Here is a 124,044-nt window from a genome sequence, read left to right on the forward strand (position 1 = left end):
AATACATTTAATGTAAATTAGTTTGCTGCAATTCATGACTTAAGGCTGAAACTCTCTTACGCTAAAGATGTTCAGGAGTCTCTCCATGCAGAAGAAGTTAAATGAACTCTGTGCAAAGGTAGTCTAGGGTAGCTCAGAGAATGCCATTGAGGCATGGTGGATGGATTGGAGGAATCAAAGGAGTAAACCAAGTCATTGGTTGTTTTGCTGCCTTTCTTCCATCCCAGCAATTTGGGGTCCCATTATAACTACAACCTCTGCATGTTTAGCTAAATCCATCTCTGGGAATGAACAGACATTGAATTAATGACATGTTTAGGCTACAATATCACATCTTGGGCAGAATGTGAGCAAAGGACACCGTAGTGACACACTGGGTTCTCTGCATTAACAATGAGGAGCACGGTTTAAAATGGCACGGATGTGTAAGCAGGTGAAAAGCCCGTTATATAAATACACCCCGTAGAAGGTGTTCAAACGCTGTTAATCCTTTGTGCAAAGATAAAGCAAATGGGCCAAGCTCAACGCCAGCAGAGTGGTCTGGTGCGTGATTGCCCTTTGCACAACGGGCCGGCAGTTTAAGCCTGTACGAACACCCGATGTTATCTCTGTGCGGTGATGCTCCCTCCCGCCGGCCGCATTAATTTTTTTTTTTTTTCTCTATCTTTTCGAAGCGCGGGACATCATTACGAGCCAGAGATGAACACCGGAACGCCAGCCCAGGGTCGGAGCTGAAATCCAGCGTGTGGCGGCGGTGCCCTGGGATGTCAGCCTCTCGCACCGATGGGTTCATGGCCCTCCAGGGAAGGATGGGGAGCGCTGCGTTAAACGGGGCAGAAAAAGCGCTCTCATCGCTCCCCTTCCCCGCGTTAGGCGGGGACAGGATCCCGGTGCCGGCGGGACCCGGCCGGTGGCGCAGGGCGGCTCCGAGGGGCGGGCGGGACAGCCCCGACCCCGGCTCCGGCCCCGGCTCCGGCTGCGGCTCCGCTCGGCAGCGCCGCGGGGGCGGGCGGGGAGGCGGGGAGGGGAAATCCCCAGGATCCCCGGCCCCCGCGGGGGACACCGCGTTAGTCACCGGGACCCTCCCCCGAGCGGGGACACCGCGTTAGTCACCGGGACCCTCCCCCGGCGCTGGGCTCCGCCGCGCCAGCGCCGCACCCCGCACAGCGCGGCAGCCGCGGCGGCCGAGGGATGGCGGGGCCGGGGCTGCGCCCGGCCGGGCTCTGCTCGGGGCCCCGGCGCTGCGGGGCGGGCTGCGGGCGGGCGGCGTGAGGCGGCCCCGCTGCCCTCGGGCATGAGAGGCGGCGCCGCGGGGCTGCGGGAGCGCCGGGACCCACCATGCGGGAGCTGGCGATCGAGATCGGCATACGGGTGCTGCTCTTCGGGGTCTTCGTGTGAGTAGCGCCGGGCAGCGGCAGCCAAAGGCACCAGCGGCACCGCGGCAACTTTGCTCCGCTGGCAACCGAGTGCCTCTCGCACCGGGCCGGGGAGTGCGGGGGGGAAAGGTGCGGGGTGGAGGTGCGGGATGGAGATGCTGAGCTCGCCCCCGTGGGCTCCGGCGGTCAGGGGACCCCGCCGGGGCAGCCCCCTCGGGATGCCCGAGCGAGCGGCAGCTGCCGCCGGTCCCCTCTTCGGGATGCTCAGGGGTGGAATATTTCCCCGCGTTGAGTCGTTGCAGGGGCTCTCCCAGCCCCGGGGTTTTGCCGAAGAGCTGAGGGGAATTTTTTTCTCGGAGAAGCTGCTGTTTGTGAGAGAAGTGTGCAAAAAGCGACCAGCCAAAACAATGCAGCCTCACAGGTGCTGGTGGTTTCCTTGGGCCGGTTGTAGTTTGTGGGGTGAAGTCTCACCTGCCGGGGCTGTGAATGCGCCTCAACAGCTGGTTCTGGCAGCAGCGGGAGCCCCGGGCCGGGGAGCTGCAGCGCGGGTGCTGGGGCTGAGCGAGGACCGCCGGCTCAACGTGAGGTGGAACGTGTGAGAGCGGGTTTGGGAAGCTTCTCCGCACGCTGTTGGGCAGGGAGGAAAGTAATGAAAATCTGGCTGTTGAAAGATGTGCAGCTATCGCTGCAGGAACGTTCTTTCTCTTTGCCTTTTTTTTAGGAGAAAGCAGTTATGCATTTTTTTGCTTTGTGTATTTCAGCCCTTTCTTCTCAGTGCTGTATTCATTTCTTTCTTTCAGGCAGTTTGTGGTCTGAATACATTTAAACAATGAAAAGTTCCTCTCTATATAAGTTTGCATTTCCATTGCTTAATGTTTAAAGATGAGTGTTCTCAGCCTTTGTGATCTCTCAGGAGCATCACGGAAACGGGATCAGATTTTGCTCTTTGCTCGTTTGTTTTCCTGAGGATGGATGCTGTTGGTCACAGGTGCAGGCAGTATAGGACATCTGTTAAGCTGTGATAGTGACTTAGAGCTGGTGAAACTGAACGTTTTGATGAGTCCTTTCTGTACCTCTCATGGTTAATTAATAACTTGTACAATTTTCTGGTGTTTGATTCTTTCCTCAGTGCTCATTTCTCTTGAATATTGATGCAAATCTTTTGATTTGCAAAAAAACCCTGTGAGGTACCTTTGAAATCTGTCAGTTCAGTTGCATCTCGCTTTGAAAGTAGACCTGTCCCTGTCAACAGGACTCCTTTCTGGAATACATGGAGCTACAGGGTGAGCAAAGACCTCAGAAGCTGATGCTACATCAGAACCTTTCCCTTCCTTATGATTGTGTGTGAAATTCATCACCTACACCACCCCTGTAAGAGATCTCTTCATGTAGCTTATTACTATGATGTGTAAATCATGACCCATCAGAATCAGTCATTTTTTGGTTGTGCATCTCTTCTGCCTTTATTTCCTCTCTAAAAGATTCCATAATTTTCTCTGCTCTTTGCGTGGTTCCAAAACCCACTGATTTACTGTAGCTAACAGTAAAGCTCTTGGTGGAGTCACCACAATGGCAAATGCCTATGGAAGAACTTCTCATATTTTCATGTAGCTCAGCTCCTGCCTTGTTGGGCCTCTGGGGAATAATTCTGATATTTCAATAGGTCATTCAGAGCATTCATTGACATCTGAAAGTACTGGGCACGGTAGCGTTCCAAATTCAGGTCGGTGTTTAGTTTCATGAAGAACTGCATTTTATTTGCTTGTAATGGTTGCAAGAATACAGACCCTAGGTAGACCAGAAGAAGAGCTTTTATATTCAGATAATCTTAGCACCAAAGTAATCTTTTGCTATTGCAACAGTATTCAATAGTTCTCTCGGTTTCCTAAATCGGCAATCACTCACATTTTGAAACTTCTATGTTGCAGAGGTTTAAACACTCTGTTTCCTGTGGTTTTATAGGCAGCCAGTGCAAGGATTTTTATGGAGCATTGAGTTCAGTGGAATATCTTTTCAGGAGTGAACTTTCACTGGTTTATTTGGAAGCCCTGGGAGAGGAATCCAGGCAGTAGCAACTTGAGCTCTAATTTCTAGAATTAGAAGCGATTTCTAGGAATGAAAAGGCTGAACAGGTTCCACCTCCCTTGGAAAGGAATGCCATTAACAGAAATGAGTTAAGGCTGGGTCTGAGCTCATCTCTGTTGTGAGTGCCAGGACAAGAGGAACTGGACAGAAGAGAAGGGATTCTTTCTATAAAGGTCTTGATGGCTTTGGGTCATTACCAACTCTTGTAGTGTCAGAAGCCTGACCTTGAAGGTAATGGTTCCACAGCTATTTGAGAGTCCTGAACCATCTGTGCCTCCCAGATGTCTTTGAGCTTCATCCTAACAGTTCATATCACTCAATAATCTGGCACATTTTGTACCATGGAATGCAAAAGAAAAAGGTGCATATTCCACGTTGGAGCTTTGCTTGGTAATAAATGTCATTTCATAAAAATGGAGGTGTGAAAACTTCTGTTGGTGATTGCTGAAATTGAATGTATTGCCAATCTGAGTCTATTTTACAGCAAGAACAACCATGTTTTCTATGTTTAAGACTGGCAATGGTTTTTCTTTCCTCCAGTTGCCATAATTATCAACGTCAGTCATTCCATCAAAGACAGAAACCTATACTTGTTACATAAGATCTCTTCTATCCTGCAAATGGGCACCCTTAGAAGCAGAGCACATTTTTTACGGTTGAGTATTGATTTGGTTGAATTCAACAGCCATTTAGGGAGGATAATGATAACAACTGACTCAGTTCTAAGTGTTGTGTTCTTGGCAATTGCTGAGAGCTCACTTAGCAATTAAAGACCAGATTAGGTATTGAAATTTAGCAACTCAAGCTTCTCTCCATTTACAGAGACCTGTGCTAAAGAGCGTTTTAACCCTCAGGATTTAGTAGTATTGAAGGAGGGATTAGTTAGAAGAGATTTATTAGAAGGACTGTGTCTACCTGAAATTGAGAAGCAGGAGTTAAAAAAACCCCAAACCCCAAACAACAAAGAGTCAAAACCCAAGAACAAGTGTTTGCAGTAAAAAATATACTTATTGCACACTTTACTGCAAAGTTAAATAGGTATTCTTTGAGTACCTTCAGCAAAACAGCTCTCAAGTTGCAAGTTACAAACTGCAAGGATAGTGATATTTCTGTTCTGCCTCTTTTCCCAGTTCCTTAAATTAACAAATTAATTTATAGTTTTCAAAATATGTATCTTTGCACCTTTTGATTGGGCTGAACTGATCTGATTGAACACGGGCTCTTTGTTACTTCCAAGGTGAAGAAAATTCTCATGCTTTAATTTGACTATTACATTATGTAGTTTCAAATATTGTCCAATCAAATCTTGCCTTTAATCAATTCTCACTTCATATTTTTGTTTAGGTTTTTACTTATTAAGAAATATTTGTGAGTACAGAACTGAGTTTTAAAGTGAGGTTTTTCATGTAACTCTCAGAAGAAGAAACGGTATGTTGCTTAATATAACAGCCATGAGGATGTACTCTGTTTGCAGGAAAAATCCAATGCTAAATTGAAGAATGATTAAATTAGGGTTTTGTATCTCTGTTTTTCTTCATTTTTGTACTCATTTCTCTGACTTGGAGCATCTTAAAATGCCTGATTATTGCTAAAACATGTTAAAAGTGGCCAGACTTTCATCTCTGTCTGTACAGTGGCATTTGTCACTTACAGGTTGCTTGAAGAAAGCAAATTGTTTTGACTGACTTGTTTTTATTCAGATAAGCCAATTATAAGGGGATTTGTGAGCAAGTCTGATAGTTTTACAGAGGAGTGATGCCCTTAAAACAAAGTTTTTCATCTGTCCTAAAAAGAATTCACTGAGGGGTAGCTCAGAATGAGCCTGAGAGATGTCTTTATTTCTTAGTTCTGTTTCAGGTGTCTTTTAAGGGAAAACTTTTTGCACCTGTTTCAGAAGTTTTGGAAGACCACACCACTGCCTCTTGGCAGGAAGAGAGGATCTGTGTGTGTTGTAGTATATTTAGCCCAATGACTTGCCAAAAGTATATCACTGATGTTTAGAGAGCTAATTGAATGAAAAGACAACGTCTTTCAAGGATTGCTTCATCAAACCTCGAGCTCTTCAGTGCACGTGATGTGATTAAAATATAAATGTCGTTTGGAGTAATTGGATATCTTCCCCAGAGCACAGCCTCATTAGCAGCCTCCCTGAGGAATAAATGTTTATCTGCAGGCTAATATACAGATATATATTGCACACGTGTGAGTTTGCAGCATTGACTAATGCTGACATCTCTTGTGCGTGTGCCATGTTCAGTTTCTGGTGTAAGTAAATAAAAGCTGTTTCTGTGCCTGTTGTGTTCCTTACAAGTTTACATTATTAATATTTTAATCGAGTTATGAATATGCATGAAATAATTTGATGTGGAAAGCTCTTTCAAGTAGCTTTCTTTGTCAGGGGATGTTGTCTGCTGGATATCCTGCATATGTTGCCTTTATAAATGATACTGTGTATTGTCTTGTTAACACAGAGAGAAAATCAATTACCCGAGGAAATTCTACAATGCTGCACTTTTGTTTTGCTCTTCCCCCAGATTGTGTTTTCCTTTTCTTGCTCATATGGACGGGATTTTTGGAGGACAGGCTGAGCTGAGAATTGTGAGCAGTCAGAGCTGTGTAGGTAACAAAGGCAAGATGGTATTGAGAAGAAATCACCAGACTGAGACATTAAGATTTATTGTCTCACTCTGGCTCAAACACTGTGAATTTACACAAATCAGTTGGACCAAGAATTCAAAGCACCTTTTAAGCCTTGGCTCTCTAGTTGAATGTTTCAAAGTAGGTATTTGGCCACTTCCTAGTGGTTTTGTGTCCTCTGTTCTTGATTTGGATATCCCATAATTCTGGGTTTGTTTGGAACCTGATTTTTGGCTTCTGATCCTAAGAGTCTTAGACTTCACTTCTGTGTACCCGAATTTCTCATCAAGAAAACAAGGGCAATCCTTCTTTTTCTTGCCCTTCCTTCAGTTAATTGGTAAATTCTTTGTCGTGAGGTAGCCAGTGGGTTCACTGAACATTCTTGGAGCTTTTTCAGTGTTTCACAAATAATAGTGATAAAAAGAAATGAGAGCATCAACGTGTTTGCTGACCTGTTTAATAATAGGTGCATTGTTGTAAGCCAAAATTTACACATTATTAAAGTGAGGGAAAGATTTGGTTTTGTGGTGCAGGTTGAAGTCTAATTCCCTGAGCAGGGTTAAGGAAGAGTTAAGGGAAAGCCCTGCTGTAGAAAAGAGCCTCTCTGGTGCTTAGGACCTGAGAACACATATCAAAGGTTGCATATTGAGCAACAAACTTGTTCCAGTGCTCAGCAGAGTGGGTCACACCTTTGAAGCAATGGGAGAGCTAGAATGACATGGAGCTCCTGTCACTCCCTGATACACCACAAAGTAACCTGAATTTTAACTTTGCTTGGCACTGTGTCCTTGACAGGTTACTGTGAAAACAAAATAAATACCTAAATACCAATTCTACCTGGCATCACGTGAAGCACACAACAAGATGACCGTGTGCCTGTCTTCATGGCTATGAATTACCAGGGAGCTCACAGGGACACTTGGTACTGTACTGGGTTTTATGGCCAGGCTTTGGTAGCAGGGGGGCCCCATCCTCCTGTACCACTTGAGGGGAGGAGGGAGAAAAAATCAAAGTTAAGCCTGGGGAGAAGGGAGGGGTGGGGGAAAGCTGTTTTAAGGGTTAGATTTTCTCATTTTTCTAGTGTGATTAGACTAGTTTCCCTCAGTCAAGTCTGTTTTGCCCATGACAGTAACTGTTAGGTGATCTCTCCCTGTTCCTATCTTGACCCAGGGTCCTTTCAATGTATTTTCTCTCCCCCATCCAGCTGAGGAGGGAGAGGAGTGATGAAGCAGCATCCACTCAGTGTCATGCTGATGTTCAGCTACTTGGTGTTTCACTTAGTTGAAGCATGAGATTCCATTGTTTTTGTATTATATTTATTGAAATAGGGTTGGATTTTACTGGCTTTGATAAGAGTCATCCAGGAGAAACTGTGCCTACCTGTCTTTTTGGGCAGACTCTGGTCTGTGCGTGAGACAGACTGTTTCTACAGGCTGTTGTATCAGTACAGTTTGTGGAACTGAGTTATTTGTCTTCCCTGAGTCTGGGGGAAAGAGGAGGTGAAAGGATGGGAAGAGGGAAGGGGATTTAATGGCAGGAGTTCTAATTGTCCTGCTAATAGGATAGGATTTACAGTTGATCTCCATGGCTAAACTCACAGCTGAATACATGTTATTGTAAATGCCAAAGCATCTGCTCCAGATTTTTTGAGGAGTAAATGGTGACTTTGTGTGTCTTCTTGAATCTGGTTGTTGAATCCCATTTACTCACAGACTTTGGCACTTTGTGTTTATTTTCTTCTAGCCTGATTGAGGATGTTTCATAGTGAGAATGCTACTAAGACTGATAGGGTTCCTGGGGGGAAAATTTTTCTTTAATAAATTGATTCTTATACTTTGATCTAAGCACAGTCAAAATCGGGCACAACTAACTGTGATTCTTATGGGAAAGAATTTAATAAAAATTACAGTCTTACTGCTGAGAATGTACTCATATCTGGCACAGTAAATCAAGATCTTTATGGTCTCCCAATCTGTCAGTGACTTTGAAAAGTCAGTACTTGGAAATAGCTGGCAGAATTATTGACGCTAAAAATGAATTAAGGATAATATTTAGTGTGTCTTGTAACTTCTTTGTGCAGTAAGGACTGTGCTGGTACCGAACAGGGGATACCTGAGTGCTGCATCTGTATTGGCAAGGATTACCAGACAAGGACAGAAAGCTAAAGGCAGCACTCACATCCCTAATTAAAGTATTGGTTGTGATCCACTAATGAACAACAGGGACTTAGGCTGGGATGGTTAGGGAAAGCTTCACTCATTTCTGGATCAGAACAGCTGCTTTACAGTAGATCCAGTTGTGTTGTCTGCATGGAAGACAGAAAGTTGTCGTCAGCTGTAGCACTTGAACTAAGATTTTCGTGACTATATGGGTTTTAAAGTACCTTCTATTCACATTTTTCCTTTGCTTTTAAATGTTAGATTTGTCATCGTTGGACCAGAGGTCATTGCTATGCAAGAAACTGTGATTGATTGATTGATATGATTCTGTAGAAAATGAGACTGGAAATGTTTCTTCATTTTAAATCAGATTGCTACCATCACTGTGTATTGTATTTGTTTGTTTCTCTGTATTACAAAACACTTCTAGTTTTACTGTCTGTATGGTTCAATATTTTGCTTGTTAAAATACCACTTTTTAATTAAATACCAATTTAACTAAAACCAATTTTTAATTAAAATTGCATATGAATGCAGTCAGTGGAAATTGTTTTACTGTAGGGTGGGTAACAGCGTTTACAAGTGGTGTTTTCATAGTAAGTGGCTGATTGAGATAAATTATTCAGGCGCATTCCAGAGAGTTGAGAGGAAGAGTGAGGAAGATTGTAAGAGAGGTGTAGAAAACATCTTTTGTTTTCTTTTTTCCTGGAAAAGGTAGAAATAATTGAGCTGTTTAATCTGGAAATCTGAGGAGATTTGGCAGTGATCTTCACAGGTCAGCAGCTCCTTTGAGATGTATGAAGACAACAAGCTGCTCTTCACATCCCCCGGGAATTAGACAGGAAAGATTTTTAAATTTGTAGCAAGGGAAACTTAGGTTGAGTGTGGGAAATATATTCTAATTGAAAGGACTTAGAACACTGTGATAGATTGCCCAAGGACAGGTAGAGCCTCCACCAATGGAAGTTTTGAAATGCAAGTTGCACTGAAGTGTTTTAGGAGTATTTAACATCAAGTTTTGCTTTGCTGTGAGGAGACAGACTGGGTGGTCCTGTAAGCTGGCACAAATCAACTGAGTGGACTGATATTCCTGAGAGTGTCCCAGTGTGTGGGTAAAAGTTTGAAGTGAAATTTCTTGCAAGAGTTTTTGACTCATCTAGATGTGCAGGAAAGGGAGCAGTGGTACCAGTTTGAAATTCCGTGGAGAGTACTTCAGCAATCACTGAACAGAAGCTGATGGTCCCTTCTGCAGGGCAGTGCCCCGCCAAAGTTTGTGTGCTAAATATTCTGCATTAACCACACTGTGGGAAAACTGAAAACCTAGACTAGGTGAAATGTTTTACTCTGCAATCTGACGTTTTAGCCTGGACTGGGTGAGAAGTTTTACTACTCCTTTAGCCTGTATAATGGAGGTGAAACTGCTAGCTCAGAAATGTTTCAGCTCTGAAGAGTTTGTGGCTCCCTGCCAAGTGTTGTGGAGCCTTGCAAATGGAGAACAACAGAGGGGAGTGTCACCTGATATAAAGTGTTATATTTTCATTAGCTGCCAATTCTCACTAATGGGAGAACAGATCTAATGGCCTGTCTGTACTCTCACAGCCCACAGAGAGGCCATTAATAATTGTGCTCATCTGTGTCCAAGGTGCTTTGCAGGAAGGTAACTATTGCTATTGGACCTCAGTGAGTGCTACAAAAGGCAAAAAGTGATGCTCCTATTCCCTGTTACTAAATCTTCTTCTCTTATTATCATTATTTTTTAAATCATTACTAACACATTGGAACGTGTAGTTCTCATATAACTGTTTTTGGACTGAGTGATTTTAATATACTTGGATTTTATTGGGAGTATCATTAGGAGGAGGAATGAAGGAGGGACAGAGATAACTGAGAAGGGGACCTTTGTCACTAAGAGAGAAACTTGGCATGGTTGTGAGTTTACCCCAACTTTCATTTCAGATCCAAACATAATCAATACTGTGTGACATGCAGATGTGAAAAAAAAAAAAAAGGAACTTTACTAGACTCAGCTCCATCAAATTGCTGTGAAGCAGTGTAGCTGTGGAGGGAACTTTTGAGGGTTGTTTGACTGAAAGCAGTTTGAGATGTAATTGAAATAAGCATTAAAAACATCAAGAGGAAAATTTTGACTGCCTGTAGTGTGTTTGGGTTCATTATTCAGGCATGTGCTTAGTTAATTTAGGCCTTTAATATAAATTCAGTTTTTCACTTTAGGATAATGTACAGCTGCCAGCTTTGACACTTCTAATGGCAGCAGAACTCATGATTTCATTTCCCTCTACTTTCTCCTCCCCAAACACGAATTAAAATGGCTTTTGTGAAATATCTGGTATCATAGGGTATATTTAATAAAAACAGAGGATAGAGGCAACAATTAATACCATAAATAAATTTTTTTTAGTGAATAAAATGAGAGGTAATGCAATGAAACCAGGAGCCAATAGTTTTCACTTGGCTGGTGTTGGTTATTTCTGTAAAATTACTGCTGATTATTTCTGTTACATTTCTGGATGGCCTGAAGACTTGCACCTTGACACAATAAGCAGCAGCTCTGACTTCCTTGCCTTGTTTTCCAAGGGCAGAACTGCTCCATGTGAGCAAGAATCACAAGGACCTTTCACCCCAGGAGCAGCTAAATGCCAAAACAAAGTTGTTTTTGTTTCAGAATGGTTTATTTTATATTCTGCTGACCAGAAAGCAAAGTTGCAAAGATCACTTTCAATATTAGGTCAAGCAAAGTTGCAAAAATTAAAACCAAGCCAAAATATATGACTCAGACTAATTTTGCAGTGGGATTTTTTCTATGGCTCAGTATAGTCACTCTTGTCTTCTGATCTTCTGATCTGCTCTTCTGTTCCCTCTTTCTTCCTTTCACTTTGCTCATTTCCAAATATTCCGCTTCTGTGAGGAAGGCATGATGGTGAAAAGATTGTATTAGAGATAATTAAGTAATTTAAGGTCTGGAAACCCATTTTATTCCCACGGAATGGGAGTTTTCTAGAATCACAGTGGCTATAATGATGCTCAGTGATATTTAGTTCTACTTGCTTTCAAAGGCTCAGCCCCTAACAAGGAGAATGCATGGACTGGAAGTTTTTGGAATCTTTCAGGTGTACAAGAACTACTGCCTGGCTGTGCTAACTCCTTGTTCTTGTGCTGTTCATGCGTGCTCAGACAATCCTTCCCCTTTCCTCTGTGTCACAGGAAGGAAATAGTTTACTTAGAGAGAATTCAAGTGCTAGGGACTGAGAAAACAGTGACAATGTAATTTAAATGCGAAGAAAACTCACATTAGGTTCTAAAACTCCACCCCAGGCTGTTCTGTCTTTTTCAGCACTGTGAGGAGATTGTTGGTTTGCTCTTTCATATTAGATATTCTAAGTATATATCTCATTTATATGTGATTTCATAAGCCACAGGCACTCCTGTTGTGAATCTGTATTGTTTCTAGCTCGAGATCTGTGCTTTTAACTGATCCCAGGCTCCACAGCTGTTGCCTCCTTGCTGGGTGCAGAGTTGGCTGCAAGGAGGAGAGTACAGAGGGTGGCCATTCATCTTTGGGAGAAGTTATACCCTGAGATATAGCTGTAAAATCAGTGGATATGTGAGGTAAATATGGGAAACCTGTTAATAAGGCTGAAGAAAAGTACCAGAAACTCTCCTTTTGTAGTACTTCAAGGAAATATGACAGCTGTGGTAATATGTGTGTATTTTAAAACTGCATCAGAATTTATTTTCAGTCTTTACTTAATCAAAATGATTTCTCATATGTCTGAAGGGCTAATGGAGGCATATGTGCTAATTAAATGTCACACTGCAATTGCTAGCTAATTTAAAGTATTCAGAAATATTTTCCATCAAGTGGTACTGACTCATCTGAAGCCAAACCCACCCTCAAGAACCAGCCCTCTATTTGCCAGTGGCATTAAATAAAACCCCCTGAAAACATTGCCCTTGCCCTTTGTCTTTATCAGTCCCAATAAAGCTCTATATGGGGATTATACATTGTTGATCAGAAATAGTAGGTGTATACACTTCATGGCATTGGACTGGGAAATAAAAAGTTTTTAGCTGTTAAGAAAGTAGAGAGAAAATTTATGGATGCTGGTGCTTCTGTGTCAGTGTGAGTGTACAGTACTTAGCTGGTTTTAGTGCAGTTAAAAAATGATATTAAAAAAAGCCTATGAAGAACCAATAAAACATTAGTTCCTATTCCAATGGGCACTCTTCTTTTGCATTCAGTACCTATTGCAATATAAATTCTGATATCTATTTTAAATTAACTCTTTCATTTTGATTTCTTCAGAGGAGTTGAAGCTGTTGCTTTCCTACCTGGGTGTTTGTCAGCAGTGCATACTTGGTGTGTGTAGGTACCAGTCCAGTGCATAAACAAGCTGCAGCATTAGGAGTTACTTTGATGCTGATACTGCAATGGTTTGCCCTACCTTGCTTTGTAAAACCATGTCAGGAAGCATCAAATCTCTTGACACCCAGTGTTGTGCCTTAACTACAGGGGATGTTTCTTTTTCTATCAGAGTTTATATCATTGAAGTTATATTTTTAATTCATGCCAGCTTCTTCCTTTCTTGTCATTCATAATTGAGTCTTGGCCATATTTTTTGAAACCCTTCTTGATGGCTGAGGAGCTGTGGATTTCCCAAATTACCTTAGATATTAAATGGCTCAGATCTCTTTGCTCGTGCTAACCTCTGAGCTGACACAAAGCTATCTCATCATGCTGATACACACAGACAGCAACATTTCAGAGTCTGAACTGCTCCAGCTCCGTGGAGAGCAGAATCATGGTGATAAACCACAGGCATTGCTTCTTATCTTCCTTCATCACTATCCCCTCTGCTTCAGTTTTGTTAATTTTACATGCCAGACACAGACCATTTCAAGCTTTTCAGATTTTGTCTGGTTTTGCAGGAGTTTGTAAAATAACCACAAAGAAGTTAGAGGGTTTTTCCCATAATATTATCTGTAGGCAGTGAACAAGGCTAGGTTTTCTCATGGCCTGAGAATAAGTTATTCTCTCCAGGTTTATCAAATAACAAGACATGAATGCTTTCCCCACTGTTAGCGTGTTTCAGAAAGGTGAGGTTGAAGTCTTGAATTCAAATGTGAGCCAAGGTGATGTGAACAGTGGTCAATGCAATGTACCCAGATGATGCAAACTCTGGGCTCCTTCTCTTTTAGCCTGGATCACTTGTGGGAAGCTCCTAAAAAAAATCCTGTCTTTTAGAATACAATTTTCTTATCTCCACAGCTGTTGGGCCCAGTGATGTGTTCTCCTTTATGGCTCTTCATCCAAAATGTTGGGGCAGTGAATCTCTGGTGCGGGAATCTCTTGCTGAGTTATGAATTGCACAATTAGGCCAATTCTGTAATTAGGCCAACTATTACCAATTTCAGCACCACTGACACCGCTCACGACCTTGCAGAACAACTGATGGCACAATTTAACATGGCAGGTACACTAGAAGAGCTTTTACTGCTAGATTTGATACCCAGTTTGGGGAATACTAGGGGAAATATCCATGTAAAAACATCCAAAATGGCGTTCCAACAGCCCAACCACAGTTAATATGTGTTTTTGGGAGAGGCAGCAGGGTCTGCTCACACAGAGTTCTACAGGCAGGGAATGGTAGTCAGAGCCAAATTTTTTCTCCACAGGCCCTCAGAGATGATTTATAAGAGAAGTTCATGAATATCTGCTATCTTTTTGTTGTTTGCCCCAGTGGGGACCTGCAGAGAGACCTATTTGAGGATAAAATCTGCTTATCAACAGATGAAGCTTAGAAAGGAGGAGGGTCATTCATTAGGTATCTGGGATGAAAGTCTGGGTGTCACAATCACAAGTTCATGATCATTCTCTCCTGGTGCTTTGTCAAGCCATGTGTACTGCTCTGTCCTCTCAGTTATTGTCACTTGGTATTTGGGAAAAGCTTTGTCTGCAAGAGAAAAAGTAAAAGGCAAAAACCCCAATTTCCCCCCTCTCCTGCCAACCACCCACCCTTTAGTTGATGCCCAGGATCAAGCAGCAAATTTAAACCTTGCAGTGTGATTCTTGCAGCTGAGGGCCAGGTAGTGGTGGAAACCATAAGGTGAGGTGCTAAACAATATCCTGCTGTGACTTATGGGAGATGGAAACCACGGTGGAAGCTCAGGTCAAAACCTCTGTGAGGATATTTGTGCTCTGTTTGATTCGTTCACTACCAGTGAATGGTTTCATAAAAGGATAACTGCAAGTTTTCAGTCCACATCATCACAAAGCTGCTTTTAGTGCACTGTTACCTGGCTCTGGCTGTGATGTGGTGCTGGCACGAAATGATGCTAAAGGGCTGCATGCTGTGAAATGGAAATGAAGTTAATGTACCTCGGAGTGCTCGTGTCCTCAGAAAAGAGCAGCGTTTTTACTGTGTGGTGCTGTAAGCAGCAGTGTTGGCATGGCCAAAGCAACCCCAGGGACTGGGGCACCTGTTGCTCACTGATGTTTTTAATGAAAATTGGGCTCCTGTTTCCCTTGGGCTGCTTTGAAAGTCACAGTTAAAGGCTCTTGAATTTAATGGAAGACCTTTTATGCCTTAAATTCACGTCATTAGGCTGAAGTGTTCGAAATCTTGCTTGCTAAGCAGTTAAAAACATTGGGTGAATATGGAAAAATGAAGGAAATGTAAGCTAAAAGCTTACAAAGTCAAAAAGCTAAGACTAAATTTTTCTGTAGTAAAACAAAGGGAGCTTTTTTGCCCACCTGCTGCCAGGGAACTGAGGTGGTATTTTGGGCCATAACACAAAATGATCAAAAGCAGTTTTCTTTATCCAAGGACTGCATTCATTTCTAAAAACATCCAGTCCTTTAAACAAGCTTGTGCTGACTTATGAATAGTGATAAACTGTACTTCTGGTTGGGACAAAGGAACGTAAATCACCAGGTGTTAGGCAGCTTAGAAACCAGTATGTCCTCATGATTGTTTAATACAGTACAAAGGGAATTGCCTTCCAGCTAGTGAAATCTCATATCCAGTCACCCATTGGTGAAGCTTCAAAAAAGGAGAGAATTGTTCTCTTATGAGTCTTGGCATAAAAATTTAATTAGCAGTTGAGCTCTTTCGGAAGATAAAAAAAAAGAAAGTGATTTCTTTTTTTACAGTCACTATCCTCTAACTGTTTACTTTCTATTTCTGTATTGTTCACAGAGACATCTGCTGCCTTCTGCAGCTATGTTTTTTCTCCTTCAACAGTGATTTTGAAATTATTTTGCCCAGTTTCAGAGAACTATTTTTTTTTTTTTTTGCATTATGTTGCACTTAATTTGAACACTGTTTTTAGAAGATTTCAGAACACTAGTCCAAGAAATAAATGAATACATAATCAGATTTAATATATAGTGGATACAAAACTGCTGCTGTTTCATAAAATAATAATGATTACAGTTATTGATAGATTTGCTGAAATTACTCCTTCTTAATACGAGTACAGGTGAATATGTATTAATCAGAAAATCAGTCTTCATCTGAAATCAGATACTTTTTATTTATTATATTTTCATCTCTTTAGCTTGTGTTATTATGCTCTTAAAGGAATTGAATCTTATGACAGTGTGTATCCGTGGTGCCATAGCTTGTTTCCTGTGAGAACTGAGTTTGATTTTTTATTTTAATTTCTCAGACTTACACAACTATAATTTTAGTTTTCTTACATCACAAGGGGACATGAAACAAAAGATCAGGAAGAGCCCCAAACCTTTAAATCTGCTGGCATTTGTTCATAATGTCAAATGTCTTAACATCAATTTAATTAAATTTCTGATCCAATGTGACAAACTTTCCAAAAGTGCACTGGTGTGCAGATATATCATGGTCACCTTAAAACCCAAATATTTGTGTGTTGCTTGCTCTCTGCAGTTACCAGAAATGCTTCAAATAATACACTTTAGGACCTTCTCTTAGCTGAAGTTTGGGACCAAACCTGCCTGCATTGTCTAGGAGTTGACCTTTATTTTTCTAGTTGAAAACTGTAAAATGAATTTTTCATATGGGTGATACATTACCTGGAACTGTTCTTTAGAATTGTTTCCTATTTTCATGTCGTGCACAAGCCATTGTCTTTTAAATTCAAAAAAGCTTTAAGTTTTCATTTTGAAAACACTGAAACAAATTGTTTTGACACTTTTGAACTTCACCTTCTTGGGAGAGCAGGCTCAGACTCTGGGTTTGGAGGAGCTGAGCTAACAGTAAATATTCCCCTTGCAAAACCAGACTCCTTAAGCTTCCAGAATAATCTTGTTGTCCATCTAGGCCAGTATAGGAAACATAAATATTGTTACAAGTGACAAGACTGTGTTTGACCTTTTCTGGTCCTTAAATTTTGTTCTTTTCCTTTAGGAAAGGAGAGGAAGAAGAGGTCATTTGGGTTCTTTTGAATGTTCTGTCTAGAGGGGGAGTCTCAGTGTGCTCAGCTAAAGGGGTCAGAGACTGGTTTGGGTTGGAAGAGGCCTTTCAAGAGCACCTGGTTCCAACCCCTGTGCCATGAGTAGGATAAGAGGTTTGCTGTTGTTTAGGAAATAGCTGACCTAGCTCGGTTTGAGGGCTTGTCTTCCCTGGGGAGGGTTGCATATGTGAGTATGGTTTAATTTTACTCTGCTCTACAAATTGCTTTGGGCTTTTTCTCTTTGTAAAGTCACTTGACATGCCTGCTACTGGTATAAAACCTGGGTTTGGAGATGTTTAAAGCCCTAGACTTTGGAAAATTTACAGTAAAAAAAGCTTTGGGCTGCTGCATCTCCAAGTTCTGGCTCCATGGGCTTCTTAGGTGAGAGCAATCTGCAGAAAACTGGTCGCTGTGTCTTTCCTCAGCAGCCATTCCTCAAGTCCTAACAAACCAGAGCTAAAATGAACAATGTAAAGCAAAGGCCAAACTTCCCAGGTTGTCTGATATTAACTCAGAGCCAAGAAAAGTTAAAGAGCACTGAAGGACTCTGTGGAAAAAGGAGTATGGTTTAAATGAAGTGAGAGAATTTAGGTTGTCAAGAAAAGCTTTTGAAACTTCCTACTACAGTCAAGGATCACAATTCCTGCTTTTGCTTTCAGTGCATGACAAAAGATACCCACACAAATTATTTTCTATAGAATATGTAACCTCAACATTTTATTTTGATACTCTTAATTTCAAAATAACCTAATTACAGAACCATGGGGGATTTTAGTTTTTTGTTTGGGGGTTTGTTTTTGGTTTGCTTTTTAAGAGAGCTAATTGACATAATAATGAAATTAAAATTGTTTTGGTAGAATGAGGCATTTCTGGTAGACTCAGATTCTTCCTAAGCTTGACAGCCCATCTTTTTTTGAAGTTTCTTTTGGAGATATTCTCTAAAGTTACCTCTTTTCTGTCAGTAGAAGAAATTTTCTGGGCTGCTTCTTTCTCTTTCTTTTGCTTTGTGATCCTGCAAATGCAACTGTTATACTTCAAAGTCTTGACATTTGAAAGACATTTTATGTTTTATATTTGTTATATAATTTCTTCAGGGTAAAGGACTGCATTACATGATTGTAAATGGATAATAAATGACTACATGATTTATTTAATCTCATGGTATTATTTGCACACTTTTCCCACAAAAAGAAGAAAAAAAAAGACACTTTATTCTCCACAGTAGTGTTCATGGAACTTTTATAGAGTTGTAGAACAGCTTTAAAAGTGTAGACTTTTAAAACACATTTTCTGAAGGGTGTATTTATAAAGTTTGTATTACTAAAATGCAGTGAGGTAGGATGGAATGTAGCAATTTGGTAATAATGATAATTCATGCAGGCTATGTCAAATTTGGGGGACTTTCTAAATCAGCAGAACTCTTCTGGGTGTTTTTGGTCATCATTGTGAAAAATTTGTATCTTTGATTGTTGTTTGCAGTTTTACAGAATTTTTGGATCCTTTCCAGCGGGTGATCCAGCCAGAAGAGATCTGGCTGTACAAAAATCCTTTGGTGCAATCAGACAACATCCCTACACGTCTCATGTTTGTAAGTACTAAAGGCCTATGGGTCATCTGATGGCTGTCAGCTGAGTGTAATGTCATTTGATAAGCAGTAGGAAATATTTCACACGTAGAGGATGTTCCTTTAATTCTAAAGGCAATTATTTTCCAAACCAATGTTGTCCAAAATGTACCAAATTATGGGAAGTCTTTAAAAAGAAGCATTATCAGATGACTGAATTTATGAATGTTGATTTTAGAAATGAAAGTAGTGTTAGCTTAGAGGGATGTGAGGGAAATGAGTAGATAAGCTTTTTCAATTAGCTGGTTGGGTGACCTGACAAAACCTTGCCATGCTCTTCTAAGGTCAAGTGCTTAAATTTTGAAATCCAATTTGTTTTAGGCATGTTAGGCACTGAGATACTTAACTCTGAATAATCTTCTTTTTTTCCCCAAAGGCAAAACCTTTGTTTTAGCTTCTGCCAACACTGAATATATCACAGAGCTGCCCTGCTGTCACTGCTCTTCTGGCTCTTCCCTGCTCAGCACGTGCAGAATGGATGGCTGAATTTGGTTATCAAACTTTGTAGCTTTGATAACCCTCGCTAGCAATGATTACCAATCATAATAATCTCTGTATATGAGAGTGCAGTAAGACAGACCACCTCAGAAATGCTGAGAAATTATGGGTATAGTTCAGGCTGTAAAAGTAGTTCAGTCTTTTCCACAGCTGCCTCAAAGTCATCTTTTCCTGAGTCTTCAGTGAGGCCAGGGTTTTGCTTTTCTAACTTGAATTCAGATTAAATGAAAATCAGTGATATAATTTCTATTCAGCTTTTTTATGAAGGCTTAACCCTTCAGTTATGAAAAAATTTTAATTAAGGAGCAACTTAAAGGTGCCTCCTGCGTATGAGGCAACCATATATCCCAGCCTTCTAAGACAGAGGCTGAAGGCCTGGTTTTTAAATTTGCCCTTATAAACAATAAACATTTTGTTTATATTGCATTAAGAAGCAGCCCTATTATGGACTTTTTCATCCTGGATGGATGAAAATGTATGTTTTTCCTGAAATGGAAGACAGCTGTGTAAAAAACACCCAAAACCCAAAAATCAAACAACAAACAAACAAAATAACCCCCCAAGCCAAACATTAAATTGTTGTGCTGGGAAAGACTGAGTTTAATTGTGTGATTTTTCCTTATCTTCAGCATTACTTTGCTACATGGTTTCTCTGATCTTTTTATAACTGAAGAGTTCAAGAACCAAGGCTGAATCATTGTACAGGGTTTTGCTGCAGTGGTGAAACTATTTTTCAAACCAGTTGGGATAATCATTAGTCCATCCTCTTGTTCTCTAGGCAGAAGGCACTGGGAAGCACAATTCTAGGATATAATGACAATATTCCCCTGTTCCCACAGCCCCAGATTTTGACAAAGTTTGTGGTGGGTGGAACTTTGAGGCAATTCTGTGTCAGTAACATTTGTATGGCCTGTGTTCTCTTTCTGGCTCAGACTTTAAACAGTGAACAGCTTCTTAAATTAAGAAACGTAGGTAATTTCTATATTCTTTTCTTATTTTTTAAATTTAAAGGAAGAAAAATCCAACTCTAGCACTGATCACAAGCTTTCATTACGGACAGAACCACTAACATACTCTGATATTGAAACACGTGACTATGGCTTACCAGAAAGAAATCTCTGAGACTTTATCAATTGCTGGATTATTTTATTTGCTATGAGATACCTGAGTTCAAGGGAAATGTTGTGAATGAACATCCAAATTAGACAAAGCTGACTCCTGCATGGGTAGCAAATACTGGCAAGACCTGAGCCTGGTTCTGTCTCTCTATCAATGGATATTCCTTGTCCTGGAAAGTGCAGGTAACTGCCAGCTTTCCCTTGGATGCATGGAAGTGTGTGGGAGTCCCTATAACTTCAGCACATCTCTGGTTTGCCAGGATGAATAATAAATGACAGAGATTTTGTCCATGTTTCACAAAAGCCTGGCAATGCTGGAATATTTCACTGCTGGAAAAGGAAATGTTGCTGAGATGCATCTGAGAAAAGTATTGCTCATTAGAATGTCACCAAATCTGGTATAGATATGAGCCATAGAGGAACCTATTCAAAATAAATAAAAAGGAGTCTGTCAGAAGCCAAAATTTCTTTGTGTGTGCATTTTGCTGCAGAATAAAAAGCACCTTCCAGGTAATGCTTTTGTGTAAGGAGCAGCAATATACCACAAACATGAATAGTTCTTCATCTCCCTCAAAAATTCACATGCTTGTGAAATGTGATGAAATCTGCAGTTTTATCAGATTTCTGAAGATGGATGGGGAAGTGATTTGGAAAAAGCTGCCACTTGAATGCTATTCTTTGTTGATAATTTCTGCTGCTCCTGCTTGTTCAAAAGATTTCTGCCTCCATTAAACCACCACTATCAGCCTGTCAGCCTTGGCTATATTCCTACATGCTCTTCAGTACTGGAATGCAGATATTTTTCTTCTTTTTTTTTTTTTTTTTTCCTGGTGACAATCCTTATTTTTAAGGATGAGCCTAGTGATTTTAGGATTTGCTTTAACCTTTTTTTTTTTATTTCACACTTTTCTCTGAAAGCAGAAATTAAACTGTTGATGAGGATAGAGACAAGTGAACATTTCTGGGGCAGTAACGTGGCATTGGCATCCAAACTTGAATCTCGCACCTATTTAGAGGGAGATATGAAGTGGAAATAACACATCTTTTTGCACAAAATTTGGTCCCTGCCTTCCTAAATGTAGAAAAGAGGAACAGACTCCAGACTGTGTTTTAATCTGCAGGGTTCACTGAGTTAGATAGTATTTTGCAGATGCAGGTGAGGGCGATCTGGTACAAGATGCACAGGCAAAATAACAAACTTAGTGCACTCTCATACTGTTTTCTACTCAAATATTCTAAAATCATAAAGTGAGGGCTGGGATTAATCTGTGGTATAAAAAGAAGATTGAGTCATGTGTCTTTTGTCATAATATATCTGTCTGGTCTGGTTTTTGTGTCAGTGGGGCTATTTAAGAACTAATGCATAGTTCAGCTTCAGTAAAGAAAGCATAATCTTACTTAAGACCTGGCACCCCTTGTGCCATTTACAGCTTAATTTTTGCCTTGTTTAAAAAAACCTCCAAACCTCAACCAGTAATTTTCACTTTTGTTTAAGAGAATAAATGTTTTTGAAAGGCTCTGATATTTTTTGACCAAATGTGGTTGTGAAGAGGTTTGTAGGTTCTAGAAAGGAATTGGTTAACTTAGACTGGAACCAGCAAGAGGCATAAATGTACTATCTTGCCTGTAAATTGCCTTTTACCTCTGCAACTGAAGGTCTGAGATAGAAGAGATGAGGGAAGGACTGGTTGAGAACAGAATCAGAGTTTCCATGGCAAGCTCTTAATGAGAAACTCCCTGGTGCTGTGCTTGGGACAAACTGATGTGTGTCTCTGGAGAAAAGCAATGAGTACCTGCCCTGAGAGGCCAGACTGGGTGCTGCATGCAGTAGGATGCCTTTTGGATAACATTCCCAGTGAATCATCATGGCCCAGATTGCTCTGTGATAATAAAAGTGCTGTTCATGGAAACTGAGTGTGCACTGAGGCAGAGATGCCATTTCAGGTTCCTTGTAGGAGGATTCCTGTCCTCCAGCACTGACAATTACAGAATAAGGTTCTGTTTAACCAGTGACTAAACTTGTAGATGCTCAGCTGTCGTTTTTCTAGGCTTGATCAAAACAAAGCAGCTTGGTCCACATCCAAACACTGGTAAATGAAAGAATCATAAAGACACAATCTTCCCAATGCATTCAAGCATGGCAGTTGAAAAGAAAACAAAAAATAAGATAAAGAGCATTTTAAAATGCCAGGAAGTTGGTGCTGCAATCTCTTCTGTTGAGTAGGGTCTTACTGAGCACTCAGCCTGAGTGTGGTACCTTCTGCAGCAACACACACTGTAGAATAAATGTACAAAATCCATATGGATCAGTGTGTGAATTTTGTGGACCTTATGGACTGTTAGTTTTTCATTGGAGAAGCTGACATTTTAAATGCAGCTCTGGGCAATTACAAATCAATTATAACTGAGGGCTATATTGGAATATTAATGTGCTCGTCACCCTGGAGTTGCAGAAGACAAATCATCCCATTTTGCTTAAGGTCAGGAGTTTGATCAAGATCATTCAGCCTTTTGGTTAAATGGAAATGGCTGCAGCTAATTATTAATCAGTTGGACTGAGAAGGAGTTGATGCTCTCACACATGATATTTGCTCTCTCTCACAGGCAATTTCCTTCCTCACGCCACTAGCAGTCATTTTTGTGGTGAAAATAATCCGTCGAACAGACAAGACCGAAATTAAAGAGGCTTTCTTAGGTAATGTATGTCATACTTCAAGGTGGAAAAATGTGTGGTAGCTCTCAGAGATTGATTCCAAGTGTAGTCCAAGCCTTGAAGAAAACCTGTCTCCGTTACAGTCCATTATAGCAGTTTTCAGTGCAGTTTCAGGGCATCTCACACAAGCCTTTGGGTTTATGTGTGCTTCTAGGTGTACAAATTCTGTGCCTTAATTCCACAATTCAGCCCACAAGGGTGGAATTTGATCAGCAAAGACAAGTCCATCTGAGAGACTGTTCACATGTATATTTTTCTGTCACACCCAATCTTTTACTTATGTCTTATTTATAGTTGCAGCTATTCTAAATCAAGGCTTGGACTGGAAAGTCCTGTGGGACTCAGCTGCTTAGTGTAGGAAATGACTCCTCATTGTTTTCTCTGATCTCCTCCTGGAGTTTACTGCTACCCATTGCAAAATCCGTGCTCTTGGCTCAGTTTTTCTAATTAAAAGCTGCTGTTTCATCTTAAACTGCCAATGGAATTAGATGTGCACTTAAGCCTGGACTGTGAGCAGTAGTGGCTGTGCTGTGGGTGAGGTCTAATTACAGTTGTAGGCAGAAAATTTGAGCAGAGAAACAGAGGACAATGGGGAGGGTAAATCTCAAGCTGTTCCAGCTGATTTTGGCTGTGCCTATCTCTTGAAATCTTACAGTGATACACGCCCAGATCCTTTTAACATAGATATTGCCAGGGACCAACACTGATTAAAGCACTTTCACTGGCAAGGCATATCTTGAAGCACTAAGAACTGCAAATGTTTTTGTTGGCCTTATGTTTGAAATATGCATAATTCTGAAATTCTGCTTTACTGGCTAATTCACACTTTAATTTATTGTCCCTTACATAGTAAAATCAAAGCAATGCTCAGCCTTGCCTTAGCATTGGATGTAAATGCCACTGTGTAATTGGAAACATTTTTTTAGATAAGGCTGCATTCCCATAGATTATTCTTTCTCCAGTTGCTCTAACACAAGTGTGAAATGATCCTCAGTTTGTTTTGACTGCTGCCAGTCATTTGTTGTAAGTTCTGAAATGTCTTAGAGTGATATTTTACTGACAAGTCCATTCAGTGCAAAAAACTCTTCATTCATAAAATGCATACAGTCAGTTCTTGAGCCTCACTTTCTATTGTGTAAGAAGGAAAGGAGCTTAGGGTCAGTTTCTCCATCAGAAAAGACATTCTTTATTTTTTTTCTTGCTGTTTTGCCTTCTGTTGTGATTCCCTCTACAAGGTCCAGGAGAAAACTTGCCAGCTTCTCCAGTATTCCTCTTACTACCCAGACTGAGGAAACACCAGCCTTGATGTTCTGTTCACTTTGTGCCACAAGTGTGGAACTTCTTGTGGCTTATTGATGTTCAAGTGCCCTGTACACTAATAAGATTCAGTGCCTGGTGATGTGAATGCTCATCAGGTGTGGTGGGCCTTTGTTGATTTGCTGAGATCTGCCACAGAATGTTCATAAAGGATGTTCAGGGAGTACCCTGAAAGGTGGATTTCTTTAAGCATGATACATAGAAAAGGGGAAAAGGATGTGAAAATTCTTTGCCCCTCATATAGTGTTTAATACAAAGAAGGGGATTCAGTGCACCTGGAGTAAGGACAAGTTAATTTAGGTGCCCTTAAGCCTTCCCCTGGAAGTGCCTAAATCTCTCACTGACTGGATCACATGAGTTTAGCTGGGCAATATGAATCTCTCTTAAAGGAAAAAACAGCAGAGGAAATAGAATTTTTTTTTACCATCCTACATTGACACTGTCATTGGATGCTTGGATTGCCACTGTAAGGGAGATGCAACAGTGAAGGCACAGCTCAGTCAGGTGTACAATGAACAATCAAGAAAAAGCTCAGCAAAAAGACTAAATATTACTGCCTGTCTTCAAAAGCAGGTATGTTTTTTAAAAAGGAGAGTGTAGTGCTGTGGCATTGCTGGTCATCTGCATTTGACTTTGTGGAAAATTTCCCCATAAAAAACTGAGACAAAACAATACAGGGGAAAAACAGAGCATGGTATTGGGCGGTCACTGTGAACACAGGTGTTGAAAAAGGAAGACTTTTTAACAGTATGGGTGTCTCTAGGATTGACTTGTTCTTTTATTTTTGCTGGCAGCTATTGCTATATTCTGAGAAAACCCTTATTTTTGCTTTCATGAAGGTCCCACTTTTTTTTTAAACTTTAAAAAATAGACCCTATAACACATTTTTATGATCTGTAATATCCTCAGGCAAAGGTTTTTTGGAGACAGGATGAGTGCTGCTGAAGTGTAGCATCTGGGGCAGCAACCCAAGGAGGAAATAGCTCATGTGGCTGTCATAATCAAAGTTATATTACTGTAAATGTTCTGCTGGAAATCAGGCATTTGCCTGATAATTTTTTTTCTGATGGGAAATAGAATTCATTGGCTCCCATTTTGCAACAGGGAGCTATGGTGTGGACTGCAAAATTAAATCAGTTTTAATCTAAAATGTGTGTATGTGCAGGATCAAAGTGCCAGTGAAATCAAGGCAAAGATCTTCACAGGCTTGAGATGAGGTTCTTTGGAAAGTCTAGGGACTTGGCATGAAAGCACAAATAAAAAAGATGATTAAGTCTTACCTAGTATGACAGTGCCTCCTTATTCCCCAATTTTATTTGAAAAATTTTTTGATCATGGGAGCAAATGTAAGGGGAAAACACTGAAATATTTAATCAAAACATCCAAATCCTTTTGAAAGAGAAATAAAGGAAGTCATCCAAGTCTAGTTTTAGCCAAAAGCCAGTTCTTTAGCTTGGAGTTACACATATATTTTATATATATATATATATATCTTACATATTGGTCTGTACAGGAATTCTGCTTGACCCAAAGAGCATGAGAGTTTAATCTGGTAAATCACAAAACTAAAAAATTGCAAACCCATGGTACTTCATTCTCTAATTTTTTCTCTTTTCTTGACTTATGCCTGTGAAAATGGAATGGTAGGAAAACTGGCTTTGTGTAAGGAAATAAGAACAAAGTAAGTCATGATTATTATGATGCTCTGCGGTCTGGCCTTAGTCTGGCTAAGAAGGGAAAACGTAGGCTGAAAAAATGATCATTCAATTTTCAGTCCAGTAAAGGTTTAAATCTGTAAATCAAATGCTGTAAGGCTGCAATTTATTCCTTGGTATTTAGGTTATTATTGTTCTGTTTGTTCATTCTGTTTTGTAGCTGTTTCCTTGGCTCTAGCTCTGAATGGTGTCTGCACAAACACTATTAAATTAATAGTGGGAAGGTAAGTCGTGTCATGTTATAAATGATGGGTTTAGCTACTGAGAGAAACGGAGACAGACTGGCAGCTACAACACGTCTTAGTAAATAGAGAGCTGCAGTTCCAGAGCACGTGGAGTCAGAGGGGGCCCCTGTGGAGCCTTCCTTTGCCCGGTGCAGGTGTTGTACAACTTCATTATGTGACATCCCACTGTGGCAGGAATCCATGCCCCTGTGTTTGGCTATTTGTTTGACTCATTGGCAGATCCAGAAAAGCAAGGGGTTTGAAAGGAATGGTGGGAGCTGAAATCAGTCCATTAAATTGGCAACACTGAAGGGAAGAGTCACAGCATGTGGGAGTTTAGATGCCAGTGCCCCTTGTCTGATTAAGTAGGAGTCAGTTGAGTCTCTGTATAACCCAGTGCCTGTGTTTTGTGAGAAGCATATTCTATTTCCAGGTGACATCAACATCTGTGGCACACCAAACCTGGGAGCTAAGAAGTAAATGGATTCCTAGGTAGACCATTTCTTTAGGGAAACATAATTTTGAATGAAGGGCTTAGAAAAATCTAGCAAACAAAACTCCCTGGAAAATATGTTTTTAGGTACTTTTTGTCTCTTTATCAAAATTTGGAATAATTTCAGCTGAAAAGTACACATTTGACTTGAATTCATCCACTATTTGACAGAGTCCAGCACTGCTTTTGTTGTTGGGATGTTTTGCAGCACTGAGGAAGCAGTGTTTGTGTTTGGTTTCTGATGAACCCTCTCTGCTGCAGTGCTGATGCCCTGACAGTAATGGAACTTGCCACTTTTATTTGAAGGGTGCTTTTAAAATAATTAAAAATACACCTTCTTCCTTAGGCAGGAATAAGCTCATTTTCCCTGCACTCCAAGCCAAGTATTGTGTTGTCAGCTTGTCTCTGAATCTGTGATCATTCACTTTTCTTTTCCATGTGGTTTATTAGCTCAGGATCAGTATGACACCAGTCAAACCTACAGGCCCATCTCACAGCAGGGTCAGAAGAAACTCAAGAGTTTTCTCAATTCATTGAGACAGCATCAAGGCTGGCTTTAGATTTTGGTGTTTGTTTTGAGGATGTTCTGAGCTGGGCGTTTTAGCAAGGCCTGTGAAATGGGGGGGTCATTACACTTTGCTCTGTGCAAGGTGGATCACTCTAGGAAAGAGCAGCCTGCATGTGTGTAATAAGCAGTAAATGTAATAATCACTCTGAGGTTTATCTGTTACTACAGCTTCTGTGTTTTTAATATCCATGGTGTTTTTTGTAGACCGCGTCCCGATTTCTTTTACCGCTGCTTTCCAGATGGAGTAATGAACTCTGAAATGCACTGCACAGGTGATCCAGACCTGGTCTCTGAAGGCAGGAAAAGCTTTCCAAGCATCCACTCTTCCTGTAAGTTCATTTAAACACAATGCCTCTTTTATAAAAAGCTGTTCTTTCTGTGGTTTGGGGTTGATCCTTTTCTGCTGGATTGTGAACCTGATTTTTACTGGAGGAGCCTGAATTTCTGACATTCAGAAAGTCAGAAATTTCCTTCTGGAAATAAAGTCATGAGCCTGTGACCCTTCCTTATCTTGGGAACCACCTGAGTTCATTCAGAGTCCTAGCAGGACTGTCAGTAGAGTGAAGCATATTCAAGGTTACAGAACACTGTGATTCTGAGGGGCATCTGTTCCCTAGTGCAGACCTTTGTCTATATAGTAAGTATTTATTTTGTTATATTCCACTGGAGTATAAAGTAAGACAGTAAAATCACTCTGCTTTTGACTTTGAGGTGGTCCTCAATCTAGGTGTCATGGTTTGATCAGATACTCCCAGTTTGTGCTGTATCCTGACAGATGTTTAGGTGGCTTTTTGAGAATTCATCTATCTGATTCAATTAGTTTTACTAACTTAGGTGCTTGTAAAGGTTCCTTTCTCTGTCTTGAGGAGATGACTTCTAGTGTGTTTTATGTCATGTCTAATAAAATATCTTTTCATCTGTAAAATAACTTGATTACTGTGATCTTTTTGGGGAGGTTTTTGGCCAATAATATTTGCTGCCTTCAGCTGTTCTAAGAACTGCTGAATGAGAACCACTAAGTCGTATCTACGGAATTTTTTTGAAAGTAGTAACTTCAAATTTCCTAATTGTGCAGAAGTATATATTGCAGATGAGTCTGGTGATGAGAGGAATGAAACTGTGAGCTGGTTTTGCTCTTTCTTTCTTGTTTGAGTCCCAGAAATGAGTAAAAAAGTAGTAGATGTTTGTGGATAAGTTAAAAGCTTTAGTTCTAAGCCAGTGGGGCAGCCACAGAAGGAGTCCTGGGGCTTTCCTTTTACCTGGCCCTGGCTGCATAAGCACTGAGTTATGGTGCTGCAGCTCACACCAAGTTTATTGGAGCAGAATGATGTCCCAGAGTACTTAGATGAAAATTATAAGAGCAACTTTCTCTATCACTGACATAAGATCAGTGTGTGGCTGAGTTGACTGTATTTCCCACCCCAAAGCCTTTTATTAAAATGTGATAAGAATGAAAAGATATTATGGATTCAGTAATTTTTATCAGTTGGTAAGTGTATGTTGGAGTGAGGCAATTCTGCAGCTGCTTGAACTACTTAGCTGTTTGAAGCCTGATGTTATAATATCTAAGTCTCTGACAAGCCTTAAAAATCCAATCATATTTTAGTCTCATAATGGAGAAGGAAAGCATTTAATTTGACAATCATACAATGCTAACCCTTACTCCTTCTCTGCAGCAAAATTATTTCGATGACCAGAATTGTCAGTTTTATCAAGAATAGTTTATAGTTGTGATGATGAATTTAGTTTCTTCAGTTCATTCCCAGTAGAATAAAGAGTGAAAATCAAAAATGTGGTATGGGAAGCACACCATTATACTGCTTTCCTACACCTATGAAGCGATGAGGATGTTTGGGATATAATAATTCATGTTTGCAAATTGTGCTATAATTCTCCATTTTCTTAGCTCAGTTTTAAAACCTGTCCTTCCTGTCTTCTTAATGCATAGGTATTTGAAACTTTCCCTCCACAATCTCAGTCCAAAGTTTTTTCTTGGCACCTTTCTCCCTTCCTTCAGCACAAGATTGTTACGAAGTAAAGTGAAGGAGTTCCACTCTTCAAATTTCTGCCACCCCTTCTCTGTGTGTTTTGAAATTCATGAAGCAGCACCAAAAATGGTTTTTTGGTTTCTGTTAGTGTTTGTGAGATTTTTTTTTTCTATTTTCATGACTACAGAAATGTAGGGGGGGAGGATGAGTGTTGACATAAACTAGTACCTCTCCTGGTATGGTGGTTACAAGTAGCCCACTACAGTTTGGTATTTCCTACTTCACTTGAACCCATGAGGAAAATAAATCACAAATAAAAGCTGCCAGGCAGCTCATAAAGAAGGGTTAGACACTTCAGTCAAGAGCCATTTTCATCTTCAAAGCAGTTTTTCTTAAGGCAATAAGGCTGTCAATCACAAGCTTTGTTACACCAGAATCTAAAACCTCATCCAAGCAAGACGAGGCCTTTAACAAGGAAGTGTGTGGTGCTCTAAATGGGGAGCTATAAGGGTGTAATGCAGGGATGTGTATCAAGAGTGACAACACTGGCACTCCCAGATGGCCTGGCCTGACCTTGCTTACTCCATAAAAATGTTGTGAACCACCTGTTACCACTCTCAGAGCCAGCTTGTGCCCTGAGGGAGAGTGCTCCTTTATTGGAGCACAGATGATTTTCTTGGCTTCACCTCCCTGGACCAAGGAGTGAATGTCATACAAAGAAGAAAAATGTGTGAAGTACAGACTGTTTTGTAAAGCCAGAGAGTGGCTTGCATGTTCCACTGGATCCAAGAAATCTCTGGATCTTCTGGATTTTTTGGAGCCCGTTTTTGCTTGTTTTCCAGTGTACTGCCAGAGTATCTCGTGTGAGGGAATGGATATTTGTATGTAGGGATCCAAGACTCCTGCCTGTGTCCAGTACCTCAGAGGTGTTCCTGAGTCACGCAAATGTTGCTATTCTGACACCCAGAATAACTCCAAAATACAGATTTGTTTTTTCCATAATTAGTATTTCCATGGTTTTATAATCCATTGGCAATTTTACTACTTTAAAGCTACCACCTGTGACGGTACCATGCAGCTTCTCTGTGCCCATACTTCATTGTTAGAAGCCGCGCGGGACGGGGAGCCCGGATCCCCGGCGGGGGGAGCGAGAAAAAACAGAAGCCAAACCAATATGGTTGAAAAATGAACTCCAGTTTATTAGCAGTCTAAAGGCACTTATATAGTATCCCAGCTTGTTAGCTCCTAAGTGGCTTAAAGCTTATCAAGACACATTTCTATTTCTACATAATTGGACTACATTGGCAAGTCTCCACAGTCTTGTTATGATCAAAAGAATTTTGTGCTTGCCTCCCTCGTATCACGCCCGGATATCACACCTGCAAGTTCTTTACTCCCTGAAATTCCTCAGGCTGAAACTGTTTAGTTTCACACAGGGACTTTCCCACGGAAAATGTCTCTCACACACACAAGCCTAAAAACCTCCAGCTCAGTAGCTTGCACAGTTATTTTATTGATCCCAATAATTCTATTCTCCAACACTTCATCAAAAGAGTGATGTTTATGAAGATCATAAATGCAGCATTTTTTTCCTGCTTGTGTCCTTCTTGTGTGCGTTCTGAAGAGTTTTCTTGCAGACAGCCTTTGGGCAGCCTGCCTTGGAGAGATCTCCTGGCCTCCCCTCCTCTCCACATGTACTTTTTGCTCCTTGCAACGAGATGCAAACAGCAGCAGCAAGCAACAGATCAAAAATGAGCAACCAAATGGATGGACATACAGACAGAATGATTGAGTGTATTCAATGAAACAAACAAAACAAATTGTGCGGAAATCAGTAGAAACCTTTTATTGCTAATGATCACCCAACACACCAGCTGATGAAAAATGTGGTGGATGGATAAAGAGCATTTAAGTGAATGCAAGAGGAAAATTAAGGTGAACCAACACAGAACAGTTGATTGGATGAGCCACGTGCACAACTGGGACCTGAAAAGATCACTGAATTTGCAGGCATACATTATTCTAATGGGATGGATAGGAAGCTTTTTGTAATTGATTTCTTCCTTTTTATCTCATGTCTGATGTCACTTTGACATTTCTGTCAGGCTGGCAAGATCTCTCCACAAACAAAACATGAACTTACGAGTCCTGGAGTGTTATTTATCTAAAAAACATGTGCATGGGAAATAAATGCTTGTAATTCCAGGTTTATATCCAGTGAAGCAGTCCCAGGTAGGCCAGATATTCAGTAATTAAAAATGGAAAAGAAATCAGTAGGGTTCTTTTAATTAACAGTTCTTTGTTACTTTGAATAGCTTTATGCATTTGCCAGCCCAAGGAAGATTTCACAACGTGCCACTCTTTATAGAGGCTACAAGAGGGGAGCATTTGATTGTCTGGTATTTGTGTGGACTGGGAGGTCTGAGTTTATTTTGGCGACAGAATTTAGAATTTGTATTATTATCCTGGGGTCCTGAGGGAGAATGACAGCTTTCTAGATCCTGTGTTAGTCTTAAATTGCAATTAGCTACAATTGGTTATAATTGCTATAATTGGGTAAATATCTTTGTTTGGAGAATATATCTAAATTTTTTCAGGGAGCATGTTCAGCCTAAAAGCCACCAGGGTTTTTTCATGCACAAGGAAGACTGATTCCGCTTGTAAGCAGAGGACCATATGTCAAGAACATGTTTAATTAAGGTGACAGGAATTCTGAGCATGTTTTCCATGTGACAGCTCACATTTCTGAAAGCATGTAGGAGCTGCAGCTTAAAAATATTGCAATGCCCTGGGACCTCTAAAGAGTTCTCAGAGGAGAGCAGAAGAATATGAGCAGTAAACTACCTGTGACATTGCCACATCACCAGTCAGGTGGCTGTCAGGAGCTGGGAACTAAAAGGGCAAATTCTCTTCTCACTTTATGTCCTGGTAATGGCACAAATAGAAACTGGTTCTACCAAATTTTATGAGTTGGGTTTTGTCCAAGTCTTCTTCCAGTTCTTGTCTGAAATGAATTCTGGCTTAAAATATAAATCCAGATCATCTTTCCAAGTTGGTGATACCAAGTTTTGGACACAGAGCTCTAAATCAAAGGAATAAGTACCTGGTCCATCGTGTTTTAACTGGATCTTTGACCCAGATTTCACCTGTATTAATGAGGACAGGCCACTAACAGCAAGCAAAAAAAGGTGCTGCAAAAGTAGACTGGGCTTGTGTTAATGTAGTTTAATGAATGAGTCTTGGCATTGCCAAAACCACGACAGGGCTACATCTTAAATGTTTATGTTCATGTGTTGTTATCAGAACAGTAAATAGCAAACCAGCAATACAGGCTTGCTTCAAATATTGTTCAGCAGAATGGGCTGTTTAGCTTAAAAGAAAAAAAAATCCTAGACAGGGAGATATCCCATATGCTGCTGTGATTGTAGTAATGGAGTCCTTGTACAAGAAAGTACGGGTAAATAATAGTAACACAACACAATTTATTTAGAAACACCAAAAATCCTGTGTGAATTTAATGCCAGATTCTTGACCTTGTTTCCTTTCTTAAGGGAAGTGATTAATTCTTCATGATATAACTCCCTTTAGGCTTTTATTCTGCTCAAAACATTTGCAAGCAGATTGCAGTTGCCAGTTTTGGCTTCAACTTTATTTAGGGAGTATTTTTAAATGTGTTATTTCTGAATTGGCCAGAACTATTGAAGCTGGGTTTTTCAGCTAAGGAATTTGACTAGAGGAAGTTGCATGAAACTGGCTTTGGTACCTTTGTACTGAAGGAAAAATAGTGGCTTGGTGAGAGGTTAATTTAAGCTCCTTGGAGCGTGCTGAGTGTTGGTGGTCAGGGGGAGATTGAGCCCATGTTGGCCATAAATACCCACACCAACATCTTCAACCTGATGTGTCTGCTGGGAAAAAATGAATAATCACTTGCTAGTCTGGTTTGTATCAGCTTATAGTTTGATCCACAAACTTCTAGGATAAAGGTGCTTCTGGAAATTGTGCAGTTCCTGCCACTACTCAAAGCAGGGTCAGGGAGAGGAGGTTCCAGAGGATGATTTCCAGCTGAGTTTTGATTTAATATGAAGGTTCCACAGCCTGTCTCACAGGATAACCTGGTTCAATGCCTGACCATGGTCACAGTGGAAATGTTGTTTCTTATGTTTCAATGGAATTTCCTGTGCTTTAATTGGTGCCAGTTGTCTCTTCACCTTTTACTGGCAGAATTGGGATGTACTTCCCCAGTACAGGAATTTGTATTTCCCTCTGTTGGAATTCAGGAGATTCCTGCTGGCTACTGATCCCTGAGAGAAAGATCCCATCAACTGACTGGAAGCCAAACTCATTAAAAATTAATCATTTTAATATAGTGGCTGCAAAGATTATTAAACTTACAATTTCACATTGGATTGGATGGATTTATGGGAATATAGTCAATTAAAAATTACCATATCCTGTATAAAATTTCTGTATCAGCAGCAAAATAAATAAAACCCTCATGTGATTTTTATTTTTGCAGCTGCAATTTAGTTACTTAAATTAGTTTGAAAAGTTAACTTTTGGCTAAATTGTGCCATTGATTTTTTTTTTTAATAAAAATCTTTATTGAGTCTAGAGATTCCTCTTTGCAAGGAAAAAATAGAATTTTGGAGAAATGATTTTGTGGTAGCATCTCAATTTTATTTTTATAGAATGAATGTTAGCATAGAGCTGGTGAGAGATTTCATTTCTTGTGTGGGTGTTTTTGGTTTTCTTCTTTTTATTATATTGGCTAAGAGAGGCTTGTAGAGATTACTGTTGAATATTGCTGAAGAAATCAGAGAATTTAATAAGAAATCTGAAATGAAGAATGCAGTCAGAGGCTGTGGGGACAATAACAGTGACTTGTGTTGTCATATGTTTTTTAATTACCTCCTTGATGAATGAAGGTGTCTTGATATGTTTGAGAAAATAATGGCCCTTTCGAAGTGAAGAAGAAACTTCTTTTCTTTGCCTTTCAAGCTATAGTTTACACTTACCTCACAGACAAAATGGTAAATATGTAAAATATTTATTTTTTACAATATGTAAAAAGCTGAAGTTAAAGTGAGCTGCAAGTGTAAGGAAATCTCTGATCTTAGCTCCAATAAACCAGTTTTCCCAGCAGCTACTGCTGTTTCTTGTTTATTATATCTGTTCAGTTTGCTTTTATCTGTGCAGGGCAGGAGTTTAATCACCTTTCAGTCTAATTCTTCCTTTCCTCTCACCTAACTTTAGCTTTTTAGGCAAAATATGTAAGCTAAGGTTAAGGTAAATGCTTGGTTTCACAGCCTGCAGAAGATTTTGTTGTGATGCTGTATCTAAAGTAAAGACCATTGCTCTTCTGCCTGACCTTTTCAGTTAAAAGGACTTTGAGTCACACCAGAGATCTAAAGATCAATTTCCATCAGTGAACTGTAGTGACAGCTCTTCTCTGGAGTGAAATGGGTCAGAAAGCACAAGTCTGGTTTGAAAACAGAAGGCTGGTAACTCAGAGGAGGCTGGAACATCACTTTCTGACCATCTTTAAGGAAGAAACCTCACTACTGTACTGGCAAATATTGAGATTCCTTGAGCTGCCATTGCAGCACATGGTGTGGTATTCCAGCCCATGGTAAGAATAAATCAGAATATGTGTGAGGGTGTTCTACCTATATTAGAGCTACTTGGAAGTAAACCCAACCATTCTGTTTCCATGAGGACTTTAAAACTCTACAGAGCACTCACCTTTATAAGTTGGGTGGGTCTTTTCCACCCTAAAAGAATTAGTTGTGATCAGTCTCCAAATCCTACTTGCAGACTCAAAACTCCTTTGAGCAGCAAAAGGGATAGACCTGACACACACAAGATCATGTTCTTCTAATGAAAATAACTCTGAATCAATCCAGAATTATTTCATTAAAATCAGGAGTACCAGCTACAATTCTGCTATAAGCAAAAGAAAAATAACTCAATAAAACCCTTGAAATTGAATGATGAACTTAAAATGCCAGGCACCTTCCTTTAGAGGCGGCTGACTGATTTATCAAAAGGCAGAAATCTCAGTCATAACATTTTCTGAAAACATTAATTTAGGTCTCTTGAAAGCAAGGGGATATTAAAAGGCTCTTGAGAGAAAAGCTAAGAGATAAATGCAGGAAATCAAGTATATTATTTATGCCAGAAAGAAAAAAAAAAAAAGCACCTGCAGAAAGCCTCATTTGGATTTTGCTAATGCTGTCAGTTCTAGGTAGAAAGCACGAGCTATTGGAGGTAAGTGAATAGTAATGTTTTTCCCCATTCCTTCTGCAGAAGACTGAGCAAAGAATGACATCAGTGTTTTCTCAAACAAAACCTACATGACAAATATTTATGCAAAATATTTTTAAAACTAATACTGCTTTGTTGAAATCCACTGATTTGTCTGGTGGTTTTCTCTCGAGACTTTCAGTTTTCCTTTGTTTCTACCTGAACCAAGACAGTGCTTATAGGAGTCTCTCAATCTGGTTCCTACATTTTGTTTAAGTAACCAGAAACTTTTGGAGAATGATTATTTTGGGAGTTTCTGATTATGCTGGAAGGCAATGCAAGTTGGATTTGTGGATGAAATAGCATGGGAAGAATTTTTTAAAAAATTATTCACAGGGGAGGCGGGGGGAAGGAAGAAATGTCTGGATAGTTTTACTGAGGGAATTAATCAGCAGATAGAAATCAGAATGATTGACCAGATGTTTATGTTATCATAGCATTTCTGCAGACACTTGGGACTAAATATGATTTAGTATGACTGTTGAGTAGTATGAAATCATATTTAAAAATACTTAAATATCACTAAATATTTAAAGCATCACTTGCTCTGTCATGCCAGAAATTCTCTATCATTTGATAAGTTATTTTATTCTCCATTTTATTAGCCTGTCTTTGCTGATCTCTTCACCCTGGGTTTCAGTGATAGGACATGTGGGAAAGCTGTGCCAGGGGAGGTTCAGACTCAATATTAAAAGACTGGCTTTACCAAGAGGATGGCCACACACTAGAAGAGAGGTGGGCAGCGTTTCCCAAGCCTGTCACTGTTTAAGAGGCATTTGGACACTGCCCTTAATAATTTGCTTCAGCTTCAGCCCTGCTGTGTTCAGGCAGTTGGACTAGATGAGAATTGTTGGTCCCTTCCAAGTGAAATATTCTGTTATTTTCTGTTCCATTCCCCAAGTTCCCTGCTCTGCCCTCCTTCATTACCTGCTTGAATTCAGTAAGTTTGTGTGGATGAACACAGGAAGATCCTGTCTAGAAAAATGGAACTGCTAGTTGATGTAAATAAGAAAAAAGTCAGTAGCCAAGGGTTAAAAGATATTTATGCTATCAAACAATAGGAAATGATATGACTTTCTGTTATTGTTTAGTATGGCAAGGAGGCTGGAATCCCAATGAAAAATATCATTGTATGCAGAGAATGCATCTTGCAACAGGGCAGGTGATGCATAGGTGTTAAATATGATGAGCAGGAGAATAATCTGGATGTGGATATTCATGGATCTGGCCTTGATTCTATGTATTGTTCTATGGTGTTCCTTGGAAATGTGAATTTACCTCTAACAGTTATGGTCCTGATAACTGGTTCACAGAGCAGTGTCTGCATTTGCTCAGCTGTGTCCCATTCCTCCCAGCTGAGCTCTGCTTATTTGGGCAGAAAACATTGCCAAGATTCCTCCTACATAAGGTTTCTGTCTAGACCCCTCCTTGGTTTTGAGAGAAGACGAGAGAAGCCTCTTGGGGTTTTTTCCTTCTCTAAACCAGTTATAAATTTTGTGACAGCAGACTGGGGGTGAATTGTCTTCTTAGCCAGGTAAGAACAGCTCTCAGAACATCCCAGCACCTTTGCTGGTGACTGGCTGGTTCTTAATATTTCATTGTCTCTGTCTCTTGACAATTGACTGCTCCACTCAGTGACTGTCACTGTATAAAGCATTACTGTTGTATTATCCCCGAGGAGTTGCCTTCTCTGATGATATTAAAGCTGATTATATAATTTATGCTCGCACCAGACTTGCTTGATGAAGCACTAATTAAGTGAACACAGCATTTGTGGTGTTTCTTGCTGTGCCACTACAAAGAGAAAAGTTGACTGGGAAATATTATGCCATTAGAGTGAAAGGACAAGTAGCTCCTCCTCCCCTTTTCTGCTAAATAATTAAAATTAGTCAGTTGTAAGAATGAAAATATTTTTACATGTTAAAAGACATCCATTTGTTTGAAAAATTAAAGTGATTTATGTGCTTCAGAGTGAAAAAATTGAATTTCAATAGAAATGTTTGCTATCCCGTGATAATTTTTATAAAATATTACCTCAGTACTTGTAATTATAGTTGGGTATCTAAATTTGAACTGTTAATTATTTTTAGCTAGCAATTTCATGGAGGATAATCATATTTCCTTCACTTGAAAATGAACATTTTAAGTAACAAATGAGCTACAAGCCACAGGTTTTTGGCTGTAATTGCTGCTACTCCCCTATTTTCAAGATAAATCTCTTAATTAAGACCTGTATGGCACTGTCCCACTAAAATATTTCATCCTTTTATAAAAGAATCCAGGGAAATATTAAATGGATTTCTTAGATACGCAAGGGGAAAAAAAAAGGTCCTGTGGGGTTTATTGGCTTCTTAATTCAAATTTCAAGTATACTCAGGAATGGTTATGTTTGTTATGTATAATGCTTCTACCTCTTCTCTGACATAATTAGCTGTGAATACTCAACAACAAGGGCTGTTGGAATTCATGAGGGGCTTGTGAAATGAACTCCTTAAAGTTTAGTTTTCCAGCCTTAATAATAAATCAACTCTCAAGCCTGTTTGAGGTTCAGACTATGTGTATGTCTCAAGCAGGCCTCCAAAAGGCTTTCCTGCTTTCCTGAATTGAAAAACAAAAAACCAAAACCAAAAGGATTTTAGTACATGAATCCTGGCAGTGTAAAACAGTGGTTCCTCACTGGGATTTATCCCACCTGGCCAACATTTTCTATGCATTTGTTTTACACTGTAGGATGTAGGATCAATGGGGGGGTTTGGGTTGGAAGGGACCTTAAAGATCATCCAGTTTCACCCTCTGCCATGGGCAGGGACACCTCCCACTAGACCAGGAGCCTTCTCTTCTCCATGCTGAACAACTCAGTTATTGAACACTTTAAAAAATTATATTTTCTCCTTTTTCTTTGCATGATTAAAGAGATTAACCCCAAATCTACTGTGAACTCCAAAATGGAGAGCAACTCTTTGTTTTAGACTGAATTGGAAATGAAGATGCCCAACTGTCCAGTCCCTGATTTTCTCAAGGGAGTTATTTAAAAGTCTCTCTCAAGAGAGTTTTTGGCAAGTTTGGAGCCCACTGAATTCAGTGACAGTGAATGTTGCTGTGCAGCCTCTTTCTCCTTGGCATCCTGGTTCACTTTGAAAGTGGGCTTGAAAAGGCTCAAAGTCATCTGCCTTCCCCTTGTTCAAACTCTACTTCTCTACATAAAACCCCAGTGATAAATTCCTCTTGGTGGATAGCTCAGGCTTTGTTGCTTTGCACTTCGCAGTGTTGCAGGAATAAATCACATTTTCCTATTCCTGCTGTGTCTCACACCATGAGAAGAGAAGCAGAGATCTATTTCTGCTCAGGCTGGGCATAGTCCTGGGGTTTCCCTAGCTTCTTTTTGAAGTGTTTAGGGGGATTATGTATTTGCAGTACTAAAACTGGTATAATCCAGTAAACTCCTTGACACTGCTGACCATGAGCTTGACAGAAGCATTCTGACCCTCCACTGTAAAAAAAATTCCATCCATAAAGATACTCTTCAGCCTGTCTTCTGACTGTATTTTATATGCTAATCTGTATGCCTGGGCCAATTTCCTTCAAACAAGTTTTAATTTACATGCACATCCCTGAATGGGTGATGCAAATACTTGGCATGGTGAATGGAATGACAAGTGGCTGCACAGGATGTGATCCTTATCCAGGATGATGGCACAGGCATGGCAAAGCAGGGAGCAAGAAGTTACCCTGATCCCAGTGGGTGGGATTTGGTATCTTCCAGTGTTGAACTGGAAAAGAAAAAATTGCTCTTGGTAGTGATTATTTGTTGTTAGATAGCTCATAAATGCCCACATGGCTGTAATTTGTATTAGAGCTGGAGAGGCAGTGAGCTAAAGCTTGTGCCTAGATGCTGTGTTTAAAAGGAGAAATTCTTAAAAGTAATTGCAGGATCTGAGTTGGTTTAATTTTCCCTTTCCTATGTTCTCAGAGAAGGGAGATTTGTTCAAGGTTTCTATCCACAGAAGTGGAAAAGCAGGCCATGGAAAAGGTTCAATTTTAGGACTTTTTGTAAAAGACAGCATGAACTGAACAAATCAAAACTTAGTTCTCATTTTTTGGTGGCAATGAGATGCATCCTGAGGCCACTTTAGGTATTTCAGGTGAGATGAGGTATCTGGAAAGGTACATAAAAAAACATGTCACCAGAAAAACCCCAAAAGGTTCATAAGAATTCACTGTGACAGCGGTGCAAAAACAATCTAATGACTAACACTCTTGCTTTTCAGATAATATAAGTCTATTTTTGTTCTAACATGTCTCTGTCTCCAGCATCTCTTTTTTATTTCCCAAGTCCCTGCATATATTTGTATTTTGTGATGTGCTTTTCATGTTGCCTCTGCTGAACTGTCTATCTCTGTGAAAATAAATTAATAAAGCTAAACCAAAGGGAAGGTGATTGACTGTCCCACTTGTAAAAAAAAAGTATAAACAAAGTAAAAATATTTTGTGATAATAAGCTCATAACATTCTTTGGGAATTGTACTTCTAGAAAATGCTCTTTGAATTGAATTTCAGCATTAAAATTTATGCACTCATTCGGTATCATACTTTTTCCTTCAAAAAAGATAAATATTACAGTCTTTGAACAGTGTGAAACTGAAAACATTCAGCAGTAGCCCTAGCTGCTGGAATTCCTCAGAAGGCTGCAGAGCAATTCCAGAGATGAATAGTCTGTGTTTGCATTACATACAGTAATCACTGCAAGAATAAAGCATTGCAGACAAAGAGATGGATCATTTTCTCTGAGCCTGACAAGGGCCATTCCAAAGGTGGTTTTGCAGTTTTGTAATTTGATGTCACCTAAGTAAGTTGAGGGGTTTTTTTTCAGTTCAAAAACTGCTTAATGTAAAAAAGGCATTTGTTGTGTGCTTAGCAAAGCATCCATTAACACTTGAGAAGCTGAAGATCTCCTGGGGTAGTTTAAATTTCAGAAAACACTCACAAAAGCAATTACATTTTTTTAGTGAATAATTTATTTGGGGTGCTTTAGATCAGATTCTTGTTTACAGTTTCTCACCATATGCATTTCAACTTGGTAATTGGTTTGGTCTGTACAAACAGGTTTTTCAACTCACCTAAATCCCCTGTCTGGAGGGAATCAGGTGTCAGGATGGGATCTGTGGTGTCACCAGATGCTGTCATCCTCCTTATTTCATCTGTGAACCCACTGTTTTTTAAAAGAATGGCATAGAGCCAAACTGAACAATTGAATCTAATGTAGTTTTATTTACTCCAATAATGATAATGCATTTTAAAGCATTTTAACAATGACAGAACCTGGGGCTTGTCTCAGGACACTTTTTCCTGAGTTCAGCAACTTGTGGCATCAGGACTCTGATTTGAGTTAGCCACACCAATTGTTAAAAATATCTCATTTCCTCATTCCTTTCTCCTCTTACAGCATTTAAAATCAATTAAATATTTGTGTCTGGAATTTGTATTGACATGTTTCTTGTGTTAACACTGTTTTAAACTAACTCAGAGTGATTTTCTTCTTTTCATTTACATCAGTGTCTCCAAAAAGTCTGGTTGGTATTTTACATTGCTTTTCCCTTCTTAATATAAAGAGAATTTGATTTATTTTCTGGAAGAAGGCAGCTTACAAGTGTTTTTGTACTGTTTTGCTGAATCTTTGGGATCTGTCTTCTTAATAGTTTTTACTAGGACAGTAGGCAGGCTGTAACCCTTTAGGGCATGTGTATATTTGCATTTCCTTCGTGATGCAGTGATGTATTGACTCCAGCTGGTGCAGGAAAAAGTGCTCAAATATATTCTACTGATGGACCAATTCTTCAGTGCAAATATCACCTTTAGGCCCAGGACTCTTGAAGAGTGAATTGTTTTTCTTAATGTTCTTGACTGACATCTTCAAAATAGAGCCATCAAGCAAAGTTGCCCACATGAAGTGCACAGCAATTGAGTTGTCTTGAATTCTGCAGTTACTTTTGTAATGGATATCCCACATGCCAGAGCATTTTGCTGTTAATTCCATGGTTTTTGCTGCTGACTCTGCGTGTGCTGGGACTGTTGGGTCAAGCAGCTCTTTCTGGACATGCACACTGCAGGGTGAGGGAAGACAATCTGAAATTCTGCAGTGTAAGGCTTCTCTGCACAATATTAGCTCCACAGCCACAAGCTAGAGTATTATATATTACTTTTCCCTCTTATATTAGCTGTGGGTTCCCCTAGAGGAGTGTTTGTGAGTCTCTTCTTCCTGCCTTTTAGTTTAGAGGAACACATCAACCACCTCAGGCAAGATCTGCCTTGGTGTTTGGTACAAACACAGATCCTGCTGAACTTCCATGTTCTTCCATGAGCACCTCCTTCTGGAAATGTGGCAGACCCCAAAAAGAACCCCACAAATTTTCAAAATATCACCAGACTCTCTCTAAAGGCCTTTTAGCTAAATCTGCTGCTGCTGTGCACCACACTGACAATTGCTGGTAAAATTGCCTGGTAAAAGGTAGCAATCCTGAATATCCCTCTGTGTGAACTGAACACCTACTTTAGAGTTTGGGCAATATTCCTTTAAGCCCTCTAAATTGCTGGGCATTGTAGATTGCCTGAAAATGAAACCACGAAGCAATTGATTCTTCTTCCTGGGAATACTGTCTTCAGACTTCAGTTCACCTGAAAAATAATAACCTGCGATGAAAAATAGAAATATGAAGACAAAAGTATTCTTGGAGTAGAAGTATTTGAAAGTTTTTGCTTCAGGATCATGTTTGATATTATGTATCCAAGACAGATTTCATTTTGATCACTCCATTTACACAGCTGGAAGATGAAATGATGCAAACAAGTCCTGCCCTTGTGCAGTGTCTCTCTGGAATGTAAAGAGCTACAGCAGGAAAGAAGTTCAGTGCATAAACTCGGTGCCTGAGCTCTCATCACTGCCAGTTATGCATGTGCTATAGAAACTGGGTAATGGAACCTAAAAATCTCATTTAAATGTAATTCAATTACAGTGCAAACTGTCTGAATCCTTTTCTGCTTTGAACCTTAACTTTTTAGAATAGATCCAAAATCAGGAAAGATATGTTGAAGGTTGCAGCATGAAAAAGCTTTTGTGACTCAAGTTAAAAATTTGCTTAAATGCTTAATTTAGTGTTTGAGTGTCTGATGTCTCCCCTAGAGGAAAAAGGTAAATTGCTGAAGGAAAAACCAATTAAATTTTCATGGGATACGTGAATGTCTAGAGGCAACACAGTGTTTGCAGACATGTCAAACTATGTGCAAACTGAGTACATATATTAGAAAAAAATCAGTTTGCTTCTCCCTTGCCTGGTTGCTTGCATTGCTCCATAGGTAACACCCCTGCTGTGGAGAATATATATATGTCATGGATCTGGTGGGAGAGAATGTCTTTTCCCATTCACCTCCCCAAAAGTCTGATTTCTTAAAGTTTGTAAGATCATGACTGCTTTAATTAAAAGAAAACCACCCAACCACCCAACCAACCCAGTGCTAATGACAATTTACTGTAGTGATGTGTTTTGCTTTATCAGTTGCATTTTCAGGCCTGGGCTTCACCACCTTCTACCTGGCTGGGAAGCTGCATTGCTTCACGGAGAACGGCCGTGGGAAGAGCTGGAGGCTCTGTGCAGCAATTCTGCCACTCTACTGTGCCATGATGATCGCCCTGTCTCGCATGTGTGACTACAAACATCACTGGCAAGGTGAGGTACCCTTCTTTCCTACATTTCTTTTCTTGTTTAGCCTTGTATTTCTTTGACTTTTTTTTTGTTACATCATGTGAGTTACAACACAACGGTGTACTATAGATTTTCCTTGCTCCTGGATTGAGGCAAGGTTGAAATAGCTAGCACTGACCTTCAGAGCTTCAGGTGTCTGCCACAGCATCCTCCTGCCTCACAGCAGGCACTTTTGGAGTGCAACACCCATCAAATCAGCTGCATCTGTCACTGTTGTCTCAGAGTGCTTTAAAATTCAGGTGTGAGATGTAACTGCTGTAGAAGGCTGTGCTATTTATTAATTACACACTCATATTACTGAGTTACAGTTCAGAAAACCCTGCCATCAATCATTTCTTTTATCATTTCTTGACCCTCTTGACCACCTTTGTAGCTTCCTTGCTTTACTCTTGTCTTCTGCTAAGTAAACCAGCTTGTAATTACTTTTTCCCTAATTGTGCCTACATTCCTATAAGAAATACCATGCACAGAATTTCTGATGCTGTTATGTAGGTCATCTTGGCTTTCTGGGGCATTGCTGGTACAGCACTGCTGCCTTTGCAAATTGAACTCTCCTCAAGGTCCTCTCTGCTCCTTTCAATTGCCTGGTTCATTCTGGTTACCTGCTGTTTCCTGTTTTCCAGCACTGTGCTGGGTTGACCCTGGCTGGACACCAGGTCTGTCACTCCCCTCCTCAGCTGGATGGGTGAGAGAAAATGCAGTGAAAGGTTCATGAGTCGAGATGAGTTGAGGGAAAGATAACTCAGCAGTTGTTGTCACAGTGCCTGGAGCACCTCCTCCCCTCCTTCCTCACTGACGTGCATGTCATCAGCAGGACTGTTTCTCTCACATACTCCCACTCCTCTCTCCAGCTGCCATTGCAGTTGTCCAGATTTTTTTTCCCATTTTTAAAATCTGTTATCCCAGATGTGCTCCCACATCCCTGCTGGGCTCGGCCTTGGCCAGCAATAGGTCCATCCTGAAGCTGGCTGGGGTTGGCTCTGTTGGACATGGAGAAGCTTCTGGAGATCTCACAGAAGCCACCCCTGCAGCTCCCTCTGCTACCAGAACCTGGTCCTGAGTCCCAGTACAAAGTCACAGCATTCTGTTGGTTCCTTTATGTAGTTTCAATCAAGTGCTGCGTGGCTGTGTCCCCCTCTCACCCAGCAGCCAGCACACCAGAGCCTGGCTCAGCCACACTTTCTCTTTCTCTCTTGTGCTCCTGCTGTTCTCCTGCAGCTGCTTAATCACCAGCCATTAGCCTTGACATGTTCTCTAAGGAGTCTCCTGGTTTCCAGCAGAGCCTTGTCTTGTTTCAAGACTCATTACTCTCCTTTTCTCAGTGGCACTGGAGTTGGAGAGAGCCTCCAGCATGAAACTGCTGAGCACAAGGTGCTGCCTCACCAGGCTGGCAGGAGGGACAGAAAACACTTGACACTTGGCTGGCTTGAGCTCTCTGTTAAAGAGAAAAGGAGGAGTCTGAAAAAAATATGGAGAGTAGCGGTTTACTCTCAAGTTTGGAACACGTGTTTAAGTGTGTACTATCTCCTGCCAGGAGTAGGAATTATTTATGGACTGAAACGTGTGTTATGAGGCAGGTTATGATGGGGTGTTTTATACCTGGTGGAGGAAAACTGCACCCAAGGGGTTGTGACTCGGTTCATCACAGCTGCTCCTATTCTGCCTTTGAATTTTAAGGAGGTGAAGCTGCAAACTCATCTCTTCCCAAGAACAGTGCTGGCAGACGTTATCCTGCAGGTGACCTCTGCTTTGCCCTGAAAGAACTGTGCTCCCAAGGGAGAGACTTGTTCACTCTGTACACAGCACAGAACCTCAGGCCATGGCTTTCATGCTCAGCAGAGTCAGCTAATTGTGGTAAATTATTTATGGTGGCTTTGTGATGGAGCCTTAACTATGCTGTGGGAAATGAAAAAGGACCATCAGTTTTGAGTCCAAGACTCAGCATAGTGCTGGTGAAAAATGGAGTGGAGTACCCCTATATTAAAAATCCATTGAGTGTGCTCAGAACATTAATATTGTGAGAACTTTATGAACTCCCTTCAATTTGGCTGCAGAGAGTAATATTCAAGGCCTTAGTATTGGTATTGGTGAATATTAGGATATTTCACTGTGAATCCTGAATATATCAACTGCTTTTAAGTTCCTATGTCCCTGTGTAGTCCTATAATTCTGAAAATGTTAATTTACTCATGGAATAAGGGAAAATTTTGTATGGAAAAAAGTAAAGTTAAGTACTGAGGCTGAAAGAACATTCTTTTTCCTTTATGGACAAAGGAAAAAAAATGGGGAAAAAAAAGAGGAAAGTTATTTCTACCATGATATCAAACAAAAGACAGAATTGCTTTTTTCAATAACAGGAGTTAAAATAGCTACCTGAGTTTTTGCTTATTACCCCCAGTTAAGGTCAGTAAGTTAGAAATCTTTGGCATAAATCATGTAGGGAATTTCTGCTACTCTGGTGCCCAAGCTGAGGCCCAGAGTTGCATAATTTGTGCAAAGGGTTTGAAAAAAATTATCAGGGCAAGTTTTCAGTAAATCTTAAAATACCAGGGAACTTATAAAAGTCTGGCAAAAGTCTGGTGTTTCTCCATAATTAAAAATAGTAATCATAGGCTTGACCTGATTGTAAAGCAAAATAAAAAAGAAGCTGGGACAATTTTCAGTCAACCACAGTTAAAGTAGGGTAATCTGAGAATTGCACCCAGCACAGGATTATAGAAAATTAATCTTGTCACAATAACTAAGTTTTTTACAAGTTGATTGATGCTGTACAGTGAAATTCTTGTCCTCAGTACCTTTAATACCATTATAGTCTGATAGGCACAGGCTGATGAAATTAGTTAGCTTCTAGTGTGGGTAGAATAAGCTTCTGTCTGCTTGCAAATACTGTCTGCACACAATCACCTTTTAGATTCTTGTTTGAGCCTCTGTTACATTAATTTGTGATAGTCTCATTATGTTCTTTCGTGTGGAGGAAGAGAACATAGGATTAGAAGACATCTCCTAGGTCATTTCATCTAGTCCTGTTCCTCAACTGTGACTTATAATCACATTTCTTAAATTTATAACCTCAGTATTAATTTTTTCAGGTTTTCTTGCCCTAGTCATTCCTGATGAAAGAACTCTCACTCCTCTGATGATTACAAACCATCTATTACCCATTGAAAATTGAACCGCAGCCCCTTTGTTCTGATATATATCAAACTGGCCAAGTAAGGCATTTAATCTGTATTTAAGGACTTTGGACAAAATTAATTTGTATTGATTTACCCTTCTTTGCCAGTAAACTCAACGATTCACCATTTTTATTACACTGTGGTTTCTCAGTAATTGAAAGAATGGAAACACTGGTATACACGGGTGATATGGTGCTGAGTAAGCCTCGTTAAAATAAAATGTGTTGTCAGGTCATGCTTTAACCAGTGCCTTTTGCCTCACTTCATTATTCTTCATGTAAATCTGAGGCTTTCAAAGAGTATGCATTTTCAGTGAAATTTTTCTCTTGCTGATTGTAAATGAAACACAAGATCAGGTGAGTATTTTAGGAGGAGGCAGAACTAGAAGCAGAAGGAATCCTCTCAGTGTTCCATAGAAAACTTAAAATCACCCACGTGAGAGTGCAAATATCTCATCCAATAGCCTTATTTTATCTTACTTTCTTTTCTGGTAGGAGTATGGGATAGTAAAAAACATCAAAGAAAGATACTCAAAAGGTGCTAAATCAGTTAACAGACATGCTTTGTCTTTGACCTTTCAGGTGGTTTTGGTAAGAATTCATCCAGCTTGAAATTGTTCTTGGCAGTCTGCTTTTGTAAGTGGGAGAAGATCCAAGGGTTGCCTACCCATGGTCAGCTGTGATCTGGAATATCAGGAGTGTTTGATACCCCATGGAGGCCATTCTATTCCCAGTGTTCATCTCCCAAAACATAGCCAACCATCTAAATTTTGGGTGGTCAAAATGCTGGAGATGTCCCCAACAAAGGACTGATTTTGTGTACCCCCTGTGATTGTGGTATTTGGCTCCACATTCTTTAGGAAAATTCAAAATTCACGCTTCCTGTGTGAAACACTTTCACGTCAACCAAATGTCTTTTATTTGCAGTTGTCACCACTGGCTGCCCTTTCCCTGCTAACATGCTTCTGGTTTCGTTGCTTTTTTCCTCCAGATGCTTTCGTTGGAGGGATCATTGGCCTCATTTTTGCTTATATTTGCTACAGACAGCACTACCCTCCTTTGGGTAATACAGCCTGTCACAAATCTTACGTCAGCCTGCTGGATCAGAACTCAGTGAAGAAAGAAGAGAGACCTACAGCAGACAATGCTACTGGGCTGCCTCTGGAGGGCATAACTGAAGGTCCCGTATGACTTTGAGAAATGTGCAGAATGAACTTTTAGTCTTCTGACATTTCCTCCAAACTGGTCTCTTAATGGTGGTCCTTACTGTACATTTTTTCTTTTGTTTCTTTCCTTTTTATAAAGGGAAGTTAAATATTTTATTTTTAATGCCATTATACCATCATACTTCTAAAGCTAAATTTTCAGTTCGTATTGACTTGCTGAACTATCTGTTTTCAGTCTACTGCAAACTGCAAACAGGTAGAACTACTTGAGGGAAGGGGAAAGAACATTATTAAAAACAATCCCATGTGGAGAATGGTTAAGAGAGTAATTTTGAGATGTGGTTGAGGATATAATATATCTGGAAACAGATTTTCTGAAGTACTGAGTATCTTCTGCAAAGTTCTGGTCATCTTCAGCACTCATTGATTTTGATCAATGCACTTTTCATCAGGTGTTCAACATCTGTAACTTGATAATTTAGGGCATCATCCTTATATTTATCTTGCTCTATTCTGACATTAACAAAAATCTCCACAGTCTGGTGGAACTTTGCATTAATTGTCAAGTTTTGCCAAGATCATTCTGAGCTACTAATGACTAAGGAGGAGAAAGGTGTGGATGGTGAAGTGCTTGTAAGAGCCAAGCCTCGTGCATTAGTAGTTCCACAGGACGATTCTCACATTCCAGAAATTCCATGCTGTTAAAATTATCAACTTAGAACAACATGTTATGTTCACAGGATGGATTAGAAACTTGGTGTTACATCATCAGCAATTTTTGAGAGCTCTTGCAGTATTTACCGTCAAGACAAATCGAAAGAAAAGAACAGCCATTGCATTTAACAAGCTGAAGTCTTTCAAACAAATGTTTAAAACCCCTAAAACTGGGAGGATAAAGAAACACAAAGTTTTCTGTGGATCTCGGTGTGCCGTGTTCATTCTTGTGTAGTGACTCACTGCAGCATTGGTGATCTAAGGAAATGCAAATGTTCTCATTTGTGACTTTGGGCACAACCACGAATGCTTGTGGTGGTTTCCAGCACTGTAACCTATCCAGAGGAAAGCTGGAGACAGTTTTCCACTAATCCCATCCCACATTTTCAGCTCACCATGCTCTTGGGCATGGTGTTTGCCAAGATTGGCTTGGTACCTGAATTGGAACTCACCTGAATCAAACCACTGTTGGTATGGAGAAGGTTAATAGGTGTGACCTTAGTTAATCTCTTATCAGTAGAATTCTGTTTGTTATGTATGCACTATGCAGTATACATCCCATTCCTGTGAAATGATGTACCTTTGGATGGCCGAATGTCAGATTCCAGGTTTTTTCTCCTTAGGTTTCCTGTGAAAATTCAGGCAAAATATTCCACACCCTGGCAGTTGAACATTTCTTGGAGCAATCAAGATAACATTGATCAACGCCCACAATTACGGTGCTTCAGACTGGAGGAGACTGCTGCCATGATTATAATTTCTGTGTTCCTGTTGGAATATGCATTGGCCTTGTAGACATTTTGTGATTCAAACAGCTCAATGTCTTTATGTAAGGCTTGTCATTTACTTTCCTCAAAGCTAAGCTTTGTAGATTTTTTTTGAGAAGAGCTGCTTCCTGATTGGCAACACTTGAATTTTTATAAAAAGCAAGGAAATTAGGATCCCATTAAAAATAAACCTAATAACTGTGTACAAGACGATGCAACCTTGCTGTGTATAAACTTATATGGTATTTGAAAATGACTATAAATAGGAAATGAGATCAAGGAACAGAATGTAACAGGCATGAGCCCCGGAGGTTCTGTAGAAATCAGGCCTTGTAAAGCTGGTACCAGTTTAGCTGTGTCAGAGAGGATGTTTCACTGGCAGTTACAGAATTCTGAGCTCTGCAACAGAGGCAGTTGAACTTAGCTGTGGTTTTCCTGGTGAATATACAGTAATTCACAATACCAGCATCAGCAAAGCAAAATTATTTGGCATTTGCACTGGATTTGACAGAGCAGTCCTCTGGCGTGATTGAGATCTTATTCTAGAAATCCACAGAGTTTAATGGAGGTTTAATCCTCCTACAAAGTTTTTAAACCATCCTACAGAATTCTGTGACAAATATAGTTTTCTATTACTTCATGTGGGAGGATTACTGAAAGCCCTAGAGTCAGGATAAGGCTTAGCCATTAGCTCTTTCTTTCAGCAGGAACCCTAGTCTTCCAGGTTATATGCAAATGTTAAAAAAAAAAAAAAAAACTTCAATCAAAATTAGGAGTTTAATACTGATGCATAGAGCATTTTGCATGTTTTTATATAGATCTGGCTTATTCTCAAAATTGAGTGGGGCCTCCTAACTGTGCTGTACACATTCCCAGTATTTTAATGGCTTTTGATACAAACAAGCTGTCTTCTTTGGGATGGGGAAAGCTGATACAGCCCTCAAGTGAGTAGTGGCCGTTAAAGGACTGGAACATGAAGCGTAATACAGCATGAAAACCGAAACCGTGAGAGTAACTGGTGAGCTTGGAAAAGCAGTAAGGAATAACACATTGTAATGGGAATAATTAAATGGAAAGTCATAAAGCAGACAATGTAAAGGGTTTGATTAAAATGTAAGTAAAATTACGAAAGACTTAATGGAATGAAACTTGTGGGGGGATCTGTAGGTGCCGCAATCACCAGTGCGAAGCCAGTGTAGGGAAGGCATTTCTGTGGATCAATGTACTTTAATCTCATGCTTTCTCAATGTGAAGGAAATGTAATGTTGTAATGCACCAATAAAACAACACATGAATGTGGGTTTGTACATCTGCGTGTTATCCTTTTTTTTGAGAAGGATGTAATTTAGCAAGTTAATTCTCGTTAAAAAACCACGTAGAGCATCACATACAAAAAAATTAAAAAGCCCTGAAGCGACTGTGTTATTGATAAACAGTCATTACTGATGCCATTAAAATGGAACAGCCTCCCTCCTTTAACCAAAATAATGCTCTTCGCCTTTCCTCCAGGAAAAGGTACAGTCTAAGTCTAAAAGGCTGAAATTTTGTAATTGTTACCCAGCTAAACTGGGTCCCTTTCCTGGTCCCATTCCACATCTCAAATAACACTGGAAGTGCCGTATTTAATAACAAAAGTGGTTAGACTAGAACAGGAGAACAACATCAAATCAAACAATGAAACCATGAGACTGGGAACCAGTAAAATGTCCCCATGGTGAATGCAAATCTCAGGCATTGGGTTAGGAACAGAGAGTTTATGCTGATTCATTCAGATTTTGTTGCTTTTTCTAATTTGGCCCTCTATTTTTTTTCCCCTGTGCATAGAACAAATTATTTCTATTGAATGTGAAAAGAGAACCTCATTTTCCTTCTTTCTATCCATCACAAAAAATACTTTGCTATGGATTGGGGGCAGAAAAAGCCCCAGCGCTGTTGAAAAAGCTGCATTTTTGTTTTATGGTGCTAAAATTTTAATGACTGGGAGAACTGCTCCGGATCACCGAGCACATCACATGTTTCACAGGTGGAATAAAGTCTTCACACGGGTTTTGCTCACAGTCTTAAATTTGTTAATTTTTCTTAAAATTACTAAGCAGGATCCTGTTGTTGGACAGTCAGGAGTAGCACCCACAAGCATTATCTGAAAACATAGTTCTTATAACTCTTACCCATCTTTACAAGGTATAGAGTCTCACCTGATATCAAAGAGTACACTCCATACTCACCTGATAAACATAATGCCTACATTGCTGTCCTAAGAGGCTAAAACTAAATTAGAAGTTTCCACTAGGATGCACCCAGTTTAATTAAGTTTATTATGTAGAGAACTCCTGTTCTACAGGTGTGCAAATTACTCCCTGCTCAGGAACTTGCTCTGAACAGAGGAAAAACATCATTTTGCCATTAAATTAAAATTTGCTCAACATGTATAAAATTAAAATGACAAGACTGGGTGGGTAAGTCCTGATGTGCTGAATTGAACTGAGATTCTTTTTGCAGATGCTACAGGATTTTTGCTTAAACTTGCAGAAATAACCAAAAAAATCAGCATTCAGACTGTTCAGGCCAAATTTGGACCTTGTTTGAACCCAGATAACTATAATAAGACATCTGAGCTGCAACAGTTGTATGCTGAAGTTACAGAATTGAAGATCTGCCCATTATTATTTTCTAAAAAAAAACTTTCCCAAGGGAAAAGCAAGAGGCATTTGGGATAACCCACATTATGTAGTCTGTGTAGCAAGGTATGAATGGGGCGTGAAATAGAAAAGTCTCACTCTGTGCTTTGACTTGATAAAAACAACGCAGGGATGCATTCAGCCAGTTCAGGAGGACTGCACAAAGTCAAGCATGAAACACCATTGAAGCAGCTCCATAAACCTTAAACCTTTGGACTAAGTCTCTTTGTTAGTTTGCCAAAAAAGCTCTTAATTTCACTGGCAGCTTTACGGCAGCCATGCGTTATTCTGTCGAGCTACTAGGTTTTAACATGGTCTGAAACAAGTGTATTTCTAGGAGTAGGTGGGGCTGGGCACAAGGAGGCTCTGGTTTTTATTCCAGTGGTTATCTACGGCTTGTGTTTATTTGGCCTCTTGTTCACAGATGTAATTGTGTCTTTTAATTACACCCACACCCACCACTGTGTTCTCGGAGCTCCTTTGGTCCCTGGTTCTTTCCATCTCCAGAGCAGCCTCTCTCCTGGTGATGAGGAAGAGAGGAGAATTGATGGTGACATGCACACACCTTCTCCTTGATGGCGTCTGTCTCCTTCTGTTTCATCTTAATTAGACTTTGCAAGTCTAATTAATGCACTTCTATGTAAGCAACATTCACCCACAACACAGAATGCAGCTCTAAAAAGGACCAGACGTCATTGCAGAATTGCCCGACTGAATCCAGACAAGCTCCAACAGGAGGACTTGGGTTGCCATTGTCCAATACACTTCTGCCTCTTTTTTTAAAGAATTTTTAGGCTCTTACAGTTCTTAGCACTGCAGTGAGAAAGGGTAGTAAGTAAAGGGAAGTTTCCAAATGCACTTCCACTCTCAAATTCAACTGAATTCTCCCCCTGGTTCACAGCTGGAGCAAAAGCAGATTTCTGTTTTTCCCATTTCTCAGGTTATAGGTTGAGCAAACTCACACCTGCTTTGGGAGATGCTGTGGGGGACTGGTGAGTGCAGTGTCACACACCTGCTTTGGAAACAACAATTCAAAACACTCTAATTAGCATCACTCTCAAAGTGACCTGATACCATTCAGATTAAGAGAGAAGAGCTGCTAATTAAGATCCAAGCCCATCACATAATTGCTGGAAGAGATCTAAACAAGGGAAAGTTTGATTTATTAGTCCCAACTGGCTTGCCCAGTGCTCCCTGCTGGACACAGAGGGTAGGTGGCTCTGAAGGCTCCCAAGAGTCAGATTATTGCCAAAAATCTCCTTTTTATTAATTTTTTGTGTGTGTGTCTGGGTTATTAGGAGAAAGGAGTCCCCACTCTGTTGAGAGTGATATTTACAAGTCGTTTATTGCTGCTTAACAGACTGTTGAGAAAATATCTCCTTTACCAGTCAGGCTGAATACACAATTCTGTTGTATTGGTCTGTATTCTGTTCACATCACCCCTTATCAGCATTACAGAGCATTTGTGTATACAAAAACCCATTTCATCTTCATTTCCAGTCCAATGGATTGAGGCCACAATGAAAGTTTCAGATGTGGGTTCTTGCTAAAACCAATATAACACTGCAAAAAAAAGGAAGGGGGAAAGAACATTACAGCAATGTCACAATGTCACTAATCTGAGAGGTGTAAACTTGTCTAGGGACTGAATGTGATGGAATTCATATCTGCAGCATTGTTCAACAAAGATAAAGCACCTTAAACATCCTCTATATCAGTGAGTGTGGAAAAGGCTGGAGCTGGCTTCTTCAAACAAGTCATTGCATGAAGCAAACAGATAGAAATCATATTCCTGAGGCTTGTCTGGGAAACAGAAATTCCATCTCACAAGGGTTGGGAAATATTTTTAATTTCATGTGTTAACAAAATGCATAATTTTACAAACATGTTAATGGAAAAAAAAAATAATCTCTCATTACATCTCAGTGCATAAAGACTTCCACCAACCTGTGGGACAATGATTTCCACCCTTGCTCTTTTGAGGCTTCCAACCTTCTCATGTCAGGAAATGCCCAGAGTAACAGGGTTATTCTTGAGTAGGTGAATTTCCCCTTCCTAGTTTGCTCCATTCCTAATTCCATCCTGGGCTGCATAACTTCCCCTGGAATTTCAGTGCAACTCCTCTGTTTCTGTGAATTATCCTGATGGGAAATAGTTTCATTTTCATTTTTGGCCAGTTTATTTTCAGCATCAGCTGGAGTCTCCCCTTCTTAAATACCGAAAGAAAACTCCTGTGCTACTGACCCCAAAAGGGATGAGCACAGCTGATCTAAGTATTCAGCTCAGGCTAATGGGGAACGAGGATTGTCACAGAAAAACCCAGCTCCTCCATCAATATTTTGAGTCAGAGCTGGTAGGGGAGACACAGAGAGCTGATGGCTGGTGCAGGAAGAGTGCTACAGGAATTCATTATCAGTAAGTGGATTTACATTTTCCATGAAGCAATGAGAGCAGCCTCTGCTGTATTTGGGATTTCCCAAAGTAAATGGAAATAAATCAGCTGCGAGTGCATTCCAGCTGGGAATTTGTGAAGTTTAAGCACTGCATGGTTTAATGCAGAGAAACTGTGGAGCAGCTTATGTGCTAAGGATAAAGGGGGGAGCAGAAATATTGACCTTGTTTCTTTATGGCTCTTTGTGGAAGGCTTCTGCAGCAGGGTGAAGCAGAATTATCACCTAAGAAACTTTATCAGCTTTGTTTTTCTCTTCAAACCAGTGTTTGTGTTCTCCTATCTGCCATTAAATGAAGGGTAGCTTTTAACTCAAGGTGTGCTGGCTTATAACCAATCAATACCATTAATCACTCCCATCCTTAGCTTTATGGAGGGATTATACTGAAGAAGCGATCTGGTTTTTTGAATGTGTATCTATTTAATACTTACAGTCATTTCTCAGGGGTTATAGAGAACTGTTCTGCAAGTAAATTCATGTTCTGCCATAATGCTGTCCTTGCAAAAATAAAGAGGAAAAGTTACACTACTTCTACTGCAACCTTTCTGTAAAGCTACAGTCGTGAGAGCATGGTTAAATGAGTTTAATGCCACTGGTAATGGCTATGCAATAAGAAGCATTTATAAAGCAGTAAATGCTGCTATGAAGAAATGTGCTTACAAGGTAAATAATGGAAGGAGTGCCTCGTTAGGTTGTGATAATGCATTAAATAGCCAGAGCCAGTGCTATAATTAATACTCCTGTTCAGAATTTTACGTGATCTGCAACCCCCTCCAAACCTGGGGAAGCAAATCCATGTGTTGGGGGCTGTGAGTTTGCTTTCCTCTGCACTGTCTTTGGTGATGCTCACCCAGGTTCATCAGCATCGTGAAGAATTTGTTTAAACACCAGAACCAACAGGTGCAATAGGATCCAAAACAAACCCATGACATGAATTTCAATGGCTTTGCTGAGAGAGAGTGGGACAAAAATACATCTTGTTGTCAGCTGAAGTAGGCTAAAAGCTTTTCTGTCACTTCCCCATCCTGGTGAATTTTCACTTAGTTTCAAAGGGAGGCAAGAGGTATAATTGACTCTTTGGGTTTGTTAAAGGAATAAAGGTTAGGTTCAAAGGGGGCAGCTAATGACACAATGTTCAGGGAAGTAGAGAAAGATTCACAGACACTTTTCTCTTCTATCCCTGCCCTCAGTGTAGCATCTCAACTCATATTTTATGGTCCAGGGATGTGCTTTCAGGAAAAATGCCCTGCTTTTCTTCAGGATAAATTGTGTGTTTATGTTTTGGGTTATTTCTAAACCCTTGCATTAATGCCCCCAGCAACTTTCTTGAGCTAGGGCTATGACAAAGGAAAAAAGTCTAGAAGCTGAGCTTTCAGGTGTGAGGCTTTTTTAAATGGTCTCTCAGTATCTGTAGTGTGCAGTGATTGCTCTCTGTTATTAAGCAGTGATCCCCCAAGGTGATTATTTGAGAAAGTGAGATTCTCCTGCAAAGCAGTGGCTCTCACCGTCTCAGTTAAATGATTTCTTTTTTGCTTTCAGCAGTGCAGGGCACACAGCTGAGCAGTTAAGGTTCTATCCAGACAAGGCTGAACTGGCTCATGTTGGTGAGGTCTGAGCCAGGTTTCACTCAACACCAGGCCCTTAAATGATGTTTAAGGGCTTTGGGCTTTTTTATAGCCAAAAGACAACTCTGAACTTGGACTACTCTAGAAGCTGTAAACTCTAGCTGCAAGTGAATCCCTGATTAGAACAAACACAGATATCTACCTACAAACCTGATAATGAAAAGTTTATACTACAATTAATGTGGTGATCAGGAAAAAAGATCTTCCTTTGATTGCTGTTGAAATCAGTGGAGGCTGAATCAAGCTGGGGGATCCTGGCATTAATACTGTGCATTATTGTCTGTGAATTTGTCTGTGTGAAGGTGAGCTGGCAGGCATGATAGAGCTCCTGAAAATGTCATCATCAACACAAAGTAGTTCCTTAAGGGAGATGAAACTGCGTGAAGTCCAAAAGTGGGTCAGTCAAATTGTTCCATTTCACCAAATCTTAATTATTCAAACTGATACTCAAGGTCTGATACAGGCTTTCACTCTTTCCTGCTACACAGTAAATGCAGGAGGGGAATGGACAAATGGACATTCATCTGGGTTGAACACGGCTTGAATCACCTCTTATTACCTACGAGGGTTATTTTTTCTGATTTTAATTAATTCCTGATACCACCCAAAGGACATGAAAGGGCTTGAGGGACAAAAGTAGCTCTCACCTTTCCTTTCATTCTTCTGGCACTAAACTCCAACAGGCAGGAGCTGGTTTTTGGTTTGTTCTTTGTTCAATCATTTGTTTAAATGAGTCCAGTGAAAATGCCTTCCTCCTTCACATGGGGTGTTCTAAGAAAAATATTCCTGTCATGCTTGATGTGTGGCAGTATTTCACACAATATTTGCGTGAAAGTCATCAGCTTAGAGAGAATTTTTTTGCACTGAGCATTACAGAACCCTTTCCCTACAGGGAAAACCTGGAATAGCACTGCTCTGACCCTTCTCCCTTCCACAGGTGCTGCTTCAGTTTCTGGTGTTTCCTGCTGGAGCCCCTTTCATAGGGTTGGCTCATGCATAAGTCTTCCCACACTAAACACCTGATCAGGTTTTTAAAGGATAAATAGTTCTGCTCCCTTTTCCTGGAGCTTCAGAATGAATTTGTTCCTGCTGGCATCGACAGCTATTAACTCCCAGAGTAACTCACCCACCTTTCAATTTTGTAGCTGTTCTCCATAATCCAGCTTTGGCTCCAGTATGGGAGAATGTGGTTGAAGTGCCCCTTCCAAATGCCTTTTGGTGCATCTTTTTTGGAAGTCAAGCTACTAAGTGCTGGAACAGGGCAGATGAATATGAAGGGTGATAAACTTTAGGATGTTTTAATGCCACCAGAACAGTTCAAGATATCGTGCAGCCTTGGAAAGCTGTGAAGCTTCTATGAGCTCTATATTTATATGGTCAGTATGCCTGGAATATTTGAAACCATTAAGCATTAATGCCTAGTTTTAATTAGAAATATTCATATTTTTATTAAATGGTAGGTACTAAAAAAAAGTTTCTGTTCAGGTAGTTAAAATCAAGTAGGTTAATTATTGATCATAGTTATTATTCTTTCCTCCTCCTTACATTTTGTGTTAAGTGAAAATCTTGGTTAGAATCTGAACATGAACCATGGGGATTCTCCCTAGTTTGTTTGTGAATTCACTCATGGGCTGTGAGTTTGGTTTTTTTTTTCTCCCTCTTATTATTTTATTGGACACCTGAGGGTTTTTCATTGTCAGATGACTGTGTGCTGTGAAACTCCTGTTCCCTGAGTGTGCCTGGCCTCAGGGTCACTCCTCATTTTACTGGCACGGGATCACAACAGAGGATTGACCTGGAGGAACAGAGCCAGCAGCTGACTGATGCTTTGAGCTGTGCATTTTGCTTTTGTGCAGGCACTGACTGCCTTCATTTTGATTGCCTGATCTTCATTGCAAAGTAGAAAAAGGGGGATTCAGGCAATCTTTGCAGTCTTTCAAGGCAAGTTTCTATTTTCCAAAACCTGAGCTGGGCAAGGGCTGGGGTGAGGGTTCCTCGATGAAGGACAGTTTTACACCCTGTGCAAGGGCACACTGAAACAGATGGAAATAAACACCATTCACCTGACAGGGCATAGGGAATTTATTCTGGATACAGAATTTCATTTCTATTTGAATGAGGGAAGCCTTGGAGTGTGGAAAAGATCCAATCCCTGCACTATAAACCTTGAGCCTGGGACTAGAAAAGAGATGCTCCTTCCTGGGAGCTTGGACTTGAGCAGGAAATAACTGGAATCACCTCCTCCACAGTGTCAGCAACCACTAATGACCTACTGCATTTCATCTGGTCCAAATTAATGTTGACTAATTGTTTCACAACTTAGCAAGTCAGGAAATTCATTCCCTGTGAATGAAGGATAATGATTTGCCAGGACATCACAATGAACTCCAGAGGCCACTTGCTTGGGTTTTTCTGTTCCACAGGCAGGGTTTTAAATGTAAGGCTGAATTAAATTGTTACATCTAGCACTGCAGATTACCTTTTAAATACCTAGAAATGTGGCTTTGTGTACAAAGATGAAATATTGTGAGCATCAACCACTCACAAAAGCTATTGCCAGTGTCTCAGCTGGGGTGGCATCCCCTGGGTGGGTTTCCATGGAATGCCTGTTCATGGCATGGCTGGGGGATCACAGGGACAGTGGGATTAGCCACAGCATTATTAAACAAACTCCTGCTGTGACTGGAAGCCTGTGAGACAACGTGTTATCCATGTGGTGTGTGTGACTGAGAATCAGGTGTGCTCCCTGGGATACTGTCTGGGCACTCAGGGAAGTATCCCCCACCCCATGGGAAAGCCTCCATAATTTCCCTACATGCAGGAGTACTCCACCTCGATACAAGCAGGAAGGACTGTGGTGACATTTTTCCCTGCCTCTGACCTTGAGCTGAAGTTGTTCATTAATTTAAATCTCTTCTGGAAGAACACCTTTAATTTTTCCAGCTTCATGCCTCCTAGCAGAAAAAAAACATCTCTAAACTATTTTATTGATGTATTTGGGATCTTCTCCTCTGTGTATGCTCCGGGACAAGAACATCTGGAAACCTGCAGACAACGACACTAATAAATTATCCTGCAAACTTTTTCCATCCCTCAAACCATGCAGTCTGAATTTGGGTTGCTCATTTGCAAATGAATCTGTCTCTCCCTCACTGGATGGATGTAGTGTAATGACTCCCTGGCTCCCAGCTCCAGGCCATTTAGGATATGGTTAAGCTGACTTCTTTTTGTCGCTCTGGCTGCTGGCCAAAATTAAAATCAGAGCAATGTGTAAAATACAATAGTGTTATACAGTGTGACTGCAGCAAGAGATCTGACCCTGAACCTGTAAAAAACCTGGCAAAGCCTGAAATAAAGAGAAAATAAAATACAGTACCAGGAACCAAGGCAGTGCAGAATGGAACTACCTGTCTGAGTACCTCTGCACTAGAAAAGAGGCATCTCTAATTTATTTTTGTCTTGTACATTAAGTTTTATAGAACCAACTACATCCCATTTCTCCAGTCAAGCCTTGCAGGTGAAATCAGTATTTTGCACATGACCATCAGAAGAGGGGATGTTACTTCATAAAAACAACATTAATTGCTTGAAGACAAACATTTTCGTGGCAGCATGTTTTGTAGCCTGCTTATATAAAGTTCTACTCAGTGAAAGCCTGAATGAAGATAGATCATTCCTGTGTCTCTGGAGAAGGAAGGGTTTGCAAAAGTGAAGACCCTGAGGAACACAGAGCTGAGGAGCAGCACTGCCTGGACCCCCCTGGGGCAGACTGGGAACAGACATCCTGTGCTTGAGAGGACTCTGCCTCCTGGGCAGCAAATACCACCAGATGGGTTTTGGCAGGAGCTGTAAATTTTAGCTTCCTGAGTGGTCCTTCTGTACCTCTGGAGTTTTTACCGACAGTTCATGTACAATCAGCTTTTATTTCCTCTACATTAATTTGTCATGAATTATCCAGCATAGATTATATCCTTAAAATTAAGTCCCTAGAGCAGTGAGTCTGGAAACACCCAAGAAAGTCTATGCATCAATTACTTGGAAAGTTGGCTAAGTAGCCAACATTTATATTTACTGATGAATTTTAATGACCAGTGGCAGAGCAATCACTGTAACAGGGCAGCTCTTGCATTCCAGAGCAGCTTAAACAGCAGCTCAGCTCAGTTCTGTGCTGGCAAGAAAATCTTTCAAAAGTACATGTTTGGCACACCACACACTGACACCTCCCTCAGTGCTGGGAGAGAGACACCTACCTGGCCACAGGCTTAAAAAAAAATTAAACACTTAAAAAAGGTGTTCAGGGTTAATATTTAACCCTGAATATTTAACCCTTAATATGTAGGACCTGGATGAAGGTCCTACAATCTGATATTACACTGAAGGTGAAGCATCTCTAAAGCAAAAATCAAGCTTGGACCAAGAACTGCTGGTAGAAAGTCTGACCCAAATAACTGAACTGGAAATAAGGTGAAGAGATGTATTCCTAATATTTTCTCACTGTTAATTATTATTATGAGTAGTAGTATCATCACTTACACCTCTTGTCTGTCTTTCTAAAATATATGCTCTAATTAAATCTCAAATTGATGGGAAATCAGGCTAGAAAAAAATTATATTTTTTCATGTTTAAAATACATTAATCTATATAAGTTGAAGATTAAACTTTCAGCTAGGAGGCCACCTCTAACTTTAGGTTTTAGACATTGGATTTCTCATCACACAGATATTTTAATGACTGATAAATACCTGTTTAATTTTCCAAATATCTATTACAAAAGCTATCAGGAAGAATTTTTGTGCTTTTTCCTACCTATTTTTATCTACTAGGAGAGAGTGGGGTTTTTTTTGTGGGTCTTTTACACTATAATTCATCAATTTTAACCTGGTAATGTTCCTAAGAAAACAGGCATGTGTCTTATGTAGCAGTTTAGTCAGAAAAAAGAAATTAAGTGGTTTTTGGCCTTGGATTTATGAGTTCCCAAGTGAGATCTACCAACAGCACTGAAGAATTAACATCCTAAATAACTTTTTTCCATAACACCTGTGAGCCATCTCAAAACTATGGAGCAAAACTGAGTCAAATTACTAAATTTTTATTAATTTAGACTTGATACTAATGAATATACCTCAGTATCTGGCATCATTATGGTTTTTATCACAATTTTCTCATTAAGCAAAGTCTAAAAGTTCTTAAACCCCCAAATTTAGGGATTTTAGTGCCTTTTTTTTGGTAAGGATGTATCCTGAGCCCCTGCCAGCATTGTCCTCATGCCCTGTTCTGGTAGCTCACCACGCTCAGGGGAAGGATGAAACATCTCCCATAGGGCCAGTGGCTATCAGCATTTCCTGTGCTGATATGGATGTTTGTGCAGGAGGTTTTTCTTTTCCTTTTAGAGGAGTTTTTAATGCACACACACCAGATGCCTAAAGACTCACATATTCTGCCATGTATTTATACTCATACTTTCAATCATATTTATGCCTGGGGTTGTTGGAGAATTCGGCAAAACCTCCACAGAAAGAGAACATGAGGGCTAGCAGAGATGGACATGGATAGATTTAGGTTTAGACCTTCAGCCTTACACAGGTAATACAAACAAAACGTTATTCTGTGCTGTTTTCCTTGGGGGAGGATGCTGTTAAGGAAGATAACAAGTCTTATCTGGGTAAATAGTGAATAATAATCAAAAGCTAGCTTAAACTATACCTGGGAAACCTGGAGGAAGGCTTGTTTTGCAGAGGTACAGGTCAGCTATGTTTTATAGGGTAAGAAACCACATTTTCAATGTGGGATGTGTCCTTGTCCTGTCAGCTCTGTGGCAATGAAGACATCCTAAGCTTTTGGGTGTCTCTGAAGCTGTTTAGCAGCCACTCACTGATGCAGTGTGCATGTTGTCACTGATTGCTGTTTCCCAGCACGAATGCCTCCAGGACATGTCAGCCATCCTGCACTTGGCTCAGGGCTCCATCCTTGCAGAAGGTGCAGTCCACTTTATCTGCTTCTTCAGGCAAAATACATCAATAGCCTTCATAAAACCCAGCATTCACCAAGTACAGAAAGTTGGTGCCTGCAAATCCTTGCTGATATCACTCGTTTGACTGTTCTGTATCAGCAGCACTGCAGCCAGGAGATACACTCCGTTTGCTTTGGCTGTGCTGCCTGCACTGTAGCTGCCCCTGCTTCCTGAAGTCTGTCTCAGATCTGGTTGAAAAACCCAATTTAGCATCTTCTGTGGCCACTTTGGGGACTGCAGGTCACCTCACCTAATACACTGTACATGTATCAGGAGAACCAACTTCACGTAGCCATCAGACAAGTTTGGATAAGTTTTCCAGCTGCCACTCAGGAGCAGGGCTGCCTATTTTTGAAGTGTCCTGTTTCATTCCTGTGTTGAGTAGGTTTGGACTGGATATGAGGAAGAAATTCTTCCCTGTGAGGGTGGGGAGGCCCTGGCACAGGGTGCCCAGAGCAGCTGTGGCTGCCCCTGGATCCCTGGCAGTGCCCAAGGCCAGGTTGGATGGGGCTTGGAGCAGCCTGGGACAGTGGAAGGTGTCCCTGCCCATGGCAGGGGGTGGAACAGGATGGGTTTTGAGGTCCCTTCCAGCCCAAACCATCCTGTGGCTCTGTGCTCCCTCTGTCAGCTCTCAGTGCTCCCAGCACCAGCTCTGTCAGAGCCCTCCCAGGCAGTGCCTGGAGCGCAGCACTGCTCCCTCAGCCCGTGCCCACCGCAGGGCTCACCCTCCCCAGCCCTGCTGGGACAGCTCTGCTGCTGGGGGATGTCCCTGACAACTGCCTGGATCAGAGGTGACAGTCACGTATGTGGTTGCTGTGGATATGGGTCAGCCAGAGCAAGCTCCTCACACAGACACCCAGCTTATCACTGGGCCACTGAGGCTGGTATCAACGGTGATAAGAGGCTGCAGTGCTGCCTTCAGAGCATTTTGACAACTGTCAAGAAAATTTTCCATCGCTGCTGAAGCTTAACAGCTCAGGCATTTTCCAAAGCTGCTCTTCCATACTTTTACATAATTGGAGTACTTGTCTCCTGCCTGTTCTTACACCACTTGCCATGTTGCTTTCTGGGGCGTCTGGGGTGCCAAGCATAGCTCAAAATAGCTACTATGAATTTGATATTTCTTAAAAAATATTTTTAGGGATACCATCCATAACCTCAGTGGTGTGCAGCATCGAGATATTTTAATTCTCTCTCAGAATTTTTGCCTATGTAGGCTGAATGAATGTAGAATGAATATGTTCCTCTGTTCATGATAAACAGATCCAGCTGGGTGTGTAAGTAAAGGGTAAGTTAGGTTCTTTTTCTTTATGAATAGGGGAGTTAAGGGGTTCAGGGACTGCAGAGACCCCTTCAGCTCTGATCTCTGCCTGCTCTCAGAATCCATCCTTACTCTCTGCATGGGAAGTTTTATTCCCCCACTTTTCTAATGAACTCTAAGGGTTCTAATGAACCCTGTTCCTCCCCATGGCAGCCACCATATTTTACAAAACCTCAATAAGCGTTTATTTCCCAGGTTTCAGTGAGAGCTTGCTCTCAGTGCTCTGGCTGTTTGCTTTCTGTTGCCTGAGGCATCTCTACCACCCTGGTACATTCCCCAGCACCCAAACATCACACAGACAGGGCACTGCTCTTGAACTGATAATCACTTGTAGGAACAGTTTGCTGCTTTTCATCAAATATGTCACATTCAGTGCAGAGCAGTCCTTCCGTTTTGTTGGTTTCCTCAGAAATAAGTGCTCCCAACCCCAGTCTTGCTCTCTGCAGCATAGCTCTCTCTGCTGCTTTACAGCACACTAGAGCAGATGCTCTTTGCCTTTCAGCTTTGTAAAAGCTGGTGGAAGAAGACAGTGTTGTCATTAACCCCTTTGGTAGCCAACTGTGCTGCAGTTTTTCTGTTTGGGGGTTTGTGCTTTGCCCGACTTTTCTTGCCAAATTCTTGGATTTCTACACTCAGGGTGTTGTCATTTGCTGCCTTTGTTTGTTCATTTTTCCCTCTGCTGTATTAATGCTGTTTCCCCTATGTGTTCAGCTTAGACCTCCTCACTGAGTAATTTTAATTTTCCTATTGCATTTGTAGTTCTTGGTCTGTGAAGTCTGTGTCCCCTTGCCTTACAGGTGCTGATTGCCTTGTTAGGGCTAATTCTGGATCAGTTGCATTTCTGTGTGGCTGTTTTCATTTCTCATCATAGTAGGGTCCCAGAAAGGACTTGCTTAGACAACATTGTAAGATTTCTTCCATTCACTTTGATTGGTGAAGCTGAAGAAAATATCAGTGCTTCTTTGGCTCCATTTAGATGGAGATATTTGCCTCCTCTTTTCTTCCACTCTTCCAAAGCTTTATCTACCATCCTGCTACTTCTACAATCTTCTACTCACAGAGTTTTTGTTAATGAGATTTGCTTCTGCTCCTAGCTGTTAATTGGGAACCACCAAAGGACACAGACAGAGGTTTCCATGCTAAAATCCTGAATTCCAGCTGCCAGGTTGGGATGAGGTGAATAAGATGCTTTGAACAAGGCACTTGCCATTTTTGACTCTATTGCTTGTCTTGCTCTTCAGAGGCAGCAGGATTTTACCCTGAGGATTGACTGACATCTCATTATGCTAGAAAGACCAAGAGTTAGATGAATCCCTACAAAACAATTGCAACACGGTCATCTTAGCTTAGGGAACTCTACTGTAGCAAGAGATAATTTAATACTTAGTTAGCCCCTATTTCCTCCTGATTAACACCACCTCGAGGCTGCTGATTGTCTCAGAAAATAGATGTACTGCAGTGATAGTGTGCCTGGCCTTTCTGACTGCCTCCAAGGGCAAAAATATGTTTGTATTAGCTGATGGCTGAGTGCAGTTCAATAGATATTATTACTATGCCAGTCAATAAAGAGATGAGCAGAAAGGCTTACTGCAGATCGTGTGTTTGAGGAGAGTCAACTCATTAATCTAATTACCTACAAGCCCTCTAAAAATGTGTTATTGACTGTGCTTGCTGAAGCATCAACTCAAATATGAGAACAGCACACACTGGGCTGACAGCCTTCCCTCCATTCTGGCAGAGCAGCCCTGCTGCACATTCCCATTCCCATTGCAAAGCAAAGGGGACGTGCTCCCTGTGTGAGGACAACAGCACTTCACAGCCAAGTGCTTCTGAGGATGACTAAGTGGGTAAAGAAGGCATCTACCCCACAGAAAAGTTATCTTGGTGATCAGTCTGATTCTTGCCCACCTGATACAGACAGTTGTGGATCCCACTCTGCATGTGTGGCTTTGGCTCACTAAAATATGAAATGCTGGATAAGGAAACAAATACAAGGGGTTTATTCTGCTTCATAATTATGAAACTTGGAAGGGGCAATTTTAAGGCCCACAAGCACAGCCCAATGGCTTTTAAACTGGGAAGTTGTCCTTTTACTAGGCTCCCTCCACAGTTTGTATTGTCTTTTTTTAGAGGAGAAACAGCATCTGTCAGGGCAGAGAAGTGACCTTGACTCTAAGTGAAGCCTGGAGACTCTCCTTGGGACAAACAGATACCAGGCAACCTTTGATTTCAATCAGCTTAAGCCCTGAGGCTGTTTTGAGCTTGATTAAAATGCACAGTTGTGCATAAAATGCACAGTCTTGGCTCTAGGAGCTGGCACTGCCAGGGAAGTGAGAGGACAAACCTCACTGGGAAGCACGTTGGGTTCAGAGGCAGAAGGTCTGATCCTTTAGCACTTGGCAGGCTCCTGTAAAGCAAGCCTTGCTGATGTTTCCTGAGCCAGGAGGGCTCAATAAAGAGTTGTCAATGAACAGCCCAGTAAGGAAATGGCCCATGTGAAAATATGGGCTGAATTTCTGTGTGAGGATTTAAAAGGAACCCCAAGAAGGATGGATGTTTCTTTCTTCTGTAGAAGAAAGAGCACACAAAAGATTATTAGCTCACTGGGGACTTTATAAGGGAACTAAACACGGATGAACATGAAATTAAAATTTTACTTAAGTGCACAGGATGATTAGTTTTACTAGCTTAGCTTTATGGCTTAATTAGAAGAAATCCTTTCCCCTTGCCAATAATGCTAATTATAAAGATCTTGGTACTTCGATAAATACACTTGATAAGGAGATGTTATTCTTAAGGAATGTTATCATAAAATCAGGAAACGGTTCTGTGGAAAAAATTGTTTTAGGGAGAGCCCTAAATCATCATAACACAGACCACAGAAGTGGAGTCAAGTGAGCTGTGATGATTTGCCCAGCAAGACAAAGACTATCTCAAAGCTTAGCCCAAAACAGACACATCTTTAATAATCTGCAGGAACATATTTAAAATCAGAAAAGGGAACTGACAAAATGCTGAAATCCAGTTTCACAAGGGAGCTTCAGAAATGCACCTGGAGCTCTGGTGAGTGCATGATTTAGACCCCTGGAACCCTCTGCCTGCATGTTCTAAACGGATAATTTTGCTTCTAATGACACATTTGGATTCAAACAGAGATTTAAATCCTCCTCAGCTCTTTTAGGCTTGCAGATAGGGGGTCCAGTACAAAACAAACAGACAAACCTTCAATTTTCAGGCTACTGCAAATTTGAACTTAATTAATAGTCTTTCATTTCTAATGTCTTGTAGTTTGTAGATGGCCTGCATGAAATATTTAACTTTGTCCATCATGCTAACAGGACAAAGTCTGTATTTTTTCCTCTGTAAAGTTTTCCAATCTGAGAGATTTCTGAATTAGATATTTTATTTGAAATTTGTTATTAAAAAAAAAAAAAACAAAAAACAACTTCTCCAAGTTTTAGTCTCATCTAGTAACTTGTTTGTTTCAGATCTTGATCTTCATTCTTTTGCTGTCTTGTATATACAGAAATTTGAAACAATTCTTCTCTCTCATCTTTATCTAAAAGAGGTGTAGTTCTTGTATAGTTAAATGAAGCAACTTTTTAAAAAATCCATTACCTAGGAAACTTTTATGTCGTTCCTGTCATCAGTTGTGTGATGCGAATTACTGTAATTGCATGTAAACTCTTTAAACAGCTCCTAGAGTTTGTCTCCTATGGTTTTATGTTGTTAACCTGTGTCATACACAGCTTTCAAACTTTTAATCACTTTTTAAAAAAGGATCTGACTAAGGTAGCTCAAAGCCTTGCACCCACATGTTTTATTTTGAAGGAAGTGATGCAGAACAGCCAAATCCTGAAAGTCCTGAAGCTGATAGGAAATTTGGACTGGTTCAGAATATCTGGGTGGATTTGGGATTTGTGTTCAAATACAGATTTGGTCTTCATTTGTGTTGAAAGACTGAGTCAACCATTCCCTCTTTCAAAGTAAGCCAGAGCTCTGTATCAGGTAATTTGATTAAAAATTTAAAACCCGTGAAAGGGACAAAAGATTACTCACAACACTAAGCTTGGTGGCATAAATGGTATATTCACCAGCACATCTGGAGTGAAACAAGACCTCTGAGTTTTCTCAAATACTTCAGTAAGTCCAGAAATGGGAGCATCACTCAGATTTCTCCAGCCTGCAGGGGCTGTGCTGCTTCTGAGGGAGGAGGGTCCTTCTGCCAGGGTTAAATTCCTGCAGCAAACACTTCCTAACACTGAAAGACACTCAGGCACAGAGGCAATACTTGTCTGCATCCTTGTCCTGACAACTTGGATATAACCTCTTTGGAAAAGGATGCGTTTCTACCCCACCACCAAATCACACCAAGTGGCTTAGCAGCAGTTTTGTATCACAGGAGGTTAAAGGAAGGGAAAATGAAAGCATTCAGGTTTTGATTTTGCACTGAAAGGGCTTCTGGTTTTACTGTAATTATCTTGGTCTTTAAGCAGACTAAGAAAAGAGCCCCCAGTATTAAACAAGTTAAATAAATGAATTTAAAAGTAAATATTAAATAGGTTAATATTAAAACAAGTGCATGTAGTATAAAGCTAACCAGGGAATGGGAAACAGTTCTTAAAAATGTTTATGGAAATGAAGACCAAATACAAGAAAGGCTTTCATTGATTTAGACTGGGGAGGGGTCTTTTGCTAATAATTTACTAATTTGACCAGATGAAGACTGAAATTTAGGTACAGAAGAGGGAGCAGACTCACCTGAGGCTACAACCCACAGCTCCTCAGCCCACAGCTGCCCTGTGCTCTGGAAAGAGTCTCCCCAGGCAGGAACACTCAGCAAATTTACAGGCAATTACCCCAGGCTGGGATTCCTTGGATCATTTACATCCATCACCTGAAATTTGTTGCATTAATTCCACCAGCTCAGCACAAAACCTGGAGATTCATCACAGGACCAACACTATTGCTCATCTCATGATCTCTCCAGTCAGAGCTGCCACCGACTTAATGGCACTGTGAGGAGCTGTGGGTGAAAAATTGCCATCTGCAGAGGAGGGACAAGTTAATACTGAAACTTTGAGTAATTTCCTTGTGCATAAATATCACAATGGTTTACAGGGAGTCTTTTAAGCCTGAACAGTTACAAGACAGGACAAATGTACTTCAACTTCTGTGGGTTTTTTGGCACAAACCTTTAGGTGTCCCGGTGTGGAGAGGAGGAACCAAGAGATGCAGATCTCTAACTCACCCTGTCACACAGATCTATTTGATTCCTCAGGTAGATGGGCTCAACAGCCCCTCAGGAGCCTAGTGCTCTGACACTTTTCATCATTTCTAGAATTTAGCCATGTCCAAAGCCCTCACAAATCAGCTTCCAAACAATGATGGTTTTTTTTCATAGTTGTAGGTCTGCATCTTCTCCTGTGTATATGAAAAATTGATCATTCTATCATTAAAACCTGTATCTCTGAATTTCAGGCATTATTTAAACACATCACTAGCAGCTGCTTCCTTAATTGCTAAGGTTTACAGCTGAAAAACTACAAAGTAAAAGAAACTAATTTTGATTTGAGGTTGTTCTGTGCTCTTGTTGCTAAATGCTGCATGCATTAAGAAAAAGTTTCTTGGCATATTCTGTCCTTAAATGACAAACATTCCTGAAATTATATTAAATATAGGTAGTTCTTCTGATAAGCACAGTTAACTGCTGAAAGGGAAGGCTTGCTTGAGCTGATGAGAGAGGGAATTGCTCCTTTGATTTAACAGATACTGATTAGCCTAAAAATATTCACTTAGGATAAAACTAAAAGTAAATGGGAGGAAAATTGGGTAATCATGGTCTCGTAATACTCCAGGATGTGCATGGACTCAATAACAAGTTTGGTAGTTTCTACAAGAAAACAGAAAAAAATGACACTGAGGCTACTCAGTGAACAGTTATTAACTAATAATTAGGTATGTTTAGCCTGCACAATAGCAAAAATGGAGATACAATCCATTTTCAGAGGTTACTGCCAAAATACATAATTTTTATTAAAACATTATTGTGAAGGGTCTGATTTCACTTCTGTGTTTCTGTGCTTTTCAAAAAAGATATTTTCTTTAGCTTTTTCATATCTCAGCTGGTAGCTCCCAGAATAGGTGGACACAGACACCTCAAATATGCTGCTTGAAAAGGCAAAAAGTATCTTACAAGTGAAAGGAGGGATGTAAATGCACAGGAGGGTAAAAGTTGTTTTACAGTCTGTATCATTTAACCGTACCAAAGACATGTCGATAAGAGAGAAGCTTCAAAAGGAAAATTTTGGGACAATGAGCCAAAGACTGCAGGAAAAAACATCTGATCCTACTTCAGTTTTGAAGAGAAGACATGAAGAACTCTAGCTGAGTTTCCCTGCACCTTGGGTATGAGTCCATTGATTTCTGCATGACAATTGCTCCTTCAAGAAGGGCTTTGTGTCACTGCATGCAAATTTGCTTTGTATCGAGCCTTTCTTGCAGACTTCAGCTCAGAATACTCGATAGAAACGAAGAATATAGTTCAACAGCAAGAATAATTGCTTTTTTCTTTCTCTTACTTTGCACAAGAAAGAGATGGCAATTTACATCTGTGGGTTAAAAGAAAGAAAGGGAGAATAAGTAAGTAGGGAAAAGAAGTGAACTGAAGAGATCTAGTGGGATTCTTGGAAATCCAACCTCACTAATGTAAGAGAATTCCCCTTCAGTGGCAGAGGCTGCTTGCTCTGGAGGGCAGTGGTAGATGAGCTGAGCAGGCTGGGTGCTGCCCCTGGGGTGGAGGGAGAAGAAATTTCAGGGATGGAGGGGCAAATTCCCAAAATTGTTTCTAAGAAGTGCACTCATAAATGGTTTCCTCTGCTGGCAGTGCCTTCTCTAGCCACAGAATGCTGGTTCTTGAGCTTTCCAAATCCTAGTCACACTGATAAAACTTCTGGGAGCCTGGAAAAGTGTGGAAATTCAGTGGCTGAGTTCCAGTTGACATCTTGCTGTTACATTTTAATGTCAACTTCCTTCTTTTAAGCAAACTAACCAAGTTAGCCTCAGTTGTTATTTGCTTTTTCATAAATCACTTTGAACTCTACTGGTGGAAAGCACTGCATAAAAGCTGAGTATTACCATTATATATGAAAGAAAAATTCTGTATTTAAGACTTGGGCACAATATTTCACACTGTGGTGATAAGGGTAAGTGTTAAACTTCCTAATTTATTTCTGAACCACGAGTTATTGCCCTTCCTGCATTCTGCTTAAAGATGGAGAAAATGAGGCACTGAAGGATTAAAGCCAAATGAGCTTTCACTTAGCAGCAAACCCATTTATGGTAGGAATAACAGAACATTCCCTTCCTTACCAGTTATCCTCTGCTTACAACTGTATTTCTGAAAGACGGTGTTGAAACTTCAGGATATGGATGCAGAGTTGAAGACAGCCCTCTGTGTGGGAGGCAGGGGCAATGCTTCAGAGAAAATGAAACACAGAGCACGGAGAGAATGCAAAGAATCCTCAGAAATCAGGCAGTTCTTCACTGAGACAGGCACTGCACAGGAATAAAGAAAACTCCTTCTGTAGCAGTAGATGCAGAATATGGCATTTAGATAGCAGGGAGAGCCAGCAAAAACACAGTTAAAATGATCCATGGCAACATAATGCTAAAGATCTGGGTAGATTCTGGAGGGACCGGGGCCACAAAGGGAAAAGAAGGTGCAAGATATTAAGCTGCTTATTCGAGGTCTTAAGGAAGCCAAGTACAGGCAGGCTGGGGGAAGTTTTGCTCAATGCACAGTTCATTTAGGTAGCTGATAAGCTGCTCAGAGAACTTCTGGAAGCTTGCTTTCTTTCCTCCACCTCCCCCTTTTTTTGTTTTTGTTTCGTTTTTTCAGTGATTTTTTTCTTTTACTCCAGTCGTGTTTGGATTAATGATTCCTGTGGAGTAAAACTTGTTACTCTTTGTGGAAACCTGGGCTTTTCTTTCCATAAATAGTAAGATCCTGTCCAAAACTGCAGAAACTGGTGCTCTTAATGGTTTCCCAGTGTCTGTAAGAAGGGTTTGGTTGATTTATGACTCCCTTTTTTTTCAGTTCTGTGCTATACAATGGATATATTCCTCTCCTCTGCCCGTTCAGCCATTTCTCTCTTTGGATTTTAAGAGCTTCAAAGTGTTTCTTGCTTTTACATAAGGCAATACAGATGAACTTTCCTGGGATTTAATCCAATAATAAATAATTGTTCATTGGCTGCCCCTCAGGGACACAATTTCCTGTCTTAACTGATTTGGAGCAAAAAGGGATGTGTGGAACCTTGCTGGGTTTAGAGAGGACACTATTATTTTCATTCGTTATCTTAACATCTGAGGAATGGAAGAGGAAAAAGATAAGATTATGCAAATTAAGTGGGAAAATGTATGAAAAGAATCTCAACAAATTTGATTTGTTTTTTCCATTGCATTCCCTCTAGGTAACGACATGGTATTTCTTACAGTGCCTCTTCCCACTGTTGACTAATAAAGTAGCTAATGATCTGCTATGACTAAACAAAGTACAGATATTCCCAAAGGTCTTAATATTTCTTGGTAAACATTGCATGAAAAGGGATCAATCTGAGCAGAAGTATTTTCTGATAGAGAATTAATTTGCTGTTTCATACTGTGACCCAATATATCAATGAATGATGCATCAATACCTCCTTTAAACACCTTCAGAAATTGGAAATAGACATTATTTTTCCTATTCCTCTGGAAGCATCTGCAAGCTTCTTTTTTATGCAACCACAACATGGTTTTAATGTCTGGATGCTTTAACTCCTTGAGGAAAATGATGGAGTTGGAATGAACTACAGAAAAGAGGAGATTGTTAGGACTAAACTCTTTGCTAGTGCTCATGTGGGACACAGTATCTGAGATTTCCAAGCTGTAGCAAGTCTAGGGAATCCATGGAACAGTTTTCCTCCTGCTTTCGCTGCCACCTGAGGAGAGATGCAATTTGCTTCTCCTTTATCCCATCTGTTTGGCAAAGCAATCCACAACTACCTGAGGGGAGGTTGTAGCCAGGTGGGGGAAACACTGATTTCCTCTGCAATAGCTCAGAATGGCTGATAATTGGTCAGAGAGAGGCATCGTTTGTCTGACTGGTAAATAAACAGCACAAAAGAGCTTTACACAGCCTTGACAGATCCTCACATTGGCTCAGGCACAGAGCTCAGCCAGGGACAAGTGCCAGAAGCCTGGAGATGTCCATCTGTGTTTGAGACCACAGCTCTTATCATCCCTGGCACTGCTGGGTCTGTACAACCCCCACTGGGATGATTCTCCTGCGGGAAGAACTGCAGGACAGCCCCTCATGCAGAAACCCCACACTCAGATAAAGAGTCAAGTGACTGGAGTTTAAAACCTCTCATCATTTGGGACTCATTAACTGTGTGGGTGTAGCTTTGTAGCCTGTGATGGGTGAGTCAGCTTTCATCTGCTTCTGGACAGCTGTCACAGCCCATCTGATGTATGACCTCATTAAACTTCAGCTGCTTGCTCGTGACCAAGACCTCCACACAAATCTGGTGTTAGGTGAATTAAATTCCCTTGTGGGTGTCTGTGTGGCAGGAATGTGAAAACCAACATATCTCACACAGTAATGCACCTAGCTGGGAATCATAGCAAAAAGTTTCTGACTTTCCTGGTAGCCATACAGATACTTTACTGCACAGATACTTCTGAGCCAGTTTCATTTTACAGTCCCTTGGAAAGAATGGATTCTGCTTCCTTTTACTCGCAGTCATGAACGATTACAAGATAGGGACACTCCTTTATGAGCATTTTCCAAATCATTAAAAATACATATATCGAGCCACCCTGTGCTGTAAAACATGAGTCACTGTGCAGCTCATGAAAGTACTTCTGAAGGGTATAAAAAGTGCCACTCTTTCCATTTTTAATTAGTTTCTTTTGTGCTTAAGTGCCTTTAACAATGAGAAGGTGGCAAGTTCATTTTTTTTGATATAGGCAGAATGCACCAATCGAGAATTAATAAAGCAGAGCCCTTTCCCTACCCAAGGAATCTTTTACTCTGCCTTACAGAAGTCTCTCTAGGATACCTGCGTGCTTATGGCAAACAAACTCACTCGTAACCTCCATCACTGAAAGTGAAATGTAAATTAGAATGTAAAGAACTGATTGTTGGAGGCCCAATTTCTGATTAAAAATTGTAGGACGCCTTTATTTTCCTCATCAAGTCACAGAAGGAAAAAGAAATCACTGCAATATCTCAGTTGCAGATCCACAAACACAGGTATGAATGTGAGAAGAATGCAGAATTAGCATCCAAGATATCAGAAACCAATAAAAATAGTGATGGCAAAAGGCTGTAGTGCATCACCTTGTTTTGATATATTTGAGTGCAAGTTCAGATGGGTATTAAACCCATTCCTGCATTTAAGTATTTTATTGAAATAGTATTTCTAAGACAAATAAAGTGAGAAGCTGCTTCAAAGTTTAATGGATCTTTAGTTACAAATGACACTGGCTATATCTGGCTGACCAAATTATCTGTTGTGCAACTGAGAAACATTCTTTCTGAAGAAAAGCAATATAAATAGAAATAAAACCAGTCCACTTCAGTAGTTCCTGAATGACAGTGTTCCTCTAGGGTATCAGAGGACTTTGGGACCGAGTGCATCAGTTTTGGTTTACTTGAGCATGCAGTATTGTAGGGAAATAAAAGCTTGTCCCAGAATACTTGGGCCAAACTTGATCACAAGCCATGAGGGTGTGATGCTACAGGGCATTGAAAAACTCCTGTGCCTGCATCTCTACCTCAGCACCTGGATTCTGGAAGCAGAGAAAGGAACTGGGAGCAGTATCAGCTTTTAGAGCCTTGGGATACTGGGATTTAGAGGTATCCTGGTCAGGCACATTTTCATTTCCCTGTGTGGTTAGCCCAGATGAGGCCCAGATTGTGAGGAGAATTGCCTGATCTCTGTGTGTGCCCAGGGACAATAAAACAGCTGCTCTCAAAGCTGGGCTCTGGGCTCCAGCAGAAGATGCAGTTGAGCTCAGACTTGGCACTGGGCATCCCTTGCAATTCCTGACCAATAGATGCAAGGTGTTAATGCCTGTCCTGAGCAGCTCATTGGAAAGCATTGGGAAATAGATGATGGACAGAGTAGCTGGTAGGGGAACCTGGTCAAAGAGTGGCTAAACAGGCTCCAGTTACTCCTGCATGGCACCAGGTCCATGGCAAGGCACAAGTGTAGCTGGGAACTTTGTCCACATGGGGATAGCACATATGAGCATTCCTAAATGATGCTTCTTAATACTGCACGCCTACTCATTCTGTTCTTGAGAGGAAAAGAGCTGGAATATAGGATGCTTGACCCTGAATTTTAGTAGATTTAAGTGAATTTTCTCTTTTAATTGCTTTTGCAATTATTGCTTTCCAAGCCTTGGTGAGAAGCAAAAGGTTCTGCCTATGAGTGAAGCCCAGGCTCCCTGCGTGCACAAACACAGCCATGGTGGGGTCTGAGTACCCAATGCCTCAAGTTTGATCCCTGTCTGTGGGTTCCTGTGCCTATTTAACAGCCCTGCATCAATTTGCACATTGAAATGCTGTACTCACTGCGTGGCTCCTGTGCTGCAGGAACCACACAGAACAGTCACAAAACCCCCATTTATTTCAAGTGATCAGCTACTGATGCATCAGTTTGTCTGGTCTAGGGGCCCTGTGTGAGCAGCTGTGATACTGTGCTACCTTCCCCATGCCATACTTTTTAAACAATCCTGTCTTTGGACTGTGGCTCTGTTCCTCAGCACACCACAGACAGCTCTTATTCACTTGCATAATATTAATACTAAAATTAGGTGACACACTCATTCCATCTGTTAGTTCCTCATTATATTCACTGAGAGCTGGAAAAAGCTGCAGGAGCCAGTATTTTCCCTTGAGAAGAGACCACTGGCAGGTGACAATTTGCTTCTAGATTGTGGTGAAGTCCCCTGCCTTGGTAAAAAGCCAGAAGAGCAGTTGGCTCCATCTCCAGCCTCAGCTGGAACATCAGCAGAGGCCAATCTGAAGAGCAATCACACAAGGAGACCCTGGGAGACAGAAGAGTTTCATGCCAGTTGAGAATATTAGAATATCAGTCCAGTGGAAGTTCCAAAGGGTTGGTTTTCTCTCCTAAATGCTTATTATAGAAGTATGGCTAATGTGGAATTCTTTCAGAAGGGAAAATATTTGCAAAAACATATTTGGGGAAAAAAACCTAAAAGTTGTAGGATTGTTTTCCTCAAAACTGAAAAAAACACAGACTGAGATCCTTACTCACCCCAGTGCAAACTTCACTGAACTTAATGTTGACAGAGGCAAATGGCTGAAGCGTCAAAGATCAGAAAAATAAATTCATTGGGATATAAATTTCTTCCATTTTCCTATTTTACTCCTAATATGGTCATGAGAAGGTCTGGGCAAGATATTGGCTTTGGGGAAGATGTTCTTTGTTATGCTTTTTACAGAGTGCAACTTTTATGCAGTGTTGAGGGAGGATGTGTCAGTAAATAAAACCTGGTCTGGAAATCAGTGCCTAAGATATGTGTACACACCTTCCTACATTTTTTTTTAAAGTTCTACCTGGCCATTTAGTTTCACTTTGAGCATTTTATTCAGCTTTAATATTAACTTTACTTTTTAATGTTTCTGAGAGAAACTCTTTAAAATACATCTCTGGAGGTTCTTTCTCTTATGACATTATTCTATTTTGTTTTTCATAGAGATCAGGTTATAACCCTTCCTAATTAGATTTTGGTAACATTTTCTTTTCTTTTAATGAATATTAAGTTTTGAAAGGTTAGACTTTTACAAAAAAACTATTTATAGAAACAGTCCCTCTGAAGCTTTATACAGCTGTGCTAGTTTGAAAACAAACCAGTGGGAGGCACCAAGTCAGAATAACAATTTATTGGAAATTAAAGAAAAGGAAAAGAAAGTAAAAGAAAACACTGACAGCCAAGATACAACCTGAGTCCCTGTTAGGCAGGGTAGTGGTAGCAGTCTGGTGGAATGGTGGCTGCAATCCTCTGAAGTGGTGATCCTGTAGTAGAAGGGGTCTGCTCTTCCTCAGAAAGTCCAGTGGTGGCTGTGTAGCTCCTGTCCTCTGGAAATCCAGTGGAGCCAGTGTCTTTGGTGCTCAGAGTCCCAGATTACATCCACGATGGGATGCTTGGTTCCTCCCTCTGGGTGGAGCATCTCACAATGGGGTAATGAGTCACGAGGCCAAGTGTTGATTAGGCTCGTTAACAGAAGATAGTCCAGAGGGAGTTATCTCTGAGTCATGCAGCAGGACAATGATGGGCCATTAACAGCAAGATAGTCTGGGGGGAGGAGGCAAGGAAACACTGCCCCACCTGATTTCAACAGCTCATGAGGATGGTAATAGAATACACCTCAACCCAGGACAACAGCTTAATCACTCAGCTCATTATCTTTCTGCCTTCCTTCTCCTTCTCTCCTCCTCATCCCCATGGTTGTCAATCCACCTGGGTACCATAAGAAAATGTTAAAACTTTCTGCACATTCCACTGCTTAACCAAATCAACTAAAAACCCCTCCGAATTCTAGGAGTGTTTTCTTGACACTTTTTTTTTTAAAATTCTTGAGCATTTTAGAAAGCTATGCATGGAAAATTTAGGTCTAATTTACAAGTGTCTCATCTGGAGGGGATGAGCTTCAACTGAAGAGTCCAAACCAAGTCTCGAGTCCAAATTATGGATGCACTGCCTGCACCTCCTCTCAGTTTTCCCTGCAGCAGTCCTTCTCAGCTGTTTCTGATAATTCTTGGAGAAAACAGGTATTTCTATCACATAAATTATTTTGATGAAGGTTTCTTCTTAAAATAACTTGTGACCTTAAAGTAAATAACGGGCCAATTTAGACACATGCAACATGATTAATTTTAACACACATGGCACTTCATTTTCTTTAAGGAGTGGTGGTGTGGATGTTCATGAGGAATTTATTCCACTGCTCTGATTACCTTCGTTATCCCACCATGGTTTTAGGGATCTGAATGCACCACATCTGGTGTCTGATGGAGTTCACCACTGAAAAGTTGTCATGCTATGGGCAGTACTTTGTCTCAGCCTGGCTTTGAGCTGCTGCTTTCCTCTTCAGCTTTCATCTCTGTGTAGTTCAAGCAGAACTGGCTTTGTTCTTAGCCTTTGTACTCAGCCAAAACATGGAGACAAATCCCCCAGCTTCAGAGCAGCAGTCTCAGATCTGTATCACAGACTCACAGGAAAATTTAGGTTGGAATGGACATCATGAGGACATCTGCTCCAGTCCCCCCAGCCCAGGACAGAGCCAGCTTTGAAGTGAGGTCCATTTTGAAGCTTAATCCAGCAGCTCAGTTGCTCCTCTGGCCAAGGTTTCAGCATTTCAAAGGCTGGAGATTCCACAGGCTCTCTGGGCTTCTTTCCATGTCAAACCACTTGCACTGGGAACAATTTTACCCCAGCCTCTGAGCAGTTTTCTGTGCTTTAAGAGGTGTCCACTGCCTCCAGCCATTGTACTGCCACTGCTGAGAACAGTCTGTCTCTGTTCCCCTACACAGATTTCCTCCTGACCCTCATTGCTCCATTTCTTTCCAGGCTTTTATGTCCATCTCCCACAGGCCTCATCGAAGGCTCTCCTTGTTACTTCAGCAGCCACGCTGGCCAGGATGGACTTGCCCCACTTTGTCAGAGCTCTTCTCTGCCTGGTTATTTATTATCAATAGACATTTATAATTCCCTTTTCTTCCTAGGAAATACCTGGACATTTCTAATTTTGCTTCCATTAGGGAGGAGAGGAACAGGTCAGTTCCCCTCTTTGTACTGCAATGGGCTCTGTATGAGGATAAAATACTCTTTGTCCATTATGCTGGTGAAACCTGGGACAAGCCTACGACCTAATTTTCTCAGTCCATGAGGATGACTCCTCTTTCCCTATCCTACCCCTGGTCCCTAAAATCACCTGCACAAGCACAGATTAATCCAGGACTCTCATTGTGCAGAGTTTGCACAGGGAGAATCAGCATTCAGAAGCAGCAGAATTTTTTTGTAGAGCACCGTTATTCCTTGTGGATTAGTACAATGTCCTTATCAACAAAATATTTCTTATTAAAGTTCAGAGGCACAGCACATCTCTTTTTGTTGCTTGCTTTTCCTCATGTCTCCTCCTGTGTTTTAATAATCTGTGCTATTTTTATTTATCATGAGCAAATAGTCTCAGACTAAATTAAACAAACCTCTAGGACCTTAGTTTGCCAAGCATTACCAAGGGTTATTTTGTTTAATTAAAAATACTTGAAAGATTCTAACTAAAAAGGCCAGGGAATAGCAGTCAAAGGAAACACCATCTAAAAAAGTAATTGCTCATTTCATGTGGGCAGCTCAGGTTAAATATCTCAAAGGAACAGCCACATTTTGAAATTTTGAGGAAGCTAAGCTACTATTTGTGAAAGGAAGAAGGATTTTTCTGTAATTTGATTCATTAAGATCTAAATATAGAATGCTCATTGCTTTACCTGAGGCGCAGTTACCACACCACCTTTTTTTATTTATATAACCTGCTATCTAAGCCTGCTTTAAGCCAAAGATGTTTCCAGATTTGTTTTTTTTTTCTCAGTTATGATGTTATGGTAATTAAAAATCATGTTTAGGAGAGAGACTGAACATTCTGAAGCTGTAGTTTATAGAGTGGCAAGTAAGTAAAATGGTTCATATCTAGATCTGATTGTCAAATATTTTCTGTGAATTTAAAAAAATATTTAAGTATCTATTTAAGTGCATTTATAATGATTTGGTGTCTGTGGAGCAGGAACCCAGCTTTGCCCTCAGTATCTCCTCCAAGCCATTTCTGCCACAGGCCACCCTGGCAAGCACAGAACCTCTCAGAAAATATTTCAGGAATGCTTTTCCCAGGATTAGTGGACTGGCTTCGGGGTCTCTTTGCTTCTGTTTGTGCATTTTCAAATGGACTTATAATACCATGTATATTTAATGGAAAAGGATAACAGCAAAGAAAGAAAACTACATAACCCCAGGTGGGTCAGGGTGAATTTGAACTCCTGCTTCATTATTTTAAAGGGCTTTTCCAACCCAAACAATCCTGTGATTTATCAGAGTGGCCTGTTAGCCCAGAATAACAGGGTAACACTACCCCTGGAGGTGATAAAAAGGTGGAGGCTTATTTACTAGACACAGGGAGAAATGATTCATTTTACCTGTTCTTCCAACAGATGTCGAAGAGTTTAGGGAACTAAAGGTGTATCTAGAACTGGTGTATGATGCTGTGGATTACTTGACCTCTCAGGTTCCCAGAGAGACAGAAAGATCAGCACAAGGGCCTGCAGGGGAAGCTGAGGAGTAGGGAGAACAGAAAAAAAAATTTTGAAAAGCTAAAATGTAAAATACAACCAGCCCTGGGCTGGTGACACCCTGGTAGAGCAGTTCTTCACCTTGGACAGAGATCAAGATTCCCATGGACTCCCCTTCCCCATGAGCACTTTTGCATTGCTTCCTCCTCTTCCTCCTGCTTCCTCCTCTTCCTTCTGCTTCCTCCTGCTTCCTCCTCTTCCCCCTCTTCCTCCTGCTTCCCCCTCTTCCTCCTGCTTCCTCCTGCTTCCTCCTGCTTCCTTCTGCAGCCTCACTCCCCTGGCTCCACTAAAGCCTGGCAACTCCCTTTATCCATTGACCTAGATAAGAACCAGCCTGTGACTCAGTGTGTATTAAAAAAATAGACTGTGTGATTAATGTTTCTTGATTTTTCTTGCTCCTTGTCAGTGCCTTTTGAACAATTATCATATTAATAAATGATCAGCGTGTCAGGGACTAAAATAGCGTTTGAAGAAATTAGTGCAATGTACTAACCAGAAATCCATTGCACTGGTGCTGAAAAATGATGACCAATATAGGACTTGAATACTTGACTTTTTTCTCCTTCTGGCTTGTTTAATTGGAAATTTAAGAAAATGCTTTGACCTTTAGATAACATTGCTCAGATTACTTACAACTCTGCTCGGAGTACCCAATTTCTTTCAATTTGTAAAACTCCAAAGCTACCCTAAGTTTACAGGAAATTAGGGCCTGGCCAGCCCTCTTCATCAGACTGATGATACTGTACTGGAAACCCTTGGGTGAGAAACAGTATAAAAACTTGTGACAACTTACAGAATACATATAAACTAGGGGAAAAAAACCCACTAGGCCTGGTATCAGGAAGAGCCTGACTTTCTATTATTTGGGTAGGTCCTTCTCTCAGTTCTTTTTTCTTAGTTGTGAAGTGAATCAGCAGGCAATTGTACTTCTCACCTCCATTAGCTACTTGTCAAGAATACTGTTTAGGAAAGTTGATTTTTGGATATGTAGCAGCTCGTCATACCTTGGAGGGGAAAGGCCACCAGTGTCTCCAAGTCCTCTTCTAACCAACAATGCACAATGCCTGTGAGTGTGCAAAGAGGAACACACAGAGGGAATTGGGGACTCCTGTTGTGATCTTGGAATGTGCTTGGTGTGATGACACATCACTTAAAATCAGATAGAAGGGATCCTAGGGGATTTTCCAATTTATCCTTCTGTCTTCTTCCATCTAAACTACCTGGCTCTTTTTTATTCATCTTTTCTGAGCGACTTTCAGCCACACTTCTTTCATTTATTTTGTCTGTTTTCATTTCCACCACTTGCCCTCCCAGGTGATGGGTTTTATCTCTCACCTTTGGCACACCATGGAATTGAAGGCTGGAAGAGGTCCTTGATGTCCCCTCAGCTGAGCTCCTTGCACATCAGACGTCCCAAATTACAGGACCAGTTCACTCTGCAGCTGTGAAACACATCTGGGCCAGGAAAGAACAAACCATCCCCAAAATCTTTACAAATCTGAGGGGAGACGTAATACTCTTTTTGGCAGCTGGACACTGACTTCTAGAAAATTCATTAAAATGTAGCCCAGACATTGGTTTTATTTCTCTTAATGCTTTCTTAAATGCTCTTTAGAGCATTTAACCTTTTAAATATGCTAAAGTACTCTTGTAAAGGAAACATTCCAAGCCTGTATCCCTTAAGCACAGCAATATGGCTCCAGGTATGGTCTGTGAGCTGACAGCCTGCCCAGGAGAGCAGCTGAGAACTGCTGTGCTCACAATGTAAGCAAGTCTTTGCAGGTGTTCTGAGGAAATATCCAGGGTAGGTAGGTACAGGCAGCCCAGGTAAATCATTCCTGATTATTCACAGGTCCTCACTCCGTTCCCCCCCTCGCTCCCTGAACACCCTCCGTGACATTTCAGTGTTTGTCAGTGGGCTTGATGGGGTGCACTCTGTACTTCTAACCTGAACTTATTAAGCAGAAGGGCTTAACTCTGGTGTTGTACTTCCCACTGGTTCATTCATTAAATGCCTTTCACATTGTTCTGCCCCCCTTTCCCCTGCCCCTAGCCCTGGCCACTCCCTCGGGTCCTCCCTATGGGTTCCTGTACCCCAACCCTGCCCAGGTACCGCCCCTGCGATCCACAAAAACCCCCCGCACCCAGATCACCAGGTCTCTCTGCCTCTGGGGGTCTCTGGGACGGGATGTAACTATTGAAAGCCCTCTAAAGCCCTCATGGGGAGACCCTTCTCTCCTCCTTCGCCATCACTGTGTTGTAGAGCTGAGAGCTGCTGGAGCAAACCCGCGGAGCCGTCCGAAATGGGCTACGGGAGGGCAACCATGGCCACACTGCCCTGAGCAGCCCCGCTGAGCTCTCAGGAAAGCTGCAGCTTGCTAAGCTAAACCTAGCACCACAACACTTAACATCAGCAATAATTTACAAGACAGATAGGAAGGCAGGCAGAGGTGACAAGACTTTCTGAGCAAGTGCAATATTAAACCCAGCAAAGGATTCACCTGGAGAGAAATGTACCACAGCTCCAAGCTGAGGCAGACTCGTGTGTCGTTTCAGGTCAATATCATATTTTTTTTCAGCAGTCATGTGCAGTATTTAATTTATCTTGGAGAACTTGGGCTTGTTCTTGGTGCTGATTTTTTTTAGACAACATAGCATTATTCCCATTGTAAGCACAGGGTTGCTTTTTGCACACAGACAAAATACCACGCACCACGTGTGCATCCAGTAAGTACAAATAAATCTAATTTGAAGTGTGAATTAATACTATGCAAAAGTGAAATTTTTTTTGTTTAAATGAATAGTCTTATATCCAGACATGCAACTCAGAGTGTTATCAAACACGTGTTAACATCTCAGCACTCAGCAGTCAACAGGATTGCTGCACTTCATCCTTGAAAACCCCAAATTTTTATACAAAGATGAGCTTGCTTTTGTCCTGATCTATTCCGTAAAAGTGTGAACTCTGGTCTTGCTACAGAATCCTTGATGAATAATAGGCTCAAAAAAGAAAAAAATGTTAGCACCATCCATGATCCTGTGTGCAGAGGTGGCAATTAGGAGAAAAAGCCACCAAAAGCAAAGAGTTGTTTCATGAAAAGGTGAAGAAATCCAGCTTACAAAGAAATGCATAAAAAAACCCCTCTGCTTTTTTACACTTAATCATTAGAATATAGCTTTTAATATTTTTACATAGTGGCTATTACATGCTTTCAAAAATTATGCAACTACTATAAGATGTAATTTTTACAGGTGAGGTGTTCATCTAAAGGTGAAATAAATAAAATAAAACCCACACTCATGCAGAGATTTGTTCATCTGTGAATCCCCTACACCCCTCTAATAAAACCAACTCGTGTTGCTGTTTGCAGATACCAGCAAACAAAACAAGTTGCAAGGCCAGGATTTGCAATTTTACAGCACTATCATGCAGAAATTTTTCTTAGTTGATTGAGGCAGCTGATTAACATTGAATAAAACCATTCCCTGATTTGAAAGGTGACTCTGCTCACATTTTTATCTCCTTGTGCAGCTGGCCAGGCCATTGGTCCCCCCACAATTAGATGTGGTTTTGCTTTCTCCTTCGTGCTATCTGCCTCACTGCAGATGCAGTCTGACAATGAGCTGGTCCAGGGTGCTCTCAGAGTCCTTGTTTCTGCTTTACATCTTGGAAAATGAAACAAAAAAATGCTGTCCCTGTAAAGCCCTCAAGGCTGACAGGCAAGCTGAGTACGAAATTTGCTACTTCCCAGCACTGGTGCTATCTAGTGATGGATGAGGAATGCTGCCTGTCCGCTCTCCTCTGCAGCTAATTTCTTACAAATCATCCCTGTGCTGAAAGGAGGAGGGATTTTTTATTACCAAATAAAAAACAAAAGCCTGTGTTGTCTGGAAAATGTATTGTCAATCCTGCTTTAGTTCTGCTTCACCTAGGGAAAAAATAAGAGCACCCCAATTCTGAAAGTGGGGAAGAAGCTGGGCAGGAATAAAATCTGCCCTGTGTTAGTAAGATCATCAATTTTCTTCCCTTTGTGTGTTTTACTGGAGCACTTCAAAACTAGAGAAACAAAAAGTTTCACTGACAAGTGTCATAAAGAAATTTTCAGTAGACACCTCTTCATATCTTTCTGTTTAGAACAAGAACACAAGAACATAATCTGACCTTTTTTCAACCACTTCCATACCCTTAAGGTATTTTTTGGTAAGTTTTGTATCATTTTGCATTCATTTAAAAATTAATTTTAATCCCAGTATTTACAACACACGGGAACAGCTATTGGGAAGCTAAAAGTGGGGATGAGCTTCCAAGTGCCCATCTCTTCTTGGCAGACATCAGTGGAACATCCCAGGGATCTGTGGGCAGCCCACTGCTGGAATGGCCCATAGCCAGGGCCAAAAAGCAAGTCATGGGATCACAGAATCATGGAAAGCCTTGGGTTGGAGGGGACCTTAAAGATCCTTTCACTCCAAGCCTCCTGGCCAAGTTGCTCGGGGCTCCATCCAGCCTGGCCTGATCTCATGGAGCCATGTGGAGCAAGATGTTGCTCCCAGATTTGTGGTGTCTCTGCCTTCTCCACAAAATGCAGCACATTTTTCAACCAGAAAATTCAGTCCACAGCAGTTTCGCCTGCCAAGGTAGATTTCAAAGTAATTATGAAGCCTCCAGCACAGGTAGGAAAAACAATATGTGTAAGATAATGGGAATAGGTTACCAAAGTCCAGGAAATGGAGCACCAAAACCATTTCTTTTGCATGAGAAATAAAAGGCAAACAGAAAATGGTGCATTTTGACCTTAGGAAACCCCTGCAGAAATTGCTAAAATGGGTAAGTTCCTCACTATATTGCTAGTTTTCTTAATCAAAGGGATTATTCGTGAAGGAGTGCTTTAGAATGGTTAGGTGAAGGTAAGGAGGGCACAGAGGCTGCAGAGAATTTTGCTTTTACCCCCTTATGCAGATGCTTGTCTGTTATCTGTGTTTGCTGCTGCCAGGTGAGCGAGGCCGTGCTGTGCTTGGCTGTGGCACCCCATGGAACATTTGTGCCCTCAGCTCATTCTTCTCATCACTTCCCCACCTCTGCATCCCATCAGTTCTGCTCCCTCTGTGTGTTACCTCTTCTCCCCGCACTGAAAACAAGTGGGGGGTGACAGACACCCCTCCTGTACTCTCTGTCCTCCCTGGTGTGTGCATTATTTTTGGGCCTCACCCGACAGAGAGCCTTGTGTACATTCAGTTAGGCTGCCACTTCTCCCTCTGTGACTGATGAGCTTCCATTACATGTGCAATCTCTGTTTTCATTACCAAACTGTGGCCTTTTACATGTCACATCTGGAGTGGTTTTATGTCTTGGCTGTGTGTTTTTCATGATTATGCTCTTGCCTTGTGAAAAGCTCCATCAGCACCTTATTTTCTTCCTGGTTTTTTTTTCAAACCAGCTCAAAACCTTAGCGCTTCACTGGGTTTTTGTTAGCCATGAACTCGATCTTGGTGTGGTGCTCAGACAGAAGCTTTGAGTTTCTTTTAGACTCAGAAGTCTGCACTTCTAACTAGTAGAATGTAAAATGCCTCATTTGAAGCCAAAGGAAGAAACCAAAATGCAGACAAAGTTTTTTAAAACTGCATTCAAAAGCACTTTTTTACAGTTAATTCAGTGCTCCCTGTCCTCCCTGATTTCAGCTGGTGGAGGAAGATTGCTTCTAATTAGAATCTGACTCCAGACCTGAACACCTTATTTTTAACCTGTTCCTGATGCAGGAGGTGCAGACCATGGAGTGCCAGTCTGGAACATTCTGCACTCAGCTGAGTCCCCACCAGCTGGTCCAGGAGGGTGATAAATCCAAACACATCGATGTTGCAGAAAAGACCCCTGGGGAGGGGAGATGCTGAGATCAAGAAAACACTTGAGATTTCTGGGATTGTGATGCATTTCTCATCGGGCTGTGAGATCCTATTTAGGTCTTGGTATCTTCATGGTGTCCTTTCCCAGCACTCCTTTGACATGGGGCAGAAAGACCTGAGGCAGTGGATAAAACACAGAGCAAAGTCATTTTAATGAGCAGATTATTACTGGAAAATGGGATTTCAGAGGGACAGGTATTTGTTGTGAATTCAGGTCTGGAGTAGACAACAGCTTCTGCAAAGGATGAAAATGGAAGTATCCTTTAAAGGTTAAAATAATTCCAGACTTAATCTTAAAGAAAGAAATTTAACAGGAAAAAACATAAAACAGAGTTAAAGCAAAGCAAAGCAACATGGTTTTGCTCTGATTTTTGCCATGTAACAGCTCCCATCTTTCAGAGCAGGGCAAGGAACAGTTGACATTTCTCATTCATGAGGCAACTGACGCAGGTGTGCCTGCAGATTTTTTGCATTTACCTCTGGCAGTCCAACTACAGAAATTCTGTAATCCACTTCAAGCACATAATTATTCTGGGGAGCCAGCTGAGCTGGAAATGGAAAAGCCTATGGTATGGAGGACCTGCTGTGCTGACATTACAGGCCCAGCACGTGGCCAGCACAGAGAGCCTGTGGCCACATCTGCATCAGCAAAGGAGCAGCACAGCTGCTGCTCAGACAGGAAAAGGATTTCAAGGCTGCCTTATACAGTGTCACCTTATAAATTCTGTGTTTATTCACCCCTGCTTGTAAAGTCCATGCTGGTTGTACTGGCTGTGCTGGGAAATGAATGAGCCCTGGCAAGGAAAGCCTGGACAGTGGGATGTGACAGTGTTAAATTAAGCTATCAGTAGTCATTGTATTCTTGGTAAACTTGCTGCTCCTCTCTGATCATTGGGAATGACTTTGAGAGATGAGTCTTAAACGTTTTTCTCTCAAAACTTTTAATACAATCAAAAAAACCCCACCAAACCACTGGTGAAAAGATTTTTTTTTTAATTCCCTTTTTTTTCCTAAGCATTTCCTTGTATTACTGCTCTCAAACATCTTCTTTTGTATTTTATATGTACTTATAAATGCATGTGTTATGCATAGGCAAAGATCCAGTGTTTACTTATGGAAGAAACTGGATCATAAATTTACAATGCTCTAAATCCTGTCAGTCCCTCCTGGTATTAAAGGGACTCCCTTGGAGGTCAGATGAGGTTTCCCTGTGGCACAGTGCCCTGCCCTGACAGATTTACTCCACCATCCAGAGCCTCTTTCACGCTGAGTCACTTCACACTGTCCCTGTGTAAAACTGGGCACACAACTGGCAAAGGAAGATGAATGTGCGTTGGGACAGGAGCAGCAATAAGAAGCTTGATTTATGGGAGAAGTCTGAAAAAGCTTCCTTTTGAGCAGAACAAAATTATTTTTGCAAGGGAAACCAGCTCCTCTCTCTGAGCATATCCAGATAGGGTAAAAGCAGGACAAAAGCAAGGGACCTGAACACCAGGGCAGGTAGGAAACACCACGCCTGAAGCTCTGCAAAGCTTCTGCTGTTTTAATCCAACCTTTCCAGGAGGGACTGTGAGCTGTGCAGGCAAGGGGGGAGCCTGGCACACAGACAGCTGCTGTTGGAGCCTGCTTCTTCTGCAGTGGGACTTGGCAGCTCCCTCCTGACAGAACCCACACTGCTGAGGGGCGCTGGCGGCAGCCTGGAGCCAGGATTTGGAGGGTTAGTCAGGATTTTTTCATTTATAAGCCTTGGCTCCAGAGAGCTGAAGTTTAGACATGCTGTTGGTAGACACGTTGAACCTTCCAGCTGCAGATTTTTGTTAGACAAGAGGGAAGAGAAGGGGATCAGAGGGATCATAATCAAGGGAACTCTGCAGTGAAAGATGCTGTCATATCCCATTTACTGTTACATGCCTGCTCCTGTTAATGTGCTTTACTGCCTTCACAGATCAAAGTTACCCTGACAGGGGCTGGAGCAGACAAATCCTCAGCCAGACCTCATCTGTATGGTACTGTTACAGTCATGCTTGTGTGGCAGGGTCATGTCTGCACAAAAGAACATTTCATCAGTGCATTTTGGGAAATTCTAGTTTCCTTTCCCATATTGGTTCAGTGAGAAAGGAAACTGAGTGTATCCAGAGAATGAGACTATCCAGGGAGTTCCTGCAACAGGCTCCCAGCCAGTTGTGTGGAAGTGGTGTGGGCTATTCCAGAATTCTGACAGTGAAAAATCCCAGCCAACCATATCATATTTCAATGATCCCTGCTAGGCTACAGAGAAGCCTGTTCCAGCCTAGTGGAGTCATCCTTTTTTACTCATATCCTCTATACCACATTGTACATGAGCTTAAACTCTAGGTCCTGGCAAATAAAGTGCCTTACAGTCTGTGGATATGGCCAGTAAACTTCAGCCTTTCTGATTCACAGACCTGTCCTAATATTTGAGTCTCCTTCAGTGAATAAAAGCTTTTCTTCTGGAGGGAGAGGGCTCTTTTGTCAGGTTAATTAAATCCAGCAGCGCTGCCGAGGTTGCAGCTGTTGGAAATTACAAAAGAAGAAGACCTGTGTAAGCCTGGGGATCAGTGGAGTGTTTTATGGCTTAGACAAAGATTTGTAAGCAAGGAAAGAAAGAAAAAATTCAAAGCAGGGGGTCAAAATGTCTAAATCAAAGAACTTTTTCTGGCTGAATCTTTCTGGCATCTTGGATGTCGACCCGAGGGATATTCCTCTCCCCAGCAAAGTTGTATGGAATATAATGGAATAACTTACACTACTGAAGAGGAGGCTGAGAAACCTTAATAAAAAACCACTTGAAAATTCACAGTCTCTTTGATGAGATGATGCTTAATATACTTAATAATGCTAACGTTAAGTAGAAAAATCCTTTGCTGTCCTGAGGCCAAAGTTGCTCTAATAAAGGAGAGAGAAGAGGCAGAAGATGTTGAGCCATGTCTCTCCTGCCAGTCTATCTAATTAACATTGAATATTAACTAAAATGTTAAGTAATCATCTCCAGTAAGTGATATGGAAATGAGTATGCTTCAGCTAGAGGAAGTTCACTGGCATACTTTAATATATTCGTACTAATACTCACACTCACACTCTCCACATTTTCAAGCTTATTACTTTGCTCTCTTTTCCTATTCATATTGACAAAACCCTATTCCTGAACATCAGGTCTGGGTTCACCATTATAAATAGCTCTAATCCTGACATCTGTCACCCTATGCTAGAGTTCAGTATTTCTTTAACAAATTCTCTTACTTTCACTGAGCTTTTTCCTTTGGCAAACATATTAGTTATTTGGTGTTGAAAAGGCCATCTTGAGTAATATTTTGAAACTCTATCTTGGTTGGTTTCAACCCAAAATCTCAGATTACAGGTGTTCTAAATTTTGAGTTGCATCTAAACATTCCTGTCATAAATAATATTCATATAAATTTGTGAGGCATGGAGACCAACTCCTTCAAAATGCTTCTTAGACTTCGGGCGTACGTGAAAAAGGGTCAATATTTTATTTGCAGTTAGATTTGTACTTAATCTTCCTGCTCTCTGAGAAACAATTGAATTTAATTCACACAGTGTCACTGATTGCACAAACACTCAGAAATAACCTACAATGAGTTACTGTTTAGAGTTCTGGATCTGGACCTCCCTCAGATTATCCAGTGCCTGTTTCTACATCCTAACTGCCAAATCCTATTAAATGCTGTCACTTCAGTGCTATTGGGCCAGTTTGGAGGTAGTGTGGTGTGACTGCCTTTTAGCTTTCTTTGGAGACCATGGGATTATTAACCCGAGATGAATTCCCAATGTCCATTTTCACCCACACTTTAATGCCCACGTCCACAGACAAGGAATTTGCAAGTCTGCTCAGTTTTGATGTGAATTGCAAATTCTCAGAAGTGCTTGGAGAAAGAAAACTCTTCCAGAAAATATTTGTGTTATCTCTTTTCTCCAGGTGTCTGGTTTTTAATGTTTGCAGAAGAAACACGAATACCATTTTGTAGGGCAAGTCTTAATGTCTATATTTGTTATCAATGGCTTTTATGTCTACTTATTCCTGGAGCCTTTAGGGAGGGTGTTGCAAGGGGAAACACTGGACATCCCACAGAAAGACAAAATGATGAAAGTGAGATGAGCCTTCATGGTTTTTATCACAGAATTCCACAGCAAAAGGCAGAGAGGGAGGTGACTGCACTTAGAGCAGAGAGAGAGAGAGATGTCAAGCATGAAAAATCCAAGCTCCCTTTGAGCTGAATGTAGGAAAATAATAGAAAAGATAAGCAAAACCTTTAAAAATCATAGGCATAGCAACGTGTCCTTCAAATCGGAATGATTTAATCAGAGTCCTGTGGAAATTCCTACAAGACTCCCAGGCAGAAGCCTTTCACATCTATTCCATACAAGGTGCAGGTGTGGAAATGTTTCATTGTCCTGCCTCACCAACCTTTCCTCCCTTCAGAACCACGGGGTAATGGGCTGTTAAATCTCAGCTCCCTATAGGGCAGAAAGAGTGGTGTAAATACAAACAGATACTTGAAATCCAGAGTGCTGGAAATCATTTGCATCCTTGGTCGTAGCATGTTCAGCATAAATATAGTAATTCCAGGGTAGAATTTAACCCAGTGTAGGTATTTCAGAAAGATCAGCAGTAAATGCCCAGCTAAGAGGTCCAAAAAACTCTTGGCACTACAGTTTCAGCAATGCCTTTGACCAAACTGAGCTCCTTCAGCTGTGTGTGTGTGTGTTGCCAGCAGGCTCCTGAAAAAGTTTTGAGTGACTTTAGTTTCTTCATCAAGGACTAAGCACTCAGACCTTTTACAAGATCAACCCTTGAAAGACCATTAAATTAACTTTCTGCCTGGATTCAAGGATTACACACCACGGGAAATGTTTGCTGCAATTCCTTTTTGTGGCATAAAAATTTATGAATTTTCAAAAGTCATTATCTTCATCAAACCCAACCTGTTCTCATTAGACGTACTCCAAGAAGAGTTGATCATTTGTTTCTGGTGCCATCTGCTTTTACTGCTGCAACAGACATTTGTGGGAAATTGAATATGGTAATGCTCTTTTTTCACCCCTTGTGTAACAAAAACGTACTTTGAAATGCCTCTGTCTAAAAAGCAGACCAAAAAAAAGGAGAAAACAAACATGCAAGACAAAGTTAGTTTTCACTGTTAGCCAGCTACTCTAAGCAGTTTGAACTAGTTTCACATTTTATTCCCCAAATATCTTGTAGCAGTCAGGTCTGTGAAAAATGTGAAATTAGCCATTTTTTTAGTGTTAGAGGCTCTACTGCCAGTGTTCACTATCACCTCACCTCTTTCAACAGATGAGGATCAAATGGGCTTTATGAGAATGCAGTTTAAGGGTAAAACTCTTTTTGAATGCTTCCACCTGAACACAAATTCAACCTGTTTGAGCTGAACGCCAAAGATTTTATTGAAACCTTTCTTTTGGGTTGTTAAATGGGGAATCTGTATTTTCCTTTTACTTAAAGGTTTCATAATGGAGTGTATTCAGTACAGCTCAGCTGTACCAACTTCCTGTAGTCGAGGTCATCAGAAGAATCATTTAACCCCTAAACATTCTCATTTTCCTATTCTGAGTAGATTTTGTGCTGTGTACTCAAATGAGAGTGAGCTCTTTTGAATTCTCACGGCCGGGCTCTTTTCCACGGTTTTTATCATTAGTCTCGTTCTTGTGCCAACAAGAAAACTGAACAAGGGCAAAATGTCATTGGCTTAATATAATGTAGTGTCAAAAGTTATGATCAATAAGGAAAAGGAAGGCAGGCAGACTGTTTATTCTGGAAACAGGGTCTATATTCTAATGGGAAAGGTGACTAATGCAAACTAAATACTATCTATGAAAGCCTAAATAGGACCATCTGACTTGCTGTCTGTGGCATGGCAAAATAATTATATCTGAAAATTAACTTTGTCTTAAGATAGGACTCAGCTGGGAGACACCATTTTGAGCTAAAACACAGTCTAGTTGAGCAATTCCATATATTATCCTTCTGTGAGCTTTATCTGATAATAAACACTTAAATGTACTCAGCTCAAACCCTTATGACTACAGAATGAAATTAACATGAAACATAAAATACTTTTAAAATGCCACATTTTTCCCTCTTTATAACAGAATCATAGAATCATTATTTGAAAAGATGAAATTATCTATATTCATGCCAAATATCAGGTTCTTTCATTGCTCCAAGAGCCATTAAAGTTCAGTGTGTAACAGTAGCTTTTCTGCATTAATGAAGTCCTTTGAGGAATGTACTTTTATCTCTCATAATAAAAGCAGCCATCTAAATCTTTGGCTTTGGGGGTTTTTTTTTAATCATCACAGCAATATCAAATCATTGCTTTGTCTATCCCACTGTGTGTCCATTGCTGTGTATTTGTATAACAAGAAGCTCTCCTCATGCCAATTCTTCCACTGAGCCTACAGTAATATATCAGGGTGCCCATGTTCTTTTGATGTTGGGCTCTATAAACATGAAACCAAATTATTGAATATTCTGGAGTCGTTCAAAGTAGAATATCTGCTACTGAAAGAAGAAATGTAAGGCCATAAAGCCAGAGTCTTTCAGCTGAATTACAATCCTTAATAAAATGCCAAAGTGCATCCTTCTGTCTCAGGATACAGAGGTTCCCAATGGTCATCCTTTCAGCCACTGACATCTTTCATGAAATTCAGAGTCATAAGGCTGTGTCCAGGTTCCAGGCTGCCTCACAGTGAGGAGAAGCTGAACAGGCAGCTAAAGAACATCTTGTGTTAATATGAACAAGGCTGATGTACTGTGCTAAACCCTAAGACTCCCAGTCACGGGTCAAGACACCTTTGCACCAAGTAATCTCAAAAGCCAGCAAGTTAGATGAGTTCCACAATTGCAAAACACTTTCATTGCCTGCTTTGTCTAAGCTGCTGTCTCTCTATTATTACATATTTGGATAAATAGATGTTGCCTTCATGCAGCAAAAAACCAACTGGAAAGGAAAGAAGGTAAATCTTCTGAAAGTCAGACTCTGTTTCCTTCAAGCAGCTCTTGAACTCAGTGCACAAATTGGTCTGTAACACTATATGAGGGAAGTAGAAAAGATGAAGTATGTTAAACATGGGATTAAAATCCCCGAATCACACCACCTCCTCCAGGAATTGCCCTATTTGCTTTACTCTCTGCATTGAAATGTTTTCTTCCCTCTATTTTGTCTATTTGAGAAAACCAGTTCAGTCTGGGCAGTTCTGCAGCAACTGAAAACGTCACAACTTTTTAATTAATGGAATGTCCTGGACTTTGCTTCAGCATCACCAAGAGTGAGGAAGAAAGAAGATGACAATACCTCACGCCCTCCCCAAAGGAAAACAGCCCAACACAACCTTCTGCTGATGGCACTTGTTCCATGGACATGTTTGTGTTCCTGTGTTTGTGAAGAGCCACCTTGAGCAGCTCTGGGATGCTGGAGTTGGTCAAGGTGCCAAGAAAGCCCAGCAGGAGCTGCTGGAGCTGTGCTGGACATGCTGGGAAGAGAGCGGAGATTCCGGGCACGCCAGAGCTGATGTGATTTGTGCAGTGTACAAACAGCATTGTTAATCATGGCTTGGCAAGGACTGGGGCTGCAACAAGCCAAGGGAGGGTTTTGGCTCACACCTCTGATTTGAATTTGGCATTGAAGGATATTAACCAGCTCTCTCTGCTGAAGAAGTAAGGGGGTTTTTTTGTTTGGTTTGGTGATTTTTTTCTTTTTGTTTTCTCTGCCCTCTTTCTTTCATACCTCACATTTTCCTTTTGTCTCTGTGTTAATTTAACAGCTACCAGGTTCCTGCATCAGGAGGGTTTTTAATCTCCAAAGGGATTCATAATTTGCGACTTTGCAAAAAACCACAGTATTTTTCATAATTTCTGTGGAATGTAGAGGGCAACGCTTCTATGATTTTGCTTACTGCATAATAAAGCATTACAATGAAAATTCCTTGGCATAAATATGTAAGAACCTAGTGAGGAATCCACCAGTCAGATTGACGGTCTATAATATGTATTGGTAGTTTTGCTTTCAGGCTAGATTTTTTATTCGAGGGTGAGTGGCACCTGAGGAAATCAGGATTCAAATTAAAAATAAATGCAGTCTGATTTCCTATGAAAAAAAAAAACTGCCAAGGAGGTTTTGGGCTCAGATCATACAGGCATTCATTTACCAACTGTTTACTGTTCAGCTCCACTGCCATCTCTCTGCATCGATTTTCTTTCAAAATAACATCCCCCTCGCCATTGACAAGTCAATTCCAAACAGCAAATTCTCCTTTCCAAGCGTTCAGTCTATGTTGCTCTTGGGCTTCAGAAATGCCAGGTCTGGTTTAATATGAGGAGCTCAGGGTTTCTCCCTGACAGAGCTCTCTGATTTGCTGATTACCTGGGATGTTTTCTCAACCAGCAAGAGAAAAATTAACTCCCCATTTTGACAAACGCGGTGAAATAAATGTGGGCTGGAATTCAATGAGTTAGCTCTCAGCTTTCCCATTTCAAGGTCAGTTATGAAAATACTGTTTTTCCTGCACAGCAGTGTAAATCCTTCCAAATTTTTTAGGGTAGTTTTCCTTCACTTTCATGTCCAAACAAAATATAAAAAAAAAAAAAAAGAAAAAAATACTTTATGTCAGGTGGGAAGTTTTTAAATACTTTCCTTTTTTTTTTTTTTTTTGAGACCTCTCAAAAACCCAGACTACTGAAATAATTATATCCAAATTTTGTATGTGGACCACGTTTTGTCTTTGAACTTATTTCTATTTAAATAAGATTGTTGTCAAACAAGTGATGTGTTTCTGGGGATCATTTATTAATCCTGAGTTTTTCAAGTAGATGTGGCTTCAGTTCATGGCTCTACTGATCTGAGCTCGATGCAATAGCTGCACTGGATTTTGAGACAAACATCTAACTTCAACATGTGCTTAGATGTGGAATTGTTTCATTTCCTTGACCTACAGCTCCTGTTAGAAATCTCCAGGCTCAGCTCAGGGTAGAGCCACATGTAAGATACCAATGTATGAAACACCTGTGGGTTGCTGCATAATTCACTCCCACCCCAGCACACCTGGTTTTAGGACATAGATCTCACAAACCTAGTTTCTCACTGCTTTTCTTCTCCAAATGGAAGTAATCCATTATCTCTGCCAGTGAAAGAGGTTTCTGGTGGCAGTCTGGGGCTGTGTGAAGTAGCAAACCTGCAGACACGATGCCCGTGAAGCCACATCTCACCTCGGGGATGCTGGAGCAACGTGGCTTCCACAGGAGCACGTGCTGAAGGTTTATGACTGCAGGAAGCCAGACAGGACAGCCCTGACTGTATTCCCCAGGCATCTGTATTTATTTCAGAGGGAATGGAGATTCACTGCCTTCAAACTCCCAAAGATCAGAAGGGGCTGCACTGGTGCAATCAGTGTTAATTTGTCACTGCTCTAAGATTAAAGGCAGTTGATGAGAAGAAGTTGTTTAATTCCCTGCCTCCTGCAAGCCAGAGGAAAATGCTGCACAGAGTTTTCTTGAATATGGCACAAGAGCTGAGGAGAATCATTTAATTCAAATGAAACATAACGGAGCAACTCTGGAGGTACCTGCTGTGGGCAAAGGCAGGAGCAAGTAGATATGAAATAATTGCTGGGATGGTTTAAGATCTGTTGGTGAGCTGGCTGATGGAGACCAGTGGGAACCAGAGAACTTCATCAGGGGAAAAACCTGAGTATTCTGGAAGTGTTATGAGAATCAGTAACAAAACAAGCATTAACAACAGAAATGTACTGCCAGCAGGGGACTTTCATCTCAGACAGGCTACAAAACAGATGGGAAAGAAATAAATATGATGGCAACACAATCCTTTCAAAAGATATTTTTTTCCCCTATTTTATCTTTTTCAAACTACCACTGATATAAAAATATCTCTTTATTGTATGTCCTGGGTTACAGTGTATTCTATTACCATCCTCATGAGCTGTTGAAATCAGGTGGGGCAGTGTTTCCTTGCCTCCTCCCCCCAGACTATCTTGCTGTTAATGGCCCATCGTTGTCCTGCTGCATGACTCAGAGATAACTCCCTCCAGACCATCTTCTGTTAACGAGCCTAATCAACACTTGGCCTCCTGACTCATTACCCTATTGTGAGATGCTCCACCCAGAGGGAGGAACCAAGCATCCCATCGTGGATATAATCTGAGATTCTGAGCACCAGAGACAACCCTTTCCACTGGATTCCCAGAGGACAGGAGCTACACAGCCACCACTGGACCTGAGGAAGAGCAGACCCTTTTTTCTACAGGATCACCACTTCAGAGGACTGCAGCCACCATTCTCCCAGACTGCTACCACCACCCTGACTAACAGGGTGTTAGGTTGTATCTCGACTCTGTCACTTTGAACCAGTGTTTTCTTTTATTTTTTCCTTTTCTTTAATTCCCCCACTAAATTGTTATTCTGACTTGGTGCCTCCCACTGGTTTGTTTTCAAACTAGTACATGGTGAAGTGAGAGGAGGCTCCTTGAGCCTAGAACCACAGCTTGCAGCAATATTTGACTCTGATAGAGCAGGGGAATTGCACAGAAAGCTGAGAAAGCTGCTGCAAACTATTCTGGCAGGGAAGTGGGAAAGTGGATATTTCAAAATATATATTTCTTCTGCTGGGTTGTGAGGGAATTACGGGCCCTTAATGAGCTGGAAGGACTTAATGAATATGTGCTAAGTACTCTGGGTATTTAAAGATCTGGTAGAGCTGATGAAATGAAATGTCAGAGAGCTGTGTGCCTTTCCTCTGCAGCCCTGAAGGTTTTTTGCACACAGAGGTGTGGGTTGGAGGTCTCTATGAGGGGGGGGTAGCCTGCTCAGAGACAAACACCCCATCCTGGAAAATTCAAAAGTCACAGAGGCAGACAGAAGAAAATTGAATCGGATAGCAGTGGCTGAGGGGGGATATCTGTTAAACACAAAAGCCTTCTGGAGATGCTGCCTGTGCCCTGGAGGAGCAGCCATACACTGGTTAAGCACATGATACGTACGTGGGACAACTGGACAGTGATTGTTGTTTTTATGGAGATGAAAATTTTACTGTGTTCAGTGGAAGGCCTTTCAGAAAATCAGCCTCAAGATTAATTCCACTTGATGCCAGACTCGGTTCTTTCTGGAGAGGTGCACTGACCCACACATTTCTGTCAGTAAACACCTGCCAATCACAGTGCGACATTAAATAGCCACGAAAATTTTTGTAAGACAACTACACCTCTACACTACCCTGGATTGCAAATATTTACTAAATTTAATCTAGTGTCAGTATCAAGCAAACTCCTCGTGGTGACCCAGACACATCTAAAGCTCCGTGGCTTTCCCAGAATTTCTAAAACTGCCTCTTGTTCTCTTGACACATCCACACTGAGTGTGAGTGTTCCCTGAGCAGAATTTCAGCCACAAACCCAGTGCAGGCCACAGGTGGGACCCAAACCCCCAGGGCAGAGGCACATTGGCAATGCAGAGTGCAGGGAACAGCTGCTCCAAAAATTGGGCAGCTGAAATCAGTGGCAACTCACCCTGCTCCAGGGTTAGAAAGAGCTCTACAGAGCCATGGCTCACACAGGAAAAGTTCTTAGCTGTATTTATTTGTCTGTTACGGTTTGTTTGGGAGTTTTTTGTCTGTGGTGTTTTTTGGGGTTTTTTTGTGCATATGTTTTATTTCCTTTAATTAGAACATTTTAGAGTTGGGTTGCTTTTATTTTATTTTTAATTGTGTTCTTTTGAATAGCTTTAGCACCATTGCTTATTTTGAAACCAGCACAATAGTTCACCCTCCTGCCTCCTCAGAGGCTGTGTCTAACAAAACAACTTTGAAGCAGCAGTGGAAAAAAATAAGTTCATTTTAATTTCATATATACATGATCTGAAAGCAACAGGGATGGGATTTGTCTTTCTACTGAGCTCTGCATGTGTTAAAAAAATAATTTTTCTTTCCTATACTAAGAAAGAAAAATAAATCTTGGTGGTTTTAACATTGTGTATGTTGATGCCAGCTTAAGAATATTGCCTTTCTGCAACTCCTTTTGTAGAATCTTGTGAATTTTCTGGGGGCAAGAAAAGTTCTGTCGGGGCAAAGGGAATTAAATTTTATAAGCTGGTTATTAATTTTTAAATGTTATACTTGTGAGTTGTGTAAGAAGTGAACAGAGAAAAAGAAATATCCTCTTTCTTTTTTTTTCTTTATATAAATTTTATGGACTTGTGAAGAAATAAGATCACTCTGCTTTTCCCAAACAGTTCTATCCCCCATGCTCCCTTTCTCTATTTTCTTCAAATCAAGAAATTCTGCTTTATCCTTTAAGTTTTGGGTTGCTCATAGATCATATTGAGTAACCAATTCAGTAGATGCTGAACACGGTAGAGTTTGATAAGATCAGAATTTGTGATGCAAATCAGGGAACAACTAAAGTGGAAACATGAGCTTTCTCAGTGGAGAATGAAGTTCTTCTAAGAATCCTGAGGAATGGAAAGCAATGGCAGATTTAATTTTCTGCTTGGAAAACTAGCCCTACTTAAGCATCTTTTTAAATTATTTTAGTTTATCTGCATATTTTTTCCCTTGGAGCAAATTTAATATGTGGTTACAGATGCTTCACATCTCCAGAGTTTCAAAGGTTTGGGTAAATTGAACCTTTTTTGCTTGTGTGTGGATGTTTAAAGTTCTTGAGATGCAGTATCTGTGTAACCGTTACTATTTAATGTGTGCTTAAAAATCTTAGTTTTCACTGAATATGATGAAGATATTGGTCACTTGTGAGCTCAGGTGGGTGACAGATTTGTCTGAGACTTAATAGAAGCAGGAAATACTCTGCTCGCTTTGGGGGTGCGGTTTTGTGGGTTTATTTTTGTGGGTTTTTCACTCCTGAAACTGTTTTCTGCAAGTCCTTTGCCATTGCACTCAGTGTTACAAGTCCAAGAATGTGTCTGTTTCTTTTGGATATATCAGTTTATTTTTGGATTACACCAGTTAGTGCAATAAAAGTTATTGCATTTTTCTACAACCTCATTTTAACATTCTAAGGACATCTGAAGAGGGAAATAACAATAAAAAAGTTGTCTTCTTCTGTATTTAACACTCGCCTTCAGGTGCTACACCAGGAAATCCAGCCTCCTCTTGCTTTCCTCTTGATAAGGCTGTTTGAATAGAAATTAATGTAATTAGCTCCAGATTTCAAAATATCAACATGTGGAAGTGTTTGTGTGCCCTCTAAATGAGTGTTGCTGGAAGAACACAGGCATCAGAGGATGCTGAGATAATTTCCACTCACAAGGCAAAGGAAAATGTTCAGGGACTGAAAATAAATGAAAGCTAGGTCTGTACAATTGTCTTAAATGGGGGAAAGAGTAAAGTAACATAAAACCATTATACTTAAATACAAACAAACCATTATTTGATCAACGAACAAGCCAAGCCCTGCTGTTGGTTATTGGTAGCTCTGAGTGTATTTACCTGGAGTGTAGGGGAAGCCATGGAGGTGAGACCCTGGGCAGGTTCAAAGGAAATGTGTGGGTTTATAGTTGCTGTAGGGTTAGATATGAAGAGTAATTCTGTGGCTGAGCAGTGCCATGGCACAGATCCTAACCTCCTGCAGAGTCCCTGGGCCATCAGCCAGCTCAGCTTGGTCACAAAGGGGCTCATCAAATGTTTCAATTTGCTTTGCATTTTCTTTCTTTTGTTTCCCTACCCCTTCTGGACCTTTTTTTTCCTATGATTCTCAAAACTGACCTTCTGATTTCACACCCTATGGGGTGATCCAAGATCTTCTGTGTGTCTTTTACCTCACATGAAGCTATAGTTTCGGGGGTTGCACAGAAATTATCCCATCTGTGTAGAGCATGCAGCATCTTGGGCAACAAAATCCTGAATCCTGGCTGTGGCAGCCAGGAATAATTATAGTAGAATGTGTAATAATAGCTATTACATACTTGTTTTGGTTCTCATCAAAATATTAGCACAGATAACAGATTAAATGACAAAATGGTGAAATAGTGGGCTGGGAGAAGAGTTACCTTCCATCATTGGACTTAATGGTTAACACATTTTATTAGAAGCAAAATTAAGTTAAATCTGTCTAAAATTATGAGTGTTACACATGATTTGGCATAACAACTCCTCTGGTGTGAGGCCAAGTATCAGTAAGGGGAGCATATAATAATTTCTGCTGTTATGGGCTGGCCAGAGCCACTAGCAGGGGAGAGCTGGGCAGCTCTGTACCTGGAAGGCAGCAGATGATGGCTGGATTGGCCATTGCTTGGAAGTTGAAAAATAAACCCAAAATTGAGGTACAAAGAGATTTCCAGTCTGTTTTCGCTTTGCATTCCCGTTTGGAAGGGTGAAACTTGCCAAACTGACATCCTGAGTCTTAAAAAAAATTTGAAAGTAGCTTTTTAGAAGGGGGTTTGCAAACGTTAAACTAACACTGACTGTTGCCCCAAGGTCTTTGCTGTGAGTTACACAGCTATTTAAGCAACAGAAGCATCTGAAATCTTTGTCATGCCAAGTAGGCCAGTCCAAATAAAATACTGGGATGAAAGATGTAAAATGATGTGAAACACATATTTTAAAAGAAACATTAACATTTTAGCTAAAGATTAGTTTTGTGGAAATTAGTTAAAATAAATAGATAGGTAAGCCCGGCTGGGATTAATTAAGAGTTAATAAGAGCCGGGCTTGAAATATGCTTTTAAGTTGTAAGTAACTGATTACTTGTCATTCTTATATTTGCTTAGCTGTGTTTATAATAAGAAACAGAAACTGATAAATAGATCTAAAGAAATGAAGACAATTGCTAATTTTTCCATCTGGGAATCTATTCAGAAGTCACGGAGAGAGGAACTGGACATCCCCAAGGAGTAATTTGTATTGTCAAAAACCAAAGGGGCAGAAAAGTCAAAATGAGGAAGATAAGTTTTACTTCATCCCACGAGACCACTCCCCAAATAAAAAGACCACCAACTCAATTTAGAGAACATACCACACATGCTTAATGACATTTAAGCTAATTTCCATACAAAGCAGAGAATGGGAGGAATCAATGTTATAAATATGCATTTGTATTTTGGATATTGATAGCTTTTGTAGATAAATAGACTTTGTATTGGCTTGTAACTTTGTACTGCTTGTTAGGGAGCTATCCCACGCAGCTGCCCGGCGCTGGAATAAACATACCCTTTCTAACTCTAAACTGTTAGAGAGTCTTTGTCCACCTCATTTGAGTGTTGCCAATAGATCCATACCCATATTTTGGTAAATCAGGTGGAAAATGGTGCTCTATGCCCTCATGTACCTGTTTCCCTTGGGCTACTTTTGAATCTGCCTACTTATTCAGCAGGCATTATCACCAGTTTCCTTGTGGTGCTGATTTCCAGTATTGTCCTGCCAGACATTTCCATTTCCTTTCTCACTGAGAAGGTTCTGTCTTTCTGACTGTTATCTAATAACCCTACTAAAAAGTGCAGGTAATGTGATGACTTTATGTTATTTCTAAGCATAATAAACTTAAAACCTAAGTTGTACTTTGCTATCTTCATAAATACTGGCCTGTGTTGCTCCTTCTTAATACAAACCAAAGAATCAGGGCAAACCAAAGTGGCTAATGCTTTGTGTTAAGGGGAGAAATCTGATTTAGGGCAGTGTCTCACTGTCCTGTGAGAAGGATGACAGAATTTTCTGGAAAAAATCTTCAGCCAAACTGAAGAGTCACAGAAATGGGATGTTAAAGTTCAGTGTCTGTCTGAAGTACACGTGAGAAAGAAAGAAAAAATGACCAGGATGTCTGTTTAATTGATAGAATTATGCAGAGAAGAGAATAAGTACATTTACTGCATGATAATTTGATACCTTTAGAAGAAATAAACAGAAAAGCTTTATTGTTACGTATTCCTTTTGCAGCACTTGTCACTAGATCAGGTTTAAGAGCTGGCTGTGGCAGAGATTCCCACAAACCCTCCAGGAATCCCTTGCATAGAGCAGGTGATGCCATTCTTGCTCCCAAGCTGAGAACCAACAAAATAGGGAGTGGATGGTGAAAATGTGTGTATGATTTGTCTGGCTGAACCTGGGAATGCTGTAGCAGAGGTTCCTGGTGGAATAGGAAAATGCAAGAAATTAGAGGGAGGAAAAAAAAGGCCAATTCTTCATGACTTATTTAAACCTTTCCCCAGTGTTTGTCATGGAAAGTTACTCTGAATGCAGAGTGGAAAAATATTGTTCTCCTAGCCATGTTAAACAGATTAAGCGCTATGGTATTAAAATGCAGACCAAACACTTCCAGCCTCTTAAATGAAGCTGTGCTAACGCGATGTTTTGGAGACTGGGGGTTTGTAAACCATCTGCCCTGCATTATCAACAGGCAGTGTTCTACGTGGATCAAGAAAGAGCTGAGTATTAAAGCCTGAGATTTAGCCTGGTTAATCCTATTTAAACTCCTTTTGAAGTTTTATTGTTCTGTCCATAACCATAAGTTCAGGAAAACCAGGGTTTTAACAACTACGCAAAGTAAAGAATCCTAATAAAAGAAAGATTCAGGTTTGTTCCTTTACATCTAACCTTCTTTATTAACAGCTCAGAAAAATAGATTTCTTCAGTGGTTTTCCAGGTTTAATGAGTTTTATTTTTCTTGCTACAAGTCTCCATTGCTCTAGCTGTTGGGTGCTCAACAGACCATCTAAGTCATGGTCTAGTTAGGACAACTGCATTTGAAAATGTTGGCACAAGTGGCTGGCTGAAGGGCACAGAAAAAGCTCACAGCAGAGGAGGGAAATGAGCACAGATTTCCAAGCACTTTTCCTCCTGCTTTCAGGACAGAGCAATTTTTTATTTGTGAAATAAAGAATTAGCCAGTGGAAAACACTGACCAACATCTGGCTGTAAACCAAACGGATATGAATCCTTTGGATAAAAACCATTCATTTTTATTGAAACCCTATTTTCCTTCCTTGTTCTTCTCCATTTAAATGTCAAATTTTCTTTTCCATTTTTTCCTCAGGTCACAATCTCTTCTTCACCTTCCAGTCTGCTGTCTCATACCCATCTCTGTAGTTACCACACTGGACACTTCTGTTACCCAAGTTCCCCAGTTGCTGCTCTGATCTGTTCTTTCACACCAGCTACTTTCTAAACTCATAATTAATTTTCTAAATCTCTGCTATCTATCACTAGAATGTTAAACAGACAAGCTTTAATTCCACCCGCTGCTGCTTTCATCAATTAAATCTCATTTTCAGTGACGAAGAGGAAAGATGCCAAGTTTTATGGTAATTCCCATCAACCACTAATTTGAACCTGTCAGTGTAGCAGCACATATTGACAAAGATTTACCCCTGGGAAAATCTGCTTTTGTGCTGAGGACAAGAGATGACAAACAATAATGAAGTGTACAATGTTGTCAAGAGCAGTCATGGAAGATCATCTGTTAATTGTTTCCTTCTAGTACCTTCTGGAAAGCATTTTATTTTTTGCCAGACTAACAACTGGATTGAATAGGCTGCTGGATCCAACAACATCCTGATATCTGTACAGAGAGACCCTGATTAGCAAATTTAATGTGCACATATTAATGTATTTTAGGACAGGCAGGTGAATGGCAAGTACAGTGAAGTATTAAAAAACAGAAAAGATTATTCTATTCTGGTTTTTTGACCTCTTCAACTGGCCAAAAGGTTCCTTGTATTAACTTTTCTAATAACATTGCCTAAGATAGGCAAGAGTGTGGTAGGAGATTGATAGGCAGGACAGGAGAAGGGAACGTCCGGGCAGCTCTCCTTCACTGCCGCAGTGCTGCTCCCCAGTGCAATGGAAACACTCCCAATCCTCAGCTGTGGGAGTCTCTCCAGCAGCCAGGAATGTTCACAGCAGCTCTGGAGAAAGGGCTATAAAACAACTGACTGTCCTGAGAGCTGCAGCAAAGGTTCCCTTTTCAATCAGAACAATTAGCAGGAAGACAAAAGCCATGAATCACTGCAGCGCAAAAGTTTTTCATCCACCTTAATTACTTTCCGTAGGGAAGGCATTAAAAATCCAAATGGTCCTTGTCAGAGGGTTACAAAACGATGGTGCAACAGCCCCAGGCAGCGATCTGTGGATGGCTATTCGAACACAGAGTGATATAAGGGGTTGGGGCTTTGTCTCAAGCGTTTTTATTCTTGCTGTAGGGAGGTGTGTTCTCCTGGATTCCATCCCTGCGCAGCCCCAGCGCTTGCTTCTGCGGCAGGCACGTTCTAATGAATCACATTTGAACTTGAAAACTGAAGCCCTCACTTTGTTTAAAGTGAAAGCTCACTGTCATTAACAAAAGCTGCATCTGGGAGAAAATGAGCCGTAGAAACGCAATGACAAACAATATTCTGAAAATCTCTGGGGTGGTTACGAGCACGGTGTATGAAACACTGACTTTGGCTCGTTCAGGGCTGTTCAGAAAGGGAAAAGCTCTTTGTCAGTGATTCCCAGACATCCAGACAAATGTGACTTCTTCTGAAAAGCATATTTTACTGCATAATGACAAGGGGCAAGTAAATGCACTAACTGGCCATTGGAATGGCTTCACTGCCACAGTCAGCTCATTGGAAGGGAAATCTTCCAAATGCAATTAAAATATCAAAGTTAACTCGGAACGAGTTGATAGCTTTCCAGAGCCAAGGAACTGAGGGACAGCAGTGATGGGAAATGATTAAATTTTACTGTGCTGTGTGTGAATTGGGCAACTGTGGCTGCCTGAAGCAGAGCAGGGCCAGGGAATGTGGAGGCTGGGAAGACCCTAAAGCTGAATCATAGAAAGCAGTTTTATGAGAATTCTGGAAAATGTCTGTCATGGCATCCTTGGGACTGAAGGAAAGGCCAGAGGTGACCCTTGTGCCCCCACCTCCCAGTATCTCCATGGGGTGCTGATGGCCAAAATTCAGGGAGAGGATATTTATTAATCTGCCCTGTCTCCCTGGAAGAGCGGGATTATAGCACAGAGGAAGCGCTGCTTCTTATCCAACTTAAATTGTGGAAGTAGTTGGGATTACAGAACCATGCACTGCTAAAAGCTCTTTATAGCTGAGCTCCTTTTCCACCTTACGTGAGCTGTGAACGCCGGGTTGGAGATGGGCTGGAATCTCTGAAGTGCAGAGGAGAATTCTCCCAGAGGAAATGAGACATCCCAGGAAAATCTGCAATACCTAGAGAATAAATAAACCAAAACACTAATCATGCATCTTAATGGATTTTCTTCTTTGTTTTTTTTTAAACAGATGCCTGCAGGATCTGTTTTTTTAAACAGATGCCTTTGGGAATTCATGAGAGACTGGGGGCTTTAACTCTGACATTAAATTCTCCTATGACTGCCCCTCTCTTATTCAGATTTTCTTGATAAAGGGTCAATTAAGTTATATTGCCTATGAACAATACTTTAGACAAATCCATCACTTTATTTGCTTTGATGGATTTAAATGAAGTAAAAAAACCCAAAACAAAACTAAACCCAGAAACCTTATTCATAATGAGCCTACAACCATCTGTGGGTTATTTTTGGGTGTGTTGCTAATCACTCCCATTATTTAGTTGTTGAAAACATCTCCTTGCAGAGGTGTGTGGGTGTCTGAGGGCTGTGAAGGTGGCAAACCCCTTCTGACAGGTTGCCATGAAAGCATGAACACAAAATATGGCTCTGCTTTATATCGTATTTTAGATGCATTGGATGTTGCAGCCATAAAGCAACTTGTGCATTCTTTTGCTATCAATTTTAACAAGTAAATCAGTCATTAAATAATTATATTCACAGTTCTGAATCTGTGTGCACCTGATTATAAAATCCCTCAGCAGAGCATGTCTATACCTGCTCATGTCAATTTTGGCTTCCATCAGACTTCAGCATGTTTAAATTCAAGGTATCCTGAAAATCTTCCCCATGTCAGGAATTAGTTGTTCATGATCAATGATTGTTCATTAAAACACACTTTCCTCCTTGTCTTGGTACCTCTATAGCTCTTGACTTCAATATCTCTGTACATTATTGCTCTGTGAAAGAACAGACTGTTGTTTGCATTTTTTTAATTTATTTTCTTGAAGAAAAGAAGTGACAAGCAAAAGAATATATATTTTAAATAAGCAAATATCCTACTTAAATATAAAATTAATTATTAAATTAATGAAATAGCTTTTTAAGCCTGAAGGCACATTATTTCCTTCTGTCCTTGGTGCTGTGTGTGGTAGTCAAAACCAATTGCAACCAATTTTCTCTCAACATTATCTGATTTTGGAATAACACCACTGTAGTACCTTGTTTCTTATTAGCACCAGTGAAAGCTGAGACTTGTTTTGCTTTTTATCTATTCATTTATTTATTGCTTATTACAGCAACTCCACACATTAATTTGAAAATAAGATCATGCAAACACTTTATTGCAGGTAGTAAAATGAGATCCAGAGCAAGGGGTGCTGGGAGGCAGGCAAGAAATGCAAGTTTTGCTAACTGGGGGTATCAGAGAGCTGATTTTAAGGTAAAGGAAAGGGGCAGCATGTGAAAACAGAGATTAAACAGGAGAAACGATGTCTTTGCAAAACCACAGTCCATCATCAGGCTCCAGGAAAAATACTTATATTGAGTTTAATTTCAAGTTTTCTCACTTAGTCTGAATAGAGTCAAAGTGGTAAAGAAGCTCCATCTTTTCATAAAATATAGTGCAACGCACTCTGTCCTCCCCACCCCAGATTTTGATATTCTTTCTTCTGCTTGAGCACTTTTTGTTGGTTTACTTTCCAATTCTGTTTTTTTGGTCAGATTTTCCCCTTAGGGGATTTTTGGTCTGTGTACACTTTGTTATTTCACCATTTCTGCACAATCTTTCAAGTACATGGATTTCTCTTGTGTTTTTAATCTTCTTTGCACAGCTATTTTTCTTTCCAGGTATTTCTTTTTCATTCTTTAATGAGAATTTTTGTTTTCAGGCTTCCAGTCTAGATTCCTTCCCTTTTTCTCTCTGCACTCTAGTAAGGATGTTTTTGTCCATGTAGATTTTATTTCTCTCACCTTCTTACTCTAGGATATCCTTCTCCCCCCCCCCCCCCCATGTGATTAATTTTGTTTTGTTTTGTCTAACTTATCTCCTTTAAATGCACTTGGGTAACTCCCATGTCCTTTCATTATGCATCATGGTCATCTTAGATGGAAACTGCATGCAATAACTAAAAGATTCCTAAAGATTATTTTTAATTCCATCTCCTTTTCCTACCCTCTGTCCTTCTGCTTATGCTTGCTAACAAGGAATGAGTATTTCCTATCTAAATGTTACTTTGGTGTCCTCACAATCTAAAGCTTCATCTCTGTCTCTCTCAGCCTCAAAGCAGAGGCAATCAGAGGGAGACACCTGTGTGACATCTGGTTCAGGCTATTCGTGAATTAAGACTCTGAATTATCCTGGGGGGAGGAAAAAAAGGGAAAAAACAAAGTGTGGAAATTGTGGACAAAATGACAGTTATCTTGTGTTTTATAAATCAGTGAGGATCTGCTAGCCAACAGCCTGGAGCGTAATGTTGCAGGTGCAGAGTGTGGGAGAAGAAATCATTCTGCATGTTGGTCTTAATTATAAAAAGATCAGTGTGTCTTGGAGTTAAATCCAGGTTTATCCTGACTGCTATAAAATCAGACTGATAAATAAGGGTGGCTTGATGTGTAACAAAGGGAATTTAATGGTCCAGATGCATACTTGGTACTCTAAAAGCAAAGAAACAGTTTTGGTCTGATCTCTAAGAAGTGATTACATGCTTGTTTTGGTTTCCATTCAATGTATTGAAATCTGATAAAAGTCCTGATAATGGTTGGTTTTCTTATTTTTGATTTGTTTTCTTTTTTTCCCCTGAAAATGTCACAATCAGGTTCTTCCTTTAGAGTGCTCTACCTGCTTCATAAATATCAATTCAGGCTATGCAATAGCTCTGGTGATCAGCTTTCCTTGGTTAACCTGTGTGACTATTTCCATGTGATGAGAAAGAACAAGGTGGAGTGGCTTTTCCCTTGATTTTATGTAACTGGGGCATCAATCAGCCTGTCCTTCACTGTGTTATTTCAACTGTGACATGGTTTAATCTGACGTGGCCAGATTGTCGTGTTTGACAAACTGCCTCAGATATTCCCTGCTCAGCCCACAGATGAGCCCAGCTCTAAAACTGACAGAGGCTGATGAGATCCCAAGCTTGTGGCTATCTGCCTGACAATCTGTGTCCTCAAGCCTCTGGACACCTCCTACGTCTCTTGTTCAAGTTAAGCCACTCTTGTTGTGTACAGGAGAGCCAATCTGGTAGTTCTGTTCTCATCACTGTGTAGTTGGTGCCCAACACTCCTGATTTTAGTCAGGGTGGAAAAGCACAGAGTTTTGCATCCCTCTGGGAGGTTCAGTGTTGTATTGAATGCAATGGGGTTGAAATTGCACAAAAAGTCCATTTACAACCAGGTAAACATGAAGAAGATCTATGGTGCTTTTTTTTTTTTCTTTGCCAACTTCAGTGACAATTACTGAAAACTTCTTCAAACACAGCATTTGGGGATGTAACTTGCAGGAATTATAAAACTGGCTGGTTCTGACAATGAAATGTAGTGGGATCTGAAAGTCCTCCATGCTAGTCAGCTCTGTGAAACTCTTCTGAACAGCAATTTCTTCTAGGATTATTATTCTTTTGCTCTCTAGCAAGTATTTCAGCATATTTGGTACTTAATCTTCTGTGTCAGTGGTGAAAATGTAGCTTCTATATTGCCTTGTGACTATTTTTTAATATACCTACCCTTATGGTATCTGCTCATCAAAGCTTTTCTTGAAAAGGTCTGAAAGCTAAGGCAGCATTTATAGAAGCATTACCACATTCTTAAAAGGAGAGACAATAAAGATACAGTGAGTACTAATTTCTCCAAGGTCAGGAAGCAAGTGAGCATATGGGGGGTGGGGAAGCACTTAAAAAATCAAGAAATAAAAAAGTCCAAAGAATCCCTACAGGTGAATTTGGATTGTCCTGTTAAAATTACAGATTGGCAGCACCACGGATGCCATTCAGCCTCTCTGACAAAGGCCACTATTGGTATCACTCACCCAAAGCTGACACATACCCTCTGAGCCTGACCTTTTGTTAAACTGATTCTCCCTGACTTAGACAGCAATGTATCAATATTTCCCATGTCAGAGAGGTTGATGTAGAGTAAATAGTCCAGAAAATTAGTAAAAGTGGAGGAATGTCCCCTAGAAAAAGGCAAATTTCTATAGTGACTGCTCAGTTTTTTACAGGCAGGTCAACCTTATCATTTCAGTTCAAGTGAGGAGTGAGCTTGTGGAACACCTCAGTTTGTAGGGCTGCATGGACAGACATGTAAAGAGCAGTTTCCAGTGAAAGCTGTTCTTGAATAACACATTCAACACAAAATAATAGCTGTAAACACTCAAAGGCTTGAACTAAAAAGAGAATTGCAGCAGAGCTCACTGGCATGAGCTTTGTTAATTAGAGAATGCACTGAATGCTCACCTGGCTGACAAACAATATCGACTTTTAATGAGGCTGGAACCAAGAAATTTCATTAAATACTAACAGTTAATGATTTGAATTATTGGCCTGAGAGAGGAAAGAGATCAGTATTGGTACAAGGAATTGTGCTGGTGCTAGCCCTGTAAAACTGCAGAAAATAAAGCCAGGCTTTGAGAAAAAGTCTGACCTAGGAAGGCAAAACTCACAGTCCAGTGCCTTCTATTAGAGATACTTCTGTGAGGTTACATGCTGATTAAAGACACATTCTGGAGAAGCTGGATCTGTAACAGTCTCTGAGTAATTTACTGCCTGAGTGACTTTATGTAATTTATTACAGTCACAGGGATGTTGCTGAGGGCTGGTCAGGATCTTCACAGATTTTACTTCTCCCTATTAAACCCTTGCAAAGAGAGCAGTCAGCATTGATTTTGTTATAGCATCTCATTTTAGGGTGATCATCATATTACAATGTAATACTGTGCTTATCAGAATCCCATAAACTATAAGTATATTTTTCACTGTCTAGTTTATCATTCTTTCCAATGTTTTTATAACACTCTTTTGCAGTCCATGCATGCTCAGAAATATGCATCTGAGGAACACTTGCATTCTTTCTGCCAAGCAGATTATCAGTTATTAAATCTTTCCAAATCTCCCTGCTTTACAGTGAAATCAGAAGAGTTCAAGTTAGCTTTTAGGACTCTACTAAATTGAAGACTGTAATTCTTGTGAAAAAAGATACTAACTGAGGAAATTTATCATGGAGTCTGAGAAGTAATCAACTTCTCTGAGAACAGCTATTAATACAGGTTTCCAAACTGTATAAAAAGGAGACTTTTAGGGAACATTTAAAAACATGGGGAGTGAAGGGCAAAAATCAGGAGGTGCCTCCTCCAGCTGCTGCTGCTCCAGGGCGTTCTCCTTCTCCAGGCTTTTCTGCACCTCTCCTGTGTGTCTTTTACTTGTGGGACTTCATTTCTTCCACACCTCTGCTCTTGACTTTTTTTTTTACAGCTGCTGATCAGTAACAAGGAGTGTATAACTTCCCTTTAGCTGCATTACACTAGAGGGGCTATTTCAAAAAAACATTAAGGCAGCTCATACTTAGTGTGGCTCACAGACAAGAAAACCCAGTGTTTGGAGCAATGTGTGATTTCAGCTACTTGGGCTATTTTCTGTCCTCCTGTTCTGCAGTGCATTTTTCTTGGCTGAGATTTATATTTTATTTTATGCTCCAGCATGGTCCAAGTTAACAATATATATCTTTATTCTATTCTGCCCTTTGCAGTTTCAGCTTTAATTCTGAAAATTTGGCCTGTAAGCTTCAAGAGAGATAAAGAAAAGAGCCCCCAACATCAAAGAAGTGGTAGATGAAAGGAAACTAGAGAATGCCTTTAGGGAGTAACAAGGAGTCTTGAGGAAAAAGGCCCTGAATATCCAGTCAGTCACAACCAAACCATGGAGAAAAACCTCTGAAAAAAGCAGAATTATATATGGAAGGATGATTGCAATTATTAATGCAAAAACTGAATTTCTGATGGTGGTGTGTGAGAGAGAGAAAATACACAGGAAGAAAAATTGGGGTTTTCCATCATCCTATAGGTGAAAACTGAAATAGTGACATTCAGTGACCTAGAGGATTCATTATTTATAACTGTCTTGAGACAAAATGTAAAATAGTTCATGTTCCTCATCACCCCAGTGATTTGAAGAAAAGGGAGTGAGATTCCTTTCCTGATATGCTCTGGCTGTGCCTGGAAAAGTTAATGTTTCTGTATGAGATGTAGCAGCGTTGTGTGAACAGATGTTTCACTTAAGTGTGGGTAATGACAAATCACACCACAAATAATAAGAAAATGCTGGCCTGCAATAAATCATCTTTCCAAACAGTGTGCTTAGATAACGAGCATATGAAAATACCAATATGGAGCCTATTACTGTATGGAAATTCTTCCTACTGAACTTAGGTTTCCTACAAGCTATGGAAGAGGAATAAATATCTGCTACCAAATTCTATGCCATTATTACATCTTTCTCTGGCATGTAATTAGAGAACTACCCTTAGGAGTGGATGGCTACAACCTGTTGTACTTTGCTGGAAGTGTAGGGTCTAAAAACTTTGCCATGTGGCAGCTGAGAGCATCCCCTGGCTCACTGAGCACATGGAGGCAACAGAACCTGAGTAAGAGCTAAAACAGGCTTGTATTGCTTGAATGTCTCTGAGTGTCTTAAACCATTTGTTTGTTGTCTTGTTGAACCACCCTGGAATTTTCACATCTGAATCACTCAGTTACTTTTTAAAATAGGAGTTAATTCTTGTAATCAAGGACTCTTTTCCAACAATGAATGCATTCAAAGGATTTAGGCTACCTAAAAAATGCAGCTACTGTTTTTGTGTTCTTAATTATTTGCTGTGTGCAGTGTGCTGTGAGTCTTGTGAAGGATATCTGGACAATTCTCTGCTTTGTGTGCCTTCAATCACAGAAAACATTTTATTTCTTTCGTTCTATCCAGCTCTAATAATTAACCCTTTTCCTCAACACTCAGGCAGAGCATCCAAGGGAAGGAGCTCTACCTAAGTTAGCAAATGAAGTATTTTATTGAAAATTACCCTGCAATGACCTGAGCCTGCAGTAAGTCAGACTTGGGTGTGTGAAAAGATTCAGCCTGGGCCAGACTGGTCTGCTAAGTGGGGTGAGGAAATGATGGAAGGGAGTACAGTGACATATTTTGTGTGGTTGGATATGGAAGGGACGGGGGGCTGTTGGACTAGGAAGATCAGAACAGCTTTGGCAGGGTGCATTAACAGCTCGGTGGATGGCAGATGTGCTGAAGATGGGGAGGTTACTCCCTGCCCAGCTGTAGGTGGCGGTTTTATCTCAGACCTTGCATCTTGCCTCACTGCTTGGCCCTCTCTTACTTCAGAGGGAGTTAGCAAAGACTTCATCTTTAGCCTCTGGGAGTGCTGGGCTAAGTTAAGGCATTTGGCAGTGGGACTTTCTCATGTTTCTGGAGTGCACTCTGATTCTTCCATAACTCTCCATGGCCCCATGATGCCACAAAAGCTTTGTGTCACCCTGGTCTCATCACTCCTGAAATCGCTGACACTCAGCTTCTCACAGGGTGCAGTTCTACTGCAGCTTGTAAAAGTCTGGGCTTAACTGGTGGGGGAAGGTCCTTCAAGCCTCAGGCCTTTGAAAAATGGATGAGATTTACAACCAAAAATGTCATCACAGACAGCTCTTTATCAAAGCACAGCTGACTGCATGCTGCAAAGGCAACCTGCTGTGGTGTTTCCTTTTGCTGGACATCCTGGGAGAAGAAAACAGCCTCACAAAAATCAGTTTTAGGAATTATTTTAAGGAAATACCAAAGCAATCCAAAAAACCGCTCTTCATGGGTTATGACATTACAGTAAAAGCATTAGTCCTGCACAGATCATTATTTTATCATTAGCTTAATGTCATCAGTTAATGAAGACACATCCATGCAGCTCTCAGATGAGTTTCATTGGGCTGCCCACGCCCACAGATAACAGATGCAATTAAAATGCTGCCAAAATCATCATCCTTGTGACAAAGCTTTGTAAGTGTCTTTTTGGTGGTGGAAAATAGTTTTAATTTTACCCACTTGGGTGTTTGTTTACCACTAACCCTAGTTTTGCCCATAGCATGAAGACAGAAAACTTCCTATAATAAATGATTGACTGTTCTTGCAATATTACCCTTTTCTCTTTCCATATTTCAGGAAGGTGTGTGTATTGTGCCCCTGATAAGGAGGAAATTAAATAGAAAAAGAATAAACATCCAAACTATGATAGGCCTCTAGTAAAATTATTATGCTAATTTTTAATTTTATTTTTTTCACTTTGCAACCCCTCGGGACTACGATTCCTTTCAACAGCAGCTGTAGCAGATTAAAAAAAGCTCCTAACCAATTCTTAAAACTGAAGATTTAGCATCTTTCTACCAATACTGTCCATTTTTATCAAAGAACTAAGTTCAATCCTGTTACATTTTATTATAGGGAGGTTATGATTCATAGTGGAAAAGATACAAATTAATTACTTGCTCCTGGGGACTGTTTCAGTGGATATAAGAGCTCCTTTCATTATTTAAAGAAAGGGTACTCCCGATGAACTGGTTAACATTTGATCCAGTTGTTAACAGCACAGAATGGCACTGGGGCAGCATCCCTGGAAAACATTGAGCATTAGAGCAGCTCCTGCATGTCTCATACCATTTGGGCACCACAAAGAGCCCCGAGGCAGATTTTATAAAGCAATGTCAGCTGTAGCAAATCCCACCCCCGCCACTTCCCAGCATTCCCCATGAATTTCTGCCTAGCCAGTAGAATAAAATAAATGACTTAAGAGCATTAAAAAAAAAAAAGTTTCAACTCAGCTTGAGTCTGAATTTTTTCAGAAATCAGAATCTGCTGATTGATTGTCAAAATAGACTTCTCTTGAATATTCAAACTGAGATGAAATCCCAATGGATACAAACTCAAGACACTGGGCATGACTCATGGGCTTTAGCCAATATTTTGAATTATATTTTCACCTGTTTGTCTTTTTCCTGATGTTGTCCCTTCCACAAAGGAGTTCATGATTTTGGATTCATGTTTATGGATGATGCCCTACAAAGAGGCCAGACTACCTTTAAAAAGCGTTTGCAGAAGTTTTCAGGAAGCAAGTATCCTGGAGACCACTTAGGACCCACTGGATATCGTGGAATGAGATCAAAGGTTTTAAATTCATGCTCTCTATATGTAAATTACTCTGAGTCACCATTTAAAAACTGAACTGCTGATCGTTGTTTAGCAAAAGACTGACACTCTGAGTATGTGCTGTCCTTAGCTTGAGATTGAACAGAAGCCTTCTCACATCTCTGCTGGTGCTTCCAGCTCAAATCTGTGACTGGACCAAGCAGTGCAGCCCTCAAGGTCACTGCCAGATGGTCAGTGCAGCATCTTTCAGAAGGAATAGACTCATTTTTTCAAAACTCCAACCAAGCAATTTAATAAAGAAGCATGTGCTGCTTGGGGATGTACAACAGTTCTTTTTGTGGAGGCTCTGAAGCATTTCCAGAGAATTTACAGATTTATTTGCACATTGTTTCTAATCCCACATAGAAAAAATGTTGGGGTATTGGAGTTGTCAGTTGAGAGAGCTGTTCCTTGAGCTGTTTGCAGGAGAGGAAATGGAGATGGGGGCTTCATATGCCCATCCCTGTGTAGAGTGTGCATTACTCTTCATGAATAATTCATCAGCATCACCTCTCTGTCTTCTCTTCCCCGTTTGCACAGGCCTTGGGTAAGGGAATGTGAGCTGCCACAGTTTCCTGGACCATTGCCTTTCCAGTATCTCCTGCCCTCAGTGAAGGAGACAAATCATGTCCCGAGACTTTTAGCAGCTCATCTCAGAAATGAAAAGAGAGGAGGTTTCTTGACAGCCTTGTTATAAGTAAATAACTTTTATTCCTAGTGTTCTCCCTAATTTAAGTTGTTGGATTTCATTACTTTATTGAGATGCTTGCCACATGGCCAGGACTACTGAATCTCCAGACTGGCAGATGTTTCTCCTCATTAACCCAGTTTTCAGCCAAGGAAGGAAGCCAATGTTTTTCAGCCTTGTGTATTGAAGACCTATAAATACACAGTGTGTGCATTTGGACGGGACAGTCTGTTTCCTAAAGGCATTAAGCAAATCAGTATCTTCTAATTTGAGGGAAAATCAGGTCATTTGAACTGGGGAATCAGGTGTGGATTCCAGCACTTAACTCAGACAGCTGCTCTGAATTGGTAGCAAAAGGGTGGAGGGAAAGATAACAGAGGAACAAACTCACCTGGGTGCACCCTGTGCCAGCACAAGCATCAGTGGGATCACGGCCAGCCTCACCCACAAGGTTTGCTTGGGCTGTAATCCCTGCCTGGGCTGACAGCCCCAAGCTGGACAAAGTTATGGTCCTGCAGGAGACCTGTGTTGGAATGAAAAGCAGCAGTTCTGACCAGTCCCATCCTCCCCTTTTTAAATTCAGGAAATTACATGGACTAGGAATTAATATGCTGTTATAAACTTTATGCCTGAATTTGTTTGAAAATCACAACAGAGGAGCATTGTGCACCAGCTGAATTTCTATTGGCATATTAAAACAAACTCAGTGAGCTATATAGCAATGTGCTGAAATTAAGGTCAGCTTAGCTCCTTAACCAAAATTTTGTATTCTACCGACAGTGTGTCTGAGTGGATTTCTATTGAGAGCAACTTGGGAGCAACAACTCCTCAGGTGTAGTAATAAATATAAATGCAGTGCAAAACTTCTCTAAGAATCTTGAAACTGAGTCAGTTTTCCAAGATGATTAAAAATCTGCAGTAAGAATCCTGGGTTTATTTATTGTTTTGGAGGGGTTTCAGACCTTCATCTGTAAGAGTCTTGAAATGTTTCGGTGCTGGCTGTTGGCAGTTCTTAGCACCTTCTATAATTTATTCCTTGGTGTAATCCAATTTCAGCAGTCTGAGGAGAGAACTGGGCTCGGTAGAAAACTGGGATGTTTCAACTAAATTTGCCAGACAGACACAATTTCCAGCTCTGTGGTGAGCTTTTTAAAACATTTTACACAATGAAAATGGAGATAATGGCAGTGTTTGCATTGGTGAGCACACCTGTATCCCTAAGAAAGCCAGCACGGAAGGAAAATTCAAGAAACTAATCTGTAACTTAGAGTAAACATCAGGGTTTAAGTGAGGCTCATCTAAAAATATAATCCAGCTGATGTCTGTCCTCATTGCAGGTGCTTAAGAAATGACAAGACAAGCATGAGTGCTATACTACAGGGGATTCTGCTGGGGAAATAAGGAAGTTTGGAAACTTGGAAAACAAAAGGAGAGTTTTTATTCTGGTCCAGTCATGGGGTGAATGGTACAAGTCTCTGCTGCATCTCACAACAGTGGGAAATCCAGGTTTTTATCTAAAGGAGGTTAAGGGGTTGGCTGTAATCTTCACTAGCACCTTGAGCTCTGCCTGCAGAGGAGAGGATGCAGGGGAGAAATTTTCTCATTGACCAAATGCCCTTGAAAGGAGTTTGCTTTCCAGGTAAAAGGACGTGGTTTTAAAGATAGACAAGCTCAGGAAAGCCAGGATTTCTTGCAGTTCTCCAGGAGTGCCTAACAAGAGTAACTGAGAAGGCTCCTAGCTGAGAAGGCTAAAAACTTAGACTGTCTCCATCCCAAAAGTGCAGTTTGCCTGGCAGAGCGAGGCATTTGCAGCCCCTTCCTGAAGTGAAAATGTGCTGAGTGACTGCTGGGGAAATACATTGTAATGAGAATTGGAGTCTGGAGCAGGATCTCTCCCTCTGCTTCCTGCTCCAAGGGAATGGTTTAACTGCATTTACCAAGAGTGGGAGACATCAGCCAAGTCCACAAGGGGCTGTGGTTAGGAAAGACTGGGTTTCACTTTTTGCCCATACTGCACTCTTAAACCTGGCATCCCTCAAATCTGAGCAAATTCTGTCTGCTGAAATGCCACCATCATTTCTCTTCTCCCCTTTCACAACAATCAGTTAATTTATGCTTCACCTGACTCAGCAGAGCTGCACTCATTTTGGTAGAGCAGCATCATTTTACACTATGTGAGCATGAGCCCATCAAATCCTCTCTGGCTGAAAAGACCCATTATATACATTATTATTACAACAGTCATTAATAAAGATCTGGCAGGGTACTGTTACAGTGAGCTGCTGGTTGTTTCCTCTGCCTGATGGTTTTGGTGAGAGGATGTGCCCTTCTTCCTACAATTTTATTTCTTGCACAATTTAGGGTCTGTAGAAGTCGGTGCTTTGGACAATATTAGAATGAGCCTGCCTGAAATAATTCCTGCCCTGAAGCCCGTGCTGGCTATGTTTCCATCATTTCCATGAAAACTCTCTTCTGATTTGCTGAGAGATGTTTAGTTTGCATTCAAAATGAAATCTGCAGTCTCCATTTTTCTGACTTGAGCCTATTTGATCTCTAGCCTGAGGGTACTGAGTCCCTGTGACTTGAGAAGGAGACAGAACAGATCCCATCGTCCCTCTTGGACTTCAAACCTGTGGGAAGAACAGGAGGAATTCGGTGAAACTGCTGTTTGCCTTTTAAAAAAGCAGCTATTTAAAAGCCTGAGTTGAAAGGAACTTTAACAAAAATGTTACCTATGGAACACAGAAAAATCATTAAAACTCATGAGTATGAAATTAATGTGTTAAGCATGTGTTGTGAAATACAGAAGCGGAACATGAACTGAAACTCAGCAAAAGGAAGAGACTTCTAGTAACCAAATATTTCAACTCTAAGATATTATGAAATGGTTACACTTGGGTAGTCCACAAAACAGGACTTTATACCTAAACATTTCCACTGATTACACAGAAAAATGGTCAACCACTTGCTGACTTGAAGTGCAAAACAGAGCAGGGAAAACAACAGACATATTCACCCTAGATTTTTAGAAACCTTTATCACTACTAGATGGGACTCAAATCTCATTTTCTAGTCCTTTCTCTCTTCTTTTTCCTTCAATTTCTGCTTTGCTCCCAGTTTCTGATATTTCTTTCATTATTCTTTGACTTCTAGAAGACCTACCATATAAAAACCCAAGAGCAATAAAACACAACAAAAGCCAGTTCAAGCTAATTTCTAAATCTTTTTTCCCTCAACCACGAAACTGTGGGAATATATTTTTAATATACCCAGAGCTGTTTGTTAATTATGAGATGTCATTGCCTTTGAGGACTGCAGGAGGTACAATCAAAAGTCTTTGCATGTTTCAAGACAGCTTTGAAAACACATCCCTACAGTGACCAAACAGATCAAAATATGTAAAAATAGAAAAGCTACAAGGAGGCTCAATTGTTTAATCAAAGAGATGGAGAGGAATAACAAATATATGAGAAACTGCCTCTGGGAAAGGCTTCAGTAAATATGGCAGAGCACTGCCTACAAATATGCTGACAAAATCCCCTCCTCTGTAAGAGACAGGTCAGCTCACTGGTGCAATCTGTAATATTTGTAAGGGCTCTAGAGCTGATTTTTATTTATATTGTTCTTTTCCAAAATTAAATCTACATTTTAAATCTTAACTCATGCCATCTGAGTAATTAGTTTCAGCATCTATCCATGCCAATCATTGCCACTGTAATTTTTGTTAATTAAAACCAGTCATGGCAAGGGGAAATTAAAAATGTAAATGCCTCAAGTTTCACACCAGCGGCTGTTGTGAAAATTTGGAAGCTTTGTTTGAAAGGGCAGCAATTTTTCACTGAAATAATTGATCTGCTGCTGTTTTACTTTTGTAGCAGAGTATCAATCTGATGTTAATTATTATGATAAATATTAACTGTGTAGGCTGTGTTTGGTGAGCCAGGGGCAAATCAATCAAATGCTGCTTCCAGGAACCATCCTTTTCACTGAGTGAGGGATAGGCCAGAGCATCCACATCCCAGTTGGTGCAGAGTATCAGAGGCACTTCCAGCAGATGTGCAAACACCAGAAGACCTGGAACAGCTGGTCTGCTTTCACGGGCCTTTTGCAAATATTTCTTCTCACTGCACCTGTTTTCTTCATTGCTGTTAAGAGAGCAAAGGAGGGATCAAATTCCTCCTTGCAGTAACTCCACTGATGTGAGCCCACGTTAGAAAACTTCATTCTTCTCAAAGGCAAAATGATCACAAGCTGTGAGAAGGGTTTGGTGCCACATTACGACTTTGTAGAAGAGCCAGAATTCTCATACTTTATTAATGAGGATTTTCTTTTGGCAGATGCGCTGTGTACTCCAGTAGCTGTAAGTGGTTTCAGTGTTACAAGCACTTTTATGGGAAACACCGTGGTTACTCGCAGCTAAACACTGATTTTCAAAGAAGGGTGGATGTGAGATCGTATCAATTAGTTTCAGCCTGGTATCCACAATGTTAATGAAGAACTTTTGCTATGAAGCCTCCTGCTGTTTGTGAATCCTTTTAGTTGAGGATCACAGGGCATCAGACTGGGACATAACAAACTCACAATTTTCCTAGCTGAGCCACCACTTTCTTGGGTAACCTGGATGAGCTTCTTCATCGTCCTGTGACACAGTTTTTCCTACAGCAAAATAAGCATCGTGGTAATTTTTTCTTTGAGAATTGTACGGTGAGGAATGTTCAGTGCCCTGCGACAGGTAAGCGTTGTTATTTCGGTTACCACAAGATAAACTTTTCCTTTTTAAAGCAGCTCTCCGTGGTTGATCCCTTGCTGTGAATGCCTTTGCCCAGGCCATTAACGCTGATGGGTATCAGCAGCAAACACTTAACAGGATAAATTACCACTGCAGCCACCACGTCATATCTTGGGAGGAATCTCCATTAATCACAGCAAAAACTTCTTGGTATTTAGAGTACCACCGAGTTTGGACCAGGAAAGGCTTTCTTTATGCAACTGAAAAGCAAAATATTTGGGTAGCACAGTTTATCTATTCCTACTTCAGAGCTACTTATGAACAAACACATCGTTTCCCACCCCCACAAATTTACCAGGAGTTTGTGATCTGTCTGCAACCTGACAGTGCTGCCCATTGCTTAATCTTGCTGTGCACGAAGGTGTCTCACACAGTGACTCACTGAACTGAAGAGATATGGAAAAATCACAAATCAGATTGTTTTCAACCTCATCAAAGATGCAAGAACTCATTTTGCCACAAAACCCTTCTGAGGACTGAGGAGATCAATATGGAAATTGGAATTTAGAAAAAAAAAAAAAGAAAAGGTTGCTGACTGAAAAATAATGCAGTTATACTTTTTATTGAATTTTGTAATGAAATGAGGAATGCACTTAATTATACGATCCCAATGGTAATACCTGAATAATCAGGTTTCTATTTGGTTCTCTTCTTATTCCTCCCTGCCACTTTCCTGGTGCAATTTCTAATCTTGCTACAATAATTTTTAAATTACTGCCCAAATTCTAATGCATAAATAAGAATACAAAGAGGGGTAGAACAGTGCAAATGCTCACAGTGCCAACACAGTCTTTTCTGTTGCAAAAATACGTTCCTGAAGTCACATAACTAATCCTTTGAAAGTTTTAAAACATGGAAAATAAAACAAAAACTGAAGAAAGGTGATGTCTTTTAAAGGGGGAAAATTACTAAATATTTTTTTGTGCTTTGGTGGTGTCGTTTGGGATTTGGTTTTTTTTAATCTCTGTAAATGGGTACTTATCCCTCCGTAAATTGTGGCACATGGATTAGTCATGTTTGTCCATATCATGAAGAAAAACAAGCCCTTGAGATTACTTGTGTTTAAATTACCTTACAAAAGACCACAACATATTGAGAACTACAAAATTACATTCAAAAACTGTCTTTTTTCTTAAAAATATGCAAGAAATAATGACTGTTGGCCAGGTAAATCATCTGCATCTATCCAATTTGTTGACTTTTACAGGCCAATCAGCATTTCTAATCCGTGGAAAGATAGGGGATTTAAAATCTTCTGGAAAACAGTTTTGCCAAATACAAAACCTTATGGATTTATGTCTAATTTCTACAGATCACTTTGTATGCTCAACAATTTGCATTTTTAGGGTGTGCAAAAGGTTCTTATATTCAGGCCAAGTAAGAGGAGGATTAACTGAGGTTCCATGTTTTCTGTTTCTGGAAGGTTTCTCCTCCTTTCCTGCAGAGGGAAGGAAATTGCTGGGGACAGGAGGACTGGCAGGCTCACACTAGGCTGAAAACAGCCCTGCAAGGGCTGTCACATTTTTTACTTGGTACAAAAAAAGTTTTATTATTAAAAATGCAAGTCAGAAGTTTCAAGTAGTATGTAATAATAATTTAAAGCTACATCTACAAAAAGTTAGGAAGTTAGGTCTAAGAACTTGTGTTTTTATTTGAGGACTACTTTTGTTAACAGGTTAAACATTTTTTTTGGTGTCAAAATCAAGAATGCTTTGTTAATAGCATTCCTCTGACTCTAAGTCTCCTTTGGTTTTAATATTGTATAACTCATGCTAAATATTTAATTCTTTTTTTATGTTTTCTGCTCTGAAGCTTGCATGTCTGGGATCTGATTCAGATTGATCACTCTGCCTTCAAATCAGGGATATTTTATTTAAAATTCTGTGGAGAATAGGGAGCTTGAGTACTGTTTTGTTATGGAAAACTCAACTACAATAATCCATTATATGAAAAACATCTTTATTCCCCACTATGTGCAAAATGCAGCAAAGAGAGACAAAGAGAAGGAAGATGAAACTATAAGGATGAAAAACTGATAAGCAGGGGAAAAGTGCTTTGGGCTCACCATTTTAGATCTGTTGCCCTTGTCAGTCAAAAATTGGCTGTTTAATTTGTATTAAAACTGAATACCAGGTCTTTCTCATAGCAAAACTTCCGGAATTTCTGGAAGAAGCAGTTTGTAGTGGAATGGGAAGTAAAAGGAAGGAAACCTTTAAAGAATAGCTGAACACTTAGCCTGTGAAAATTGTGTTTACCACAGACTATTTGCCCTGGCTGGCAGCAGCTGAGCTCTGGGTCATGTTGATCAGCTTCATGGGGATCTGCATTGTTGTCTTGTGCTCCTTCATCTCTCCAGTTTCTCTCCGTTGCTACCACAAGCAGCCACCTTCTTTCACCTGCTGAAGTTTTGAGGATGGGAACTTTGGTGACAGCAGATCCTGTGCTTTTAATACTGATATATAAACACTGAAAACCACTGTTTTTTTCCCAAAGAGAATTCAAGAAATATTCTTCTCCCAACATCCTTCAAAAACACTGACATTCTTAGAAAAGTAATTTCTCCTGCACTGAAAACCTCAAGTATACTGAAACCACATGGTCATCAATATAGATACTTATTGAATTATATCCATTAAGAATTAAGGAATAAATAGGCCTTAAATCATGCAAATTTTGGAGTAGAATTCATTCCCAAGGGAAGATGAATTCATGTCATGTCCCCAGTAAAAGAATAATCTTGCTCCCCATTGTGAGAGCTATTGTGAAAATCCTATTATCAGGGATCTGGGGGCTTTTAGGCTAATGAAGAACAGAAATGTCGTATCTAAACTTGCCAGGTGTGCTAAAGTTTGCAGTCAAATGCATCACAAAGGGAACTTTGCATTTGTTGAAGCAGACAAAATGTTCCCCTTGCTCCACAGAGGATGATAAACAGGTCTGGTTTTTATTCAGCTTACTGTTAGCACGGTGATAATTTGGGAAAACAAACTGGAAGCTTGGATGGGCAGGATTCAGAGGTAGGGAGCTCAGCCCAAGTGAGCAGCACAAAGAGCACTTCCTCTGGGATGGAGGTACAGAAACCATCAACACAGAGGCAAAAGTTCAGCTGTAGTTTAATGGAAAGAAGCACTTTTGTCAGAATTGAAGATCTGGCTTAGAGTGAAATTTCTTTTATTGTTTTATAGGAAAGGAAAGGGAGATGATTACTCATGACAATATTTGGAAGTATTCTCACAATCTGTCCCATTAAGAATGCCAGTCATGGAGTATATTATTGTAAACACACCCTCAGTGAACTGGCTTCCAGCTGAATTTATTCCACCCTTCCTGCTCTCCCAGGAGTCCTACTCTGGGGAGCAGAAAAAATGAAATACTGAAACCATCCCCAGAATTTGCAGCACAGGAATACAGCCATTCCTTTAGGGCTGAGCTTCAAGACAACAATCTGAAAATGTTTTGAAAGAGAGAGATAGAGGTACATTTCCCTGAGTGAGAAAATCATAACAGAGATTTTAAATTCCCCGGCCAAACTGCACTCTGGAAAAATCTGATTTCTTAAATTACCTCCTACAGTTAAAAGGTTATTTCCATGTAAGTTTGTCATGACAAAGCTGTTGTCAGATTCCTCCAAATATTATTTGCATGAAAAAATCACCACCCATTTGTGCATTCCTGTATAAATTGCCCTGTTGTAGTTTAAGTTCACAAATGCATTTCTTATAGCTCTGCTTTATCACCCCACAATGAGTAAAGTTAAAAAAATATATAAATTCTTTATTGTTTCTGAATTTTTTCAACACTGATTGGCTCATTTCAGGCAAGCTTAATGAGGCCTGGAAGGACACTGTAGAATTCCCAGATTTCAGGGATGTCTTAGTCCTGCATTTCATCATAATTCCCACTTGAACTCACACTTCTCAGGCATGAGATGTCTTTCACTGACCAAATTCCTAAAAAGATTTTCATGCCAACTCTTGAAGGCCTGTTTGGGTTTTGGTAGGATTTGTATGAGTGTCAGTGTGTGGGTTTTGGTGATTTTTTTGTTTTAATTGCCTTTGATTTTCTTGTGCTGAACTGAAAAAAGTCAGAACTGGAAAGGTAAATAAAAGTACATAAAATCGAGTATGGGAACATTGCCCCAGTGTGGAGGGCCTTAGAGTCAATTTATCATGACTGAAGCCAAAGTTTCTCTTGTATATATGAGAATGAACTAAAACAGTAAATATTATGATTTTTATGACATCCAGTGCATGCTGGAAGAGCAATTTCACATTTTAAGGAATCCTCTTCAAAGAGGAGGATGTGAACTTTGCAGAAAATCACCAGTAAAGCAAAGCCATAGAGCCTCTCCACTAATTTCACTAAAGGGGAAAAAACAGATGGATACTGCTAATGCCACAGAACATAAACCAACATTTACAGCTCAAACAGGGCTGTAAAGAAATATATTTTATTCATGGTTGGTGAGGCAGGGTTCTGATCTCTACTAGAAGATCTATTTTTTTTTAATGGACTTTTCACAGGATGATTTTCATATATATGGATGGATACATGGTATTTGCCTGTTAATAGATTCAGTATTTCAGCCAAGCCATTTCCTACCCTGCAGACACTTATACGGACAGGACATTTAATATGTCAAAAGTGATGGGCCTTATGAGGATTTTTGTCTCCACATTGCCTTTATCACTGATCATAAAACTTGCCTTTTCAGCACTATTTCAAAGTCAGATCAAATATTTATGGTACTTATGGGAAATATTTACATAAGCTCTTTAAAACCTGAAATCTTAAAAAGCATTAAGACTCGTTTGATTTCTTTCTGTAACTCAATGGCCCCTGAGAAAGCAGTTTAAAGTGTGAAATGCAGCACTGGCAGGAAGTAGCCTTGAAGAAGAAGCTCCTGTGTCCTACCTTCAGTGCACTGACCACAGATTTTTCTCTTTCCTGTGGTTCCCAGACTTTAATTGCTATCAACAAGAGCCACAACCTGTAAAGCATCAGC

General features: G+C 40.5%; 1 protein-coding gene across 2 annotated transcripts; it reads left to right on the plus strand.

The window, feature by feature from the left end:
- The first annotated feature begins 1,234 nt into the window (after positions 1-1,234).
- Positions 1,235-50,127, plus strand: PLPP4 (phospholipid phosphatase 4). 2 transcript variants are annotated; one of them, XM_069020151.1, is made up of 8 exons: positions 1,235-1,394; positions 18,188-18,296; positions 22,553-22,643; positions 25,854-25,917; positions 27,183-27,307; positions 42,820-42,990; positions 47,193-47,381; positions 48,705-50,127. In XM_069020151.1, exons 1-8 carry the CDS (start codon positions 1,339-1,341, stop codon positions 48,713-48,715), a joined length of 816 nt encoding a protein of 271 aa, XP_068876252.1. In that variant the 5' UTR covers positions 1,235-1,338; the 3' UTR covers positions 48,716-50,127. The 2 variants fall into 2 exon arrangements, with proteins under 2 accessions (XP_068876252.1, XP_068876253.1); XM_069020152.1 differs by lacking the exon at positions 47,193-47,381.
- Positions 50,128-124,044: the final 73,917 nt, after the last annotated feature.

The sequence above is a fragment of the Aphelocoma coerulescens genome, chromosome 6, assembly GCF_041296385.1.
Source record: "Aphelocoma coerulescens isolate FSJ_1873_10779 chromosome 6, UR_Acoe_1.0, whole genome shotgun sequence".
Classification (NCBI taxonomy): Eukaryota; Metazoa; Chordata; class Aves; order Passeriformes; family Corvidae; genus Aphelocoma; species Aphelocoma coerulescens.

Excerpts from the sequence above, each read along its gene's own strand:
- PLPP4 (XM_069020151.1), top strand. The coding sequence starts at position 1,339 with ATGCGGGAGCTGGCGATCGAGATCGGCATACGGGTGCTGCTCTTCGGG. Across the intron at positions 18,297-22,552 it reads TCCCTACACGTCTCATGTTT|GCAATTTCCTTCCTCACGCC; the intron begins GTAAGTACTAAA and ends TCTCTCTCACAG. Across the intron at positions 42,991-47,192 it reads CTACAAACATCACTGGCAAG|ATGCTTTCGTTGGAGGGATC; the intron begins GTGAGGTACCCT and ends TTTTTCCTCCAG.